This window comes from Heptranchias perlo, chromosome 9 (assembly GCF_035084215.1).
Source record: "Heptranchias perlo isolate sHepPer1 chromosome 9, sHepPer1.hap1, whole genome shotgun sequence".
Taxonomy (NCBI): domain Eukaryota; kingdom Metazoa; phylum Chordata; class Chondrichthyes; order Hexanchiformes; family Hexanchidae; genus Heptranchias; species Heptranchias perlo.
In genome coordinates, this window is record NC_090333.1 from 26,909,979 (window position 1) to 27,054,157 (window position 144,179).

Here is a 144,179-nt window from a genome sequence, read left to right on the forward strand (position 1 = left end):
GAAGGAGGCCATTCAGCCCATCGAGCCCATGCCAGCTCTTAGTAAGAGCAATCTAGTTAGTCTCATTCTCCCGCTCTTACTCATGAGGAGGAAGGCTTGGCAACAGCCATATCAATCATAATAGTCTCATCATTCTTTAGAGTAAATAGTTGACTTGTGATGTTTAATCTCATGGCCTATGAATGAAATAATTATTTCAATGGTAGCACAAAGCTAGAGGGGCTTTAACATGCCAACCTCAGTAAGAACCTGGCCTTTTGTGGTAAATCTGGTGATGGATGTACTTCATTAAATTCATTATTACACCCTTCAGTGGATCAGATTAACTGGTCATCCAAATCATTGCATGGACAAAGGGAATGCAATGGTTGCTGCATATGTGGATTTTCAGAAAAGGTGCCACATGAAACAATTGCTCGGTATGAGTTTGACTCAGGAGGTAGGAATCGCACCTCTGAAATTGTGTGTTTAATCTCGACTGACACTCAGTGCAGTACTAAGGGAGTGCCATATTGTTCCAGGAGCCATCTTTTGGATGAGACATTGAAAGAGACCCATCTGCCTATTCAGGTGGACGTAAAAGATTTGTGACATTATTCAAAAATGAACAGGGAGTTTTCCTGATGTCCCAGTCAACTCCCTCCCTTAACAAATACCACCAAAAACAGATCATCTAGTCATGCATTCATTTGCTGTTCATGGAACCTTGCTGTATACAATTTAGTTGCTATGTGCAAATTGGCTGCTGCGTTTACCTACATAAGAACCTCCAAAATAATCTATTGACAATGAGGGTTTTTGGGATGTCCAGAGGATGTGACAAGGCACTAAATAAATGCAATTTTTAAAATGAAAATGAAGACACGTTGTATTAAAGCATGAATAGAGAGACTGTTAGAAAGCAAAAAGGAGTGGTAAAATGGATGTTTTTTGGATTGGTGGGATGCGGGTAATGGTGTACCCCAGGAATCTGTGCTGGGACCTTTAGTTTTCCCTTTATATAAATTATTTGGATATAGGAACAAGAGGGATATCATTGAAGTTTACTGATGTTAGCAAATTAGGGACATGGCAAACCTTTTGAAGGAGAGTTCATAAGTTCTCTTTAAAAGAGGTTTATTATGTTGTTTGGGAAAGAATTTAAATGTTATAGGAAGCAAACAAGGGAGTGCCATTAGATATACACTTATCTGGGGAAGGATGATATTATTTTGGTTTTGTCTTGGGATGACAGTGACAGCCCGAAACCACTTGCACTCAATCACCTGGTTTAAATTACAGTGAAATAGGGATTCCCCCCTCTGTGTAATAGGGAAAACTGTAACTGGATACGGCATACTTCGTTTTAAGACTATCTATTATTTATTAGAAAGATTTTTACTGCCTTTAGCTTATCATCGCTCTTCCACGAATAGTAAGATGCCAGTTTACTGTCTGACGCCATGAGTATTAGAAGTGACACTACAGTTCGTTATTATTTTATAAATTGCCTGATTGCCATTGTGCGCCCTGATAATGAGCGTTCCCCGGTTGCTAGGAGCCGTCGCGCAGCGGGTGGTTGTTCAATGTCAACCTGAAATTAACCAGCAGCTCATTGCAACTCAATAGAGCTGCCAACATCGGACGTGCGCTGATCACTCAATGGAAGTGAAACAATTTGAAGGAGCTCCTTTTGGAACTCAGAAAGCCAGGTGAGTCGAAGGGTGAAAAAAATTGCCCGATCACTTAGCATTTATACTTTTATTCGATTTAGTTAATATTGATTGAGAAGAGAAAAGAGAATTGTTAGATGTGAGGTGAGACTCTTGAGAGGAGAGGATTGTGAGATAGTCGAGATTACATGGAAATTGGTAGGGATCCTTACTTAACACGTACTTTACACCAGCGTTTACAAAAGAGAAAGATATTGAGGAGGAGGCAATTCCTACTTTGGTTAAAAGTAAGAGGAGAGATATTATAATAAACCAAAGGAAAGTATTAGCGAAGTTAGTTATGCTAAAGAAAGATAAAGTGCCAGTAGCTGACATGATATACCCAAGGATCCTGAAGGAAATGGGGGGGAAGAAATAGCAGAGGTCATAGAAATTATATTTCAGGGTTATATTGAGAGTGGATGTCAGAGAACTAGAGAGTGGCCAGTGTAATGCTTACTTTCAAAAAGGAAGATAGAGCTAATCCAAGTAATTACAGGCCAGTTAGTTTAACCTCTACCACTAAAAAAAATTGGAATCTTTAATTAAAAATGAAATTACTAAATATCTAGATGAAGCAAAACTAATTAGAATCAGCCAACATAGATATCAGAAAGGAAGATCATGCTTGACAAACCTGATCGTTTTTTGAAGAGGTGGGAGATATGACGGGTGGAGGAAATGCAGTATGATGTATATGGACTTTCAGAAAGCCTTTGATAAGGTCCACACAAGAGACTATTGGAGACGATTAAGGGTTGTGGAATTAGGGGAAGCTTAACAAATTGAATTAAAAACTGGTCAGATTGGAGGAAGCAGAGAGTAGGATTTGAGGGCAGTTTCTCCGAGTGGTTCGAAGTGGGTAATGGTGTTCCACAGGGTTCTCTTCTGGAATTGTCCACTGTGTACATCAATGATGTGGATATAGGGCGAGAGGGTGTTGTACCCAAATTTCAGATAATACTAAAATGGGAGGCATAGTAAATAATTTGGATGGCTGAAGGAAGCTGCAAAGGGAAATTGATAAGATGATGGAATGGGAATAAGAGTGACAAATGGAATTCATTGTCGGTGAATGTGTGTGGTACATTTTGGTTAAAAAAATAGTAATAATTATACTAGGAATCAGGGAAGGCCGAGTGATGTGCAGGAACAGAGGGATTTGGGTGTTCAGGTTCATAAGAATTAAAGCTTCACCTCATGTGGTTAATGCCATAAAAATGCTATTGGAGTACTGGGTTTTATGGCACGAGGTATGCAATATAAAAGTCAAGATGTAATGGTGAATCTATATAAAACCTTAGTAAAACCACAGTTGGAGTACTGTGCACAGTTTAGATTCCAGACTATAGGAAGGATGTTGAGGCAATAGATAGGGGAAAGCGCAAGCTCACTAGGATGCGACCTAATATTAGAAATACAAGTACAAAGAATGCTTAAAAAATTGGGGCTGTTTTCTTTAGAATAGTGGAGATTACAGGCTGATTTTTCAGAAGTGTTTAAAATTATGGAGGGATGGGATGTAGTTGATAGAAACAGACTGTTTCTAGTGAATGAAGGGTCTGGAATGTAAGAGATTTAGGGTAGAGAGCAGGAGAAACTTTTTTACATAGAGTTGTGAGGCTGTAGAATGCATGAGTTAGTGATTAAAGCAGAGACCATGTCTACCTTTATAGGTTAGATAAGTGATTGAAGGAAAGGGACATCACAGCTGTTTAATACTAATGGTTTCTCCATTTCCTAGAAGTAATTTGGATCAACATTGAGCTGCTCCCAGGGCTTTACGAGTGTTGTGCTTCTGCTGGAAGCAGGTGGCCTGGGATGACACAAATGTAACATTAGTACAGAATCTTGAAATAAAGCATAATTCAGCAACAAGTGATACTTTCTAAAGTGTACAATCCAGATAGGTCAAATTGCTCTGTAAGCTTTATGGAATGGTCCTGGAGCTGCAACAGGCAGTGACATTATTGGGCTTTGCACCCATGATTCCCTGTACAATGAAATTTTGATTTCAGCTTTATGGTCATGGGGTACAAAAAGCTGGATTAGGCATTCCCACAGGGAGGCAAAATTAAAAGGGCCATGCTGTTGTCCTGCACCTCATAATGACGGGCTATTCAATGGAACTGGCTAGCCCTGAACTTGCAACGTTCTCTAGTTTCTCTCCTATCTCTCTTCATGCCCTCTCCAAGCTCATCTTCTCCATTAGACCCAACTTTTGCTCTCAACCTATTCCCACTAAAATGCTGACCATCCAACTTTCATTCCTGGCCCCCATGCTAGCTGATATTGTAAATGGTTCCCTCTCCTCCGAGAAATTAGATTATAAGATATGATGGTAGATAAGCAATGGCAAACATTTAAAGAAATATTTCATAATTCTTAATGAATATACATTCCATTGAGAAATAAAAACTTCACGGGAAAAGTGATCCATCCGTGGCTAACTAAAGAAGTTAAGGATAGTATTAGGTTAAAAGACGCTTATAAGGTTGCCAAGAAGAGTAGTAAGCCTGAGGATTGGGAGAGTTTTAGAAACCAGCAAGGGATGACCAAACAATTAATGAAGAGGGAGAAAATAGAATATGAAAGTAAACTAGCAAGAAATATAAAAACAGATTGTAAGAGCTTCTACAAGTATGTAAAAAGGAAGAGAGTAGCAAAAGGAAACATGGGTCCCTTAGAGGCTGAGAAAGGAGAAATTATAATGGGGAATAAGGAAATGGCAGAGATATTGAACAGATATTTAATTGTGTCTGTCTTCACACTAGAAGACACAAAAACATACCAGGAATAGTGGGGAACCAAAGGTCTAATGAAAGTGAGGAACTTAAAGTAATTAATATTAGTAAAGAAAAAGTACTGGAGAAATTAAAGGGACTAAAAGCTGACAAATCCCCTGGACCTGATGGCCTAGATCATAGGGTTCTAAAAGAGGTGGCTACAGAGATAACGGATGCATTGGTTTTGATCTTCCAAAATTCCCTAGATTCTAGAATGGTCCCAGTGGATTGGAAGGTAGCAAATGTAACACCGCTATTCAAGAAAGGAGGGAGAGAGAAAACAGGGAACTACAGGCCAGTTAGCCTGACATCAGCCGTCGGGAAAATGCTGAAATCCATTATTAAGGACGTGGTAACAGGACACTTAGAAAATCCTAATATGATTAGGCAGAGTCAACATGGTTTTATGAAAGGGAAATTGTGTATGACAAACCTATTCGAGTTTTTTGAGGATGTAACTAGCAGGGCAGATAAAGGGGAACCAGTGGATGTAGTGTATTTGGATTTTCCAAAGGCATTCGATATGGTGCCACACGAAAGTTGTTACACAAGATAAGGGCTCATCGGCTTGGGGGTAATATATTAGCATGGATAGAGGATTGGTTAACAAATAGAAAACAGAGAGTAGGAATAAACATTTTCAGGTTGGCAGGCTATAACTAGTGGGGTGCCGCAAGGATCAGTGCTTGGGCCTTAGCTATTTACAATCTATATTAATGATTTAGATGAAGGGCCCGAGTGTAAAGTATCCAAGTTTGCTGACAATACAAAGGTAGGTGGGAAATTAAGCTGTGAGGAGGACACAAAGAGTCTGCAAAGGGATATAGACAGGTTAAGTGAGTGAGCAAGAAGGTGGCAGATGGAGTATAATGTGGGGAAATGTGAGGTTATTCACTTTGGTAGGAAGAATAGAAAAACAGAAAGTTTCTCACCATTTAAAAACAATTAAATGTTGGTGTTCAGAGGGATTTGGGTGTCCTTGTACACGAAACACAGAAATTTAACATGCAGGTACAGCAACCAATTAGGAAGGCAAATGATATATTGACCTTTATTGCAAGTGGGTCGGAGTACAAGAGTAAGGAGGTCTTGATGCAATTGTACAGGGCTCTGGTGAGACCACACCTGGAGTACTGTGTACAGTTTTGGTCTCCTTATCTAAGGAAGGGTACACTTGCCTTAGACGGGGTGCAATGAAGGTTTACTAGATTGATTCCTGGGATGAGAGGGTTGTCCTAAGAGGAAAGATTAAGTAGATTGGGCCTATACTTTCTGGAGTTTAGAAGAATGAGGTGATCTCAATGAAACATATAAGAATCTGAGAGGGCTTGACAGGGTAAATGCTGAGAGGCTGTTTCTCTGGCTGGAGAATCTAGAACTAGGGGGCATAATCTCAGGATAAGGCATCGACCATTTTAGGACTGAAATTAAGAGAAATTTCTTCACTCAGAGGGTTGTGAATCTTTGGAATTCTCTACGCCAGAGGGCTGTGGATGCTCAGTCATTGAGTATATTCACGATTGAGATCAATAGATTTTTGGACTCTAATGGGAATCAAGGGATTTGGGGATCGGGTGGGAAAGTGGAGTTGAAGTCGAAGATCAGCCATGATCTTATTGAATGACAGAGCAGGCTCGAGGGGCCGTATGGACTACTCCTGCTCCTATTTCTTATGTTCTCAGGTACTGCCCTTCTCCCTTTCAAATCTGCCGTCATCACCCTCTCCTCAAAAAACTCATCGTTGATCCCTCTGTCCTTGCAAACTACTGCCCCATCTCCAAGCTCCCTTTCCTCTCTAATTCAATGAATGTGTGGTCACTTCCCAAATCCATGCCCATCTTTCCCACAACTCCATGTTTGAACCTCTCTAATCATGTTTCTGTCCCTGCCACGGCCCCAATCAAAGTCACAAATGATATCCTCTGTGACTGTGGTAAAACTATCCCTCCTCATCCTTCTTGACCCTGCAGCCTTTGACACGATTGACCACACCATCCTCCTCCAATGCCTCTCCTTCGTTGTCCAGCTCGGTGGGATTGCCCTCTCCTGGTTCCATTCTTATCTACCCAGTCGCAGCCAGAGAATTTCCTGCAATGGCTTCTCTTCTCACCCCTGCACCGTCACCTCTGGAATCCCTCAAAGATCTATCCTTGGCCACTTCCTATTTCTCACCTACATCATCCTAAGACATGGCATCAGGTTCCACATGTATGCTGACGACACCCATTTCTATCTCACCAGCACCTCTTTTGATCCCTCCACTGCCTCTGTATTGTCACGCTGCTTGTCTGACATCCGGTTTTGGATAAGCCGCAATTCCCTCCACTTAAACATTGGAAAGACTGATACCATTGTCTTTGGTCCCTGTCACAAACTCCGTTCCTTCATCACTAATTCCATCCCCCTCCCAGGCCACTGTCTCAAGCTGACCAGACTATTCACAACTTTGGCATCCTATTTGACCCTGAGCTGAGCTTCTGATACCTCTTCCGATCCTCTCTACCTCAAAGACCGCCTACTTCCACCTCCATAATATTGTCAGACTCCTCCCCTGTCTCAACTCATCTGCTACTGAAACCCTCATGCATGGTTTTGTTACCTCCAGACTCGACTATTCCAATGTTCTCCTGGCCGGCCTCCTCTCTTCCACCCTCCATAAACTTGAGCTCATCCAAAACTCTGCTGCCCATATTCTAACCCACAACAAACCCTTCTCACCCATCACCCCCTGTGCTCGCTGACCTACACTGGCTCCCAGTCCACCAACGCCTCAATTTTAAAATTCTCATCCTCGTGTTCAAATCTCTCCATTGCCTCGCCCCTCCCTACCTCCAATCTCCTCCAGCCCCAAAATGTTCCAGGAGCTCAGCATTCCTCCAACTCTGGACTCTTGTGCATTTACCATTCTCTTCACCCCACCATTGCTGGCCGTGCTTTCAGTCGTTTAGGCCCTTAGCTCTGGAATTCCCACCCTGAATCTCTCAGTCAATCACCTCTTCTCCTTTAAGACACTCCTCAAAACTTACCTCTTTGACCAAATTTTAATCACCTGTCCTATTATCGCCTTTTTTGGCTCAGTGACAATTTTTTGTCTTATTATGCTCTTATGAAGTGCTGTGGGACTTTTTCCTATGTTAAAGGCGATATATAAATGCAAGTTGTTGTTGGTAGAGAATTGGGGAAATGCTGTAGAAAGATTTAAAGAGGCAGTGTAATATATACTATATTAACACCACTAACCTTAAGATAATATGCCCTGCTCGATTGTTTTACCCTTAGTAAATGACCTGGGTAAGAAGCACTGTTATTAAATCAGACTGCATGAGCATAATGGGGTAGGTGATATCATGTGACACATGTGTAAGGCAAATGAAAGCTGGTGTCTTGATCATTTTTCGTCTATATTCCTATAGTGAGTTACTTAGGACCACATAGTTTCCTTCAGCTCTCAGGGTACGGTAGTTGGGGCTACAAATTATAGGACTATTGACAAAAACACAGCTCCAAGATTGCCTGAAGGTCAGTGTGTTTGCAATGGCATGAGCTAAATGAGCTATCAAAATCTCCTTAGCACCCATCAACTACCAAAGCAACTCTCCATAGCAATAAGCTATTGGGACACTATTAAATATGGTTAAATAATGAGGCATTATTAATTTCTGGTAGGGTCATTGCATTAGCCATTCAGTAATACCTACTGATAACCTTCATATTGGTTGTCAATATTTAGAACATTTTTAATAAAACTAAATGAACTACTGAGATTGTTCATGTGCTTAAGGAAATATTCTAAGTTTTATTCTAAGGGATGGTGAGGAAATAACAGATACCCTGGGCTACTAGTCCAATGCACCCAATTGCAATATTTATGCAATGAACAAGCCTAGCTCCATAACATGGAGCTCTTTGTCATGACTGTGTTGTATCCAGTTGCGTCCACAAGATGTGGAGTGTGCTGTACAATGTTATACCTCATGCGTGTACATTTCCTAACATAAGAATTGTAAACTGGTATAACTGGTATAACTGAAATGGCAGCTGTGAAACAAAGGAACATTTTATATATCTATTGTTTCTACAAGAATTACATCACTGTGGCATTTATAACAGTTTTTGTTTTTTTGTCCATGGATTACAAAGCCACTCATTTAAATTATTTTCTTTCAAAAACGTGCAATGTGTTGTAGATCGTGTTGTTATCAGCCTTGTCATATGATAAGTGCCTCCACTTGTGCAACATCTTTAACCCACTTGCAGCTTCACCACTTATGAATTGTCTGGTCAATCTAATTTATGAAAATGTTGATCATATCATATGATTGCCAATCACATAGTCTCAGTATAACCAAGTGCTACTAAATAGGGTTTTACTAACATGGCAAACATAAACCAGGGGAACAGATTGTATTCAGGTGCACTTATGCACATGGTTTTACATTAAGATTTATATAAGAAAAGTGCTGAAAAATATTGTATAAATACAATTTTTGTCAATATTTAAGAAAGTTTTACTACCAAGAATTCTTTAAAATTAGAAATTCCTGATTGTTTTGTTTGTTTATTCATACTTGTTTTAAAGAAGTGATCATAGACAGCAGCATGGTAATAATGTAGGAATGCTGGTGTAGGAATGAAGATGTAGTTTTTGTTTCACCAATTTCCTCATGCAGCAATTTGCTAATCTGAGCAATGCTGAGGTAAGGTGACGGATGGAGAGGGAGTAGGGGCGCTAAATTGGGCCGTGTAGCGCCCGTTGTTTTGGCGATCCACGACCTCTTCGACATCCAAGATGGCGTCTTGGATGCTCACGCACGTTTTCTGCGGGACATGTACCAGACGCCATCTTGGTATAGGAGTTAGTGCAGGCGCAGATAACGAACGCTGGAATCATATAAAATAGGGAGAAAATGGCTTCAATCAGTGTGCAACACTGATTTAAAGTGATAAGTCCCAAAATGGTTTCTAACGCTCAACTCAACGCACATTCTTAACCCCAACCATCTGAACTTAGAGTGTCTTAGAGTGCCTGGAGGACCCCAAACCAGTGCTATTTAAAGGAACCAAGCAGGATTTATAGGTTAGTGGCTGGATTATTGCTTCTGGCTGTTGGAGCTGGGTTCAAATTGTGGTCCCAGATTGCAAGAACTATGTTTTAACTTGGTGTACCAACCATTACATTCCTTCTCGTTTGAATGTAATAAGCTGAAACCTAGATAAGGTGGATATGCACATGGTCTGAGTGGGTCCTGAATATTAAAATGGGCTGAATGGCTTTTCTCCTTCCAACATCTTTGCGTTCTAAGGGCGCTAAATTGGGCCGTGTAGTGCCCGTTGTTTCGGCGCTACATGGCCTCTCCGACATCCAAGATGGCGTCTGATGTGCATGCACGTTTCCCGCGTGACGTGCGCCGGACGCCATCTTGGTATAGGAGTTAGTGCAGGCGCAGATAACGAACGCTGGAATCATGTAAAGTAGGGAGAAAATGGCTTCAATCAGAGTGCAACGCTGATTTAAAGTGATAAGTCCCAAAATGGTGTCTAACACTCAACTCAATGCACATTTTTAACCCCGACCAACTGAATGTGTCTTAGAGTGCCTGGAGGGCCCCCTATCAGCGCTATTTAAAGGGACCAAGCAGGATTTACAGGTTAGTGGCTGGATTATTGCTTCTGGCTGCTGAGACATTTGTAACTGTTTTTGAAGGTCTTCTAGATTTCAATACTAGAAATGCGGGGACATAGTCTAACATTTAGAGTCAGGATGTGCAGGAGTGAAGTTAGGAAATGCTTCTACATGCAAAGGGTGGGAGACGTTTGGAACGCTCTTCTGCAGACGGCAGTCGATGCTAGCTCAATTGTGTATGTTAAATCTGAGATTGAAATATTTCTGTGAACCAAGGGTATTAAGGGATATGGGGCTAAGGCGGGTATATGGAGTGTGGTCACAGGTCCACTGAATGGTGGAACAGGCTCGAGGGGCTAAATGCCACTACCACTTGCTGCCTCTTGAAATGCGCCACCTTCTTCTGCAAGAAAGCGGGACGTGTGCCTGGGTAATATGCCTGTTATGGTTGAAAAGCTGCCAGTGTGTGTGGCCTGTGAGTTGTGGGTGGGTGGCTTGTAACAGTGGTAATGTGTAAGGGTGAGAGGAAGCATCTGATTGGAAGAGTTGAGTACTGATGGAAAGAGTTTGTTGGTATGTGGGCGATGGGGGTGTTGTGCATGGAGCAGTTGGTAGGAGACACCACTTGACAGTTGACCTCACTCACCTTGACCACTCATGTCAAAGCATTGAACTTCTTCCTGCACTGCATCTATGTTCATGATGCTGTCCTTCCTTCTGTCCACCTCTTGCACCCAAGGCCTCTAGTGCATCAGCAGAGAACCTTGGTGCACGTCCTGTCGTAGGCCTGGTACCAACTCAGATCGGCAGATTGGTGAGGTCTGGCGTGCAGATTGGAGGATGTGGGATTTAGTAGTGTGCAACCTTTATTCAATGTTTTAACATAACTCATCAGTGTGTAAACATAGGGATGGGACTTGCGTCTGTGTTTTGCGTGTGTGATGTCTGATCTCCGTTCAGACTCCATGCAGACAGTAGACTGTTATTTTCAGCAAACAACAGGTAAGAGATTTCTAAGAAACATCCTCCGTTTAAGAGATTGAGCTCCCTCTGGTGGTGGAAAGTGCACATTGCATTAATTCCACGTGCAGGGCCTGGAAAGGAACGCTGAGTGCAGGTAGGTGCTCCGTCCGGTGGGTCCAAACTTGCTTCCTGCCTGCGCAGGGGCTATTGGGCGCGGGGTAATAGCGCATCGTGCTACCCGCATCCAAAAACGGCCCCTATTGAATTTTTCCCCCTATATGTGCAATAACATAAGACAACATTGTTTTTGGTGCTATTGCAGGTTTGATGTGTATGGAGTTCACCCAGACAGAAAGAAGCAAGGCTCTTACACAGAAGTGCCTTATGATAGGAGGGCCACTGGGGAACTGGTGAGTTAAACAGGATATTAGAATTAGGTGACAGTCAGGTCAGGGGACAGGGACAAGGACAAGGACAAATGGTCGGGTATCTAATCAACAAAAGCAGCTGCAGTTCACTATCTAATCAGTAGTGTTAGTTTGCACATTCCGGCAAGTGATGACTTTTACCTCTCAGCTGTGTTCTTGTAAGGAGAAAGTGAGTGGGAGCAAATGCACTTCCTGACAGGGGACAGAGGGAAAAATCAGAGCTATGCTCAAGTAGATCCTGATGGCTTGTTGAACAGTAGCATACATAGTCAGGGGTGTGAGAGCAAGGTGATTGGCAGCACTTGCCATTATATCCAGTGTGGCTCTGGAAAAAAAATTACAAAAGAAAATTAAGACAATGGAAATGAAAAACCCTTAAGTTTTGTGAGAATCTGATGTTAAACACTTTTTCTTTAGCCAAATGGAGACTGTATCACGGCATTGCATGATTAATGTTCTACACATCAACCTACTAACCAGATAACTGGCAAGCAACAAAGTCAGCCTCACAAGTGGAAATATCAATCCTACTTGTGCCTCTACAGGTGTCTTGTTATTGTTTGAAATTAAATTTTATGAATGACATTTTTGAGATTTGAGTTGCCTTAAACACACCATCAGCCACGGAAGCCCTATTTATGAGGTAGAATTTGACAGGAGGCAAGCATGTGCCCCCATAATTTCAATTATCTTCTACAAACTTAGTTTTCATTTCCATGACTGGTTGATAGCTGAAATATTTAAAGTGTTTAAGTAAAATTAAAGATTTGTTTCATTGTTTTTCCAGTGACACTGTTCCCGTTGTGTCATCGGGCAAGTGGAGACTTCTACCTGTAAGGCCAGGAATCATTTTTTTCTTAGGAGAAGAAAGCTACATCTCCAAATTCCCACTTTTAAGCAGCCTTTTCTGGGTCTCCTGAGACGAGTATGATTCCCGGCTATGTGGTCAGACATTCATCAAAATATGTTATAAAAACAAAAACAAAAACAAAGACTTGGACCTCAGGGTAGATTGCAGTAAAACCTCTGGTTCTGCCTTCATTCCAGTTGCATCATAATTGATAATCTATACAATTCTGAGTGAGCCACTTTTTGTCTTCCCAATGCTTTTTCAGTGCTTGCCTGAGATGATTTTTGTTTTTCATCAACACTTTTTCACCCTTTTGCAGGTTAAAATCACAGACTATTAAGCCCATCCAATACCCCTTTTAATTGTAGAACAATATAGAGCAACGGAGAGAGAGCAGGGCAGTGGGATTAGTTTTTGATTGGCCTAGCTAAGAGCTGGCACAGACACAATGGGCTGAATGGCCTCCCTCTGTGTTGTAAATTTCTATGGTTCTTTAAATGACCCTGATTCTTCCTTTACCATTATTCACCTTTCCCCATTCATTTTCTTCACTCCTATAAAAGGGTTCACTTTCCAATTCTGATGAAGTGTTTTTACCCTAAAAAATAACAACTTTTTTCTTTTCAGATGCTGATGAAACCCATGTATTTCCAACAATTTCTGTTTTTTATATTTAATGCATTATAATTGTCTGTTTTACTGCCATTTTAACTCTTCCCTCGTATCCTAGGAGAAAGTAACTTTTTGCACCGGTGAAAATTTTCATAAACCAATAAAGAGGAGCTGGCAGGATAGTTGGCAGTAGGTTTTGCATAACTTCTACTATTTTTGTACGATAAATCCAGCTTTAAGAACCTAATTTGGCCAGTTTTGCACTGTCCCGCAAACCAAATCCTAAAAAATCTAATGGGTTAGTTTTGCACCTTACATCCTAAGACCCAGAGATCTAAATGAGCTTTGTTTTATATAATTTCCTAAAGCAAACCTTCCAATAGTGACTCCATCCCTCTCCCTGGCCACTGTCTGAGGCTGAACCAGACCGTTCGCAACTTTGTCGTCCTATTTGACCCTGAAATGAGCTTCCGACCCTATGTCCTCTCCATCACCAAGGCCACCTACTTCTACCTCCGTAACAAAGCCCGTCTCCGACTCTGCCTCAGCTCATCTGCTGCTGAAACCCTCATCTATGCCTTTGTTACCTCTAGACTTGACTATTCCATTGCTCTCCTGTCCGGCCTCCCATCGTCCACCCTCCATAAACTTGAGCTCATCCAAAACTCTGCTGCCCGTATCCTAACTCGTACTAAGTCCCGTTCACCCATCACCCCCGTGCTCACTAAACTACATTGGCTCCCTGTCCAGCAACGCCATGATTTTAAAATTGTCATCCTCGTTTTCAAATCCCTCCATGGCCTTTCTCTGTAACCTCCTCCAGTCCTACAATCCGCCGAGATCCCTCCGCTCCTCCAATTCTGGACTCTTGAGTATCCCTGATTTTCAACACTCCATCACTGGCAGCCGTACCTTCAGCTACCCAGGCCCTAGGCTCTGGAATTCCCTCCCTAAACCTCTGTTTCTCTATCTCGCTCTCTCCTCCTTTAAGACACTCCTTAAAACATACCTCTTTGACCAAGCTTTTGGTCACTTGTCCTATTATGTGGCTCGGTGTCAAATTTTGTTTGATAACGCTCCTGTGAAGCGCCTTGGGACATTTTATTACATTAAAGGCATTATATAAATGTAAACTGTTATTTTATTGAAGTTAGAGACTTATTAATGCCTTTATTTCTTCCCTATTCACATCATGAAGTGCTAACTGGCATTTCTTTGAGATTTGGATTTGGCATCTGGAATCCCAAATTTGAATGTAGTCTGGATTAGAAGTACTGAACAGAGTTCTGTCAAATCTGTGCACACATATTCCCAGGCCACCAAGAAATGGGAACAAATCTGTCCTTCTGTGATCCCAATCTTATATCACATAAAGCAGATCACATCAATGACTGGCTGCGGGTACCCCTTTCCAAATAAATGAGATCTCAAACACAATCAGGGAAAGCAAATGCATATACTAACATTACATGGCCAGGAATTGGACTAAATCCCAATCTTCAGTCAAAAGGATGGGAAGAGATTACTTTGCTCCTATGTTAAGATGTATCAGAGCAACCTGAGATGACTTGCTCTTTGATATTCCCCACACTTGTGGGGAAGAGCCAAGTCTCTACCCAGCGTCACTACCTGACAGCACAGTCAAGATCAGTAACTCACTAAATCACCATCCTATTTAACAGCACCAACAAACGTTTTTTTACTGGATAAGAATTGAATTCTCTTTCAGGAGAGAAGGTTAGCACCTGGGCGCTACAATGTGGACACAGGGGACTTCAGTGCTGCAGCGGTTACCTGGAAAGCATCAGGGCCCGGCTGGGCAAGAGCACATGAAGTAGAACGGTTTGCTCAGACACCACAGTTGTTTTATAAAGAACAAAAGCAAAAGAAGAAGTTCTTGGTAAGTAATCTTTTCACAGACTATTCGACTCACTTTCTGTTTTTCTGTTTTGGAATGAAGAAATGGATAAGCACCATTATGGGTCGTTTTCTGGCTTTGCATATTGGACGTCGAGGTTAAGATCATTGCTCATTTTCAGTAAATGTAGAACAAAATCCAAATTATAAGTTCATCTCTGTATATTGACAGGCCTCCTGCCTTTGCAGCCGAACTTTTAGTTATCTCTAATTTAAAAGAAAGGTCATGTCAGCAGGTAAATCACTTTCTATCTTTATGGGATATAGAAACAAGCATTATCGGACAGCAAGGTGGAGCATCAGATCATGGTGCCAACTCTGGTGGCACAACACAAACTTTCCTCCCATAAATCTGAGTTGCCAGGCTTAAGCTGCCACCCACAGGACACAAGATTATTTCTGGGAAAAAGAACCATTTCTGAGCTGCTGCTGTGCACCTACAGAGGCCTTGGGCTCAATTTTCGGATGTCCGAGCGGGTGCGTTCGTGGCGGGGGGGCTCCGAAAATTAGGGATTCCCGGGGCGGGTCCGGAGCCTGGCTCCAACCTGCCCACTTCCGGGTTCCCCAGTGATGCGCTTAGATGCCCGCAATTAAAGCCGGCTGGATCCCACTTAAATCAATTAATTAGATAGTTCAGGCCATTAGCAGACCTGATTTATAGGATATTTTAGGGGTGGGATTTTCAACTAAACTGTGTGTTTCCCGTTCTGGGGGAAACACTCCCAGTTGAAATGGACGTGTTGCCACCACCAGACTGTGGCAGCTGCAAAGGTCCATTTGACAGGTGGGGGGGACAGACCCTCACTCATTGCAGGAGGCCACTCTGTCACTTTGGACAAAGTTTGGCCTCCACCACCCTCCTCCTAACACAAAAATTCACAAACTTGCAACCTCAACCCCGGTGTGCAGACACATTTACCTACCTTACGGACCCCCTCAAACGTACATCTTCCGAATGGGGGCTGCCATAGCTGCAGTCATGATCTCCTCGGAGGACGAACAGAATCACCAGCCACGCCGTCCACCTCTGACACGTGGAGCTCCACAACACAGTGCTGTGACACATCCACCTGCACAGCAGGAGGGAGGGCAACCGCAGAGAGAGATGCATTGCAGAAGGCACTACCCTCGCCACAGGGTCCACAGACCGAGGCTCAGCTTCCTGGACCTCTCTGAGGAGCAGTGCACACGGAGGCTCAGAGTCACTCGACATGTAGTCGTGGACATCTGCAGCCTCCTTCATGCCGAGCTGCTCCTGGCTGGCCCGAGCACCATCTTCTTACCTGTCGCTGTCAAAGTCACCACTGCCCTCAACAACTTCTCCTCCGCATCCTTCCAGGGTGCCACCGGGGACATCGCCAGCGTCTCTCAGTCATCTGCACAAAAGAGCCCTGCAAATACACCTACACCCATTCTGCAGTGACACAATGGGTGGCATCAGGTGTGGGTCTTCATGGTGATCCTCAGGAAAGGGTATTATTTCACAAGCCAGTCAAGAATGGCCAATATGTAATATGTAATGTGAGTTGATCAGAAATCAAATATAAGTAAAAACCATGACAAACCCTCAAACACCCTTGTGCATCCCCTTCATGCTCACAACACGTTTGCCTTACGCTTCCTATTGCACATATGTGATGCATGCCCTGTGGCTGCAGCCACAGGTAGTAACAGGTTAGGTGAGGCTGACCGTGAAAGAGATGCATGAGAGGGTGAGCATGAGACAAAGCCATGAGATTGTATGAGGATTGGATTGAGTGGTAGTGGTGGGATGAGTACTGGCGAGGTGAGTAAGGCAGGTAAGATAAGGATGAGCTTTGAGTGGGTGTGAGGAGTGATGTGACAGAGTAGTGATGGCAGTGCAGAAGGAGATGTGGGGTGGGGGTGGTGATGTGGCAGACGGAGTGTCGGGGAATGAGTAAGTGCACTCACTTCGGCCGACCTACTTAGGTCATTGAAGTGCCTCCTGCACTGTATGCAGGTGTGTAATATGTTGTGGGTGCTGGTGACCTCCTCTGCCACCTCGAGCCAGGCCTTCCTGGTGGCAGAGGCAGGCCATTTCCTCCCGTCCGCTGGGGAGAAGATCTCTGTCCTCCCCCTCCTCCTCACCCCATCTGCTAAGACCTGGAGTGAGGCATCATTAAACCTGGGAGCAGCCTTCCCCCTGGGCTGCTCCATGCTGTAATTTCTGCTCCTTTCTGCAGCATCAGTCAGTGGAGGACTGCCCCTTTAAATAGGGCTCCTCCATCTGACCGCCTATGATGCGGGTGCGCAGTCTGCCCGCTACGCAGCTTTCCAGCGCGAAATCTGGAAGCCAAGGTAAGTGCCTTCAATTAGGCTGTGATCGCGTGTGGAGCATCCCGAGTTCACTGGGTGCGTTACCCACGCGCCCAGTCGACCCCCCCGCTGCCAACCCGCCTCCCTCCTAATATCGAGCCCCTTGTAACAGACTCCCCATTGCTCTGGCGTGGGTGTTACAAGGGAAATGGCAACATGCAAGCATTGCTTGTTTGTAAGCAGCAAGAACACTGCAGCAATGAATATATTTCACTGGTATGCAATTTTCATTTTTACATGACCCACCTTTGTTAATAATTAGTAACTTTCAAGAGTTTTCAGAAAAGCAAAATCAGGACAACCATCATCCAGGAGCTAAAACAAATAATCGGAATTCAAGAGGAATACTACATCTCCAGGGTGAAAAAGTTTAAGAGCAGAATCTTGGAAGAGGGAGGGGGTGGTAAAGCAGTGGCATTGGTGCTCCGAGTTGCTGTACCAAGGTGTTTGTTGCCTTTGGTTTGGACCTCACTTTCTTTACATTGCAAGTTCCCAATCTGAGCCATCAAAGAGAGACCCCAAGTGACAGCCAAGCCTTTTCTTGGCCTTCCTCCCCCACCAAGTGGAGGGGCTGCTTTTATCCTGTCAGATATAGTAACCTAATTATAATCTCTTGGAGTAAGAGGGTCAGAGTGGTGCATTGAATTTGAATGGTTATCCTTTGTCCTCTGAGACTAGTCCAGAGCGATGGGAAGAAAGTCTGTTCCTCCTGATGGCTGGAAGGGCTCCTATGTGAAATGAGTTTGGGTAGCCTCAAACCCACAGCATCATTTGACACTACTCAAAACAAGTTCAGAAAATGTCACACTGCTGCTCTGTTTTTGTCTGGGGAGGAGATGAAAGAAAGTTGCTTGTTTTTTTTGTCCCCTTTATTGAATTTCCTGTGACTATTAGGTGAGGTACTCTTATATAGGAAGAAACATACATTATACCTCTACTATTGCTGCTACGTAGCTGGACACTATGAGGTGTGAGAAAGAGGCAACACAGATACTCCCTCATATGTTTCCCACCCTGTGAGTAGATACCTGGCTTCTAGTCAATGCGTCCCAGTTAGGTGTGCTTTTCACAGGTTGGGAAAGATAACAAGATTTGCTAATGGAGTATAATTGAGTGGGCTTTATTCTGCATTTAATCTGTAAGAGACACAGGAGTGATTGTTTCTGGCACCGGAAGCAAAAAAATTGGAACATGTGTTCCGTTCTCCAGTACTGATGACCCTCACTTCAGTAAAAATCATTTGGAAATCTGAGAGGTTGGTTTGAGCTCTGCTGAACATGGCATTTATGGGATAATCTGATTATAGAATCTACGTAATTGGTTTGTAAATAAAAGTTTGAAACCTAATCTATCAAAATGGGGGGAAAAGACACTTTTGTATTTTTTTAACTTTAGGAAACGAATCTCGGCCCGGGTAAATATGAGATCCCACATTTTCTTGACTTATTGGAGAAGAAGAATGCTGGAAGCAGAGGCATTTGTGACACTAGAGAGGAGCGATTTAAAAGGAAAAAAGATGTAAGGATATAAGCTTGTGCCTTTTTAAACAATTTCTTTTGCATATTTTCATAATATTCAGACAAAAATGTAATCTGTGAAAACAAATACACATTTTAAATGAATCCAAGAGGACTGAATGAGAAGATTTCCTATGTCCATCGTGTGGTGAAATCATGAACAGCTCCTTTATAACCAGATCTACGGGCTCTTTACACATAGTTTACAGAGGAAGTTTTTACCCACAGATCTTCACTGCAAGGTAACTCTTTTTATTGCGTGACTGTTCATATCAGCCTCAAGATATTGGGATAATCGGCATTGGGACCAGTTCTGGCATTGGGACCAATTTTGGGGGAGGTGGGACCTGTACAAGCTGGACGGGTTGCACCTCGACAGGGCCGGGACCAATATCCTTGCAGGGAGGTTTGCTAGTGCTGTTGGGGAGGGTTTAAACTAACTTGGCAGGGGGATGGGAACCTGAGTGTAGATTCAGATGGGACAGAATCAGAACTGGAGATAGCAGGCAGAAAATTAGTAAGTAACTTAGGAAGGCAGAGGAAACAAAGGTTAGAAAATAAACGGCAAGGGAGTTTGGCAGTGCTTAAAGGTATATACCTCAATGCAAGGAGTATAGTGAATAAGGCAGATGAGCTGAGGACACAGATAGACATGTGGCAGTACGATATCTTAGCTATTACAGAAACATGGCTTAAAGAGGGGCAGGAATGGCAGCTCAACGTTCCTGTTTCTGAGATGTGCAAGAACAGTAGGGCAGTAATAGTAGGGGATTTCAACTACCGTAATATTAACTGGGACACAAACAGTGTGAAGGGTATAGAGGGCGCAAAATTCTTAAATTGCATTCAGGAGAACTTTTTTAGCCAGTACATAGCAAGCCCAACAAGAAAGGGGGCAGTTCTGGATTTAGTTTTAGGAAGTGAGGCTGGGCAGGTGGAAGGAGTATCAGTGGGAGAGCATTTTGGTGGTAGTGATCATAATTCAGTTAGTTTTAGCATAGTTATGGAAAAGGACAAAGATAGAACAGGAGTTAAAGTTCTCAATTGGGGAAAGGCCAATTTTACTAAGCTAAGATGTGATTTTAGCAAAAGTGGACTGGAAACAGCTACTTGAAGGTAAATCAATGTCAGAGCAGTGGGAGGTGTTCAAGGGGAAGATTCAAGGGGTGCAGAGTAAACATGTTCCCACAAAGAAAAAAGGGTGGGGCTGCCAAATCTAGAGCCCCCTCGATGTCAAGGAGCATACAGGGTAAGATAAGGCAGAAAAGGAAAGCTTATGTCAGATGCCAAGAAGTCAATATTACAGAAAGCCTAGAGGAGTATAAAAAGTACAGGAGTGAAATTAAAAAGGAAATTAGGAAAGCGAAGAGAGGGCATGAAAAAATATTGACAAGTAAAATCAAGGAAAACCCAAAGATGTTTTATAAATACATTAAGAGCAAGAGGATAACTAAGGAAAGAGTAGGGCCTATTAGAGACTAAAAAGGTAACCTATGTGTGGAGTCAGAAGATGTTGGTATGGTTCTTAATGAATACTTTGTGTCTGTCTTCACAAAAGAGAGGGACGATGCAGACATTGTAGTTAAGGAGGAGGAGTGTGAAATGTTGGATGGGATAAACTTAGTGAGAGAGGAAGTATTAAGGGGATTAGCATCTTTGAAAGTAGATAAATCACCAGGGTCGGATGAAATGTATCCCAGGCTGTTAAAAGAAGCAAGAGAGGAAATAGCGGAGGCTCTGAGCATCATTTTCCAATCCCCACTGGATACAGGCATGGTGCCGGAGGATTGGAGGACTGCTAATGTTGTACCGTTGTTTAAAAAGAGAGAGAGGGATAGACCGAGTAATTACAGGCCAGTCAGTCTAACCTCGGTGGTGGGCAAATTATAGGAATCAATTCTGAGGGACAGGATAAACCGTCACTTAGAAATCAAGGACAGTCAGCATGGATTTGTTAAGGGAAGGTCATGTCTGACTAACTTGATTGAATTTTTTGAGGAGGTAACAAGGAGGGTTGATGAGGGTAGTGCATTTGATGTAGTTTATATGGATTTTAGCAAGGCTTTTGACAAGGTCCCACATGGCAGACTGGTCAAAAAAGTAGAAGCCCATGGGATCCAAGGGAGAGTGGCTAGTTGGATCCAAAATTGGCTCAGTGGCAGGAAGCAAAGCATAATGGTCGATGGGTGTTTTTGTGACTGGAAGGCTGTTTCCAGTGGGGTTCCGCAGGGCTCATTACTAGGTCCCTTGATTTTTGTGATATATATTAATGATTTGGACTTAAATGTAGAGGGCATGATTAAGAAGTTTGCAGATGATACAAAAATTGGCCGTGTGGTTGATAGTGAGGAGGAAAGCTGTAGACTGCAGGAAAATATCAATGGACTGGTCACGAGGACAGAAAAGTGGCAAATAGAATTCAATCCAGAGAAGTGTGAGGTAATGCATTTGGGGAGGGCAAACAAGGCAAGGGAATCCACAATAAATGGGAGGATACTGAGAAGTGTAGAGGAAGTGAGGGACCTTAGAGTGCATGTCCACAGATCCCTGAAGGTAGCAGGACAGGTAGATAAGGTGGTTAAGAAGGCATATGGAGTACTTTCCTTTATTAGCCAAGGCATAGAATATAAGAGCAGGGAGGTTATGCTGGAACTGTATAAAACACTGTTAGGCCACAGCTTGAGTACTGTGTACAGTTCTGGTCACCACATTATAGGAAGGATGTGATTGCACTAGAGAGGGTACAGAGGAGATTTACGAGGATGTTGCCAGGCCTGGAGAATTTTAGCTATGAGGAAGGATTGGATAGGCTGGGGTTTTTCTCTTTGGAACAGAAGAGGTTGAGGGGTGATTTAATTGAGGTGTACAAAATTATGAGGGGCCTAGATAGTGTGGATTGGAAGGACCTATTTCCCTTAGCAGAGAGGTCAATGACCAGGGGGCATAGATTTAAAGTAATTGGTAGAAGGATTAGAGGGGAGCTGAGGAAATTTTTTTTCACCCAGAGGGTGCTGGGGGTCTGGAACTCACTGCCTGAAAGGGTGGTAGAGGCAGAAACCCTCATCACATTTAAAAAATACCTGGATGTGTACCTGAAGTGCCGTGACCTACAAGGCTACGGACCAAATGCTGGAAAGTGGGATTAGGCTGGGTGGCTCACAATGGGCCAAATGGCCTCCTCTGTGTCATAAATTTTCCATGATTCTATGAAGAAGCCAGCAATTTTTAGTGCCATTCTACTCGTCTAGTCCTTAGGTTGACTACAATGGGCTTTATATAGTTTGGCTAAGACTCAGTATTTAGTCGGAAATGCAAATATGTGTACTGTACAAAACCCCAAAAAGGTTGAAATTGCAATGTTCAATATTACAAAAGAATGCATATATTAGTATTGCGCAGCATGATTTCAATTTGTTACTGAACTCGTAAACCTCCTTTGTTTGCTATTTTAACAAAGATGTTAACCTACTGGACAGAGAAATTTTCTATGAATGTGTTCATTATTAATATCACACAGAGCAATTTTAACCCCAAAAAGTTAAACCAGATGAATTCTTATCAAATCAGAATATAAACTGAAAGAGGTGAGGTTACTTTCACCCTGCTCTTTTCCCAGATTGGCAGCCCAGGTCCCGGCACATATGGAAAGGGCGGGATCCCGACTGCGATGCTGGAGGAGAAAGCTCAGAGGTCTGCTGGGTCACAGGGACTGATGGATTCAAAAAGCGCAAAGAACCGATCTCTTGCCACGGTGGTAAATATATCATCCTGTTGTATTCCTTTAAAAAAACCACAAGAATTTGCAATTATATGATTCCTTTAATGTAAAAAATGTCTCAAGATACTTAACACTGTTCTATATATATTATTTTTTTATGTATATAGTTGCCAGAAAATGCTAAGAAATAAACATTTTGTTAATTTCTTCAGTTATAAGGCCTTCAGATTGCCGTTATTACAGACCATAAAAACAAGAATCATTTACAAAGTGTACAAAAAGCACCGAGGGGACCAGCACCAAGCCTGTCTCAACTTTGCCTCCTTGAGGATAATTTTCTTCTTCACTTGGGTGATAATCTGGTGGAGTAGATCACCCGCCTGTTGTAGAACCTGTTCAATTTTAATTTCCATTGTTCCGCTCCGCCAGGTTACCACCCAGGCAGTGAAGTTGAAAATTGCCCCCCTTGAATCCAGTACTGTTCCTGGAATCAAATGCTAACTGGAGCATGAAACTTCTAAACCTAGAAATTACTGATGACAATATGTGGGTAATTTCAATAATAGAGGCACAAGGTCTTCTGTAACAAAGTATTACAGGCCTTTATTAAAACAATATATGAATTTTTATATTCGTTCATGGGATGTGGGCGTTGCTGGGAAGGCCAGCGTTTATTGCCCATCCCTAATTGCCCTTGAGAAGGCGGTGGTGAGCTGCCTTCTTGAACTGCTGCAGTCCTTGTGGTGAAGGTTCTCCCACAGTGCTGTTAGGTAGGGAGTTCCAGGATTTTGACCCAGCGGCGATGAAGGAATGGCGATATATTTCCAAGTTGAGATGGTGTGTGACTTGGAGGGGAAAGTGCAGGTGGTGGTGTTCCCATGTGCCTGCTGCCCTTGTCCTTCTAGGTGGTAGAGGTCGCGGGTCTGGGAGGTGCTGTCAAAGAAGCCATGGCGAGTTGCTGCAGTGCATCCTGTAGATGGTACACACTCAATATAACACAGTATGCAAAGATACAACCTGGGCAAAGTGTCGCTACATGATCACCAGATGATCAGTCTCTAGAATCTTGTCAGTCTGAGAACCCCCTGCCAGTCCTGTCCCTTACATACACAGAAAAACACCTTGTGTAGCAAGACCCTCCTTGATCCCATGCTCCAGTTAGCATTTGATTCCAGGAACAGTACTGGATTCAAGGGGGGCAATTATTAGCGAACCTGGGGTTGCAGGACCTTGAGACCTTGTGAATCCTGTATCCGCTCCTGTGGTTCTGTTCTTGTCCTTATCGTAGGACCTTGTGGATCCTGTCTTTACTTCTGCTTAGCTAGCCCTTTGTCTGGTATCGCTTTACAACCCATCTGAATAACAGGAGGCAGACAATCGGTGGTTGAAACTTGTTGATTTGCTAGAAACCTTGGGACAGAGATAAGAGTAATCTCAACTGTTAGCAAACTAAAAGGCAGGCTTGGGGACAAAGGCTTTTCAGTTTTTTTCCACACAATATTAACAGAAAATATTGATTCCCACTCCCACTGTCCCACTCCCCTGCTCCATTCCCTTGTCCACTATTTTAACATGATCTAACTTGTTTATTTTAAGTGGGTGAATACCGCCACTCTAACGGTGGACAGAGGAATACCTAATGAACACTTTGGATACAAAACTGGCTTAGTGGCAGAAGGCAGAGGGTGATGGTCGAAGGTTGTTTTTGTGACTGGAAGCCTGTGGCCAGTGGGGTACCACAGGGATCGGTGCTGGGTCCCTTGCTGTTTGTGGTCTACATTAATGACTTGGATATGAATGTAAAAGGTATGATCAGTAAGTTCGCTGATGATACAAAGATTGGTAGGGTGGTAAATAGCGAGGAGGATAGCCTCAGTCTGCAGGACGATATAGATGGGTTGGTCAGATGGGCGGAACAGTGGCAAATGGAATTTAACAAGGAAAAGTGCGAGGTGATGCACTTTGGAGGGACTAACAAGGCAAGGGAATACACAATGAATGGGAGGACCCTAGGCAAGACAGAGGGTCAGAGGGATCTTGGTGTGCAAGTTCACAGATCCCTGAAGGCGGCGGAACAAGTAGATAAGGTGGTAAAGAAGGCATATGGGATACTTGCCTTTATTAGCCGAGGCATAGAATATAAGAGCAAGGAGGTTATGATGGAGCTGTATAAAACACTGGTTAGGCCACAGCTGGAGTACTGTGTGCAGTTCTGGTCGCCACACTACAGGATAGATTTGATCGCTTTGGAGAGGGTGCAGAGGAGATTCACCAGGATGTTACCAGGGCTGGAGCGCTTCAGCTATGAAGAGAGACTGGGAAGATTGGGTTTGTTTTCCTTGGAGCAGAGGAGGCTGAGGGGGGACATGATTGAGGTGTACAAAATTATGAGGGGCACAGATAGGATGGATACTAAGGAGCTTTTTCCCTTCGTTGAGGGTTCTATAACAAGGGGACATAGATTCAAGGTAAAAGGCGGGAGGTTTAGAGGGGATTTGAGAAAGAACTTTTTCACCCAGAGGGTGGTTGGAGTCTGGAACTCACTGCCTGAAAGGGTTGTGGAGGCAGGAACCCTCACAACATTCAAGAAGCATTTGGATGAGCACTTGAAATGCCATAGCATACAAGGCTACGGACTAAATGCTGGAATATGGGATTAGAGTAGACAGGGCTTGATGGCCAGCGCGGACACGATGGGCCGAAGGGCCTCTATCCGTGCTGTATAACTCTATGACTTCTGCACTAATATCAGCAACAGTAATTTCTAGGCTATTCTCACAATTACATGTTTCACTTTTAAAAGGTCATTTTTTTTCTAGGGTTGTGACTTGGCACCAAATACCTACAACCTCGGGAATGACATGGATAAATTATTGAGCCGGGTGGTCAGTAAACGTGGTCCCTACGATCTCTTTACAGGCGAAAGGAGCAATCAAATCAAAACTGGGCACTACGCAACAGTACGTATATGTAACAGTCAGATTTATCTCAGATTCACTGCTTTGTTTTTCTTGTGGTACTTTAGGTCAGTTCCTAGTCTGGAGATCATTGACGATGTCTATGAAGCACTGAGCACAGTACTGAGTAAAAACACTGAGGCCAAAATGCGATAGTGTCTGATAACGGATGGGAAATGGTCGGTGTGCTGGACTCGAGTGCCAGAAGAGAGAGGCTCGGCGACAGTCCTAAATTCAACCTCGGGCCTCATTGGCACAAATCCGGCAAGTGCAGGCACCAAACAGGTGTCCTAACGCAGCATTCTGGCATGGGCCTTTCGGATTTCAGCCAGGGTGAGGGGAGGCAAATGGGAGGCGGGGGGGTGGGCGGAGGCCAGCAGCAGCCTGCTGTATTAATGTGGAGGGAGGAGAAGCTCCATTTTGAGATTGAAATGAGGCCTGCGCTCATTTCAGATGGGCGCCAGGGCCACCTAAAAAAAAAAAAAGGCCCTGGCAAATCGAGCACAGGCCGTCACTCTGCTAAATTAATTATTTTTGCACCCGTTTTCACTCTGGTGAAGTGCTCCACTTCTGAGAATGGAGTTATGACACTTTGGAGACAGCTTTCATATACAGTGTAGGCGCTGAGTGAAGTGCGCACTCACCCCCTACCTGAAGGAATCGGCATGGAGCCCGTGCCATTTCCATGGCCGAGCCCAATTTACAGAGAATTGGTGAGCTTCCAGCGCAAAACGTGCTCCCTGTAGGCAGCTCGCCGATTGGGAGGGCATGAGATCTGGTGGGGTGGCCCCTACTTAAAGGCAGCTTGCAGCATCTTAAAGGGTAGGTGCATTTTTCGATGGTGGATAGCAGGAAGGAGGTCCTCTTCCCCTCTGAAGGGTGACGGGTGTCCAGACAAAATTAGTCGGCAGAAATGGAGAGAGGTGGCAGAGCATATACATGCCACAAACATTGTCCCGAGGACCTGGCTGCAGTGCAGGAAAAAATGTAATGATCTCAGCAGGACTACCGAGGTGTTCTCAATTATCCGCTCCTGCGCTTCTGTCTTTGTCCTTATCATAGGTGGTGAGAGCTGTATATCAATTGGACAGGCCCAAACCCACTCCTGCCCCTGTAAGTGGTCACCCACTTCCCTTGCTTTACTTCACTATTTCTCTCTATCTATAGGGCAACCACCTTCTGGAATGGTCGGTGTGCTGGACTCGAGTGCCAGAAGAGAGAGGCTCGGCGACAGTCCTAAATTCAACCTCGGGCCTCATTGGCACAAATCCGGCAAGTGCAGGCACCAAACAGGTGTCCTAACGCAGCATTCCGGCATGGGCCTTTCGGATTTCAGCCAGGGTGAGGGGAGGCGTTTATTATGATGAGGAGTGTAGCCTCATGGTCCTCAAGCTCAGGACTCTTCTACACAAGCATCACAACTCTGATACTTCATGCATGTGTACTCCTCTTGGATAAATTGCAGGTCCAGGATTTCCCATGTTATATGTACTGCACACATCACCAGCCTAAGTACTGGTCTGCTATTACTACACTCTTTGTTCCTCTAGACTTAACTGATTAGAACTAATTTTCAGAAACGTGTCTGGTCTTGCAGATTCAGGCCAACTAGAATCATAGAATCATAGAATGATGCAGCACAGAAGGAGGCCATTTGGCCCATCGTGCCTGTGCCGGCTCTTTGAAAGAGCTAATCAATTAGTCCCACTCCCCTGCTCCTTTCCCATAGCCCTGCAAAATTTTACGCTTCGAGTATTTATCCAATTCCCTTTTGAAAGTTATTATTGAATCTGCTTCCACCATCCTTTCAGGCAGTGCATTCCAGATCCTAACAACTCACAAGAAACATAAGAAATAGGAGCAGGAGTAGGCCATACGGCTCCTTGAGCCTCTACTCCACTTTTCAGCCCAACCCCTATATCCCTTAATTCGCTTAGAGTCCAAAAATCTATTGATCTCAGTCTTGAATATACTCGAAATGAAATCGCATTTATAATTCACAGAACAATGCTTGGTGATTACAGACAGTTTTTTCAACTGCCCGTTGCCAAGGCAATCAGTGTGCAGACAGACAGGTGTTACCTGCCAGGTCTCAGAATATACAAATCACCAAAAAAAAACAACAAACAAAAAAAAAACAGAGATCGAGAGGTAGAAACATAGAAAAGACAGCAACTGACCCGTTATATTAAAAACAGATAACATTTGTTCGCTGGTGGGGTAACGTGTAGCGTGACATGAACCCAAGATCCCGGTTGAGGCCGTCCTCACGGGTGCGGAACTTGGCTATCAATTTCTGCTCGACGATTTTGCGTTGTCGTGTGTCTCGAAGGCCGCCTTGGAGTACGCTTACCCGAAGGTCGGTGGATGAATGTCCATGACTGCTGAAGTGTTCCCCGACTGGGAGGGAACCCTCCTGTTTGGCGATTGTTGCGTGGTGTCCGTTCATCCGTTGTCGCAGCGTCTGCATGGTCTCGCCAATGTACCATGCTCTGGGGCATCCTTTCCTGCAACGTATGAGGTAGACAACGTTGGCCGAGTCACAGGAGTATGAACCATGCACCTGGTGGGTGGTGTCCTCTCGTGTGATGGTGGTATCTGTGTCGATGATCTGGCATGTCTTGCAGAGGTTACCGTGGCAGGGTTGTGTGGTGTCGTGGACGCTGTTCTCTTGAAAGCTAGGTAATTTGCTGCGAACGATGGTCTGTTTGAGGTTGGGTGGCTGTTTAAAGGCGAGTAGTGGAGGTGTGGGGATGGCCATAGCGAGGTGTTTGTCCTCATTGATGACATGTTGAAGGCTGCGGAGAACATGGCGTAGTTTCTCCGCTCCGGGGAAGTACTGGACGACAAAGGGTACTCTGTTGGTTGCGTCCCGTGGTTTTCTTTCTATGGACCCACGGCAAGAAATCACTAAAGAGACTACACGATAACATCAACAAGTTCCATCCCACCATCAAGCTCACCATGGACTACTCCTCAGAATCAGTTTCTTTCTTGGACACACGAATCTCCATCAAAGACCGGCACCTCAGCACCTCACTCTACCGCAAGCCCACGGACAACCTCACGATGCTCCACTTTTCCAGCTTCCACCCTAACCACGTCAAAGAGGCCATCCCCTATGGACAGGCCCTGCGAATACACAGGGTCTGCTCAGACGAGGAGGAACGCGATGGACACCTACAGACGCTGAAAGACGCCCTAGTAAGAACGGGATATGACGCTCGACTCATCGATCGACAGTTCCGACGGGCCACAGCAAAAAATCGCATAGACCTCCTCAGGAGACTAACACGGGACGCAACCAATAGAGTACCCTTTGTCGTCCAGTACTTCCCCGGAGCGGAGAAACTACGCCATGTTCTCCGCAGCCTTCAACATGTCATCAATGAGGACAAACACCTCGCTATGGCCATCCCCACACCTCCACTACTCGCCTTTAAACAGCCACCCAACCTCAAACAGACCATCGTTCGCAGCAAATTACCTAGCTTTCAAGAGAACAGCGTCCACGACACCACACAACCCTGCCACGGTAACCTCTGCAAGACATGCCAGATCATCGACACAGATACCACCATCACACGAGAGGACACCACCCACCAGGTGCATGGTTCATACTCCTGTGACTCGGCCAACGTTGTCTACCTCATACGTTGCAGGAAAGGATGCCCCAGAGCATGGTACATTAGCGAGACCATGCAGACGCTGCGACAACGGAAGAACGGACACCGCGCAACAATCGCCAAACAGGAGGGTTCCCTCCCAGTCGGGGAACACTTCAGCAGTCATGGACATTCATCCACCGACCTTCGGGTAAGCGTACTCCAAGGCGGCCTTCGAGACACACGACAACGCAAAATCGTCGAGCAGAAATTGATAGCCAAGTTCCGCACCCATGAGGATGGCCTCAACCGGGATCTTGGGTTCATGTCACGCTACACGTTACCCCACCAGCGAACAAATGTTATCTGTTTTTAATATAACGGGTCAGTTGCTGTCTTTTCTATGTTTCTACCTCTCTATCTCTGTTTTTTTTTTGTTTGTTGTTTTTTTTTGGTGATTTGTATATTCTGAGACCTGGCAGGTAACACCTGTCTGTCTGCACACTGATTGCCTTGGCAACGGGCAGTTGAAAAAACTGTCTGTAATCACCAAGCATTGTTCTGTGAATTATAAATGCGATTTCATTTCGAGAATTTCATTTTCACATCGTTCACCTGACGAAGGAGGAAGCCTCCGAAAGCTTGTGAATTTAAAATAAAATTGCTGGACTATAACTTGGTGTTGTAAAATTGTTTACAATTGTCAACCCCAGTCCATCACCGGCATCTCCACATCTTGAATATACTCAACAACTGAGCATCCACAGCCCTCTTGGTAGAGAATTCCAAATATTCACAACCCTCTGAGTGAAGAAGTGCCTCTTCATCTCAGTCCTAAATGTCCAACTCCTTATCCTGAGACTCTGTCCCCTAGTTCTAGACTCTCCGGCCAGGGGAGACATCCTCTCAGCATCTACCCTGTCAAGGCCTCTTAGAATCTTATATGTTTCAATGAGGTCACTTCTCATTCTTCTAAACTCCAGAGAATATAGGCCCATTCTACTCAAACTTTTCCCATAGGACAACCCTCTCATTCCAGGTATCAATCTAGTGAACCTTTGTTGCTCCGCATCTAAGGTAAGTATATCCTTCCTTAGGGAAGGAGAAATAGCTGTTCACAGTACTCCAGGTGAGGTCTCACCAAAGTTCTGTACAGTTGCAGCATGACTTCCTTACTCTTATATTCCAACCTCCTTGCAACAAAGGCTAACATAACATTTGCCTTCCTAATTGCTTGCTGTACCTGCATGTTAACTTTCTGTGTTTCGTGTACAAGGACACCCAAATCCCTCTGAACACCAACATTTAATAGTTTCTCAGAATTTAAAAAATATTCAATTTTTCTATTTTACTAAAGTGAATAACCTCCCATTTCCCCACATTATACTCCATCGGCCACCTACTTGCCCACTCACTTAACCTGTTGATATCCCTTTGCAGACTCTTTGCGTCCTCCTCACAGCTCACTTTCCCACCTAGCTTTGTATCATCAGCAAACTTGGATACATTACACTCAGTCCTTTCATCTAAGTCATTAATATAGATTGTAAATAGCTGAGGCCCAAGCACCAATCCTTGCGGTACCCCCATTAGTTACATCCTGCCAACCCGAAAATGATCCGTTTATTCCTACTCTCTGTTTTCTGTCCGATAACCAATTCTCTATCTATGCTAATATATTATTCCCAACTCCGTGTGCCCTAATCTTGTGTCACAACCTCTTATCGACTGCCTTTTGAAAATCCAAATATACCATGTACACTGGTTCACCCTTATCTACCCTGCAAGTTACATCCTCAAATAACTGTAATATATTTATCAAACATGATTTCCCTTTCATAAAACCATGTTGACTCTGCCTAATCATATTATGATTTTCTAAGTGCCCTGTTACTACATCCTAAATAATAGATTCTAGCATTTTCCCTACTACTGATGTCAGGCTAACTGGCCTATAGTTCCCTGATTTCACTCTTCCTCCTTTCTTGAATAGCAGGGTTACATTTGCTACCTTTCAATCCATGGGGACCATTCTAGAATCTAGGGAATTCTGGAAGGTCAAAACCAATGCATCCGCTATCTCTGCAGCCACCTCTTTTAGAACCCTAGAATGTAGGCCATCAGGTCCAGGGGATTTGTTGACTTTTAGTCCCATTAATTTCTTTACTTTTATGCTTTTTATTTACTAATCTTAATTACTTTAAATTCCTCCCTCTCATTAGACCCTTGGTTCCTCACTATTTCCGATATGTTTTTAGTGTCTTCTACTATGCAGACAGATATAAAATATTTGTTTAATGTCTCTGCCATTTCCTTATTCCCCATTATAATTTCTCATGTCTCTGCTTCTAAGGGTCCCACATTTACTTTTGATAATCTCATCCTTTTTATATATTTGTAGAAGCTCTTACAATCTGTTTATATAGTTCTTGCTAGTTTACTCTCATCTTCAATTTCTTGGTTATCCTTTACTGATTTCTAAAACCCTCCCAATCCCCAGGCGTATTACTCTTTTTGACAACATTGTAAGCCTCTTCTTTTAATCTAATACTATCCTTAACTTCTCTAGTTAGCCACGGTTGGATCACTTTTCCCGTGGAGTTTTTATTCCTTAAGGGTATGTATATTTGTTGGGAATTATGAACTATTTCTTTAAATGTTTGCCATTTCTTATCTACCGTTATATTTTTAAAATCTAATTTCCCAATCTAACTTAGCCGACTCGCCCCTCATACCTATATAATTGGCCTTGTTTAAATTTAAGACCCTAGTTTCGGACTTAATTACATCACTCTCAAACTCAATATGAAATTCTATCATATTATGATCACTCTTCCCCAGAGGATCCTTTATTATAAGATTACTAATTAATCCTGTCTCATTACACAATACTAGATCTAAAATCGTCTCTTCACTAGTTGGTTCCTTGACATATTGTTCTAGAAAACTGTCTCAGATGCATTCCATGAAATCGTCCTCCAAACTTCTTTTGCCAATTTGGTTTGTCCAGTTTATATGAAGATTAAAGTCCCCCATGATTATTGCATTATCCTTGTTACAAGCTCCTCTAATTTCCTGATTTATACTCTGTCCAACACTATAACTACTGTTAGGGGTCTGTGAACTACTCCCACCAGTGTTTTCACTGCGTAAATTGTTTTTCTTCATGTCGCCTCTGGTTCTTTTGCCAATTACCTTAAATCTGTGTCCTCTGGTTACCGACCCTTCTGCCATTGGAAACAGTTTCTTATATACATCAAAACCCTTCATGATTTTGAACACCTTTATCTAATCTCCCCTTAATCTTCTCTGCTCTAAGGAGAACCAGACCAGATTCTCTTATTTCTCCACATTACTGAAGTCTTTCATACCTGGTACCATTCTAATATATCTCCTCTGTACCCACTCCAAGGCCTTGAAGTCCTTCCTAAAATGGGGTGCCCAGAACTGGACACAATATTCCAGCTGGGGCCTAACCAGTGTTTTATAAACATTTGGCATAACTTCCTTGCTTTTGTACTCTATGCCTCTACTTAGGATCCCTTATGCCTTTTTAACAGCCTTCTCAACTTGTCCTGCCACCTTCAAAAACTTGTGTACGTACATCCCAAGGTCTCTCTCTTCCTGTTCCTGTTAAAATTGTACCATTTCGTTTATTTTGCCTCTCCTCATTCTTCCTACCAAAATGAAACATTTCACACTTCTCTGCATTAAATTTCAACTGCCATGTGTCTGCCCATTTTACCAGTCTGTCTATGTCCTCCTGAAGTCTGTTACTATCCTCCTCACTGTTTACTACATTTCTGAATTTTGTTTCATTTGCAAACTTTAAAATTATGATCTGTATACCCAAGTCCAAGTCATTAATATATCAAAAGGAGCAGTGATCCTAATACCAACCCCTGGGGAACACCACTGTACATTTCCCTCCAGCCTGAAAAACAACCATTCACCACTACTCTCTGATTTCTGTCCCTTAGTCAATTTCATATCCACGCAGCCACTGTCCCTTTAATCCCACGGGCTTCAATTTTGTTAATAAGTCTACTATGTGGTACTTCATCATATGCCTTTTGAAATATGGTGTATATACGCAACACCAACCACACTACCCTCATCAACCCTCTCTGTTACTCCATCAAAAAACTTAATCAAGTTAGTCAAATACGATTTGCCTTTAACAAATCTGTGCTGGCTTTCATTTATTAATCCATATTTTTCCAAGTGCCAATTAATTTTGTCCCGGATTAATGTCTCTAAACGTTTCTCCACCACCGACATTATGCTGACTGGGCTGTAGTTGCCGGGTTTATCCCTCTCCCCTTCTTTGATCAGGGGTGTAACATTTGCAATCCACCAGTCCTCTGGCACCACCCCCCTATCTAAGGAGGATTGGAAGATTGTAGCCAGATCCTCCACAATTTCCACCCTTGCTGCTCTCAGTAATCCGGACCAGGTGACTTTTCTACTTTGAGCACTGCCAACCTTTTTAGTACCACCTCTACATTTAAAGCACAGAACAGTTGTACAAAATTACAAGTTGATTTATTTTAGTCTTATTCTGTCTGTCAACAATTTAATTCATATCTAATCACTGTATGGTTAATTCATTGGTGCTGAAACTATCGGCAGAAAATATGTGCTGTAATTATGCCAAAGTTAGTATTAAAATTAAATCAATTATTCTGTTATTCATGCTAAACAGGCTGATACCCTGGTCAGGGTGATTCCACTGTTATTGCTGATCACTGTTTGCTTTAAACCTGGATGCCTCTTCACTAATCCCTAAATACCACAAAGGAAAGTCTGTCAGTGTTTCTTATAGTCAAAAGTATTGTGGAAAAAAATACATAATTTCTGGACACTTTGCAAAATGTATTAATATAGTTCCCCAATCAACCAGAGCCAACTTGCACCTCATACCTTCGTAGTTTCCTTTGTTTAGATTTAAGACTCTAGTTTTGGATTGAACTACATCACTTTCAAACTTAATGAAGAATTCTATCATATTATGGTCACTTTTCCCTAAGGGCTCCTTTACAACAAGATTATTAATTAACCCTTTCTCATTGCACAATACTAGATCTAAAATAGCCTGTTCCCTTAGTTGGTTCCTCAACATACTGATCTAGAAAACCATCTCGTATACATTCCAGGAATTCGTCCTCCACAGTATTAGTGCTAATTTGGTTTGCCCATTCTATATGTAGATTAAAGTCTCCTATGATTGCTGTATTACCCTTGTTACATGCAGTTCTAATTTCCTGCTTTATACCATGCCGTTTATTACCACTACTGTTTGGTGGCCTATAAACAACTCCCACCAATGTTTCCTGCCTCTTGCTGTTTCTTAGCTCCACCCAAACTGATTCTACATCTTGATCTTCTGAGCCAAGATCCCTTCTCACTATTGTACTGATCTCATCCTTTATTAACAGTGCTACCCTACGTCATTTTCCTTTTTGCCTGTCCTTCCTAAATGTTGAATATCCTTGAATATTCAGTTCCCAGCCTTGGTCACCCTGCAGCCATGTCTCTGTAATGGCAATTAGATCATACCCATTTACTTCTACCTTGATGCGAATGCTGCGTTCATTCAGATAAAGTGCCTTTAATTTTGCCTTTTTAACATTTTTTCCTATTTTGACCTTATTTGCTGCTGGCCTTTGTTTCCGCTGCCTTCCAATTTCACTTACTACTTTTCTGCCTTCCACTTCCAGCTTTGTTACTCTCCCTACTGAATCTCCTCTCAGGTTCCCATCCCCCTACCAAGTTAGTTTAAACCCTCCCCAACAGCACTAGCAAACCTCCCCGCAAGGATATTGGTCCCAGCCCTGTTGAGGTGCAACCTATCTGGCTTGTACAGGTCCCACCTCCCCCGAACCGGTCCCAATGCCCCAGGAATCTAAAGCCCTCCCTCCTGCACCATCTCTCCAGCCACGCATTCATCTGCTCTATCCTTCTATTTCTATACTCACTAGCGTGTGGCACTGGGAGTAATCCGGAGATTACTATCCTTGAGGTCCTGCTTGTTAATCTCTTTCCTAACTCCTTAAACTCTGCCTGCAGGACCTCAGCCTTCTTTCTACCTATGTCGTTGGTACCGATATGGACCACGACCTCTGGCTGTTCAGCCTCCCTGCTCAGAATGTTCTGCAGCCGCTCAGTGACATCCATGAACCTGGCACCAGAGAGGCAACGTACCATCCTGGAATCACGTCTGCGGCCCACAGAAACACGTGTCTGCTCCCCTAACTATAGAATCCCCTATCACTATTGCTCTCTTGATCTTTCTCCTCCCCCCACCCCGTACAGCTGGTCCACCCATGGTGCTATGGTCTTGGCCCTGGCTGCATACCGCAGAGGAAGATTAAAGTATTCAGAACTGAATACTGGTTGGAGAGTGAGATGCCCTCTGGGATCTCCTGCACTACCTGCTCCTTGTCCGTCTGGCAGTCACCCAGTCCCTCTCTGCCTGCACTCTCTTAAATGGGTCGGTGGCGGGGGGTTGGGGGGGGGTTGTTAAAATGGCAAATATGCCAAACCCAACCCAACCCACTGCCAACGCGCCTGCTTCTGCTTTAACCGCGGAGGATTTGGGGGCATCCAAGTAACCTGCACTGGAGAGGCGGTGTCTAGAATTATAATATGTTAATGAGGCTCCGTTCCTCAGATTTTGGCAGCCATTTGAATTTAACACTGGCCGGCTGGGAAACCCTGCAGCTAAAGGGAGATGGGAGCTGCCGGATCCAGCAGGTAAGTGCTTTTTGGAGCACTGCTTGTGGTCCAGGAGAAACAGGAGTGCTTTCCCCCAGCCCCTCAGCAAATCTTCTGTGGCGATCGGCTGACCCCTCCCACTTCTGCTCCGCGATCCCAAGCCTGTTCCCCCTCCCTTCCAAATTGCCAATTCGATCTCCCCTGCCCCCCACACCAACCTGCGATCTCTCCTGGCCCCCAATCCCCCCCGATTGCCCGTCGGACCCCCCTCCCACCACCAAACCGCGATGCTTCCTGGTGGCTGAGGACCGTCAATCTGGCCGGCTGCCGGCCAGGAACCGCAGTAAGAAAATGATAATGAGGTCCTGCCGTTAAATTGGGCAGGACCTCCCCGTTTCCAGGCATTTCCAGGTTCCTTACACGCCCCCACCCCACCCCCGCAAATAAGCTCCCTCGCTCCCTCCCCGCCGCCCCATAAATATCGGGGCCTAAGTGTCACTACTTCAGGAAAGATCTGGAATAAATGACTGAAAGAAAACTGTGTTTGTTTCTGTTTTAGGACCCTCTGAACCTAAGCCCTGGAATGTATAATATTAAGTCATTCACTGATGACCTTTTAAGTCCAGCAAAGGAAAAACATGGAAAATTCAGCACGATCCAACAATACCCATTTCCCCCAGTGGAGAGAATATACTACAGCACACCGAATCAGTTTCAACAGCCAATAGTTAGTCTCCAGGGCTCCTTCTTTATTATATTTTTCCTGAAAAATAATTGACATTTATTTCTTTGGGTTTTCCTGTGTGTGGTGTTCTTGCTCTGTGTGATAATCTTGATCTCCTTTGTTTCGACAGAGTTACCCTAGCTTGTATGATGTGAAACAACTTTCCAGACCAGAAAATCGGAAACCACCTCCCTTTTTGTCGTCCACAAGCCGTGGTGGCCGTGTGCCTCCTAAACTGCTCACCTTTAACCCTGTAAGTGTGAGATCTATGTAACAAGACAGCTATCTCTCACCACTCATTACCATCGGTGTGATGACATTCTACGGTACTTCAACCGTCTCACCACATTTGCCATAAGCAGATCTCATGCACCCAACGAGCTAGAGACTGTGGGTGCTAAATTGGGCTGTGTAGCGCCCGTTGTTTCGGCGTTACTTGGCATCTCCAACATCCAAGATGGCATCTTGGATGCGCAAACACGTTTCCTGCGTGACGTGCACCAGACGCCATCTTGGTATAGGAGTTAGTGCAGGCGCAGATAACGAACGCTGGAATCATGTAAAGTAGGGAGAAAATGGCTTCAATCAGTGTGCAATGCTGATTTAAAGTGATAAGCTCCAAATTGGTGTCTAACGCTCAACTCAACGCACAGTCTTAACCCTGACCATCTGAACATGTCTTAGAGTGCCTGGAGGACCCCCCACCAGCGCTATTTAAAGGGACCATGCAGGATTTACAGGTTAGTGGCTGGATTATTGCTTCTGGCTGCCGAGACATTTGTAACTGTTTTTGGAGGTCTCCCAGACTTGAATACTAGGACGCGGGGACATAGCCTAACATTTAGAGCCAGGACGTGCAGGAGTGAAGTCAGGAAGTGCTTCTACATGCAAAGGGTGGGAGACATTTGGAATGCTCTTCTGCAGACAGCAGTTGATGCGAGCTCAATTGTGAATGTTAAATCTGAGATTGATAGATTTCTGTGAACCAAGGGTATCAAGGGATATGGGACTAAGGTGGGTATATGGAGTTAGGTCACAGGTCCACCATGATCTCATTGAATGGTGGAACAGGCTCGAGGGGCTAAATGCCGCTGCCTCTTGATATGCGCCACTTTCTCCTGCAAGAAAGCGGGACGTGTGTCCGGATGATGTGCCTGTCATGGTTGAATAGTTGCCAGTGTTTTTTTTTATTCGTTCATGGGATGTGGGCGTCGCTGACGAGGCCAGCATTTATTGCCCATCCCTAATTGCCCTCGAGAAGGTGGTGGTGAGCCGCCTTCTTGAACCGCTGCAGTCCGTGTGGTGACGGTTCTCCCACAGTGCTGTTAGGAAGGGAGTTCCAGGATTTTGACCCAGCGACGATGAAGGAACGGCGATATATTTCCAAGTCGGGATGGTGTGTGACTTGGAGGGGAACGTGCAGGTGGTGTTGTTCCCATGCGCCTGCTGCTCTTGTCCTTCTAGGCGGTAGAGGTCGCGGGTTTGGGAGATGCTGTCGAAGAAGCCTTGGCGAGTTGCTGCAGTGCATCCTGTGGATGGTGCACACTGCAGCCACAGTGCGCTGGTGGTGAAGGGAGTGAATGTTTAGGGTGGTGGATGGGGTGCCAATCAAGCGGGCTGCTTTATCTTGGATGGTGTCGAGCTTCTTGAGTGTTGTTGGAGCTGCACTCATCCAGGCAAGTGGAGATTATTCCATCACACTCCTGACTTGTGCCTTGTAGATGGTGGAAAGGCTTTGGGGAGTCAGGAGGTGGTCTGTAAGTTGTGGGTGGGTGGCTTGAAAGAGTGGTAATGTGGGTGAGAGGAAGCATCTGATTGGAAGAGTTGAGTACTGATGGAAAGAGTTTGTTGGTATGGGGGGTGTAGTGCGTGGTGCAGTTGGTAGGAGATGCCACTTGACAGTTGACCTCACTCACCACTCGTGTCAAAGCATTGAACTTCTTCCTGCACTGCATCTATGTTCATGATGCTGTGCGCCTGGCATTGACTTCGTCCCTCGCTGCCTCCCACTGCCTTTTGAGTATATGTCCGGAGGGCCTCTTGCCTCCCTCCCCCCCTCCCCCCCAACTGCGGATATAGGATGTCCCTCCTTCTGTCCACCTCTTGCACCCAAGGTCTCTAGTGCAACAGCAGAGAACCTTGGTGCACGTCCTGTCGTAGGCCTGGTACCAACTCAGATCAGCAGATTGGCGAGGTCTGGCGTGCAGATTGGAGGATGTGGGATTTAGTAGTGTACAACCTTTATTCAATGTTTTAACATAACTCATCAGTGTGTAAACATAGGGATGGGACCTGTATCTCTGTTTTACGTGTGTGATGTCTGATCTCCGTTCAGACTCCGTGCAGACAGTAAACTGTTATTTTCAGCAAATAACAGGTACCAGCTACCTTGAAGAGATTTCTAAGAAACATCCTCCCTTTAAGAGATTGAGCTCCCTCTGGTGGTGGAAAGTGCGAATTGCATTAATTCCACCTGCAGGGCCTGGAAAGGAACGCTGAGTGCAGGTAAGTGCTCCGGTGGGTCCAAACTTGCGACCTGCCTGCGGAGGGTCCATTGGGCGCGGGGTAATAGCACATCACGCTACCCGCGTCCAAAAATCGGCCCCTATCGAATTTTTCCCCCTTTACCTCTTCTGATTTCAGCCCCTATAGAGATCTTGGGGGTAATTTTAACTCGTAAGAACGGGTGCGTTGGGAGCAGGTGTGCAGTAAAAATGGTTGACTTTTGGAGCGGGACTGGATCCCGGCTCCAATGTGCCCACTTCCGGGTTTAACCCAGGTGCGTCAGGATGCGCGCACACAACAGAAACCCAGAAGTCCCGTCCCCACTGAAAGCCAGCGGGCCGGTACTTAACGGGTCAATGTACCTCATTGCGTTAGTCGAGGCACTTAATTTTTTGTGTAGTAGAAGTGTCAAACAAATTTAACCTTACCTGTTCGGGTTTCCCATTGCTTCTGATTTCATGTCAGGTGAAAGCAGGCGGGAAGGGCTGGATCCATGAGGTGAGTGCCTTTATTGCACTGCTTGTGGGCCCGGAGGAGCTGGAGTGCTTCATCCAGGCCCAACAAGCTCACCTGGTGCGACAGGAACCCCGCGATCAGCCAGTCTCCCCCCAATAGTGGACTCCCTCATGGTTGACCCACCCCATCGTGAAGCCTCTCCCCATGCTGGACCCCCCCCCCCCCCCCAACCTCGACGCTTGACTCCCTCACCCCCTCACCCAATGCTGGAACCCCCTCCTCCCCGATGCTGGACCCCCTCATTTTCCCTCCCCTGTGCTGGACCCCCACTCCCAATGCTAGACCCCCACACCCCAATTCTGGACCCCCTCCCCCACTTCGATGCTGGACTCCTTGAACCCCCCCCCCACCCATAGCTGGCCCCCCCTCCCCCCTGATGCTGGACCCCCTCCCCTGCAATGCTGGACCCCCTCCTCCCCCCATTGATGCAGGACATACTCATCCCCCCCCCCTCCCTCCCATTGTGGACCCCTTCCCCCCCCAATGCTGGACCCCTCCCCTCCTGATGCTGGATCCCCACCCGATGCTGGACATCCCCCCCCCCCACCGATATTGGCGCCCCCCCACCGATGGTGGACCTCCTGATCTTCTCCAAGGCTCACCTGATGTCGTCCACATCTCCCACCCCCACCCCCGCTCCGATTTCTTCCACGGCTCACGATCTCTCTCTCTCTCTCTCTCTCTCTCTCTTCCCGCTCTCCGATTCACGGCTCCTTTCACTTCCGATAGGCAGCCAGCCTGTCAATCTGGCTGCATGGCATGTGGAAAACTCAGAAGCACAAATACTTACCTTCAATCGAGTTGTGATCGCAGATTGCAACACATTCATTTGAAATACCTACAGACATGCTGGATTCCTGGCTCCAAGCTAAAATCATGCCCCTGGTGTCTTTTAGGACTTGCACAATCCTAGATCACTAGTGCCTGCTGGACTTCATTTCTCACCAAGCCTCTCCGGAACACTGTTTTATCAGCATGCCTGAGCTGGGCTCAGGTTCTAGATTAGCTAACTAGATTTATTTACAGAAATCAAACAATTAGGGCGCATACAGTGCAACACAACTTATGTGTAATAACAGCAGTAAAAGGCCTGATCTTCAAAGGTGTCCTTGACAACAGTGAGTGAAGTGAGAATCTCTATTCCCAAGGTCTCCAGCACTCACTTTCAGTTCCATTTCACCCAGGACTATCCTGGTTCTCCCTTTCACTCTTCTCACATCATCGTCTTAAATAATCTATTAGTCTTTGACCTGCTTAATGTTCCCCCTGGCAGTCCTGTTTCCAGGTTGAATGATTTACAGTGGTTATTTACATTTAGTTTTTGAAGAGTACAGTCTGCAAAGACCCGAACAGACAGGGGGCCTGGGGTGGGAGGGGGCGGGGTGCGACCTAGGGGGGAGCAATTTATGATTAAAAAGAGTGACACAGATTACAGATCCATTAAAAAATATGAAGGTACTGTACCTTTGTTTTAATGAATGTGATATGTCAAACTTGATCGAGCAATGAAGCTTTCCGTAGGGGAAAAAGCTTTGCCTCATGAATGGACTTTCTTTTTATTAACGTGCTAACGATTTTTTTTGATTGCAGACTAATGTTGGTGTGGGTCGCTACAACACCACTAAATATGATTCAAAACCAGTAAACACGTACAAATCGTCTTTCAACTCCAAAACTCAGCGTTACCTGAGTAATATGGAAAGAGATAAGTATATGCAGTAAGTTTACATACATTAAATTTAGCCCTTTTTAAATTATCTGCCCGGCTCCTGTCTTGGGCATTTCTGACTCCCAGATCAAGTTAAACTTTACCATTCTGTGGTCACTGTCCCCCCAGGAAAGCTGTAACGTCCACGTCGTGTATATTTTCTGGGTATATTTTCAGCTTTGCCTTCCCAAATTGGACTCTAAATCACTTGAGTTTTCCCAGTTTTTATTAAATTGATTGAAGTCTCCCATTAAAATAACTTTGCTGTTCTCACTATTAATTGTCTTTAATCTGCTGTAGAGTAAATCAGAGCCCATTACTAATCTTGAATCACTGTAGAGTGTATTTATTCTCTAACTATTTTCCCACTGTTTTTAGGGAGCGCCTGGGATCCACGAAAGTCCAGTCAGATCTTGATTATCCAAACTGAAAAGAAGTTTTGTGCCGTAACTTCGAATAGCCATTGCGATAGATTTACCAACATTCCCTTTCACAGTTTATTAAACACAAAACTATGGTATTTTTCATTCCAAAAACTGTGCTTTTTTGACTTTATAATGAAATAAAGGAGACAGTAACGCAAGGGATAAATCATTTGAAGGTGAAGTGTTGTCCCTCAATATAATTGATACAATGCAAGACTTTAGTCATTGATTTCCTGTTAGATTTGTTATTTATGCTATTTTCTCCTCTCCTGCTGAGGTACAGGGCATCATGTCCGCGCCAGCTGAGAAACGAGCCACCCAGCCTAATCCCACTTTCCCGCATTTGGTCTGTAGCCCTGCAGGTCACGGCTCTTCAGGTGTACATCCAGGTATTTTTTAAATGAGTTGAGGGTTTCTGCCTCTACCACCCTCTCAGGCAGTGAGTTGCAGACCCCCACCACCCACTGGGTGAAAAAATTGTTCCTCATTTCCGCTCTAATCCTTCCACCAATCACTTTAAATCTATGCCCCCTGGTTATTGACCCCTCCGCTAAGGGAAATAGGTCCTTCCTATCCACTCTATCTAGGCCCCTCATAATTTTGTACATCTCAATCAAATCACCCCTCAGCCTCCTCTGTTCCAAGGAAAACAACTCCAGCCTATCCAATCTGTCATCATAGCTATAATTCTCCAGTCCTGGCAACATCCTCATAAATCTCCTCCGCACCCTCTCTAGTGTAATTACATCCTTTCTGTAATGTGGTGACTAGAACTGTGCGCAGTACTCAAGCTGTGGCCTAACTAGTGTTTTATACAGTTCCAGCATAACATCCCTGCTTTTATACTCTATGCCTCGGTTAATAAAAGAAAGCATTCCACATGCCTTCTTAACCACCTTATCTACCTGTCCTGCTACCTTCAGGGATCTGTGAACATGCACTCCAAGGTCCTTCACTTCCTCTACACCTCTCAGTATGCGCCCATTTATTGTGTATTCCCTTGCCTTGTTTGCCCTCCCCAAGTGTATTACCTCACACTTCTCTGGATTGAAATCCATTTGCCACTTTTCTGCCCATCTGACCAGTCCATTGATATCTTCCTGCAGTCTACAGCTTTCCTCCTCACTATCAACCACACGGCCTATCTTTGTGCCATCTGCAAATTTCCTAATCATGCCCTCTACGTTTAAATCCAAATTGTTAATATATACCACAAAAAGCAAAGGACCTAGTACCGAACCCTGCGGCACCCCACTGGACACAGCCTTCCAGTTGCAAAAACACCCGTTGACCATTACCCTTTGCTTCCTGCCACTGAGCCAATTTTGGATCCAGTTTGCCACATTCCCTTGGATCCCATGGGCCTTTACTTTTTTGACCAATCTGCCATTTGGGACCTTGTCAAAAGCCTTGCTAAAATCCATATAGACTACATCAATTGCGCTACCCTCATCGATCCTCCTTGTCACCTTCTCGAAAATTTCAATCAAGTTAGTCAGACATGACCTCCCCTTAACAAATCCGTGCTGACTGTCCTTGATTAGTCCGTGCCTTTCTAAGTGACAGTTTATCCTGTCCATCAGAATTGATTCCAATAATTTGCCCACCACCGAGGTTAGGCTGACTGGCCTGTAATTACTCGGTCTATCCTTCGCTTCCTTTTTAAACAACGGTAGAACATTAGCAGTCCTCCAATCCTCCGGCACTACGTCTATATCCAGTGAAGTTTGTAAAATGATTGTTAAAGCCTCCGCTATTTCCTCCCTGGTTTCTTTTAACAGCCTGGGATACATTTCATCTGGCCCTGATGATTTATCCATTTTCAAAGATGCTAATCCCCTTAATACTTCCTCTCTCACTATGTTTATCCCATCCAATATTTCACACTCCTCCTCCTTAACTTCAATCCCTGCATCATCCCTCTCCTTTGCGAAGACAGATGCAAAGTAGTCATTAAGAACCATACCCACATCTTCCGCCTCCACATATAGTTTACCTTTTTGGTCTCTAATAGGCCCTACTCTTTCCTTAGTTATCCTCTTGCTCTTAATGTATTTATAAAACATCTTTAGGTCATGCATCAGTACCTCAAGTAAGTGGGGATTCTTCATGTGTGAGTCTTGACAGAGAGTGTTGGTCGGTTATTTGATCTTGTAGGGAATCACAGTTGAGTCCTCACAATATACATACACACACACCCCTCGGTAGTTGCACTCTTGCCTCTGAGTCAGAAAATCATGTGATCAAGAGCCACTCCAGGATTTGAGCATGTAATCCAGGCTGACACTTCATTGCACTACTGAGGGAGTGCTGCACTGACTTCCAGATAAGATGTTAAACGAAGGCTGCATCTGCCCTGTTAGGTGGATGTAAAAGATCCATTCAAAGAAGAACAAGGGAGTTCTCCCGTGTCCTGGCTAACATTTATCCCACAGTCAACACCCCCAGAAACAGATCATCTGGTCCCTTATTTCATTGCTGTTTTTTGGACATTGTTTTATGCAAATTGGCTGCCACATTTGCCTACATAACAATAGTGAATACATTTCAATAGTCCATTGCCTGTGAAGTGCTTTGAGATATCCTGATGTGAAAGGTGCTATATAAATGCAAGATCATTCGCCACTAGATAGCAATCTGATTTTTCCCTAAACCAGAAGGCACAAAGGCAAAATATAGACACTGTCAACCCAGCTCATTCTTAAATTTTTCTCGAGACATCTTAGCGAATGGAATTTCAGAAGGCATAAGTCTTTGATAGATGCAAATCCTCCACACAAGGCATTTTAATAGAAAATGTATCCTCAAACAGATTTCCCACAGTTATAACATTTGCTGTCTCTAAAGGGTCTGGAGAGTACTGTTGCTGACATTACTGGAGGTGTCTCTGTACCCATCAATATAGAGCCCTTAGACTAAGAGCAGGAAGCACACTGCTAGGGTATAGATGAGCCCAATATTAACCACAGTTAACCAGTTATGTAGCCCATCTCAATTGACCTGTTCAGTCATGAGGCCAACTTGACAATTCCATCTCTGACATGCTTGCAGTGGCTACAGTCCATAAGCACTTGCGAATGAGGGAGACATTTGCAAGGCTACTGGAGAACCAAATTCTTAACATAAACAAAGACGTTCAGACTATGTTAATGAAAAGAACAAACTTGCATTTATATAGCGCCCTTTATTACCTCAGGACATCCCAAAGTGTTTTACAGACAATAAAGTACTTTCGAAGTGTAGTCACTGTTGTAATGTAGGGAAATGCGGCAGCCAATTCACACACAGCAAAGTCCCACAAACAGCAATAAAACAAATCACGTTTTTAGGTGTTGGTTGAGGGATAAATGTTAGCTAGGACAGCGGGAGAGCTCTTCAAATTGTGCCGCAAGATCTTTTATGTCCACTTGAGAGGGTAGACGGGGCCTCGGTTTAACGCCTCATCTGAAAGACAGCGCTCTGACAGCGCACCACTCCCTCAGTACTGCAGTGAAGTACGAGTGTAGATTATAAAGAGAGCTTGCATTTATTTAGCACCTTTCATGACCTCAAGACATTAAAAAGCACTTAATTGGCTATAAAGCACTTTGCAAAGTGTAGTCTCTGTTGAAATGTAGGAAACACAGCAGCCAATTTGCACACAGCAAGGTCCCACGAACAGCAATATGATAATGACCAGATAATTCATGATGTTGGTTGCGGGCTAGATATTGGCCAGGATACCGGGAAGAATCTCCCTGTTCTTCAAAATAGTGCCATGGGATCCTTTACGTCCACCTTAGTGGGTTTAACGTCTCATCCGAAAGAGAGCACCACCGACAGTGCAGCGCTCCCATGCAGGATCAGCATAGATTATGTGCTCAGGTCTCTGGAGTAGGACCTGAACAAATGACCTTCTGACTCAGGAGAGTGCTATCACTGAACCAAGTCTGACACCTTCAGTATGGAGCAGAAGTGAATGAAAAATGAGCAATTCAATATCATATTTAACCTATTAAGGGTTGAGATTAAATGCAGATTGAAGAAAACCTGTGAATGATCATGAAAATAGGCTTCGGCTATGCCCAAGGGAAAAGGTAAAATCTTCTTCATAGTCTGCTCTCCGAGCCCTGCAGAAGCACAAATCTCAATGCTCCTGAGTTAGGAAGTTACTGAATTGGCCTGACCAACACTACTGCACTGAGAAATTTTTGTTGCCATTCCAAAGGTTCAAATTAAAGATAATTCAAAATGAAATGAGTTTTTGTATTCATTTTAACAAATCTGTACATGATTGATTTTTTAAAAAAAATCCATCCTGGCACAGCAAGATAGTAATTTTAACACATGCTAAATTCTATGTGCCCAACATGCATGAATGTCTAGTTTAGTGTCACAGTTACCACTGCTACCCAAGGCCGCGATAAAGGCCCTGTATTCCCCCAATGGAGGGACAGAGCCTTGTAGTGGCCTCCACTTCCCTTCAGGTAGCCCCACTTACCTGCTGAAGGTCCTGGTCTAGAACACAGCCTTCATCAGGAGCCTTCATTCTGATCTTTGGGCTGTTTCTGCCCTTATAGGTCCTTCATCATCTCTTCTGGTGCTGCAGTGGCATCCCTGCTGGAGTTAACTCACTCACTGGAAGGCCCGCTGGGAGCCTGTCATGCATGTGCAACGAGCCCCAAACCAGGCAAATGGGTTGAGGTCTGAACGGATACAGAGTGGCGGACAGAGGTTCCGTACTGCTGGAACTCCGGCCCAAAGAGGAGAATCCTCCCCACCATCTTTAATGAATATGTAACCTCTATTTTGAGTGCGGTTTAAAGCTATTAAAAACTAGGTGAAAACAAGTGAAACCATTGGCAAAAATTCCATTTAGTCACTGTCCATATAGAAGAAAAGAATTCTTTACCCCAGGGTAGCAGTTGATACAACATTATGGCCTTCATCTTGGCACAAGTGATCATGAGCCCAACAGGAAGGCATACAAACAACCAACAGCACAAAGGCTGAGTCACCATGGATTTGTGAAGGGTAGGTCATGTCTGACTAATGGAGCTGAATTTTTTTTTGAAGAGGTCACCAACAAGGTGAACAGGGCAGTATCTATGGATGTTGTCTATATGGACTTCCAGAAGGCATTTGATAAAGTTTCGCACAAGATTAGTAGCAAACATGAGTGCGCACAGAGTTGGAGGTAAACTTGGGGAATGGGTTGATAATTGGTTGGGAGATAGCAGACACCAGGGATAAAGGGAATGTACTGATTGGTGAAATGTGACAAATGGTGTTCCCCAGGGATCTGTACTGGGACCTCAGCTTTTCACTGTACATATCAACTTGGATGAAGAAGGAATAGAGTTGTGTTTCTAAGTTTGCAAATGACACTAAGTTAGGAGGAACAGCAAATTGTGTAGATGGGAACAGAAAGTTACAAAGGGACATTGATAGATTAAGTGAGTGGGCAACACTGTGGCAGATGGAATTCAATGTGGGGTCATCCACTATGGATCCAGAGACAAATCAGAATATTTTCTTAATGGCGAGAGACTAGAAACTGTGGAGGAGCAAAGGGATTTGGGGGTCCAGGTACAGAACTGCCCATACACAGGTACAAAAAGTAATCAAAAAAGCTAATGCAAGAGGGTTGGATTACAAAGGGGAGGAAGTTATGATTCAATTGTACAGAACCTTGGTCAGACCCCATCTGGAGTATTGTATTCAGTTCTGGGCAACACTCAAGAAGGATATACTGGCGTTGGAGGTGGTACCGTGCAAGTTTACCAGAATGATACTGGGGCTCAAAGGGTTAAGTTATGAGAACAGGTTGCCTAAACTTGGGTTGTATTCCTTTTAGTTTAGAAGGTTGAGGGATGATCTAAATGAAATGCTTAAAATGATAAAATGATTTGATAGAGTAGAGATGCTATTTCCTCTGGTGTGGGAATCTAAAAATTAGAGCTAGGCCATTCACAAGTAAAATCAGGAAGCTCTTTCACACAAAGGGTAGTGGAAATTTGGAACTCTCCTCAAAAAGACTGGATTCTGGATCAATTGAAATTTTCAAGACTGAGATTGACAGATTTTTATTAGATAAGGTATCAACAGATATGGATCAAAGGGAGGTAAATGAAGTTGAGGTACAATCAATCAGCCACAATCTATTTGAATGACAGAACAGGCTTGAAGGGGCTAAATGGCCTGCTCCTGTTCTTATGTTCCTAATAAATGGAAGTGAAACTTACAGGTTGGATGTAGATTCTCTGCTCCCATCTGGGTTTGCAAAGGGTTCAATTGCCAACGCAAAGGAAAAGTGAGGATGTAAAGAACAGTCAGTCCATTCCAGTCAAACCAACACACTGCATGGAGAAAGTTCTATTCTATGCAGTCAATAGCTTTCGGAAGGAAAACCAAAGCACTATCAATCCAAGCACCTGTGACCCACAGATAACATTCATAGCAGTTATAATGAAACGCCATACCAATGCACGTTCAGTACAGCTGTGGTTTCCCAGTACATTACTTCCTGTAGTAATGCCAAGTTACCTGGGCCACCACATGCCACACCACACAGCTGTGTGTGCAGTATAATTTAATAAGTAAACAGCACTTATTGTTCAATGACTGACAAATGAGTTTAGTGAAAGGTTGTTTAGGTCACAGTAAGCATTTCTGCAGAGATTCTGGATTCAAAAAGAATACAAAGCCTGTAGGAGGCACAGAATTCTCATTTTAAAATATATTTTTAGACAATACAGGCTGTTGCTTTAGAAGAAATACAAAGCACATGAATCAGTGTCCACTTAAGAAATGTAAATTTATTTAAAAGCACACCAAAAACAGAGTGAAAACATTGTCATTCCAGTATAATTATTACAATACATTGAGATGAAAAGGGAAAACAGGATTACCAGCACTCTCAAACCTTCAACAACAGATTGTGAGGTCAGGATTAAACCAAGGATTACAGCCATTACAATACTGCCGTGCCATTGGTTTGAGAGGCTGCTCCTTCATCCATCCCTGCAAACAGCAAATTGCTCACCCCTACAAGAGTCATTTGGTCAAATACTTCACATAATGAGAGCCTCAAATAAACACAAACAGGACAACAAAATCTTCAATCTTCAAGCAAAGCAATGACATCAAATACAACAGCAGAATCAATCAAAAAGATGTTTGATCAAGCAGTTGATAAGGTCAAATGGTGCTTTTTAAAATCTTACTGAATGTGTACAGTTGAGAATCAGGTCAATATATCAGTCAGGGAATACCTTAAACAAAATGAGGAGTCTGTTGCAGAGAACACTAAAGAGAGCTAGAAGCCAGCATAAGGTTTTATGCAATGTGAAATTTACAATCAGAAAGTAAGTTCCACAAGGCAAGCAGGAACTGGACTATCTTTGGAGCTCTAAATTCCCACAGTTACATTGTTTTAGGCATCCCAGAAAATTGATACGGATTGGAAGGTTCCCCTCTCAAAATGTCTAGCTTATATGACTTCTCTTCTCCCTTTCAATAAGATACTTTACATAGTCATGTTGAAGCAATATAAACAAAGTAAAGCTTTCAAGTCACTTAATAGGCACCGGCAAGCTTCAACAAACTTTAAAACAAAGAAAAACAGAGATTTAATAGGCTTTACTAAACTGAAGAGGAAGTCAAATGGATTATGCACAATATGCCCAAGTAGAGCCAGTCAAATAATGAAAGGCAAGCAATGTAATTGATGAGTTTCAAACTCCAGTAAGAATTTAGATGAAGTGTTTTACACAGGCTTGAATAAAGTTTATAGTGCATGAGGGACATCACAATAAGATTGTTAGTGTCACAATATTGGAACACAGCAAACTACAGGACAGTAGTGGGCTAGCAATAAGTCACAAAGCTGCACTTCATCGCAAGCCACAAATTCAGTTCAAGCACCTTATAGATATTACAGAACCAAGACTGAATTACAGCCTTGTAATTTCCTGCTAGCCATTGGATATTGTAGAATATACAGAGTTCCTCATTTAGTATTGTGATGGGCAGTTTTAAAAAAAATGCAACAATCAAAAGGAATGAAGCCGGCAGTGCCATTTGTCCAGTTACGATTAGTATTAAGAGATAAAAACAAATTAGAAAGAAACATCGTACAAATGGGTTTAGAATATGGAATACAACAATGAAGTTGTCAATCATAACATTTAAGAGGGAATTAAACACAAATAAGAGATAAAACATAATGGAGAAAAAACAGGGAAATTGAATTAAGAAGTTGGTCCAATGTGGAGCTGGCACTGCACTATGGGTTAACAGTTGCGTTCTGTACTGTCAATTCCAGAATTCTATCAACATTTCGGTAATATTTTTGCTTTAAGTCAGAAATCTGTATTTATTCTCAGATGTTGTTCCATTGTTTTTGCCAAACACTGACTGCCTATCAGCTGCACAGATGTAACCACAAAAAAAAAGTAGGGTGGAGGAAGAGACTATATGCCCAAGATAAATTTGACCAGGCAGGAAAAACATGTTCCACTCCTATTTTATCTCACACTCCCTCTAATTGCACTTAATTCTAAGGTGTAACTGCTCCAATTGGCTTACATACACGACAACCCATTATTTTTTGACCTCATTTGTCTTTTAGGTTAGTCACAATGAAGTCAAACCTTGCTCTTAACAAGCTCAATAAAATAACTTTCATTGGACCGATTTTCAACTCCTGGCTGCCTGTTTTTCAGGCGCAGAGCAGATGACCATAAGTTCAAATTCTCCCCCTTAGTGTTTTTTTTTAAAAACTAACTTAAAAGGGCAAAGACAGTCCTTTTCATTACATCACTAAAACCCCAAAGCGCTGATTTAGGAAGAAAAAGTTACAAAAGTCACACTGCTTACATAATAGAAGAAAAAACTGAAAAGCTGCACTTCTTGAATTTAGTTAATTAATTTTCACCATATGCATTTCATCTTCATTTAACTTATGACACCTGAGCCCCAATTTTAGCTCAGGGCAAGTGGCAATCAGGGGTGAGCGCAGGGCTGATGGGGCGACCGTGGGACCGGTGGAGCGAGCGCGGGGTCGGTATGAGGCTGGTGAGTTGAGGTGAGGCTCGCTCCTCCGGCCCCATGCTCGCTGCTTGCCCTGTGAGCTGTATATGTTGGCTTCTCAGAATATCAGCACATCTGTTCCTTCAACACCCTGTCAACCATGGTGCCAGCAAGTATGTTGGGTCAAACTGCCTCAGCAGTAGCTGAGGTACAGCTGGGCCCTCACAGGCTCCAATACCTAGAGCTCACCAGTCATGAACATTTGAAGGGTCTCAACGTGAGCAACAGTAGCTTTTCATTAGCTTTGCTCACTTCACTAGGGGCGCTCCTCACAGAATTAGTTAAGAAATCTTTTTCTAAGGAAAGCACTATAGGTTGACTTGGGTGAGAAATGAATTCTTGAGCTATTTACATTTGTGACTGTTCACTTCCAATTATTTAAAATATGGATCCCATTGCAGAAAATAAATTGCTTTCACTGATAAGAGGATTTATGAATGTTATAACTGACAGTTGGACCAAACAACAAAATTTCGTTCTTAACTCTGCTTAGGGTCACCTTCCAGCCACGGTCCACTGGGCACTCTGATGAATATCAAGGCTCTGCAGTATTGAAGCTAACATGTTGCAAGTCTATTTCATGAAGCTGCAGCAAATTGTAGCATCATGTTTAAGCAACAAGCATTTTATACAACAATTGAGTGTCAGTGATACTGAAAGGTCCACCAACACCTCAATTTTAAAATTCTCATCCTGAGTGTTCAAATCCCTTTCTCTAAACTCCTCCAGGCTTACAACTCTCCACTTCTGGCCTCTTGTGCATCCCCGACTTTTATCGCCCCACCGTTGGCGGGCGTGCCTTCAGCCATCTAGGCCCTAAGTTCTTGAATTCTCTCCCTAAATCTCTACCTCTCTCTCCTCCTTTAAGACACTCCTTAAAAATCTACCTTTTTGACCAGGCTTTTGGTCACCTGTCCAAATATCTCCTACTTTGGTTGAGTGTCAATTTTTGTCTGATTATACTTCTGTGAGTTGCCTTTACTACATTAAAGGCACTATATAAACACAAGTTGTTGGATTATTGCATTTGTGTACAGTATTCAATAGTTTTGGCAAATATTACTGATGTGTCTAATATGCACGGGTTAGTGCTGAAGGACATACTGCACAATAACAGCCCAGCTTGCCACCTAATGTTCTTGCAGGTTTGTTTTTGCCTATTTTTATTTGTTCTTGCCTATTTTTATTTGTTCTCAATAGCCCCGATTTTAACTCGGGACTGGAAGTATGGTGCAAGGCCCGAAGTGGATGGAAAACAGTCTGCCCTCCTTGCCAAACATGTGGCTCGGGAGATTTTAAGCTCCCGGCATCATTTGAATGCCCTGACTGCTTTCCTGTGTCTGAATTCTGGCAACAGGGGACAAACTGGAAAGTCAGCACAAACCACAACCCCTGCCATCTTAACCGTTCCACCCACACGGTTCCTGCTTAGCGGTGTGGGGGGGGTTAAAGTCAGGTCTTATACTGCTGTCTAAGGAGCATAGGATTGGTCACTGCTGTTACCGTATGACATCAAGAGCATAGCTTTTGTACACTGGTTTCAAAAAGGATAGCTTAGTGTATTTTTCTAGAGGTTCATCATCCGGTGCCAACACCTTGGTCTCCTCAAATACAAAAGCCCAGACAGGCTAGATAAATTAACAATGTTTGACTAATTAACCTACTCATGTGGAGGCTGAAGAATTTCCCCCAATCTTTTAGCACTAAAATATCTAGCACAAGGAAATATGAACTTTAAAATGGCACAGGTCCTGGGACTTATAGGACTCATGAGCAGACAGTGGTCATCCTCAATATTATGCCATCTTTATGAGCATGCTCAGCACATTTCCCAAGAATTTATCAAGCTAGGCTATAATCCTTTGATAGAGGATGCAGAATGAAGACATAAATACATCAGCACAAAAAGAATGTGTTGATTCAGTCACATCCATCATTTTGAAAAAGCAAGTAAAACAGCAACTGTGAACGTAACACATTATGCTGAGTGAGGACATTATCTAGCTTCACATAAATGTGTGGACTAGGAACATATTTATTACACAAGTGAATAATAGGCATAACTGCCAGAAATATATTCAATGCCAAGATATTTAGCTGCTTCCCTATTAGCTCAGTGGTTAAGTATATCATATGGTGGATCACTAAGTCAAAGGCTAATAGGGTTGCCCATGTTCATTGCTGAGTTACTATCTGTGTGCTACAGTAAGAATTCTGCATTTGGCCATATCAGGCTAGGAAGAGGAAAACATTCCTATTCACATTTGGTTTTATTTTACTGAGAAACCTGGAGACAGACTAGTAGAGAAGAGTCTTAGTCTTAAATATATGACACCATTTGACTAATTAGTGTCCCATGGTGAAGTATATGTGTTGGTTTACAGATCAAATAGCCTGCCAAAATTTATTCTCCAGGCTATTTTGGTAGTGTGCCACAGGGTCACTGATACCTACAGAACTGAACCTCAACATGATTCACTGCTCTAATGAGATGAGGGGTAAGGGGAGAAAAGGGGAAAACCTGAAGAAACAGGAAGATTCACACAAAAAATGTGTTCATGATAAAATGGAGAAATTCTTTGGGTTGAAAAAAATCCTGAAACCACCTTTAAGTATTTGTGATATGAACTGCAACCTATGGATGAAAACAGAAATCGATCTAGTGAAAGCTACACCTGGTTCCTTCCCTGGGACGCTCAATGTCTCGCCGCCTTGCAGATCTTATCATAAACCTCAGGGAATGCGTCTTTGGAGTTCAGCTGGCCTCTCAATTTGTGGTACAGAGACCCATCAAACATCTCCCAGAACTCTTCTCGGGTCAGATAGCAATCAGCGTACAACATCTGGAAACTGACAGAAAAAGCAAGACACCATTTATTTAATCTTTTAAAATGGTTTTAAACAAAAAAAATCTGTGTACTCGAGTGAATTTCCTCCACATGGTTTACCAGATATGTCCTGCACATGTGACAGACAATCGGTTCCCTAAAACTGTTCCCTCAACAAGTGCACAAATGTTGCAAAGGTAACCCCCACAGCTAAACGGTCACAATATTAAATGTAAAATCAGGGATACCAAACCGTAAGTAGTTCCCATTCCAGCCATCAGCAAGTAAGCATAATGGAACAAAAAGAGCACAGTTAACACCTTCAGGAGGGCGGCAGAATGGTCGACAAAAAAATTGCCTAGAAAACGGGCGTGCAGGGGTTGAGTGCCTGTTTACATGGGCGCAAGAACCACGTGAAATTGGTGTTGGCAGCTCCTCATGACGGTCAGACGTGTAGCCAGCACTATCCGCACTGCTTATTGGGTGGGGGGATACCCCCCATGGGAAATGGGTATCTGACACCATTCAAAAGGAAATCAAAATCATAGTGGACCATTTGGCCTATTGTGCCTGTGCCAACTCTTTGCAAGAGCCATCTAATTAGTCCCATTCCCCTGTCTTTCCCCATAGCCCTGTAAATTTTTTCCCCTTCAAGTATTTATCCAATTCCCTTTTGAAAGTTACTACTGAATCTGCTTCCACCATCCTTTCAGGCAGTGCATTCCAGATAATTAAACTTGCTGCATAAAAAAAAGTTTCCTCATGTTGCCTCTGGCTCTTTTGCCGATCACCTTAAATCTGTGTCCTCTGGTTACTGACTCTTCCACCACTGTAAACAGCTTCTCTTTATTTACTCTGTCAAAACCATTCATGATTTTGAACACCTCGATCAAATCGCCCTTTAACCTTCTCTGTTCTAAGGAGAACAATCCCAGCTTCTCCAGTCTCTCCACATAACTGAACTCCCTCAGCCCTGGCACCATTTTAGTAAATCTCTTCTGCACCCTCTAAGGCCATGACATCCTTCCTAAAGTGTGGTGCCCAGAATTGAACACAATACTCCAGCTGAGGCCTAACCAGTATTTTATAAAGGTTTAGCATAACCTCCTTGCTTTTGTACTCTATGCCTCTATTAATAAAGCCCAGGATCCCATATGCTTTTTTTTTTTTAAAAACAGCCTTCTCAACTTGTCCTGCCACCTTCAAAGATTTGTGTATGTGCAACTCCAGGTCTCTGTTCCTGCACCCCCTTTAAAATTGGACTTTAGTTTATATTGCCTCTCCTCATTCTTCCTACCAAAATGCATCACTTCACACTTCTCTGCATTAAATTTTATCTGCCATGTGTCTGCCCATTTCACCAGTCTGTCTATGTCCTCCTGAAGTCTGTTACTGTCCTCCACATTGTTTACTACATTTCCAAGTTTTGTGTCATCTGCAAACTTTGAACTTATACCATCTATTCCCAAGTCCAGCTCATTAATATATAATCACAAAGAGCAGTGGTCCTAATACTGACCCCTGAGGAACACCACTGTATACTTCCCTCCAGTCTGAAAAACAACCGCTCACCACTGCTCTCTGCATTCTGTCTCTTAGCCAATTTTGTATCCACGCTGCCACTGTCCCTTTAATTCCATGGACTTTAATTTTGCTAACAAGTCTATTATGTGGTACTTTATCAAATGCTTTTTGAAAGTTCTATATACACATCAACTGCACTATCCTCATCAACCCTCTTACTTCATCAAAGAACTCAATCAAGTTAGTCAAACACGATTTTCCTTTAACAAATCTGTGCTCACTTCTCATTTATTAGCCCATACTTTTCCAAGTGCCAATTTATTTTGTCCTGGATTATTGTCTCAAAGTCTCCCCACCATTTTGCTGACTGGCCTGTAATTGCTGGGTTTATCCCTCTCCCCTTTTTTGAACAGGGGTGTAACATTTGCAGTCCTCCAGTCCTCTGTCACCATCCCCATAAAAAGGAGGATTGGAAGATTGTGGCCAGATTTGTGTCTACAATTTCCACCCTTACTTCCCCAAGTAATCTAGGATGCAGCCCATCTGGACCAGGTGACTTTTCTACTTTGAGTACTGCCAATCTTTTAAGTACCCCCTCTATTTATTTTCATCCTATCCAATATCGCTACTACCTCCTCCTTTACTGCTACAATGGCAGCAACCTCTTCTCCAGTGAAGACGGATGCAAAGTATTCATTTAGTGCCTCAGTCATGCCTTCTGCCTCCACAAGATCTCCTTTATTGTCCCTAATCAGTCCCACCCTTCCTCTGACTACTCTTACTATTTATGTTTATAAAAGACTTTTGGGTTCCCATTTATGTTAGCCGCTAATACATTCGCATACTCTCTTTGCCCCTCTTATTCACTAATCGCTGAAAGAGCTGTAGATCGGGCCCTGAGCTTCTCTGATGCTGCTATGGAGGTCCTGGCCTAGGCAGTGGACAGGAAGAGGAAAATCCTGTTTTGCGCCCCAGGGTGGGGCAGAAAGTTCCTCCGGCAATACCTCTGTTGCCAGGTGAAAGAAGTGGCCGAGGGGGACAATGCAAGGAGCTTAGCTCACAGGACATGGCTGCAATGCCAAAAAAGGTTTAATGACCTCAGCAGAGTTGTTAAGGTAAGAATTTTACATTTTACCTCAATAACTCCCTCCTCCATCCACCCTCCCCTCCCCCCTCCAGTTTTGGACTCCAAGAGGAAACATTTTCTCTCTGTCTACTCTATCAAAATCTTAAAGATCTCTGTCAGGTCACCCCTTGGCCTTGTCTTTTCTAGCCTGTTCAGCCTTTCCTTACAAGGATATCCTTAGTTCTGGTATCATCCTTGTGAATCTTTTTTGCACTCTCTCCAATGCCTCTACATCTGTTCTATAATATGGAGACCAGAACTGTGCACAATACTCCAAGTGTGGTCTAACCAAGGTTCTATACAAGTTTAACATAACTTCTTTGCTTTTCAATTCTATCCTCTAGAAATGGACCTCAGTGCTTGATTTGTCTTTATGGTCTTATTAACCTGCGTCGCTACTTTGTGATTTGTGTATCTGTATTCCTAGACCAGTTTGCTCCCCCACCCCATTTAGACTCTTATTATTCAAGCAGTACGTGGCCTCCTTATTTTTCCTACCAAAATGCATCACCTCACACTTATCCATATCGAAATTCATTTGCCAATTACACGTCCATTCAGCAAGTTTACTAATGTCCTCTTTCATTTTGACACATTCTTCCTTTGTATTAACTACACCCCCCCCAATGCGGTGTCGTCCCCAATTTTGAGATTTTACTTCCGATTCCTGAATCCAAATTGCTAATATAAATTGTGAACAACAGTGGTCCCAGCATCGATCCCTGTGGTACACAACTTCCCACCTTTTGCCAGTCTGAGTAGCTATCCTTACCCCTACTCTCTCTTTTCTATTTTGCAGCCAGCTTACTATCCATTCTGCTACCTGTCCCCTAACTCCAAATGCTCTGACCTTACTCATGAGTCTACAATGCAGTACCTCATCAAAGGCCTTTTAGAAATCCAAATATATTACATCTATTGCATTACCCTTGTCTACACTGTTACTTCTTCAAAAAATTCAATAAGGTTGGTCAAGCATGACTTTCCCTTCTGAAATCCGTGCTAACTAGTCTATTATATTTTCGTATTATCCACTGCTGTTCTATTTCTTTGTCAAAATTTTTTTCCAGTTTACCTGCCCTACTTCCATTCTCATCCCCTCAAAATTAACTTTAAAAAAAAAGTCTATTACTTTGGTCTTTGTCTTAGTTATGTCTTTCTCAATCATTATATTAAACAATATGTCTAGGTTTATCCTGCTATGGCATTACTCACCTGTGTGAATTGCGTAAAAATTGCTCCAGCTGCTGTGTTGATGCCTTGGCTTCAAACTGCTTGGCTCTGGGTTCTCCATAAGCCCCAACATCTGCATAGAGTTCAGCCTCATCACCCTTCGGATGAACCATACCTGGCAGGCTGGGCAGGTTGAAGGGACACAGCCAAAGAGGGTAAACCTGCAGAAATTAGAGGAATAAAATGGAAAATAAATGTTGACAAAGCGTTAAATAAAAATATAAAAAACCTTCCCAACGGTCAAGTTACCACCTGGTGTTGTGCTAAATCTCTCAGAATAGGAGGTTGCAGCTTTGATCTCAGCTGGGTAGAAGTTGGGATGCAACACCTGAACTTTATTTTATTCTGACAAAATTAGTTTGTAAATTGATTGTGGTTTTACAGTATTTAACTGAATTCTTCCCTCCCATCCCATTTTTATTGGCTAAATAACTGTTTACAAAAGGATCACCACAAACTATTAGGGCTAAAGATTTCAAGAGTTCTTAATCTGCCATTGTAGCATTATACTGGTATATCAACTCCCATTCCCTTTCCGGCCATGGGTTTCACGCGCTTAGCCGACAACTGAATTACGGCCTTTTTTAAATTTCCAAAATGTAGTAAGTGCATATTAGTGCTATTTTGGGACACACACACACATCTACTTTTCGAAGTCCACTGAAGCATTCCACCTGGGTTCAAATCCAGTATCTGCAAGAGTTTGCCTTTCTTCCAGTAAATTAGATTCAAACCTAAGTGGTTACACTCACACGACAGCATATAGTAGTTTGACTGCCTTTAATTTCTCTCCTCCATCTTATACCTCTGATTCTCCTCCTAATACCTCTTAACTAAGTCTGCCTCCAATTCTTGTCTGGATCATTTCCTGTGTCTTTGTGCCACCATTCCTTGGCCTATCCAACTACCTTGTTGACACCAGGATTCAGCATTATACATACAGCTTTAAAAAAAAAGAAATGGCATTAGAAGGTAGAGCTTTCAAAGACTATCTGATAACATGATGGCAGGAAGCAGCTCCTTGTGATTTCAGACCTGCAGCTCTACGATGCACTTCATAAGCTCAGCAGAGTCCAACGGAGGAAGCCAATGTGAAGAATGCTGGGAGCCTGCGTCCTAGTGAAGGAGGGAAAGCTCAGAAATAAAAACTTTGCCTGGATGGTCCTTACTCTTGCAGCCTCCCTCCCCTCAAAAAAAAACACTAGCATTTCAGACAGCCAGCAGCTCTTGCTGCTGGTACCTGAAATTCTGTTTCCCCACCTCCCTCCTCTGAACTTATTATTACTGGATGTAGTATTGCCAATGGCACAGCACCAGGATTACATTATTGATCCCATAGTGTCCTTTCGCTGGTGTTTAGAAGCTTAGCAGCCTACTTTTCAAAAGCATTGCTTTATCTTGTGACAAAACCCAGATGTCATGCTGAATCCCAGCAAGAGCACTGGACACTTGGACAATCCAAGGAACAGAGACACACTCACATCAAGTGGAATGCACTCATTCGATACTTTAAACACTCGTGAACCACCTGGCTGCCTGGGTATGCAGACATCCATCAACACTGAGCTTTGAAACTGGACTTTAAAATAGGACCAAGTCAGGTGAAAGTGTAACAGGGAACACAAGTGGATGTAACCACATTGCTTATTCTACTTCCCACCAGCATGGCTGCACTGTGAGAAGTTTGGAATTTCCAGGACTGAAGACCTCCAACTGGTACTTGAAGTAAGCTTAATCAGAGTCAGAGCACAAAAATAAAATGCGGTCTCAAACATCCATAAATCATTTTAACCTTATAAATCAAAGCTAGGCTGTTCAGGGGTGATGTCAGGAAGCACTTCTTCACACAAAGGGTATTGGATATCTGAAACTCCTCCTCACTTCCCCCCACCCCCCCAAACAAAAAAAAGTTGTTGGGCTAGGTCAATTGAAAATTTCAAAACTGAAATTGTTAGATTTTTGTTCGGCGAGGGTATTAAGGGTTACAAAACCAAGGCAGGTAGATGGAGTTGAGATGCAGGTCAGCCATGATCTGGCTGAATGGTGGAACAGGTTGAGGGGCTGAATGGCCTTCTCCTGTTCCTATAAATACTGTCCTTCAGATACTGGACCTATTTTACCATATGAAAATAACCAACTAGTTACATTTTGAATTAAACACAAACTGAATAATGCATCCTAAAGTTAAAAAACATACGCAGGAGCTATAGTCTTCCCACTTGACTACTGCTCAGAGTATTTGTTGGAAATCAGTGAATTACAAGACAGTAATCCAACCCGAGGGTTCAAACAGAGTCAGAGTGGTTTGCGTTTGCAACCTAAACTCAGATTTGATCACCAACATTTATCATTTGTAATGATCAGATACTGGATAACTCAATACAGGTGTTAGCATGGACAATGCATACACCAATCTGGAACAAGGGGTGGCAAATTCCTTAATCATACTTCACTATACTCGTAACAAACGGATGTCACCGAATAGGATCAATATCACAGTGTTAGATAACAAATTATAGGATAATTTAGAATCCATAATATTGTCTTATTCACAGGATGAACTGAACATCTGGCTGTTCGATCATGAATCCTCTAATAATTTGTATGAGTATTAAGAAACTACAAGTTTTAAAAAAAAAATGCTGCAGACTGTGAAATATCCCTTTAAGCCCCATCCCTTTTCAAGACAAGCCTAGTACAAATGATGCAGATGAAATTACTATCGATTCCACTTATTTATCTCTGCCCCCTTAAAATGAAAGTATTAAACAAAAATAGTGACAGCTTAAAAGTAGGGTGATTATCACAAGCTACTCATTCTATTTAACTCAAACACAAACTCATCCTGCCAATTCCCATACATTGATCTCACTGTGGAGGAAGAGAATCAACTTCTCCAGACTCTTCATCGGTACCAACATGTCTTGAACCACATGGTGCTGCTCATAAAGCTTGCGAATTGTTTCTCCTTGGGTCAGTTTTAGCAATGAAATCTTGGGAGGGACCATCCAGCCGAAGATATATCGGAAGAGTGGGTTATTGCCAAATGGAATGATATCCTTAAATGTAGGAGGGAATAAAAATGTTAGCACACAATTCAATATATTTTGCACTAGTTTACAACAGAATCTGCTGAATAAGTTATTTCTTTTTTGGGTCTTCAGTAAATGCCCTACAAGTTATATTAGTTTACAAATCTCTCCCTATATTTAATAGGTCAAAAACATATGAAATTGTACCATATTCATCAAGTTTTACATTAAGTTCTAAGAGCCTTCAAATGTGTAATGGCCCAGAAATTACCTAGAAGAGAACGGTGAGCTCAACAGCACTCACTGTTGTTAGTGCCAAAATCAAGGAGCAAGTTCTGGCATTCACACATGTGCAGTGAAACACAGAAATCTGAACTTGCTCCTCCTGGTTCTCTGGTGATATGACAGCTTGGAATTAAAGGTATATTGCTGGCTGCAATCAGCGAAATCATTGAACCAGTGCCAACTTGCTCATCTGCCCAGCTGGAAAGTAACTAATATCGTCACAAAACATAAAAATACCAGGTCTAAACTAAGTTTTAATAGCACGGTAAGTCTTAATGACTGCCAAACAACTGAAAATTAACTTAAAAATGTGGGGGGTGATTTTAAACCCCAAGAACAGGTGGGTGGGAGTTGAAAATATTTGTTTTTTGGGGTTGCGACCAAGCCCGGCTTTATTTCAGAGTTTAACGACACTTAAAAGTACAGGCTTCCCACTGGGAATGCAAAGTCCGGAAATTTCGCGGTTGCGTCCCAAAAAAACAACTATTTTCAACTCCCACCCGCCCCTAACCCACCCGTTCTTGGGTTTTAAAATCACCCACATGGGGTCTCATTACCCCTTGTTTTAATTGTTTTTGGTTATTAAAAAAGTTAAATTAAAAAATGTTTACTTTTCCCTTGTGTCTCTTTTTGTAGTAATTATGTCTTACCCTCTCTCTTTTGCCATCTATAACTCTTTTTACAATGATTTTAATGTGGAAACATAAAATTCTTAGAGGGCTTGACAGGGTAGATGCTGATAGGTTGTTTCCCGTCGCTGGAGCTAGGGATTGTAGAACTAGGGATCATAATCTCAAGATAAGGGGACGGCCATTTAGGACCGAGATGAGGAAAAATTTCTTCACTCAGAAGGTTGTGAATCTTTGGAATTCTCTACCCCAGAGGGCTCAGTTGTAGTGTATTCAAGACTGAGATCGATGGATATTTGGTCACTAAGGAAATCAAGGGATATGGGGATAGGGCGAGAAAGTGGAGTTGTGGCAGAAGATCAGCCATAATCTGATTGAATGGCGGAGCAGGCTCAAGGGGCCGTATGGCCTACTCCTGCTCCTAGTTCTTATGTACCTTTCCCTTCCTGGATTTAACGTTGCACCTGCAGAAGCAGTTTTGCAGCTTGTCAAAAATGCTGCAATCTGATTGGTCGAGGGGAGTGAGAGATCCTCTCTGTTCTCCCGTGGGTCCTAGCTTCGCTGGAGCCAATGCTGGGCTCTTCTCTTCCTATTAGAGGAAGTGCACCCAGTAAAGACCGTAGTAAGTTAGTGGGTTAGTATAAATCTATGAAGCAGTGAGCTGTGTTGGTTCGCCATTCCTAGCAATTTCCAGGCCAATATAGTAGATAGGCACAAGGGCACAGATGTTATCAATGCCTCATTAAAATGACTCCACACACTATGTAATAAAATTAGATAAAGAGAATATTACAAATGCTGGAAATCTGAAAAACAGTGTTGAAAATACACAGCTGGTTCATTAGTATCTGACAAGAAAAGACAGGTTGCCGTTTTGGATGTAAACGCTTCATCACAGCTTATGAAGTTCTAACAAAAGGGTCTTCACCCAAAATGCCCATTTCCAGCAACTTATTTTGATGAAAAAAGTAACTTTTGAAGTGCAGCAAATTAAATTGGCAAAATATATTTTGCAACATGCCCATCTTCATTTGTGTTCAGTATTTTAACCCTGATGAAAAATCAGGCACATTGTTTACTAGCTTCCTCCGAGGGGTTACAAGCTGAGTTGTGTATGATTTAAAGCAAAATACATCAAATAGAAATACATAAGATTTTAAACTTGGAAATTAATAGTTACACAGAAAATTATTTTTTCTGGATTGTGTTTGCTTTAACAGCTTATGTGCTCACCAGTTACTGTAATTTCAATGAGAGTGACAACAGTTATGTGGCCAGAATTAATTTAAAAGAATAATAATTGCAGGTGTCAAATTATATTTTTAAAACCAGTAGTTTGAGACTATATACAATTTTGTTTATGGTCATCTTGCTCCTTTCTCTTCTCCTCCTTTCCCTTTTTCTTTGCCAGTGGTGGTTAATAACACACATTAAGTCTTTCAATGTACAATGTGGCTCACAAAGTGAGACTTGAAATTCAGAACACATACTTATGATTACTTTCCAGTCATCTGCTGTTGGAACTTGGGCGATTATATAATTTGTTAAATCGTGTTTGAATGCCACAAATTTAAGAGATTTAATGGCTAATTTAAGGGTTGAAATAATCATAAATCACTAGGTTTGCTTTCATGAAAGTTAAATGAATCCTTTGATTAGACTATACCCTATTTCTCACTCCCACAAAAATCAGTGAATTACATATAGAATGAAACTACTAGGATTCACTAAAGGCTGTAAATATTGAGCATAATGCTTGGTATTTTTAAAGAAAAATTATAATTTAAATTATCACAATCAATAATTGTTGGCTTTTAATAAATTAGTTATGAAATATTTAACCAAATGACATTAGGTTTTGAAAAGAGGAATATTACACGAGAACATTTTTCTGAAAGGGATCAAGATCAAAGCGCCCTGCTTTAGAATATATAAGGTGTGCCTTCATAGAGGCAAGAACCAAATTCCATTCCACTCAACAAAACGCCTCTGTGCTGCATTTAAGTGAAATGCAAAAACCTTGTCCGACCACAGTGAATTTTTGTGGTGATCTTGTGAAGGTGGGGGAACTGAAATATTCATGTGACATTCCAGTCAACCCTAGTTACAATATATACAGAAACAAACAAACAAACTTAAATAAACTTTGATCTACCACCATCCTGGACCAGTACATCTACAGAAATAAATTTTACAACAGAGAAAATTGAGCTGGTTATAAAGCTATTCAAGACTTCTTTTTGCAATCGAAGCAACCACAGTTGAGATAGGAAGAACTATTCTGTTTCTCAAGAAAGTTGCAAGAACCTACAAATCTGGGAGTATTTCCTACACCCCTCACCTGGAGTTCCCAGAAGATACTGCGAGTGTGACGGTGATAGTAGTGCCTCAGAGGGATATATTCCACTGCACTGTGATTCTCTTGCAGGTATTTCTCCACATGTTTAAAGAACCATGGTTTGTAATAATACCCAATTCTATTCATCTAAAAAACATATGATGCAATTTAAAAAAAAATTAAAACAGAAAGAACAATAGTTTAACTTCAATAATAGGAGACTGGGCTTTTCAGTTCTTGTTGGGTGCTCCCTGTTTCTTTTTTGTCAACCCCACAGATCATTCAAAATTGATTTAAAAAACTAAATTAATTAACAACTTGCATTTATATAGAGCTTTTAACGTACAAAAACATTCGAAGGTGCTTCAAAGAAGCATAATTAGACAAAAATAATTAGAGGGTTTTAAGGAGGGCCTTAAAAGGACAGGGAGGTAGAGAAGTTTAGAAAGGGAATTCTAGAGCATAGAGCCCAGACAGCTAAAGGCACAGCTGCCAATAGTGGGGTGAAGGAAAAGGGGGGTGCACAAGAGGCCAGATTCAGAGAAACTGAGGTCTGAGGTCTGCAGGGGGGGGTTGAGCTGGAGGAGGTTACAGTGATATGAGGATAAGAATTTTAAATTAGAGACATTGAGGGGGACTGAACTAAGGCCAGCAAGGCCAGGATTGGTGCAGGATAGGATATGGGTAGCAGCGTTTTAGATGAGCTGCAGTTTACAGTGCATGGAGGATAGGGCAGGAGGGCATTGTATGAGTCAAGTCTGAAGGTCAAAGTCATTGATTTCAGTAGCAGATGGGCTGAGGCGGGGCTGAGACAAGCGATATTACTGAGGTGGACGTAGGCAGTCTTTGTGAAGGATAAGATATGGGGTTGGAAGCTTAGCTCTGGGTCGAAGAGGATGCCAAAGTTGCAAATAGTCTGGTTCAACCTGAATCAGGGAAGGGGTTGGAATCAGTGGGGAAGGTACCGTGTCTGTGGCTGGAGTGAAGATGATGGCTTTGGTCTCCCCAGTGCTTAACTGAAGGGAATCGTAGCTCATCCAATACTGGATAGTTGACAAGTGGTCTGACAGCACAGAGTTAGTGGAAAAGTAGAAATGAGTTTCGGCAGCATACATGTGGAAGCTGACTCCAAGTCTTCAGATGACGTTGCCTAGGAACAGCATGTAGATGTGGAAGAGGAGGGAGCCGAGGCTAGATCCATGGGGGACTTCAGAGGTAATGGTGTGGGGGCAGAAAGAGAAGCCATTGCTGGAGATGCTTTGGCTATGATTGAATAGGTAACAGTGGAACCAAACAAGGACAGCCCCACTGAAATGGACAATGGAGAAGAGGCATTGGGAGGAGAATTAAAACACTAAATTGATATAGTCAATGCAGTGCTGAAACACTTGGAGACAAGGATTGGAAACAGTTAAATAAACACCATAAGGAATACTTCTGCCTTCTTCAAAGTTATTAACTCATGGATTAACGGTTGCATAGGTTTAAAAGCAAAAAAAGACAGTTTCCCAATTCAGAAGAGTGTGTGGGAGAATTTGGACTTAGCTGCAGGGGAGAAAGCAGACAGGAAAACATTCACAGCACATTCTATATCTAAATAAAACTATGAGCTAGTTGGACTGTGTAGTCAACTTTCCTGGCTCCTCTTAGTCCAATTTACCTTATCTGGTTCAGCCACATCAGTCAGGACTCCTGTCATTACCACAGCCTCATCTAGTGAATACATAAGGCCCTCCACAAAATGATTTTCCTTGTTCTGTGATTCACTACTGAACGTTTCACAGATCTTCTTCAGGCCCTTCACTGGCTGGTACTGCAAACGCACATACTTCTTAGCGGGAATGATCTTGATCTCTGCAGCAACAAGAAATCCTAGAGTACCACATGACCAAGGCACAGCATAAAATAAGTCTGGATTCTCTTTCTGAGGACAAGAAAGAGAAATTATTGTTTTAGTAGAGGGGTGGGAGAAGGCCAATCTCTAAGTACATTTTCACAAGAATATGCATCCCCATTTTGTAACATATCTCCTAGGTCAACTCAAGCTTAAACCATTCCACAGTCTATCCCACTTAAATAATTTTGTTAAATATTAAGGCCCCCAAATTTCAGGGTTCAAGGAAGGCAGAAAAAATTCCTGCCAGTACTGGGAGTGGAACAAAGTTTCACTGTGACCAAAATGCCCCTTTAAAATTTTGGTACAGGTGGAGGAGGGCATGGGTACACCTTTTGCCTCCCTCCCACCAAAGAGGCACGTCTGGGGAGTTCCCGGGCTATTCTACGAAATTCAGAAAATACATGCCAACTGAAGGCCAAGGCTTTACTAGGAAAAGGAAACCAGTCCCAGACGGCATCGATTAATTAACCCACAAGGCCCACTTACTCCACTGGGAGCAGAAGACTGAGAAAATAAGAGTTTCACGTTTGGCCTTGCTGGACCTCTTCTCTGCTGTCAGAGTTGCATAGCGGCATTCCAACATCCGACCAGAGGTCAGAGGCAGATGCCACTTAAGCAACCTTACAAGTGTGATACATCCATCCCAGTCATACAAATGGCCCCATCTTCATTTAGGACAGTGTCCCACTCTGCCACACTTGCACCAGTGGAACAGGATCCAAGGATAGGGTCTGGGCCCCACAAGGGAAAGTTTTCCCTCCTAACTGGTGGGCCTCCATCCTTCCCACCAGCTGCCAACCTGATTAAGCCTGGCAGGGAAGCCACAGAGGCTTCGCCATTCAGGCCCCAGTTAAAATGCCATCGGGGTCCTGTTGACATTTTAGGATCCCGATTAGCATTTATGCATGGGGCTCCCACCCGAGTCCAGCAAGCACCTCAACTGCCTCTAAAACCAGCGATCAGCTTGAACGAAGTGGAAAATGGAGCTGCTCCATTTTAACTGCTCGCTCAGTTTCCATAGAGCGGGGAGTGTTAACAGTCCCTTCCATTCTCCAAGATCAGTTTAGCCACTCAAGCCATTGCCTAGTACAGGAAAGGCAGTTAAAAATGCCTGTAATTCAATAACCAGTGGCCTCAGAGATATTAATCGGAGTTCCTAATGTAGGAACTCCGATTAATATTAAAATGATGGAAGATTCAGTGTCAGTACCATGCAATCTGTAATGCAATATGGCCCAAAAAAGCACAACTTTGTAGCATTCATTAAAAATTAAAAATATTAAGACAGATTTACATTTGTATAGTATCTTATCACACCTTAGAAATGCCTAAAAACGTCTAAATCACTTCACATTCAATGAATTATTTTGAAGTGCAACAATCGATGTGGAAATTGCTGTCTTTGCCTCCATACAGCATGATTACACACTCAGCATTTGGGAGCTTCACTAGTTAACACAATTTGGTTTAGGTTGAGGGAGGAATGCTAGCCAGAACACCAGAAGGACTCCCTGTTCTTTGAATAGTGCCACAGGATCTTTAACATCCATGTGAACCACAGAAAAAAAGACAGACAGGAGCTTGGTTAACATCACATTCAAAGTGGAATTGTGGAAGCATGTAGAAACTTCATCGAAGACAGACCTGGGAGTGAGTGATGTTGACACTGGGTACAAGAATTGGAAAAATGCTCCAATCTTAACAGATCCTTCACCTTCAGGGCTTTTTTAAAAAAATATCAAAACAGAAGAGAATGAAAAAAAGGGAAAGTGAATGAGTTTAAAAAGCTTTACACCAATATTGAACCACCAAATCTTCCAATTGCAATAGCTTTCTACCTATACAGACTTTGGGCGAATAACCTAGAAACACTTTTATATCATATCATAAAACAAAACAACACCCCATTTCTTTTTACCTCTGTACATCTAACCAGGCTGCCATCAGCTAGGACCAGCTCATAAGCTACACAGATGTTTTGGAAAAGTCCATAGATATGAGACGAAGACTCAATACCAGTTCCCATGATAAGGCCACCTAAAAACACAGACACTTGTTCAGGTTCTCAATCTAGTGAATATTAGAGATACTTTAGATTAGTAATAAGACTGATTGAACAAATCACAATTCAGATGGAACATGTCAACTACATTGGCTAGCTAGAGAAATACATACGAATAGGAACTGGAAAATGGAGGCTGAAAAGACAATCAATTCCTTCATGCTTATTTTTTGATCACCATTAGGCTCCGCAAGGAATCCTTGGGCCTCCCCAACCCTGGTCTTGCCTTTCCCTCCCCGCGCCAGCATCTTCATTCCAAACCCCTCCCCAGCACTAACGTCATGCAGGGAACCATTCCCTTGTATCCCCAGCGTCCTTCGCAGCTCCCATCGCGATTTCTGCTCCCACACGCTGGCACCGATGTTACACCAGTTAGTTTCAGGCAGAAGACAGTGCTGCTTTATTGGAACGAGGCTCCAAACTTCTACACAATTACATTATACTGGGTATATTGCATATGCACCAAAGCAGGCAGTACAAGCTGTGCTTGTGATGAGATGACTAGCATCTCAGATCAGGACAGCAGTTACATTAATAGTCTACTGTTCCTGAGGTGACCTTGCAATGGAGACTCAACTCTAGCTGTGAAAGGTCTTCCTCTTCCTAAGATCGCCAACATAATCATTCCTTCCCACAAATTGGAAAAAAAGGCAAGGGAAAGCCAAAAAAACCCACGGCAAACATTCTTGTAACCCCAGCCCATCACTGGACAGTGCTCAGACGTATCCAGCCATAACTATGCTGGACCCCTATTTTGAGCATTCAGTTTGAATTATCTTCAAGTAGGCAAAAGTAAGCTGCTCATCCATCAGCAGACCTCAATGAAAAATGTACCTGACAACCCTACCCTTGAAAACCACAAGAACAGAGCAGTAAAGATTTCAGAGTGTCAAATTCACAGCCATTATCAGCATCCCGCAAATTACATCATCTTGACCAACTAATACATACAGCCTTTTGGGTAGAGGAAAACTACCTACCCACAGTGAGATCATCCAGCTCTGGTACCACCGGAAGAGTCCAGCCAACTGAATTCAGAAGTGCTGTCACTTGACCCATGTTTACCAATGGCTCTACACGGACAACCTACAATAGAAACATCAGTGAAATAGCATTCCCTATTTTCCTATTTATAAATACATTCAAATAAATCAGACAAAACAAATGACAGTTAAGTTACAATAGGACTTCTGTACATAATGCCTAAAAAAAGAAGGAAATGGATATTTGAATCATATACATACACCTAGTCAGCCAGCAATATTCCCTCCCTCCATTGTTGGTGGGGGTGCCTGGATTAACACTATTTCCTCTTCTAGGGACAGTGCAACATCAGACCATAAGTGCCTTATGGGCATGACAAGAACAGAATTCTATTCTTGAGCAGTGCATTGATGCCCTATCCCAATACACTATTCACCATGCAGTGTCTCACAGTTCTGTCTTACACAAGAGGCACAGAACACAATTTGCATCAGCAATGTTAAGGAGTCAATTTCTAGTGTACATGCTCATAGCTAAGACTAGACAGGTTAAAATGACCTCATGTTGCATTACAAATTTAAATATAAATTTAACTTTTGGCTCAAAACCAGAGGGCTATCAGTGCTAGGGGAATAAGAATACTTTTCTATTTTGCACATTCTGCCAGCATTAAATATTCCAGATCGGATGCAGAGTGTAAACTCCCTCTATTGTGACTAACTTCAACCTCAGAAGACCATTCCTTACTGCATTCATCAGTTTTCCCCATTTCCTAACCCGGATGGCTGCAAGTTTGTGTTGAATGTGAATTTTTGTGCTTAATAACATTTTTACTGTAGGCTTTCAATCATTACAAACTTGGTTGATAGTCCAACTCATTTCTTGTCAGACCAGAGATTAAAGGACACATTTACCCCATTTCAGGCTGCATTCAAACCCAGGTCCAGAGCTAATGGAACCGAAAGGATATGGCACATAACTGATCTGCAAATGATTGTCTTGAAACTGGTTTTTAAAATATTTAAACCCAGACGATGTTCACATTATGAGGAGAAACCAGACATTGCTCCTGATTATCAAATGCTCTGGGATCAGAGGATGTAGAAGGGGAGAGAACACCAAGGCTGATGGGAATACAGCCTTTATTTTGATTTTAAAAATAATTATTAAATGTGTTCCCCTTACTCAAGCATATTGTTATAATCTGGCAACCACTGAGGTAGGTCAGTTCTCAATTAGACCTATACTTATTAATATCAAATCTGCACTTTACACAAAAAAAAATCCAAACTAAAGCAGCTCATTTTGTTTTAATACCATTTTCATCCCTTTTGAAGTTTCCAAAATGAATATTTGCCCTAATTATTTCCCTTTCAAATCTCCCAGGAAATGTACCACATATGCCAATTTGTTTCAAATTTCTGCCAATGCCATTCTAAGCTATCTGCCTGCAGACACGCAAGGACAGTCTAAAATAACGTGTCAATTTTCTCTTTGCCCATTAGGAAACAGTGGGCTTCTACCCCATTCACTTCTCCATAGCAACTAAGCTCAGGTCAGAAACTCTGCAGTGGAAAAAGGCCGGAAAGGAGGATAAAAGTGAAACAATGTCCAAACACTCCTTCATAATGCATATTGGTGCTTTAGCACACTACCGTTAATAGTTAATGCTTACCAATTATTTTTTTCCAGGAATAATAGATAAGATAGTGAGCCTTTCATTGTGTTACTGATGGGCAAGCTGCCTAGGAGAATGGGGACAAGTGACATAGTTTGCTCAGTTATGCAACATACAAAATGGCAAAGAAGAAGCAGGAATTTTACTGAGCTTTAAAGTTTGAAAAAATTGCAAGATTGTTAGTGATAGAGTCATAACAGCACCAATTTTACCAATGTTAAGACCAACTTAAGAAATACACTCTTTAATCCAGAAAGACCAGATACGAAAAGCGCAGCCGTTTGTCAAAGATGTTCGAATGATACAAGGTCAAGTTACCTGTTGCTTGGTGTCCACCTCTAGAATGTCCATCAAATTGATCATTATATTTTTATGAGTCTTCTTATATTTGCCAACCCGAAGTGATACAGTCAGCCAGCCTGGTCGACCAGTGCACATGTATGTTTTACTTCCTTGATTTTTCCACTCACGCACCTATCAAAAAACAAAGACATCAGCATATTGCACAGCCCTCAATTCAACAAGGTGCAAGTCTTTCCCTCAAACTTAATCAGACAAAAGCTTTCAGCTAGGCACAAAGAGCTTGTTACTGTCAACTTCTTATTTGAATTTCTGCTGCTCAGAACTCAACACTGAGGAAAATCTACATTATATTTGTCTCCGATTGTTAGATTCTTGAACTCAGACTCAATAATTGTCTGAAGTTCATGGCTGAAATAGCCCTAACTGCAGCAGAATTTAAGGACTCAAGTCAGTTATCTTGGGATCAAAATTGCTAAGTTGTAGCAGAGCACCACAATCAGTTGTGATTAACGGGTGTACAAGTAACAAGTCACCAATATTTCAGAAGCAAAACTGATTTAAAGTACACCCAGCAACAACTTTTGCATCATTTGAAGTCCTAATAACCTATGACCAACAAGTACTAGAAATAGTATTTAATACTTAGTCCATGAGTTTCTGCTGTATATAAAAGTGATTTATAAAAAACAGCAGCAAAACTGTACTCTATTCAGCCATTTTAATGAATCATCTTGCACAAGGCAATTAGTTTACAGCACCACATTAGGGAAAAATGATAAATGTTCAGAAAGGCACCAAGGAGTCCAAGCAAAACTGATGTCAATGTGAGTCAAAGGGAAATCCATCCATAAAGCTGATAGGGTTAGATTAAGTAGGGAGGGAGGAGGCTCATATGGAGCATAAACACTGGCATGGACCTGTTGGGCCAAATGGCCTGTTTCTGTTCCGTACATTCTATGTAAGATGGATATGGTTGTTAGAGGCCAATCATCACAGCCCAAGGACATCACTGCAGGAGTTACTCAGGAGTCCTTGGTTCAATCATCTTTAGTTGCTTTATCAATGAACGTCCCTCCATTATAAAGGTCACGAGTGGGGCTCTTCACTAACAATGCCAAAGTATTCCGCAAAGTAACAGCAAGACCTGGACCCTATCCAAGTGGAAGGTGGCATTCACGCTACATTAAGTAAAAAAGGGTCTGAACACAAGATGAAAATGACAAAGAAAAATTTTAAGCAATGTGGGGAAAAAAAACTTAGCTAATATCATTTTTGATCATGACTTGAAAGAAAAATTAAAGAATACTTTGAGCCAAACTTGAAGCCATTTGTATAAAGTTCCTTCTGTGCCAGACACAGAAGAACAGCAGAAGGCTACAGTGGTAAAAGACAGTCCAACAATACTGCTACACTAGTCAGCACTATAAGTCTTACTAGTTCCAAAGCTTTACAGAGGAGCATAGCAAAGACACAGGGATGAAAGGCCGCTTTGAACACTGCCAAATCCTTTAAGTGGCATTAAAAGGCAAGTTGGCAAAGAACAATTTAGGGTCAGCATTCGATGATTCACATGTACCTGGTCAAAAGACATACTCCTATGTAAGAGAGGCAAAAGAATGCAAGTTGTTGATGCTGTCCAAAGTTTCCCAGACTTTCAGTTGAAAAGTCCCTCATGTTATATGCTTTCACATTGAGACACCAATGCAGAGCTGTTTTTCTGGTAACCTAAAAACCTTAATATTTCATCATAGGTTAAAACTGTCAACTACAATGCAACGATATTTACATATCCTTGGCAAAATTTTACCTTATTGATTCACTAATGTTGAGGATTTCAAACAGGTTCAAAGATTAAAGTTGGTGCATATCAACTTTGCACTTCAGCTTGAAGTTATGCAAACTGTTCCAGGCAGCTGCCCTACAGGGCAAATATACAGTTCATCTTGTTTGATCATTAGACTACAAAAGTACTGTTATATAAATTGTAATTTTCTCTGGTGGCTTCTGACCAAAGACTAATATAAGGAGATGCATTTCACAACGCAGTTCGATAACCTCTACTCAGTGATGGGTTTGAGTCTATTGCCCCACATAACAAAGGAATAATTGTCCACTGACGAATATCATTGTATCTACATAGAAACCTAAAATCCGATATTCCTCAGTGCAAGATTTCTCAAGGTAGGATACAATTCTTTTGGCAGATGTCCCACCATAACAAGAAAAATAGAGAACCAAAAGAGCATGAAGTGTGCAAATTCTACAGATAAAATGAGCGACTGTGCAAGAGATTTATTCTTGCAAGACAAGTTCAAACTGTTCTGAAATTAAATATTCTTAAAATAAAATTCAAACTCCAAGCTGGCTTAGTCTCTGATTTAAATTGTGCTGAGGATGGATAATAAATAGAGGCTGCAGCACAGGAAGGGGGTAAAGAAACAGGGAATAAAATGAACATGGTAGCCCAGCTTGGGATGCATCTCACTTAGTGGCCAACTAAAGGTATGGAAGCAGATTACCTGCCCAGGTGAGAGTCCAGGCACAGTAATAAATGGTGATAACCTTAACTTGGGAAAATGAAATCAAATTCGCCATGAACTTCACAATACACATTATAAAATACCTGGAGTGTTTCCAAAGCTCAAAAATCACATATCCCTACAAGGATGATTATAAAAAACTTAACTAAACCAGTACTTTACTTGAACTCAGTAGATTACAGCCTGGCTATCACTCCCAACTATTCATTTTTCTCCATCTCGCGGTATACTTACAACTATTTACATTTTAGTAGGGTGGTTTAACCTAGATTTAGTCTATTACCAGTGTGCTCCATGTTGCTGCATTTTATATCTGCAAACTTGACAAGTAACTGTTTTAGTTCCATGATTCCGATTATGCCTGCACTACATAAATGTACAAGACAGCCTAGCTTCATATTGTGTAATGGATGATGGATGAAACAACCAAGGACATGAAATCACCAACATCCACACAGGCCACATGCTCCAACCTCTTCTGCAGTCTCTACAGGAGGGACATGTGGCTGCAGCAGGAACACCAAGTTGCAAGAACGAGTGGAACCACTAAATCCTGGAGACAGCACAGCATGTTGAGCGAACCACACTGCCACAAGGAATGAAAAATGAGTAGCAATTCAACTGAGTAGATCTGTGAATAAATTTTCCCCAAATGCTGGGAGGTTTTATTCTTGAACAGAAAAACAAACATCTCAAAAGAAAATAACATTTAATTAACAAGATCTTGTCTTAGTTATAATTTGTAACTCAAGAAGAGTTTTTGCTTTCAATGAACATACGTACCAAATGCCATGTTTCATAATGACAAGTCACCATTTCTTGAGCTATGTTTGCTTGTTGGCATTTGCTGACCAAAAAAGCAAGGGATCGAATCTCTCTCACCACAGCCCCAAAGTCTTCCCACAGTATTACACAAATCTGTGCACGTACACAGATCAAATGGCAATATTCATGTGCTTCAAACCTTTAGGGGGAACCGCAAGATGGATAAAGGAATGGACTTGAAACCCTCGGTTAGCAGGGTGAATACTTGGTAAAAAGCAGATTTGGTTAAAAGTATGAACAGCAGATGAAGGATAATATAGTATTTTTAAAAATTCGTTCATGGGATGTGGGCGTCGCTGGCGAGGCCGGCCGGTTGAGTAGATTGGGACTCTACTCATTGGAGTTCAGAAGAATGAGGGGCGATCTTATTGAAACATATAAGAATGTGAAGGGGCTTGATCAGGTGGATGCGGTAAGGATGTTCCCAAGGAAGGGTGAAACTAGAACTAGGGGGCATAATCTTAGAATAAGGGACTGCTCTTTCAAAACTGAGATGAGGAGAAACTTCTTCACTCAGAGGGTAGTAGGTCTGTGGAATTTGCTGCCCCAGGAAGCTGTGGAAGCTACATCATTGAATAAATTTAAAACAGAAATCGACAGTTTCCTAGAAGTAAAGGGAATTAGGGGTTACGGGCAGGAAATTGGACATGAATTTAGATTTGAGTTTGGGATCAGATAAGCCATGATCTTATTGAATGGCGGAGCAGGCTCGAGGGGCTGATTGGCCTACTCCTGCTCCTACTTCTTATGTTCTTATTGCCCATCCCTAATTGCCCCTGAAAAGGTGGTGGTGAGCCGCCTTCTTGAACCGCTGCAGTCCGTGTGGTGACGGTTCTCCCACAGTGCTGTTAGGAAGGGAGTTCCAGGATTTTGACCCAGCGACGATGAAGGAACGGCGACATATTTCCAAGTCGGGATGGTGTGACTTGGAGGGGAACGTGCAGGTGGTGTTGTTCCCATGTGCCTGCTGCTCTTGTCCTTCTAGGTGGTACAGGTCGCGGGTTTGGGAGGTGCTGTCGAAGAAGCCTTGGCGAGTTGCTGCAATGCATCCTGTGGATGGTACACACTGCAGCCACTGTGCGCCGGTGGTGAAGGGAGTGAATGTTTAGGGTGGTGGATGGGGTGCCAATCAAGTGGGCTGCTTTATCTTGGATGGTGTCGAGCTTCTTTAGTGTTGTTGGAGCTGCACTCATCCAAGCAAGTGGAAAGTATTCCATCACACTCCTGACTTGTGCCTTGTGGATGGTGGAAAGGCTTTGGGGAGTCAGGAGGTGAGTCACTCGCCGCAGAATACCCAGCCTCTGACCTGCTCTTGTAGCCACAGTATTTATATGGCTGGTCCAGTTAAGTTTCTGGTCAATGGTGACCCCCAGGATGTTGATGGTGGGGAATTCGGCAATGGTAATGCCATAGAATGTCAAGGGGAGGTGGTTAGACACTCTTGTTGGAGATGGTCATTGCCTGGCACTTATCTGGCACGAATGTTACTTGCTATTTATCAGCCCAAGCCTGGATGTTGTCGAGGTCTTGCTGCATGCAGGCTCGGACTGCTTCATTACTTGAGGGGTTGCGAATGGAACTGAACACTGTGCAATCATCAGCGAACATCCCCATTTCTGACCTTATGATGGAGGGAAGGTCATTGATGAAGCAGCTGAAGATGGTTGGGCTGAGGACACTGCCCTGACGAACTCCTACAGCAATGTCCTGGGGCTGAGATGATTGGCCTCCAACAACCACTACCATCTTCCTTTGTGCTAGGTATGTCTCCAGCCACTGGAGAGTTTTCCCCTTGATTCCCATTGACTTCAATTTTACTAGGGCTCCTTGGTGCCACACTCGGTCAAATGCTGCCTTGATGTCAAGGGCAGTCACTCTCACCTCAACTCTGGAATTCAGCTCTTCTGTCCATGTTTGGACCAAGGCTGTAGTGAGGTCTGGAGCAGAGTGGCCCTGGCGGAACCCAAACTGAGCATCAGTGAGCAGGTTATTGGTGAGTAAGTGCCGCTTGATAGCACTGTCGACGACACCTTCCATCACTTTGCTGATGATTGAGAGTAGACTGATGGGGCGGTAATTGGTTGGATTGGATTTGTCCTGCTTTTTGTGGACAGGACATACCTGGGCAATTTTCCACATTGATGGGTAGATGCTAGTGTTGTAGCTGTACTGGAACAGCTGGGCTAGAGGCACAGCTAGTTCTGGAGAACAAGTCTTCAGCACTACAGCTGGGATGTTGTCGGGGCCCATAGCCTTTGCTGTATCCAGTGCACTCAGCCGTTTCTTGATATCACGTGGAGTGAATCGAAATGGCTGAAGACTGGCTTCTGTGATGGTGGGGATATCAGGAGGAGGCAGAGATGGATCATCCACTCGGCACTTCTGGCTGAAGATGGTTGCAAACGCTTCAGACTTGTCTTTTGCACTCACATGCTGGACTCCGCCATCATTGAGGATGGGGATGTTTGCAGAGCCTCCTCCTCCCGTTAGTTGTTTAATTGTTCACCACCATTCACAACTGGATGTGGCAGGACTGCAGAGCTTTGATCTGATCCGCTGGTTGTGGAATCACTTAGCTCTGTCTATAACATGTTGCTTCCGCTGTTTAGCACGCATGTAGTCCTGAGTTGTAGCTTCACCAGGTTGGCACCTCATTTTTAGGTATGCCTGGTGCTGCTCCTGGCATGCTCTTCTACACTCCTCATTGAACCAGGGTTGATCCCCTGGCTTGTTGGTAATGGTAGAATGAGGAATATGCCAGGCCATGAGGTTACAGATTGTGCTGGAATATAATTTTGCTTTATAGCAGGGAGGCAGAAAACCTTGTACAAAAAGAGCAGTTTGGGAGAGTTTAATGGGCTATAATTAGTGAGCAGTCTGAAGAACCAGCTTTTTACTGGTAAGGAAACAACAAACCCGGTAAATGAGCAAAAAGGCGAGGATCAGCACACAGAGTCCAGGACTACATCACTTCTCTAAAGATGGCCCACAGTGCCTCATGGATGTCCAGGTTTGAGCTGCGAGATCTGTTCTGAATCTATCCCATTTAGCACAGTGGTAGTGCCACACAACACGTTGGATGGTGTCCTCAGTGCGAAGACGGGACTTCATCTCCACGAGGACTGTGCGGTGGTCACACCTACCAATACTGTCATGGACAGATGCATCTGCGACAGCTAGATTGGTGAGGACGAGGTCAAGTAAGTTTTTCCCTCATGTTGGTTCGCTCACCACCTGCCGCAGGCCCAGTCTGGCAGCTATGTTGTTCAGGACTCGGCCAGTAGTGGTGCTACCGAGCCACTCTTGGTGATGGACATGCAAGTCCCCTACCCAGAGTACATTTTGTGCCCTTGCTACCCTCAGTGCTTCCTCCAAGTGGTGCTCAACATGGAGGAGGACTGATTCATCAGCTGAGGGAGGAGAGTAGGTGGTAATCAGCAGGAGGTTTCCTTGCCCATGTTTGACCTGATGCCATGAGATTTCATGGGGCCTTAATTGTTAACTTGACCAAAATCAGAGAGCATGCTGGATCTTGTTTACTGCTGAAGCTGGAGAGAGAATGAACAAGAATTCTTAATTCAGCTCTTAAGGTGATACTTTGAATTGTTATGGCTCAGGTGTGTAGGGGGTGAATTTCCTTGCCATTTTCAGCTATTAGTGGTGTACACATTTTTTATGAGCAAAGAAATTTAGGTGAAAGTTGTTTCCACCACTTGAGGATGTTAAAAAGACTTCCCCCCCAAAGTTTTCTTGGGCTTTTTGAGCATTCCTGCCATCTGCCGACCACGTCCTCTCTGGTTTCATTTGCCTATGTCAGAGGTATAGCAGCCGCAAGTTTCCTGGGTTTACACTGCTAATGCACTCTGGTTAACAGACAGCTATCTGAGGCTCAGCAGCTGCCAGAATCACCTGATCAAGGCAGAAGTGAGGAGTTAGTGAACTGAAGATTCTAGAAACTTTATAGTGATTTCTGCAGCATGGAAAGGTTTGTCAAATTTTTTAAATCTTTTGTTTACAAGACCGCCACTTGATTCTGACCGCCTCTCAGCATCAGCACACCCAAATATTTACAGAATCCTCCCCCACCCAGTCAGGAAATCTCTGGCAGGTGTGGCTTAACCTATGGGCATACCCCTCTGTCATTATCATGGAGAAAGAAGAGAAGGAGCAAAGGAGGGAGCTAAGGAGAATCAGGCTCCATTCAAGGAGAAGAATGTAACCCAGCTGGTTTTATCCACCTGTCAATCTCAGTTATGTCCCTTTTTTTTCCTATTGCCATTGTTATCTCTAATTAGTACAGCTGCTCCAAACTCCTTCTTCCTTCCCAATCCTTTCTGATTATTTTGTAATTTACTTATTAGTAGACAGCCCAGTAGATCACAATCTCTGCGCCCTGGGGCTGATTCTCACCTGCCTCTGGATGTCCCTGACCCGCTGGTCGTGTTGTTTGGGCGCACTGCACATCTTGAAGACCAGCCAAGCCCGCAGATAATAGTAGACATCGAAGACGACGGAGAGGGGCAGCAGGAAGAGACAGACGAAGACCCAGCGGTGGTTGATGATCACATACTCCACACCTTTCCTCCGGACCCAGAACAGCAGCAGAGCCACCAGCATGGCCAGGTACATCACCGGGTCCATCCCCGACGACTGCGGCTTATCCCGACAATAACACTCACACCTGCACCAAGCGATCCACCAGGTGCTACCCCCCTCCACCGACCGTTACAGACCCTTGTCCTGAGCCCCGCCCCACCAAACCGCTATTTATAGGGCGACTGGCAACCCCCCCCCCCACACACGCGTGCCCGAGCGGTGGCCCCGCCCCCCCTCGCGAGCCCGTTACTGATAGGGCGAGCGGTGGCCCCGCCCCGCCCGCGAGCCCGGTATTTATAGGGCGAGCGGTGGCCCCGCCCATTTACTGTTGGGTTTCCAGGAAGAGCCTGGTGATTCGGCGCGAGGCTGCCCAGGGCCGGGTCCCCATTTGTTGCTCGAGACGTCTAATGTAATTATCCCAGGCTCGTTCTGCAGAATTCGTCCAGTGAGATCCGTCGGGTGGATCAGGCCACCGGGAGCGCGGACGCTCCATTGGTGCAGCTGTGTACATGCTCACCCCCCCCCCCCCCCACCCCGGCCATTGATTCCCCATTGTGACGAGTGGAGCGAGAAACGCAGCTTCAAAAATCAGCAAAGGTTTCAGCATTTGCATGCAAACCTTATATCGTCTCAGGCATTCAGCAAATTACAATTCATTATATAGGACGTGATACTGTAATTTATTAAAAACACACTGCTAGGAAATCACTATTTAAAAACATATGCGTACAGGCTGCTACGTTTCAAACCTGCCCAGTCTATTATTTTCAATGAAGGTTTAAAGGATTTGTTTGAACAAAATGTAATGTTGAACGTTAGCTCAAAACCAAACATCCAGCTCCACACTTTTCAACAAATTTGCAATGCCTGATATTTTTGAAGTGTTCCATTATGTTTATTGGTGCTATTTATGCATTGGCTAAATTGACAACTTTAAACACCATAACCAGAATGAATGAAAGCAAATTATTTTACATTTAAACCACCATATTGCATGCAAGAGAATGATCTGCAAGGGACAGAGACACTTGCTAGTTGTTCAGTTTGCAGACAACCAACATTGAATGAAGAAATCTCACTGCTCACATTTGCAAACTGCACAGCTCGCAAGTATGTCCTAAAATATAAGGAGTCGTACAACACCAGGTTATAGTCCAACAGCTTTATTTGAAATCAAATAAAGCTTGTGATTTCAAATAAAGCTGTTGGACTATAACCTGGTGTTGTACGACTCCTTACATTTGTCCACCCCAGTCCATCACCGGTATCTCCACATCAGTCCTAAAATATGGTGCTGTTAATTATATGTACCAGACAATCTTAGCAAATATGCTGTTAATTATATATTCTAGATAATCTCCCACAGTGTTGCACATGGGGAGTATTTTTATTCATTCTTTGGGATGTGGACATCACCAGCAAAGCCGCAATTTTTTCCTCTTCCCTAGAGACAACCGAATGGCTATAATCCACAATCACCCCTATAGATCTGTGGCTGCTCACAGTACCTTCCAGCTTAGCAGTGCCAGCCCACAACAAGCCAGCAATTGTTAGGGTTGGAGGAGAGGTTGGAGAGGCAGACTGATGTTGCAAGCAGAATTGCAGTGCAGCAGGGATGGACAGAAGCAATGAGGCGCAACAGGCTGGAGCTCAAATGAGGAACACGACTAGGGCCACGAGTGGAGAGGGTGACCAGTAGATGCAGGCAGTAGCAGCCGGGTTCAATAGACTGGAGGTCAAGGAGGAAGCAATGTGGTACGGTAGCATAGTGGTTATGATACTGGACGAGTAATCCAGAGGCCTAGACTAATAATCCAGAGTCATGAGTTCAAATCCTACCACGGCAGCTGGGGAATTTAAATTCAATTAATTAAATAAAAATCTGGAATTAAAATACTAGTATCAGTAATGGTGGCCATGAAACTACCAGATTGTCGTAAAAACCCATCTGGTTCACTAATGTCCTTTAGGGAAGGAAACCTGCCGTCCTTACCCGGTCTGGCCTATATGTGACTCCAGACCCACAGCAACGTGGTTGATTCTTAATTGCCCTCTGAAATGGCTTAGCAAGCCACTCAGTTGTATAAATCTCACTAAAAAAAGTCATAATAAGAATAAAACCGGATGGACCACGAGGCACCGGACACGACAAAGGCAAAGTCGACCTGGCAAAGTCCTCCTCACTAACATCTGGGGACTTGTGCCAAAATTGGGAGAGCTGTCCCACAGACTAGTCAAGCAACAGCCTGACATAGCCATACTCTCAGAATCATACCTTTCAGCCAACGTCCCAGACTCTTGCATCACCATCTCTGGGTATGTCCAGTCCCACCGGCAGGACAGACGCACCAGAGGTGGCGGTAAAGTGATATACAGTCAGGAGGGAGTGGCCCTGGGAGTCCTCAACATTGACCCTGGACCCCTTGAAATCTCATGGCTTCAGGTCAAATATGGACAAGGAAACCTCCTGCTGATTACCACCATACTGCCCTCCCTCAGCTGATAAATCAGTCCTCCTCCATGTTGAGCACCACTTGAATGAAGCATTGAGGGTGGGTAGCAAGGGCACAGAATTACTCTGGGTGGGGGACTTCAATGTCCATCACCAAGAGTGGCTCGGTAGCACCACTACTGACCGAGCTAGCCGAGTCCTGAAGGACATAGCTGCTAGACTGGGCCTGCGGCAGGTGGTGAGAACCAACACGAGGGAAAAACTTACTTGACCTCGTCCTCACCAATCTACCCGTCGCAAATGCATCTGTCCATGACGGTATTGGTAGGAGTGACCAGCTGCACAGTTCTCGTGGAGACAAAGTCCCGTCTTTGCACTGAGGACACCATCCAACGTGTTGTGTGGCACTACCACCGTGCTAAATGGGATAGATTCAGAACAGATCCAGCAGCTCAAAACTGGGCATCCATGAGGCGCTGTGGGCCATCAGCGGCAGCAAAATTGTATTCCAGCACAATCTGTAACCTCATGGCCCGGCATATTTCTCACTCTACCATTACCAACAAGCCAGGGGATCAACCCTGGTTCAATGAGGAGTGTAGAAGAGCATGCCAGGAGCAGCACCAGGCGTACCTAAAAATTGAGGTGCCAACCTGGTGAAACTACAACTCAGGACGACATGCATGCTAAACAGCGGAAGCAACATGCTATCGACAGAGCTAAGTGATTCCACAAACAATGGATCAGATCAAAGCTCTGCAGTCCTGCCACATCCAGTCATGAATGGTGGTGGACAATTAAACAACTAACAGGAGGAGGAGGCTCTGCTAAACATCCCCATCCTCAATAATGACGGAGTCCAGCACGTGAGTGCAAAAGACAAGTCTGAAGCGTTTGCAATCATCTTCAGCCAGAAGTGCTGAATGGACGATCCATCTCTGCCTCCTCCCGATATCCCCACCATCACAGAAGCCAGTCTTCAGCCAATTCGATTCACTCCACGTGATATCAAGAAACAGCTGAGTGCACTGGATAAAGCAAAGGCGATGGGCCCCGACAACATCCCGGCTGTAGTACTGAAGACTTGTGCTCCAGAACTAGCTGCGCCTCTAGCCAAGACTGTTCCAGTACAGCTGCAACACTGGCATTTACTCGACAATGTGGAAAATTGCCCAGGTATGTCCTGTCCACAAAAAGCAGGACAAATCCAATCCGGCCAATTATCGCCCCATCAGTCTACTCTCAATCATCAGCAAAGTGATGGAAGGTGTCATCGACAGCGCTATCAAGCAGCACTTACTCACCAATAACCTGCTCACCGATGCTCAGTTTGGGTTCCGCCAGGACCACTCGGCTCCAGACCTCATTACAGCCTTGGTCCAAACATGGACAAAAGAGCTGAATTCCAGAGGTGAGGTGAGAGTGACTGCCCTTGACATCAAGTCAGCATTTGACCGAGTGTGGCACCAAGGAGCCCTAGTAAAATTGAAGTCAATGGGAATCAGGGGGAAAACCCTCCAGTGGCTGGAGTCATACCTAGCACAAAGGAAGATGGTAGTGGTTGTTGGAGGCCAATCATCTCAGCCCCAGGGCATTGCAGCAGGAGTTCCTCAGGGCAGTGTCCTCGGCCCAACCATCTTCAGCTGCTTCATCAATGACCTTCCCTCCATCATAAGGTCAGAAATGGGGATGTTCGCTGATGATTGCACAGTGTTCAGCTCCATTCACAACCCCTCAAATAATGAAGCAGTCCGAGCCCGCATGCAGCAAGACCTGGACAACATCCAGGCTTGGGCTGATAAGTGGCAAGTAACATTCGCGCCAGACAAGTGCCAGGCAATGACCATCTCCAACAAGAGAGAGTCTAACCACCTCCCCTTGACATTCAACGACATCACCATCACCGAATCCCCCACCATCAACATCCTGGGGGTCACCATTGACCAGAAACTTAACTGGACCAGCCATATAAATACTGTGGCTACAAGAGCAGGTCAGAGGCTGGGTATTCTGCAGCGAGTGACTCACCTCCTGACTCTCCAAAGCCTTTCCACCATCTACAGGGCACAAGTTAGGAGTGTGATGGAATACTCTCCACTTGCCTGGATAAGTGCAGCTCCAACAACACTCAAGAAGCTCGACACCATCCAAGATAAAGCAGCCCGCTTGATTGGCACCCCATCCACCACCCTAAACATTCACTCCCTTCACCACCGGCACACAGTGGCTGCAGTGTGTACCATCCACAGGATGCACTGCAGCAACTCACCAAGGCTTCTTCGACATCACCTCCCAAATCCGCGACCTCTACCACCTAGAAGGACTTCGAGACACACGACAAAGCAAAATCGTCGAGCAGAAATTGATAGCCAAGTTCCGCACCCATGAGGACGGCCTCAACCGGGATCTTGGGTTCATGTCACGCTACACGTTACCCCACCAGCGAACAAAAGCTATCTGTTTTTAATATAATGGGTCATTTGCTGGCTTTCTCTGTCTTCCGGATGTTTCGGCCTCTCTCTCTCTCTGTTTTTTTTCCTGTTTGTTTTTTTGTTGAATGTGTATTTGGGGGTTCTGTAGGTGACACCTCTCTGTCTTAACACGGTGATTGCCTTGGCAACGGGCAGTTGCAGGGGCAGTCTGTAAACACCATGTATTGTTCTGTGATGTATAAATGCGTAGGCTTCAAGGAGCTCCTGACATTTACCTGAGGAAGGAGGAAGCCTCCGAAAGCTTGTAGATTTCAAATAAAAATCGTTGGACTATAACTTGGTGTTGTAAAATTGTTTACAACCTAGAAGGACAAGAGCAGAAAGCACATGGGAACAACACCACCTGCACGTTCCCCTCCAAGTCACACACCATCCCGACTTGGAAATATATCGCCGTTCCTTCATCGTCGCTTGGTCAAAATCCTGGAACTCCCTTCCTAACAGCACTATGGGAGAACCTTCACCACACGGACTGCAGCGGTTCAAGAAGGCGGCTCACCACCACCTTTTCAAGGGCAATTAGGGATGGACAATAAATGCTGGCCTTGCCAGTGAGAAAAGACCAGAGATTTCTTTTACAGGAAGATTACCTGGAAGGAGAAAACATTTTTATAACTTAACGATAAAAATATAAATGATGTATTAAATTTGATATGTGGGGCACCCATTTTACTGAAAACTTATTAAAATTACTTGCAATACCTATAACCTCTGTAACCTCCTCTAGCCCTACAACCCTCCAAGATCTCTGCACTTCCCCAATTCTTGCCTTTTGTACATCTCTGATTTTCTTTGCTCCACCAATGGTAGCCGTGCCTTCAGCTGCCTCGGCCCTAAGCTCAGGAATTTCCTCCCTAAACCTCTCCTCCTCTCTACCTCTCTTGCCATCTATCTCTCCTCCTTTAAGCTGCTCCTTAAACCTACCTCTTTGAGAAAGCTTTTGGTCATCTGTCCTAATATCTCTTTATGTGTCTCGGTGTCAAATAATTGTTTGATAATCGCTTTTGTGAAGTGCCTTGGGGCGTTTTGCTACGTTAAAGGTGCCATATAAATGCAAGTTGTAGGCCTAAATATTTAGATTAACTTGGGAGACACAAAAGATAAAAACATGTCAAAACAGGAGAGGACTCTTCCCAATGATGGCAGTCCCCAGAGCCCAACAGCAATGGACAAGTAAACCTGTCGTACTGAAAGGGTTAAAATGCAATGTTGAAAGCGAAACAATTTTTTCAATGAGACTGAACTAATATAATTTCTAAACTTGGAACTATGTCAAAAATTATTCTTCATCATTCATTTTTCTAAACAATGTGTTTCTGTATTATGGAGAAATCTAACCTCAAATGTACATTTTTTAACCCCTCCATGGGATGTAATTGCTTCTTCATCCTGTAATGCACTGTGAGTAGGATGACACCGCTGTGGGCAGACTGCATCTTTACTGAGCTATCCTTATAACTTTGGATCATAAATATAAGATTTTTTTAATAAGTCAACATACCAGAAGAGGTAATAATTTCTCAAGGAGGGCAATGTGCAAAAAAAAATCCTTCAAATGAAATAACAAAACAATTTGCAGCAGAATCTTGCAACCAGTATAATATATTTTACACAACGCTGATTGACTTTTAATAATAAAATAACATGGAATAATAGTGGATTAATGTCCAATGGTTTACAATATCTTCTTTATTTTAAACAATTTTACAACACCAAGTTATAGTCCAGCAATTTTATTTTAAATTCACAAGCTTTCGGAGGCTTCCTCCTTCGTCAGGTGAACGATGTGAAAGAACCCATTTATTTTAGGAATAAATGGGTTCTTTATAAATGCATCTGATGCCTGTTGTATCTTGTTGTCTCTGTTTTCCAACACCTGTTTCTTATTTTCAAGTAGAATGGTGTATAATCCATGGGGAAAAGCTACACAGTTTTCTATATCCATCAGCGATCTTTAATTTTGTGAATATTCTGGACCATTTCCCTGCACTGTGCTTTGTATTTTGGTAATAATGTCGTCTATCTGGCAATAATGATGGACCGTGGCTTTTTCCATTAATATTACAAAACATTGTACCTTCTTCTGAAGACACAAATTAAAAGACTAAACAATATGTTGCATTGTGGCTTTTTTTTCATTCTCATTTGGTTTAGGGAACATCCCTAAAGATCCATTCTTAAGTCTTACTGTTGGAATTTCCACCTCCTGCTCAATTTCTGCCATGATTCCAATCCCAAATCGGAGGGCAGGGTCATTGACACATTAGGGACGGGTGCCCACGCCAGCAGCGTGGGCACCCGTCCCTGGGGTGCCCACTATGTTGACCTGGTGGGATGTCAGAACGATTCCTTGCCACTTCGTCAGGGGAAGAACAGGCTAGTCTGGCCAAAGACCTCAGTAGCACCATTTCTTCTTGGCTGCTGCTGTAGGCTCATATTTGAATGGGAATCGATTCCCCCTGGGATCGATTGCCACTTGAATACCGCATATTGGGGCTCACATACAACCCTGTTTGGCACATACGCCTGTTTCCTGCAGGCATACATATTGCTAGCCATGCCAAAGGTGTTCGTAGTGGAATCTCCAGGGGAGCCAATTTAAAATTCTCATCCTTGTGTTCAAATCCTTTCAAGGCCTTGCCCCTCCCTAAATCTGTAATCTCCTTCAGCCTTATAAACCTCCGAGATTTCCGCCTTCCTCCAACTCTGGTCAGACGATTGGTGACCGTGTGTTCAGCCAACTAGGTCCTAAGATCTGGAATTCCCTCCCTAAACCTCTTTGAACCTCCACCTCTCTATCCTTCTTTAAGGCCCGTCCTTAACCTACCTCATTGACCAAGCTTTTAATTACCCCTCCTAATATTGCCTTCTTTGGCTTGGTGTCAATTTCTACAGGATTAGGTTTCTGTGAAGCGCCTTGAGATGTTTTCCTACGTTATAAATGCAAATGGAGGGGGGGTGAGGGTGGAAGAAGTGCCCAACTCCCCATCAGAAGTTACTGTGGGACTGAGGGAGGGCGGAGACAGGTTCCGCACCAATTTACAGCCCTCTGCTCCTGCAACAATTTACAGCCCTCTGCTCCTGCAACAATTTACAGCCCTCTGCTCCTGCAACGTTTGGTTTCTGCCCCAAAAAGGAATGGACATTCTCAGCTAAAATGCCTAATTTTGGAAAAGTGAGCCTTTGCCTCAATATAATTGGATTCTGAAACTAGAAATCCATTTAGAATCCAACCTTGGCTTTGTGGAGTCAAAGTCCAGAAAATAGCGATACCGAAATTTGCTGAGTTTAGTATACGCCTTGTAAATATAATAATTTATGTGCTTGTGGCAGACCAGCAATATTTCATCAACCTTTATGTTTATATATATGACAGATTATTCAATTTCAATATCACTCATCTTTTCTGTGGCATCCAATTGAATGTCATCTGTCCATTGGGTTCATGCACACGTGACTAAATGTTACACTGACTTTGATATTTCTTTTTAAACGGCTCCTAAGTTATCACGTTTCCTACTCTGATCTACTGTTCATCCCATTTCCCCGTCCTCTCCATCGTCAGTAGCAGAGTCATCTGCCACCCTAGTAACATTGTAATACTTGGACAGGAGAAGACTATTGATCCATTTACCTCCTCTTCCAAATCTCCCATTGGGTCCCTGACTGTGATTCTAGAAGTGACAGCCCTGAATTCTATTTACTAACAGGAATTCATCTGGTCCTTTACAAAAACCTGCCATGGTTTTCTGTTGCACCACCCCCACTGGTAATCTGCCCCATAACTCTACCACCTTCTTACTAGGAAAATATTGTCACTTGAATACCACAATTTTAAATTGTCCCCTCCAGTCCTCAAACCCTGTACCTGAGAGAGGAATGTTTCCTGAATCCAAATTCTCCATATTTGGGTAAATATTAAAGACCTCAATCAAGTCCCTCATCAACCTTTTTCTCTCCAAAGAATAAAATCTCAGGATAGCCTATCTGTCCTCATAACTCAGCCCTTTAAGTTCAGGAATCAGCACAGAGCCCTCATCTGGACTCCCTCAATATTTTCACATCTTCCATGTAATGGGGGTCACCATTGACCAGAAACTTAACTGGACCAGCCATATAAATACTGTGGCTACAAGAGCAGGTCAGAGGCTGGGTATTCTGCGGCGAGTGACTCACCTCCTGACTCCCCAAAGCCTTTCCACCATCTACAAGGCACAAGTCAGGAGTGTGATGGAATACTCTCCACTTGCTTGGATGAGTGCAGCTCCAACAACACTCAACAAGCTCGACAACATCCAAGATAAAGCAGCCCGCTTGATTGGCACCCCATCCACCACCCTAAACATTCACTCCCTTCACCACCGGCGCACAGTGGCTGCAGTGTGTGTACCATCCACAGGATGCACTGCAGCAACTCGCCAAGGCTTCTTTGACAGCACCTCCCAAACCCGCGACCTCTACCACCTGGAAGGACAAGAGCAGCAGGCACATGGGAACAACACGACCTGCACGTTCCCCTCCAAGTCACACACCATCCCGACTTGGAAATATATCACCATTCCTTCATTGTCGCTGGGTCAAAATCCTGGAACTCCCTTCCTGACAGCACTGTGGGAGAACTGTCACCACGCGGACTGCAGCGGTTCAAGAAGGCGGCTCACCACCACCTTCTCAAGGGCAATTAGGGATGGGCAATAAATGCCAGCCTCGCCAGCGATGCCCACATCCCATGAACGAATAAAAAAAAATAAAGAAGGTCAAAATTGAACATAGTGCTCCAGATGTGGACTCATCCAAGTCAGATACAACTCCAATAGCACTTCCTTTGATTTATAAGTCCGCCTAGCTACTCCTAGCTATATATCACAACATTTTATTTGTTTTCTCGACTGTGAAAACTGAACCGATTGTTTTAATGGCCTATCCACCAAAATCCCCAAATTTATTTCATGCTCTGTTATCCCAAGCATGTTATCATTATATCAGTACTCTGCATTCTTGCTCCTAACCAATCTCATAACTTTACCATCCACTTAACTCTGGAGCTCTCTCCCTTAACCGCTTGATTTTGCAATGTCTCCCTCCTCCTTCAAAAGCCATATCAAAACTTACCCTTTTGACAATGTTTTTCAGTCACCTCCTTAACTTCTCTCCTACTTCCTGCTCAGTGTTACTGCTCCTCGTGCAAAGTACACTTGGGCAATTTGATAATTGAAAGATGCTATGTAAGTGTGTTCTGCCAAGTGTTGCGAGACAAAGTGTAATGCTTTATGTTCATGGACATATTTAGTAGACAAATCTAAGGAGTGTTGTAGCTTTTAACTAAATCTGTGTCACCCAGTCATCCATAATTCTATTTGCGCCTCACTGCAAATTATTGTAGCTTAATAAACCAAGCTAAAAACATACTGCAATTTTTAGGCTGTACTGAATTTGATAGTTAAAATATAGTTGTGAAGGGTCATTGGCCTAGAAATTGGTTTGCGCCGGCCTGCCAGTATGAATTGTCTACAGGAAACCATCCCTGCGTTGGAACAGGTTGGCACGACGCACACCCGATATTGGGCCTTGGGTCTCTTTCATGAGACCAGCGAGCTGCAGACACCTTCTGGGTGTCCCCTGCCAGCTCGCCGGCAAAGAGGATTTCAATTTCAAGCTGCTGCGTCGCCAGGGAGGGGCATGACCGTAAGAATCATAGAATTTTACAGCACTGAAGGAGGCCATTCGGCCCATCGTGCCTGTGCCGGCTCTTTGAAAGAATTGACAAATTTAGCCCCACACCCCAGCTTTCTCCTTATAACTCTGCAAATTAATCCTCCTCAAGTACATGTTTGAAAGTTCCTATGAAATCTGCTTCCACCACCCTTTCAGGTAGTGGGTTCCAGATCTTAACAACCCTTTGTGTGAAAAAAATTCTCCTCAATTCCCCTCTAGTTTTTTTACCAATTATTTAAAATCTATGACCTCTGGCTACTGACCCACTTGCCAGAGGAAACAGTTATCTTAGGATTTGTCACTCGGATTTCAGTAAAGCCTAATGGTGGGCATGTGAAGTTTACATATTATGTCCACATTAAACATGAAAATATCAAGTGTTACAATAATAGATTTTGAGAGGGAAAAGCAATCGGGAGGGAGGGGGCTGATCGGGAGGGAAGGAGGCAGACGGTTGGGGGTCGGCAACGGTCTTCGGCACTGCAATGGAGCTGTGAGGAGCACTCCTGTCTCCACATTCAGGAGAGTATGTTGGTTAGACGGCATGTAGACCCCGGTTTCCCATTCAGGGTTGCCCAATTTTGCATTGGGAGCCTCAAACAGGTGTGAGGCCCCTTCTTTGCATATGCAAAGGGCCTAATACTTGTTTCAGGTGCAGACCCTGATCACTTCTTTTTCTGCCTTCACCAATATGACGAATGGCGCCCCGCCCGCCATATTGGATGCTTAGGCGCCCGTTTTGCGCTTGAAAAATGGGCGTGGTACCATTGAATTTCTAGGCTAATGTCTTTAAAATATTTTTGACAAACCAGTTTTTTGTTTGGTGAACCAGAAGAGACAGAAAAGTCACCCACCATTTTCATTACGATGATATCATCCAGATGCATTTTAGTAAGGTTACGTGATCTTATTGTGTATTTCTAAACAAAAAGAAGATTTGCCACTTTTTCATGATGGCAGTACCCATTAAAATTCAGCAAAATATTAATTACTATCATTTAACTTTTGTATTTAATCTGCATGTTAAGCTTTTATGAGCAAGCAAAATTAAGCAGATTTACAGTTTAGATTAGAGCAATACACCGGGATACTTTGTTTTCACCGGTTGGCTTATTTATTTTTTCACCATGGTCCCTTACAATCCAACCCTTTAGTGCAGCCGTTGAATCTTCTTACCATCAGATAGCACAGGTATATTGAGAGATGTTCAAAGATATCCATAAGTACGTTACCTGCTCAACTGAGACAAAGCGAAAGGCAAGTTTAAGGAGTTTGAGTGAGAGACTGTGGCTTAGTTTTGTGAATTATTAAGGCTGCACTTATCTGTTAGTGTACTGGTAAACACTGAGTAATCAAGATTGTTCAGTTATCACCATACACCAGTCGAACTGAGGTAGCAGTCCGGTACAGACTTAAGCTGATCGTTCAGGCTGAATGTTAGATCAGAACAGGTTCGAGCTGTTCTTGGGACAAAGGTGTTTTCCATCTGCTGCTGTCACCATTTGAGTCGTAGGGACGGTACAAAACAGGTGTATCCTCCTGGACCCCTCTAGTTTTCAAATGTTGGTGAGTAGTTTCAACCTAGTCGAAATAAGTCGATTCATCTTATTCTTAATTTCCTCCCAGTGTTGCTCTGATACTAGCTGCTAGGAGCTGCAGCTGGTTAAGGCCTTGTATGACGATTGTCCACCTACCTTTTCAGGGAAAATATCTGATCTTAGGAATGCGATATGGGGATGGGGGAGTAGTGTTGTGGGGTGGTAGCACTTCCTACAGTGCCATGTCAATCCACTGCGGTGCAGCATCGCACTGCTTGATGTGCCCTCATCTTTTAATTCCTTAGGAATGGATTGACAAACAGAGAAATCAATAAAGGAAAGGGTGCACATTCAGATATTAGAGAGATTAAAACACAGATACAGGGAAGCTGAAAAATAGAGCATTCTAATTAAATAATGCAAGTTCTTTTTTATTTTCATGTGTCTGTGGGGTAGAATCATACACAGAATCATAACATAGGCATCCAATCCTATTCTGTTTGTAACACCTGAGATACATGTTACATTTAAACAAAATAGGTGGCCTTCTGGTATGTCACAAATCATTGCAGCACAGAATAGTAATTGGCAGAATTGTGCCCAGGATCCCTTATACTATGAAGTAAAAATCATGGCTGGGCCATCTTGGGAGGCACCATATGAACATGAGACACTTCCCAAGAAGGAGGGAAGAAAAAGTGAAGGAAAAGCCAATGTGGGTCGATTTCTCACATCTTCCAGCAGTTGGATCAAAGCAGCATTAACAGTCATCTGGGATCAGGTTTCCTGTTTGTCCTTTTGGCTCCAAAATGCAACATAGTATGAGAGGATGAGGCAGTGGTTGGGAAATACAATATATAATCCTTCAAGAGGGAGCTGAACTGGTTCTTGGCTGGGGCAGAGATCGCGTCATATAGAAGTGGTAAGTGGATTAAAAGTTAATGTACGCATGTTCATTGTGATCTCCTGGACTTTTTTCGATTGCGTGAGGGGTTTGGAGAGGAATTTCCCAGTTTTGTTTCCTCTTATTGCCCTGGATTTTTTTCTGTTTTTTTTGCCTCTCCCAGCAGATTATATGGCTGCGGGTGGGAGGGGTAGAAAGCGACGAGTCGTGATGCTCCAGGAATCATTAGTATGGGGCAGGCTTGATAGACCAGCTGGTCATTTCCTGCCCCATACTAATGAATCATAGAATGATACAGCACAGAAGGAGGTCATTCGGCCCATCGTGCCTGTGTCAGCTCTTTGAAAGAGCTGTCCAATTAGTCCCACGCCCCCGCTTTTTCCCCTTAGCCCTGCAAATTTTTCCCTTTCAAGTATTTATTCAATTCCCTTTCAAAAGTTATTATTGAATCTGTTTCCACCACCCTTTCAGGCAGTGCATTCCAGATCATAACAACTCGCTGCGTAAAAAAAAACTTTCCTCACGTTCTTCTGGTTTTCTCTGGTTCTTTTGCCAATTACCTTAAACCTGTGCCCTCTGGTTACCGATCCTTCAGACACTGGAAACAGTTTCTCCTTATTTGCTCTATCAAAACCCTTCATGATTTTGAACACCTCTATCAAATCTCCCCTTAACCTTTTCTGATCTAAGGAGAACAACCCCAGATTCTCCAGTCTCTCCACATAACTGAAATCTTTCATCCCTGGTACAATTCTAGTAAATCTCCTCTATACTCTCTCCAAGGCCCTGACATCCTTCCTAAAGTGTGGTGCCCAGAATTGGACACAATACTCCAGCTGGGGTCTAACCAGTGTTTTATAAAGATTTAGCATAACTTCCTTGCTTTATACTCTATGCTTCCACTTATGAAGCCAAGAATCTCGTATGCCTCTTTAACATCTTTCTCAAATTGTCCTGCCACCTTCAAAGACTTGTGTACATACACGTCCAGGTTTCCACAATCCCATTAAAATTGTACCATTTAGTTTATATTGCCTCTCCTCATTCTTCCTACCAAAATGCATCACTTCACACTTCTCTACGTTAAATTTCATCTGCCATGTGTATGCCCATTTCACCAGTCTGTCTATGTCCTCCTGACGTCCGTTACTATCCTTTACATTGTTTACTACATTTCTGAGTTTCGTGTCATCTGCAAACTTTGAAACAATGCCCTGTATACCCAAGTCCAGGTCATTAATATATATCAAAAGGAGCAGTGGTCTCAATTGTTAGAATTTGCTTTGTGTCCCATCAAAGTTAATCACATCTCAATGTGATTATCAGATAAGGATATGTGTTAATATCTGAGGTTAGCTGGAACAATGGAGGCCAGCCAGTCATCACATTATCTATCTGGGATGCCCAGGGCATTTCCTGTCCCTTTGTATTGCCAGACAGGAGACATCAGGTTAAACTGATTAGCAATTAAACTATCAACATGGCCATTATGTCGGGGTCTGGAGGAACCTCACTTCAATATACATTCTGGGCATCATGTGAGATGACTCACATTAAAGGGGAAGGTTCTGGACATGGAAGGAGAAGATATAAGGACAAGCAGCAGGCTTTTTGGTTAGTTAAGTGGACAGGACGATCGGAAGTCCAACCTACAGAAGCCAGGTCGGATCACCTTGGGTCTGCAGGAAACCAGGTTGTATGAGTTTATTGTATAACCGTAATAGTTATTATACTATTGGTGTCTGAGTAATAAACTTGCATTTGGACAATACACTCGAGCCTGAACCACGAGGAATCGTTTAATTAAATTTAAGACGTTTCCTTACACCAACACTGACCCCTGGGACTCACCACTGCACATTCCCCTCTAGTCTGAAAAACAAGCATTTACCAGTACTCTCTGCTTTCTTTCCCTTAGCCAATTTAGTCTCCAAGCAGCCATTGTCCCTTTAATCCCATGGGCTTCAATTTTGCTAATAAATCTATTATGTGGTGCTTTGTCAAACGCCTTTTGAAAGTCCATATACACATGAGCCACTCTACCCTCATCAACCCTCTCCATTTCTTTATCAAAGAACTCAATCAAGTTAGTCAAACATGATTTGCCTTTAACAAATCTGTGCTGGCTTTCATTTATTAGCCCATACTTTTCCAAGTGCCAATTCATTTTGTCCCGAATTAATGTCTCTAAAAGTTTCCCCACCACTGATGTTAGGCTGACTGGCCTGTAATTGCCGAGTTTATCGCTTTCCCCTTTTTTGAACAGGGGTGTAACATTTGCAATCTTCCAGTCCTCTGGCACCACTTCCATATCTAAGGAGGATTGGAAGATTGTGGCCAGAGCCTCTGCAATTTCCACCTCAATTTCCACTTACAAGAACAACAACTTGCATTTGTATAGTTCCTTTAATGTAGTAAAATGTCCCAAGGCGCTTCACAAGAGCGATTATCAAACAAAATTTGATACCAAGTCATTTAAGGAGATATTAGGACAGGTGACCAAAAGCTTGGTCAAAGAGGTAGGTTTTAAGGAGTGACTTAAAGGAGGAGAGAGCGGTATAGAGGCGGAGAGATTTAGGGAGAGAATTCCAGAGCTTAGGATGTAGGCAGCTGAAAGCACAGCTGCCAATGGTGGAGCGATTAAAATTGGGGATGCGCAAGAGGCAAGAATTGGAGGGGCACAGAGAGCTCGGAGACTTGTAGGGCTGGAGGAGGTTACAGAGATAGGGAGGGACAAGGCCATGGAGGGATTTGAACACAAGGATGAGAATTTTGAAATCGAGGCGTTCCCGGACCAGGAGCCAATGTAGGTCAATGAGCACCGGGGTGATGGGTAAATGGGACTTGGTGCGAGTTAGGATATGGGCAGCAGAGTTTTGGATGAGTTCAAATGTATGGAGGGTGGAAGATGGGAGGCCGGCCAACCCAGGATGCATCTCATCTGGGTGGGGTGATTTTTCTACTTTGAGTGCTGCCAACCTTTTAAGTACCCCCTCTTTATCCATTTTTATTCTATCCAATTTCTCTACTACCTCCTCCTTTACTGTGACATGTTCGTATAAAGCTAAAAGAGGAAAATTTAAAAATAACATTGGAGAGCATGATACACCAGTTAACTCAACTAAAGATTTAATTTGTAGTGAAGATAGAATTCCCAACCAGGAAGTATTGCATGGCCCACCCAAATTAAGCCATTGTGACTGCCCAATATCAATGAATATACTGTACTTCATGCTGTCATTTTTAATTTCCTGTCATTGTGGAAACTGAAGAGCAAGTGAATCTGTGGCTGAAGGCAAAGGAGGTCTTTAAAAATAAATTATGTTGTTTTTCACTTATGCTACCTATGACCTATTAACAGTCAAATCTCTGATAGTTTGGTCAGTTAGTGATTCATCTATATTACCCCTGGTAATTTTGTAAGAGGGTGGGCAGTGGTTTTATAGTAATCATATGTCTATCTGATCTACAGAATGTCCACTTCCACTGAGGTACAAATTATCACCATTTTGAATTGGTTCTGTAGCCTCATGAAAGCACTGTCCTTAATAAAAATTGTTTGGCAAACTGTTGTCCTGCGTTCTGATAACATAATTCATGTTGAAATTCATCATTGCATTGTTAAGCCAACATTACAATGAAAATAACACATGGTTGTTCACGTTCCCCCATGACGAAGGTAATACCTCTCTATTGAACATCGGATCTGGCACAGAAATAAACTAAGTTTGGAATGTTTAAAACAATTGAATTTTCACAACTCATATGGATAAGTGGGGGATAATACATAGTTGGAGTGTGCTACACACATGATAACAAAGTTTGTTATATGTAAAAGAACAGATAGCTGTGATAATAGAACACTCCACTAATACATACAGTAGCAGTACTGAATTTTTAGAAGTGCAGTAATGCACTGCACCACAAGTCATAACAACTGTCCTGCGGGACTCTCTTATTCCCTCTTGCTTGAATAACATTTGGCTGCTACTCAGCACTTCAGGGGCCCAGCACATCAGGGTAATGAGCAGTGTCTTACCCCTCTGTAATGTAATACATAAAATAGACCATCTAGCAACTTTGATGTTTTTTAACTGAGAGCTTTAGAACACAAAAACAACTTGCATTTATATAGCACCTTTAATATAGTTAAAAAGTCCCAAGACGCTTCATTGGAGTGGTATCAGAAAAAATTTGACACTGTTATCAGAAATAAATTGAGAATTTAATCAGTTATTAAGGATGATTGGGTAACTTGCAAGTGATGAAAGCATCAATGATTTGACAAGGTTGAATAAATGCTGTATTCCCTGGTTCACTATTGAGAATACATAGACATAAATTGATTATAACTTTATTCTAACTATTCTGACGATTAAAAGCTCGGAAGATGATGTAAGAGTCTTCAACAGCCCACATAATCAGATTCTCATTAATATCCAGAAGGGAGTGACTGTCATCTTGAAAATGTTCCTCAATGAGATGAAGAATTAGATTCACTGGTTTGCCTACGGTGAAGATAGAGATTGGTGCTGCTGCAAATCTCAAGCTGGGATGGGATTGTAGCTTAATGGTGTGTGCAAGTTATTTTTCTCCCCACTTGTTTCCCTGAAAATTCTCCTTAATAGACATTCCCTGATCAAGAGCACTGGATGGAAGCCTGCTTTGATATCTCTGCCAACTTCCTTTTATAACCATCTATTAGAAAGTGGACAAAAGTAGCTTAGGGCACTTGAACCTCTGATTATCCCTCCCTCCTTCCCTACCTGTGAGGAAATATCTTATCTCCCACCAGCGCTTCTGTGCAACAACACGGTTGAGATTTTAAAAATCCCAATATAAGAAATCATTGGTGCAGACTTGTATTCTGTAACTCCATGACATATTTCAGAGCACTGCAACACTGTGCTGCCTCTAAAACTAAAACCTCATCCTAACTTATTTACTTAGTGGTGGAACATATTTTATTTGAGCTGCAATATTTCCTAGTAGTTAACATTCTCAAAGGGATTTTCAAAATCATGGCTGTGACAGTGGTATAAATTTCCAGTGCAGCATTTGGGGACTTTATTAAATTATCTCATGTAAAAAGAATAAATTCCATATTCTATGTATCATGAAAACAGAGAAAGTTATTCCAAACTTTTTTTTTTACAGAGCCTCGTCTGTTGTAATGATTATTGTCCAGATATTGTGGCAAAACTGTGCAACTGGAACGACGAGTGAAGGGCACAATTAAATTCTTGCACAACACCAGCTTTCACATTCAATTTCCTTTTACTGTTGTATTATACACAAAAGGAAACCGTCACATGTTTAACATAACAATATGGGTACATATTTATACCAATAACATGCCAGCAATGTGCTCCCCAATGACTTTGGGTAAGGCCATGCTATTTTCCTCAACTGTTCTTTCTTTGCCTTCATGTTTTAATTCTATTTTCTTTGTGGCTTTCACTCACTTTTTCCTTCCAATTTTCTTTTCTTTCATTTATCCTTTGAGGCATTTCCTCTACCCCTCATTATTTCTTTTTGACTTACCCTTCCTTTTCTTCATGCTTCTGCTTTCTCTTCTTTTTTTTAAACCATAATTTTCCATCTCTGTTCATGATTTGTATTAAACCTCCCATGATATAAGATGGTGCAATGGAAAAGAAAATCGGGCAGAGTGTAAACCGGGCGGTCAATTTGTTATCACTCACTTTGCGTCATCGTCCAAGGTGAATTTGACCCTCCCCCAGATTTCTCTGGCAATCAAAACTCTTCTTTGTTGGGTGTGTGTTGACAGTTAATGTTGCAAGGTTCTCTATGAGCTTGACAGTGGAGAAGTGTTGGAGGAGGATTGTGTGGTTGACAGTGTCAAAGGCTGTGGGATTGGCAGCCTCCTTCCAGACTTTCTGGCTGCTGTTGGAGAATGCTCTCAGGGTCAGCAGCAGTCAATGGAAGGGGTAGACAGAATTAGGGGTATGGATGGTAGGACAATTGGAGCTTTCGAGACTGAGATCGATAGATTTTTGTTAGGTAAGGGCATCAAGGGATATGGAAAGCCGGGTAAATGGAGTTGAGGTACAGAGCAGCAATGATCTAATTGAATGGCAGAGCAGGCTCGAAGGGCTGAATGGCCTACTTCTGTCCCCAGTGTTCATATATTCCTATGTCTATGCTCCCTTGAAGCTGCTTAAAGTCCTCTTCACAGTTAACCATGCTCCCTATTGTTGTGTTATCTGCAAATTTTGATATTGTGCCCCTGTACACAAATCAAGGTTATTTACATATATTGAGAAGAGCAAATGTCCCAACACTGACCCCTCAGGGACACCACTGTTACATCGCTCCAGTCCTGGGCAGTCTCAATCCAATTCCTAGTCGTCATGGTTCCACCACACAAAACTGTCATTTAATTGGCAATCTCAAATAGAGAGATATCACAATTGCTTTACACTGACATTACAATTAGTGCATCAATGCACCCTAATAGTGCTTATCTGACTTGGGAATGCTTGATACTGACACTGGGCAACTAAAATGTAATTTCTCAACAGTAAAATCTTATACCTCAAGACATGGGATTTCCAATAAGGCAAGAGGGAGATGAAAGTGCTCTAAGTACCACTGTGTGTTGACCTAAATGCGTTAAGTGTGAGCTAAGTAATCTGAATGGCCTTTTCTCATTTCTATCTTTTTATGTTTTAAAGTCACTTCTAATAGTTTTATAAAAATGAATCTGATTATGAGATTAACATTTGCTATCTCTTCATCAAGTCTGGGTTTATTACTGATTAATCTCCCTCTGTTTGCAGTAATGACTATGGGCCTTGGCCATGAATTATCCAACAAACTGATCCAGAACCTTCAAGGATATTCATTCCCTGCATTCCCTTCAATTTGACTTTGAACTTTGTAAACGACATAAATGGCATATACCCGCATGCACAATAGAGTCACAATAGGAGGGGCAGTGCTTCTTATATCCGGTGCCATTTGTTTTGCCTGGTGGAGCGATGAACAACCAGAACCTACTAAAAGTCCAGCAACCTCATCCAATGAAGAAGTGGTGGCAGCTACCCAGCCAACCTCCTTGCACCCTTTACTGAGATCAATCAGTGTTTTATTCTGTTTGGTTGGAGGATTCTTGCTTTTTTTTGGCCTTCTGTGGTATGTAAAAGTGAATGGGCAAATGCCCAGGGGTTACAGACATTGGAATAGAACAACTTTATACTTTAACACCATGGAATGGAGAGCAAAGTATAGGCACAGGTAGGACAAACAGCAGATTGGTCCAATTCCAAAAATAAATTCCAAGAGGATTATTAGCCATAGTGTGTGGAACACTGTTTTCCTCCTCATAGCCACCCACAAAGAAATAAACAAGACTTAGAGCTAAAATGCCACTTTACTTGCCCTTTGGGATGACATCAACAATGTAATTGCTCAAGTTCATAAAATAGCGGATAATTTAGGAACTGAAGAAAGTCTATGAGGTTTGGATTAGTTTCAGAGAGATTGTGAGAACAACCCAAAAATAGTAAGAATCGCCAAACACCAGTGAGATTTTCTATGCCTGGAATAGTAAGCATGCCATTGATAAGGACGGACATGAGATATTAGTGCATGCTCACTTTGGCCATTTGGACCACATTTTTCAGCCGGATCTTTGGACATCTTCATGTTATGCTGAAAGGTGTTGGCCTGCTTTGATAAAAAGAACATAACAACATTAAAAATAGGAGCAGGAGTAGGCCATACGGCCCCTCGAGCCAGATCCGCCTTTCAATAAGATCATGGCTGATCTTCGACCTCAGCTCCACTTTCCTGTCCTATCCCCATATTCCTTGATTCCTTGAGTGTCCAAAAAATCTATTGCTCTCAGTTTTAAATATACTTAACAACTGAGCATTCACAGCCCTCTGGGGGAGAGAATTCCAAAGATTCACAACCCTCTGAGTGAAGAAATATTTCCTCATCTCGGTCCTAAATGGCCAACCCCTTATCTTCAGACGATGACACCTAGTTCTAATCTCTCCAAAAAGCATCTCTCAGCATCTACCCTGTCAAGCCCTCTAAGAATTTAATATGTTTCAATGAGATCACCTCTCATTCTTTTAAACTCCCATTGTCCAGGTTTTCCAACACTAACACAGATATTCATTTTAAATGGGTTCCTATTAGCATCACAAAATTAAAAAAAGGCGGAACATTTGTACTGAAAAAAGTAATTTGAACTCTAATTATTAAGCTACATTTTCAAAGAGTTAATACCCCCAACACATCCAGATACTGCCCACAACTATACACCCACATATTGTCCACATCCAGATACTGCCCACAACTATACACCCACATATTGTCCACATCCAGATACTGCCCACAACTATACACCCACATATTGTCCACATCCAGATACTGCCCACAACTGTACACCCACATATTGTCCACATCCAGATACTGCCCACAACTATACACCCACATATTGTCCACATCCAGATACTGCCCACAACTATACACCCACATATTGTCCACATCCAGATACTGCCCACAACTATACACCCACATATTGTCCACATCCAGATACTGCCCACAACTATACACCCACATATTGTCCACATCCAGATACTGCCCACAACTGTACACCCACATATTGTCCACATCCAGATACTGTCCACAACTATACACCCACATATTGTCCACATCCATATACTGTCCACAACTATACACCCACATATTGTCCACATCCAGATACTGCCCACAACTATACACCCACATATTGTCCACATCCAGATACTGCCCACAACTATACACCCACATATTGTCCACATCCAGATACTGCCCACAACTATACACCCACATAATGTCCACATCCAGATACTGCCCACAACTATACACCCACATATTGTCCACATCCAGATACTGCCCACAACTATACACCCACATATTGTCCACATCCAGATACTGCCCACAACTGTACACCCACATATTGTCCACATCCAGATACTGTCCACAACTATACACCCACATATTGTCCACATCCAGATACTGTCCACAACTATACACCCACATATTGTCCACATCCATATACTGTCCACAACTATACACCCACATATTGTCCACATCCAGATACTGCCCACAACTATACACCCACATATTGTCCACATCCAGATACTGCCCACAACTATACACCCACATATTGTCCACATCCAGATACTGTCCACAACTATACACCCACATATTGTCCACATCCAGATACTGTCCACAACTATACACCCACATATTGTCCACATCCAGATACTGCCCACAACTATACACCCACATATTGTCCACATCCAGATACTGCCCACAACTGTACACCCACATATTGTCCACATCCAGATACTGTCCACACTTACACACTCACACTTATTGAGTGTTGTTGGAGTTGCACTCATCCAGGCAAGTGGAGAGTATTCCATCACATTCCTGTCATGTGCCTTGTAGATGGTGGAAAGGCTTTGGGGAGTCAGGAGGTGAGTCACTCGCTGCAGAATACCCAGCCTCTGACCTGCTCTTGTAGCCATAGTATTTATATGGCTGGTCCAGTGAAATTTCTGGTCAATGTTGACCCCCAGGATGTTGATGATGGGGGATTCGGCGATGGTAATGCCATTGAATGTCAAGGGGAGGTGATTAGACTCTCTCTTGTTGGAGATGGTCATTGCCTGGCACTTGTCTGGCACGAATGTTACTTGCCACTTATCAACACAAGCCTGGATGTTGTCCAGGTTTTGCTGCATGCGGGAATGGACTGCTTCGTTATCTGAGGGGTTGCGAATGGAAATGAACATATACTGTCCTCACCAACACACTCAAAGTCTGTCCTCACCAACACACTCACAGACTGTCCTCACCAACAAATTCACAGACTGTCCTCACCAACACACTCACAGTCTGTCCTCACCAACACACTCACAGACTGTCCTCAACAACACACTCACATACTGTCCTCACCAACACACTCACAGACTGTCCTCACCAACACACTCACAGACTGTCCTCACCAACACACTCACAGACTGTCCTCACCAACAAATTCACAGTCTGTCCTCACCAACACACTCACAGACTGTCCTCACCAACAAATTCACAGACTGTCCTCACCAACACACTCACAGACTGTCCTCACCAACACACTCACAGTCTGTCCTCACCAACACACTCACAGACTGTCCTCACCAACACACTCACAGACTGTCCTCACCAACACACTCACATACTGTCCTCACCAACACACTCACAGACTGTCCTCACCAACACACTCACAGTCTGTCCTCACCAACACACTCACAGACTGTCCTCACCAACACACTCACAGACTGTCCTCACCAACACACTCACAGACTGTCCTCACCAACACACTCACAGACTGTCCTCACCAACACACTCACAGTCTGTCCTCACCAACACACTCACAGACTGTCCTCACCAACACACTCACAGACTGTCCTCACCAACACACTCACAGACTGTCCTCACCAACACACTCACAGACTGTCCTCACCAACACACTCACAGACTGTCCTCACCAACAAATTCACAGACTGTCCTCACCAACACACTCACAGACTGTCCTCACCAACACACTCACAGACTGTCCTCACCAACAAATTCACAGACTGTCCTCACCAACACACTCACAGACTGTCCTCACCAACACACTCACATACTGTCCTCACCAACACACTCACAGACTGTCCTCACCAACAAATTCACAGTCTGTCCTCACCAACACACTCACAGACTGTCCTCACCAACAAATTCACAGACTGTCCTCACCAACACACTCACAGACTGTCCTCACCAACACACTCACAGTCTGTCCTCACCAACACACTCACAGACTGTCCTCACCAACACACTCACAGTCGTCCTCACCAACACACTCACAGACTGTCCTCACCAACACACTCACAGTCTGTCCTCACCAACACACTCACAGACTGTCCTCACCAACACACTCACAGTCTGTCCTCACCAACACACTCACAGACTGTCCTCACCAACACACTCACAGTCTGTCCTCACCAACACACTCACAGTCTGTCCTCACCAACACACTCACAGACTGTCCTCACCAACACACTCACATACTGTCCTCACCAACACACTCACAGTCTGTCCTCACCAACACACTCACAGACTGTCCTCACCAACACACTCACAGACTGTCCTCACCAACACACTCACAGTCTGTCCTCACCAACACACTCACAGTCTGTCCTCACCAACACACTCACAGACTGTCCTCACCAACACACTCACATACTGTCCTCACCAACACACTCACAGTCTGTCCTCACCAACACACTCACAGACTGTCCTCACCAACACACTCACAGACTGTCCTCACCAACACACTCACAGTCTGTCCTCACCAACACACTCACAGTCTGTCCTCACCAACACACTCACAGACTGTCCTCACCAACACACTCACAGACTGTCCTCACCAACAAACTCACATACTGTCCTCACCAACACACTCACAGACTGTCCTCACCAACACACTCACATACTGTCCTCACCAACACACTCAAAGACTGTCCTCACCAACACACTCACATACTGTCCTCACCAACACACTCACAGACTGTCCTCACCAACACACTCACAGTCTGTCCTCACCAACACACTCACAGACTGTCCTCACCAACACACTCACAGACTGTCCTCACCAACACACTCACAGACTGTCCTCACCAACACACTCACATACTGTCCTCACCAACACACTCACATACTGTCCTCACCAACACACTCACAGTCTGTCCTCACCAACACACTCACAGACTGTCCTCACCAACACACTCACAGTCTGTCCTCACCAACACACTCACAAACTGTCCTCACCAATACACTCACAGACTGTCCTCACCAACACACTCACAGTCTGTCCTCACCAACACACTCACAGTCTGTCCTCACCAACACACTCACAGTCTGTCCTCACCAACACACTCACAGACTGTCCTCACCAACACACTCACAGTCTGTCCTCACCAACACACTCACAGTCTGTCCTCACCAACACACTCACAGACTGTCCTCACCAACACACTCACAGACTGTCCTCACCAACACACTCACATACTGTCCTCACCAATACACTCACAGACTGTCCTCACCAATACACTCACATACTGTCCTCACCAATACACTCACATACTGTCCTCACCAATACACTCATAGACTGTCCTCACCAACACACTCACAGACTGTCCTCACCAACACACTCACAGACTGTCCTCACCAACACACTCACAGTCTGTCCTCACCAACACACTCACAGACTGTCCTCACCAACACACTCACATACTGTCCTCACCAATACACTCACATACTGTCCTCACCAATACAGTCACATACTGTCCTCACCAATACACTCACATACTGTCCTCACCAATACACTCACAGACTGTCCTCACCAACACACTCACAGACTGTCCTCACCAACACACTCACATACTGTCCTCACCAATACACTCACATACTGTCCTCACCAATACACTCACATACTGTCCTCACCAATACACTCACATACTGTCCTCACCAATACACTCACAGTCTGTCCTCACCAACACACTCACAGACTGTCCTCACCAACACACTCACAGACTGTCCTCACCAACACACTCACAGACTGTCCTCACCAACACACTCACAGACTGTCCTCACCAACAAATTCACAGACTGTCCTCACCAACACACTCACAGACTGTCCTCACCAACACACTCACAGACTGTCCTCACCAACAAATTCACAGACTGTCCTCACCAACACACTCACAGACTGTCCTCACCAACACACTCACATACTGTCCTCACCAACACACTCACAGACTGTCCTCACCAACAAATTCACAGTCTGTCCTCACCAACACACTCACAGACTGTCCTCACCAACAAATTCACAGACTGTCCTCACCAACACACTCACAGACTGTCCTCACCAACACACTCACAGTCTGTCCTCACCAACACACTCACAGACTGTCCTCACCAACACACTCACAGTCGTCCTCACCAACACACTCACAGACTGTCCTCACCAACACACTCACAGTCTGTCCTCACCAACACACTCACAGACTGTCCTCACCAACACACTCACAGTCTGTCCTCACCAACACACTCACAGACTGTCCTCACCAACACACTCACAGTCTGTCCTCACCAACACACTCACAGTCTGTCCTCACCAACACACTCACAGACTGTCCTCACCAACACACTCACATACTGTCCTCACCAACACACTCACAGTCTGTCCTCACCAACACACTCACAGACTGTCCTCACCAACACACTCACAGACTGTCCTCACCAACACACTCACAGTCTGTCCTCACCAACACACTCACAGTCTGTCCTCACCAACACACTCACAGACTGTCCTCACCAACACACTCACATACTGTCCTCACCAACACACTCACAGTCTGTCCTCACCAACACACTCACAGACTGTCCTCACCAACACACTCACAGACTGTCCTCACCAACACACTCACAGTCTGTCCTCACCAACACACTCACAGTCTGTCCTCACCAACACACTCACAGACTGTCCTCACCAACACACTCACAGACTGTCCTCACCAACACACTCACATACTGTCCTCACCAACACACTCACAGACTGTCCTCACCAACACACTCACATACTGTCCTCACCAACACACTCACAGACTGTCCTCACCAACACACTCACATACTGTCCTCACCAACACACTCACAGACTGTCCTCACCAACACACTCACAGTCTGTCCTCACCAACACACTCACAGACTGTCCTCACCAACACACTCACAGACTGTCCTCACCAACACACTCACAGACTGTCCTCACCAACACACTCACATACTGTCCTCACCAACACACTCACATACTGTCCTCACCAACACACTCACAGTCTGTCCTCACCAACACACTCACAGACTGTCCTCACCAACACACTCACAGTCTGTCCTCACCAACACACTCACAAACTGTCCTCACCAATACACTCACAGACTGTCCTCACCAACACACTCACAGTCTGTCCTCACCAACACACTCACAGTCTGTCCTCACCAACACACTCACAGTCTGTCCTCACCAACACACTCACAGACTGTCCTCACCAACACACTCACATACTGTCCTCACCAACACACTCACAGTCTGTCCTCACCAACACACTCACAGTCTGTCCTCACCAACACACTCACAGACTGTCCTCACCAACACACTCACAGACTGTCCTCACCAACACACTCACATACTGTCCTCACCAATACACTCACAGACTGTCCTCACCAATACACTCACATACTGTCCTCACCAATACACTCACATACTGTCCTCACCAATACACTCACAGACTGTCCTCACCAACACACTCACAGACTGTCCTCACCAACACACTCACAGACTGTCCTCACCAACACACTCACAGTCTGTCCTCACCAACACACTCACATACTGTCCTCACCAATACACTCACATACTGTCCTCACCAATACACTCACATACTGTCCTCACCAATACACTCACATACTGTCCTCACCAATACACTCACAGACTGTCCTCACCAACACACTCACAGACTGGCCTCACCAACACACTCACAGTCTGTCCTCACCAACACACTCACAGACTGTCCTCACCAACACACTCACATACTGTCCTCACCAATACACTCACAGACTGTCCTCACCAACACACTCACAGACTGTCCTCACCAACACACTCACAGACTGTCCTCACCAACACACTCACAGACTGTCCTCACCAACACACTCACATACTGTCCTCACCAATACACTCACAGACTGTCCTCACCAACACACTCACAGACTGTCCTCACCAACACACTCACAGACTGTCCTCACCAACACACTCACAGACTGTCCTCACCAACACACTCACAGTCTGTCCTCACCAACACACTCACAGTCTGTCCTCACCAACACACTCACAGACTGTCCTCACCAACACACTCACAGACTGTCCTCACCAACACACTCACAGACTGTCCTCACCAACACACTCACAGACTGTCCTCACCAACACACTCACAGTCAGTCCTCACCAACACACTCACAGTCTGTCCTCACCAACACACTCACAGTCTGTCCTCACCAACACACTCACATACTGTCCTCACCAACACACTCACAGTCTGTCCACACCAACACACTCACAGTCTGTCCTCACCAACACACTCACAGACTGTCCTCACCAACACACTCACATACTGTCCTCACCAACACACTCACAGACTGTCCTCACCAACAAATTCACAGTCTGTCCTCACCAACACACTCACAGACTGTCCTCACCAACAAATTCACAGACTGTCCTCACCAACACACTCACAGACTGTCCTCACCAACAAATTCACAGACTGTCCTCACCAACACACTCACAGACTGTCCTCACCAACAAATTCACAGTCTGTCCTCACCAACACACTCACAGACTGTCCTCACCAACAAATTCACAGACTGTCCTCACCAACACACTCACAGACTGTCCTCACCAACACACTCACAGTCTGTCCTCACCAACACACTCACAGACTGTCCTCACCAACACACTCACAGTCTGTCCTCACCAACACACTCACAGACTGTCCTCACCAACACACTCACAGTCTGTCCTCACCAACACACTCACAGACTGTCCTCACCAACACACTCACAGTCTGTCCTCACCAACACACTCACAGACTGTCCTCACCAACACACTCACAGTCTGTCCTCACCAACACACTCACAGTCTGTCCTCACCAACACACTCACAGACTGTCCTCACCAACACACTCACATACTGTCCTCACCAACACACTCACAGTCTGTCCTCACCAACACACTCACAGACTGTCCTCACCAACACACTCACAGACTGTCCTCACCAACACACTCACAGTCTGTCCTCACCAACACACTCACAGTCTGTCCTCACCAACACACTCACAGACTGTCCTCACCAACACACTCACATACTGTCCTCACCAACACACTCACAGTCTGTCCTCACCAACACACTCACAGACTGTCCTCACCAACACACTCACAGACTGTCCTCACCAACACACTCACAGTCTGTCCTCACCAACACACTCACAGTCTGTCCTCACCAACACACTCACAGACTGTCCTCAACAACACACTCACAGTCTGTCCTCACCAACACACTCACAGACTGTCCTCACCAACACACTCACAGACTGTCCTCACCAACACACTCACATACTGTCCTCACCAACACACTCACAGACTGTCCTCACCAACACACTCACAGACTGTCCTCACCAACACACTCACAGACTGTCCTCACCAACACACTCACATACTGTCCTCACCAATACACTCACAGACTGTCCTCACCAACACACTCACAGACTGTCCTCACCAACACACTCACAGACTGTCCTCACCAACACACTCACATACTGTCCTCACCAACACACTCACAGACTGTCCTCACCAACACACTCACAGTCTGTCCTCACCAACACACTCACAGACTGTCCTCACCAACACACTCACAGACTGTCCTCACCAACACACTCACAGACTGTCCTCACCAACACACTCACATACTGTCCTCACCAACACACTCACATACTGTCCTCACCAACACACTCACAGTCTGTCCTCACCAACACACTCACAGACTGTCCTCACCAACACACTCACAGTCTGTCCTCACCAACACACTCACATACTGTCCTCACCAATACACTCACAGACTGTCCTCACCAACACACTCACAGTCTGTCCTCACCAACACACTCACAGTCTGTCCGCACCAACACACTCACAGTCTGTCCTCACCAACACACTCACAGACTGTCCTCACCAACACACTCACATACTGTCCTCACCAACACACTCACATACTGTCCTCACCAATACACTCACAGACTGTCCTCACCAACACACTCACAGACTGTCCTCACCAACACACTCACAGACTGTCCTCACCAACACACTCACATACTGTCCTCACCAATACACTCACATACTGTCCTCACCAATACACTCACAGACTGTCCTCACCAACACACTCACAGTCTGTCCTCACCAACACACTCACAGACTGTCCTCACCAACACACTCACATACTGTCCTCACCAACACACTCACAGACTGTCCTCACCAACACACTCACATACTGTCCTCACCAATACACTCACAGACTGTCCTCACCAACACACTCACAGACTGTCCTCACCAACACACTCACAGACTGTCCTCACCAACACACTCACAGACTGTCCTCACCAACACACTCACATACTGTCCTCACCAATACACTCACAGACTGTCCTCACCAACACACTCACAGACTGTCCTCACCAACACACTCACAGACTGTCCTCACCAACAAATTCACATACTGTCCTCACCAACACACTCACAGACTGTCCTCACCAACACACTCACAGACTGTCCTCACCAACACACTCACATACTGTCCTCACCAATACACTCACAGACTGTCCTCACCAACACACTCACAGACTGTCCTCACCAACACACTCACAGACTGTCCTCACCAACAAATTCACAGACTGTCCTCACCAACACACTCACAGACTGTCCTCACCAACACACTCACAGACTGTCCTCACCAACACACTCACAGACTGTCCTCACCAACACACTCACATACTGTCCTCACCAACACACTCACAGACTGTCCTCACCAACACACTCACAGACTGTCCTCACCAACACACTCACAGACTGTCCTCACCAACACACTCACATACTGTCCTCACCAACAAATTCACATACTGTCCTCACCAACAAATTCACAGACTGTCCTCACCAACACACTCACATACTGTCCTCACCAACACACTCACAGACTGTCCTCACCAACACACTCACAGACTGTCCTCACCAACACACTCACATACGGTCCTCACCAACACACTCACAGACTGTCCTCAACAACACACTCACATACTGTCCTCACCAACAAATTCACATACTGTCCTCACCAACACACTCACAGACTGTCCTCACCAACAAATTCACAGACTGTCCTCATCAAAACACTCACAGACTGTCCTCACCAACACACTCACATACTGTCCTCACCAACACACTCACAGACTGTCCTCACCAACACACTCACAGACTGTCCTCACCAACACACTCACAGACTGTCCTCACCAACACACTCACAGTCTGTCCTCACCAACACACTCACAGACTGTCCTCACCAACACACTCACAGTCTGTCCTCACCAACACACTCACAGACTGTCCTCACCAACACACTCACATACTGTCCTCACCAACACACTCACATACTGTCCTCACCAACACACTCACAGACTGTCCTCACCAACACACTCACATACTGTCCTCACCAACACACTCACAGTCTGTCCTCACCAACACACTCACAGACTGTCCTCAACAACACACTCACATACTGTCCTCACCAACAAATTCACATACTGTCCTCACCAACACACTCACAGACTGTCCTCACCAACACACTCACAGACTGTCCTCACCAACACACTCACAGACTGTCCTCACCAACACACTCACAGACTGTCCTCATCAACACACTCACAGACTGTCCTCACCAAAACACTCACAGACTGTCCTCACCAACACACTCACATACTGTCCTCACCAACACACTCACAGACTGTCCTCACCAACACACTCACATACTGTCCTCACCAACACACTCACATACTGTCCTCACCAACACACTCACAGACTGTCCTCACCAACACACTCACATACTGTCCTCACCAACACACTCACATACTGTCCTCACCAACACACTCACAGACTGTCCTCACCAACACACTCACATACTGTCCTCACCAACACACTCACAGACTGTCCTCACCAACACACTCACAGACTGTCCTCACCAACACACTCACATACTGTCCTCACCAACACACTCACATACTGTCCTCACCAACACACTCACAGTCTGTCCTCACCAACACACTCACAGACTGTCCTCAACAACACACTCACATACTGTCCTCACCAACAAATTCACATACTGTCCTCACCAACACACTCACAGACTGTCCTCACCAACACACTCACAGACTGTCCTCACCAACACACTCACAGACTGTCCTCACCAACACACTCACAGACTGTCCTCACCAACACACTCACAGACTGTCCTCACCAAAACACTCACAGACTGTCCTCACCAACACACTCACATACTGTCCTCACCAACACACTCACAGACTGTCCTCACCAACACACTCACATACTGTCCTCACCAACACACTCACATACTGTCCTCACCAAAACACTCACAGACTGTCCTCACCAACACACTCACATACTGTCCTCACCAACATACTCACAGTCTGTCCTCACCAACACACTCACAGACTGTCCTCAACAACACACTCACATACTGTCCTCACCAACAAATTCACATACTGTCCTCACCAACACACTCACAGACTGTCCTCACCAACACACTCACATATTGTCCTCACCAACACACTCACATACTGTCCTCACCAACACACTCACAGACTGTCCTCACCAACACACTCACAGTCTGTCCTCACCAACACACTCACATACTGTCCTCACCAACACACTCACAGTCTGTCCTCACCAACACACTCACAGTCTGTCCTCACCAACACACTCACATACTGTCCTCACCAACACACTCACAGTCTGTCCTCACCAACACACTCACAGTCTGTCCTCACCAACACACTCACAGTCTGTCCTCACCAACACACTCACATACTGTCCTCACCAACACACTCACAGACTGTCCTCACCAACACACTCACAGACTGTCCTCACCAACACACTCACATACTGTCCTCACCAACACACTCACAGACTGTCCTCACCAACACACTCACAGTCTGTCCTCACCAACACACTCACATACTGTCCTCACCAACACACTCACAGACTGTCCTCACCAACACACTCACAGACTGTCCTCACCAACACACTCACATACTGTCCTCACCAACACACTCACAGACTGTCCTCACCAACACACTCACAGACTGTCCTCACCAACACACTCACATACTGTCCTCACCAATACACTCACATACTGTCCTCACCAATACACTCACAGACTGTCCTCACCAACACACTCACAGTCTGTCCTCACCAACACACTCACAGACTGTCCTCACCAACACACTCACATACTGTCCTCACCAACACACTCACAGACTGTCCTCACCAACACACTCACATACTGTCCTCACCAATACACTCACAGACTGTCCTCACCAACACACTCACAGACTGTCCTCACCAACACACTCACATACTGTCCTCACCAACACACTCACATACTGTCCTCACCAACACACTCACAGACTGTCCTCACCAACACACTCACAGACTGTCCTCACCAACACACTCACAGACTGTCCTCACCAACACACTCACAGACTGTCCTCACCAACACACTCACATACTGTCCTCACCAATACACTCACAGACTGTCCTCACCAACACACTCACAGACTGTCCTCACCAACACACTCACATACTGTCCTCACCAACACACTCACAGACTGTCCTCACCAAAACACTCACAGACTGTCCTCACCAACACACTCACAGACTGTCCTCACCAACACACTCACAGACTGTCCTCACCAATACACTCACAGACTGTCCTCACCAACACACTCACAGACTGTCCTCACCAACACACTCACAGACTGTCCTCACCAACAAATTCACATACTGTCCTCACCAACACACTCACAGACTGTCCTCACCAACACACTCACAGACTGTCCTCACCAACACACTCACATACTGTCCTCACCAATACACTCACAGACTGTCCTCACCAACACACTCACAGACTGTCCTCACCAACACACTCACAGACTGTCCTCACCAACAAATTCACAGACTGTCCTCACCAACACACTCACAGACTGTCCTCACCAACACACTCACAGACTGTCCTCACCAACACACTCACATACTGTCCTCACCAACACACTCACATACTGTCCTCACCAACAAATTCACATACTGTCCTCACCAACAAATTCACAGACTGTCCTCACCAACACACTCACATACTGTCCTCACCAACACACTCACAGACTGTCCTCACCAACACACTCACAGACTGTCCTCACCAACACACTCACATACTGTCCTCACCAACACACTCACAGACTGTCCTCAACAACACACTCACATACTGTCCTCACCAACAAATTCACATACTGTCCTCACCAACACAGTCACAGACTGTCCTCACCAACACACTCACAGACTGTCCTCACCAACACACTCACAGACTGTCCTCACCAACACACTCACATACTGTCCTCACCAACACACTCACAGACTGTCCTCACCAACAAATTCACAGACTGTCCTCATCAAAACACTCACAGACTGTCCTCACCAACACACTCACATACTGTCCTCACCAACACACTCACAGACTGTCCTCACCAACACACTCACAGACTGTCCTCACCAACACACTCACAGACTGTCCTCACCAACACACTCACAGACTGTCCTCACCAACACACTCACAGACTGTCCTCACCAACACACTCACAGACTGTCCTCACCAACACACTCACAGACTGTCCTCACCAAAACACTCACAGACTGTCCTCACCAACACACTCACATACTGTCCTCACCAACACACTCACAGACTGTCCTCACCAACACACTCACATACTGTCCTCACCAACACACTCACATACTGTCCTCACCAACACACTCACAGACTGTCCTCACCAACACACTCACATACTGTCCTCACCAACACACTCACAGTCTGTCCTCACCAACACACTCACAGACTGTCCTCAACAACACACTCACATACTGTCCTCACCAACAAATTCACATACTGTCCTCACCAACACACTCACAGACTGTCCTCACCAACACACTCACAGTCTGTCCTCACCAACACACTCACAGTCTGTCCTCACCAACACACTCACATACTGTCCTCACCAACACACTCACAGTCTGTCCTCACCAACACACTCACAGTCTGTCCTCACCAACACACTCACAGACTGTCCTCACCAACACACTCACAGTCTGTCCTCACCAATACACTCACATACTGTCCTCACCAACACACTCACATACTGTCCTCACCAACACACTCACAGTCTGTCCTCACCAACACACTCACAGTCTGTCCTCACCAACACACTCACATACTGTCCTCACCAACACACTCACAGACTGTCCTCACCAACACACTCACAGACTGTCCTCACCAACACACTCACAGTCTGTCCTCACCAACACACTCACATACTGTCCTCACCAACACACTCACAGACTGTCCTCACCAACACACTCACAGACTGTCCTCACCAACACACTCACAGACTGTCCTCACCAACACACTCACAGACTGTCCTCACCAACACACTCACAGACTGTCCTCACCAACACACTCACATACTGTCCTCACCAATACACTCACAGACTGTCCTCACCAACACACTCACAGACTGTCCTCACCAACACACTCACAGACTGTCCTCACCAACAAATTCACAGACTGTCCTCACCAACACACTCACAGACTGTCCTCACCAACACACTCACAGACTGTCCTCACCAACACACTCACATACTGTCCTCACCAACAAATTCACATACTGTCCTCACCAACAAATTCACAGACTGTCCTCACCAACACACTCACATACTGTCCTCACCAACACACTCACAGACTGTCCTCACCAACACACTCACAGACTGTCCTCACCAACACACTCACATACTGTCCTCACCAACACACTCACATACTGTCCTCACCAACACACTCACAGACTGTCCTCACCAACACACTCACAGACTGTCCTCAACAACACACTCACATACTGTCCTCACCAACAAATTCACATACTGTCCTCACCAACACACTCACAGACTGTCCTCACCAACACACTCACAGACTGTCCTCACCAACACACTCACAGACTGTCCTCACCAAGACACTCACATACTGTCCTCACCAACACACTCACAGACTGTCCTCACCAACAAATTCACAGACTGTCCTCATCAAAACACTCACAGACTGTCCTCACCAACACACTCACATACTGTCCTCACCAACACACTCACAGACTGTCCTCACCAACACACTCACAGACTGTCCTCACCAACACACTCACAGACTGTCCTCACCAACACACTCACAGTCTGTCCTCACCAACACACTCACAGACTGTCCTCACCAACACACTCACAGTCTGTCCTCACCAACACACTCACAGACTGTCCTCACCAACACACTCACATACTGTCCTCACCAACACACTCACATACTGTCCTCACCAACACACTCACAGACTGTCCTCACCAACACACTCACATACTGTCCTCATCAACACACTCACAGTCTGTCCTCACCAACACACTCACAGACTGTCCTCAACAACACACTCACATACTGTCCTCACCAACAAATTCACATACTGTCCTCACCAACACACTCACAGACTGTCCTCACCAACACACTCACAGACTGTCCTCACCAACACACTCACAGACTGTCCTCACCAACACACTCACAGACTGTCCTCACCAACACACTCACAGACTGTCCTCACCAAAACACTCACAGACTGTCCTCACCAAAACACTCACAGACTGTCCTCACCAACAAATTCACATACTGTCCTCACCAACACACTCACAGACTGTCCTCACCAACACACTCACATACTGTCCTCACCAACACACTCACATACTGTCCTCACCAACACACTCACAGTCTGTCCTCACCAACACACTCACAGTCTGTCCTCACCAACACACTCACATACTGTCCTCACCAACACACTCACAGTCTGTCCTCACCAACACACTCACAGTCTGTCCTCACCAACACACTCACAGTCTGTCCTCACCAACACACTCACATACTGTCCTCACCAACACACTCACAGACTGTCCTCACCAACACACTCACAGACTGTCCTCACCAACACACTCACATACTGTCCTCACCAACACACTCACAGACTGTCCTCACCAACACACTCACAGTCTGTCCTCACCAACACACTCACATACTGTCCTCACCAACACACTCACAGACTGTCCTCACCAACACACTCACAGACTGTCCTCACCAACACACTCACATACTGTCCTCACCAACACACTCACAGACTGTCCTCACCAACACACTCACATACTGTCCTCACCAACACACTCACAGACTGTCCTCACCAACACACTCACATACTGTCCTCACCAACACACTCACATACTGTCCTCACCAACACACTCACATACTGTCCTCACCAACACACTCACAGACTGTCCTCACCAACACACTCACATACTGTCCTCACCAACACACTCACAGACTGTCCTCACCAACACACTCACAGACTGTCCTCACCAACACACTCACAGACTGTCCTCACCAACACACTCACAGTCTGTCCTCACCAACACACTCACAGACTGTCCTCACCAACACACTCACAGTCTGTCCTCACCAACACACTCACAGACTGTCCTCACCAACACACTCACAGTCTGTCCTCACCAACACACTCACAGACTGTCCTCACCAACACACTCACAGACTGTCCTCACCAACACACTCACAGACTGTCCTCACCAACACACTCACAGACTGTCCTCACCAACACACTCACAGTCTGTCCTCACCAACACACTCACAGTCTGTCCTCACCAACACACTCACAGACTGTCCTCACCAACAAATTCACAGACTGTCCTCACCAACACACTCACAGACTGTCCTCACCAACACACTCACAGACTGTCCTCACCAACACACTCACAGACTGTCCTCACCAACACACTCACATACTGTCCTCACCAACACACTCACAGACTGTCCTCACCAACACATTCACAGACTGTCCTCACCAACACACTCACAGACTGTCCTCACCAACACACTCACATACTGTCCTCACCAACACACTCACAGACTGTCCTCACCAACACACTCACAGACTGTCCTCACCAACACACTCACAGACTGTCCTCACCAACACACTCACATACTGTCCTCACCAACACACTCACAGACTGTCCTCACCAACACACTCACAGACTGTCCTCACCAACACACTCACAGTCTGTCCTCACCAACACACTCACAGACTGTCCTCACCAACAAATTCACAGACTGTCCTCACCAACACACTCACAGTCTGTCCTCACCAACACACTCACAGACTGTCCTCACCAACACACTCACAGACTGTCCTCACCAAAACACTCACAGACTGTCCTCACCAACACACTCACATACTGTCCTCACCAACACACTCACAGACTGTCCTCACCAACACACTCACATACTGTCCTCACCAACACACTCACATACTGTCCTCACCAACACACTCACAGACTGTCCTCACCAACACACTCACATACTGTCCTCACCAACACACTCACAGTCTGTCCTCACCAACACACTCACAGACTGTCCTCAACAACACACTCACATACTGTCCTCACCAACAAATTCACATACTGTCCTCACCAACACACTCACAGACTGTCCTCACCAACACACTCACAGTCTGTCCTCACCAACACACTCACAGTCTGTCCTCACCAACACACTCACATACTGTCCTCACCAACACACTCACAGTCTGTCCTCACCAACACACTCACAGTCTGTCCTCACCAACACACTCACAGACTGTCCTCACCAACACACTCACAGTCTGTCCTCACCAATACACTCACATACTGTCCTCACCAACACACTCACATACTGTCCTCACCAACACACTCACAGTCTGTCCTCACCAACACACTCACAGTCTGTCCTCACCAACACACTCACATACTGTCCTCACCAACACACTCACAGACTGTCCTCACCAACACACTCACAGACTGTCCTCACCAACACACTCACAGTCTGTCCTCACCAACACACTCACATACTGTCCTCACCAACACACTCACAGACTGTCCTCACCAACACACTCACAGACTGTCCTCACCAACACACTCACAGACTGTCCTCACCAACACACTCACAGACTGTCCTCACCAACACACTCACAGACTGTCCTCACCAACACACTCACATACTATCCTCACCAATACACTCACAGACTGTCCTCACCAACACACTCACAGACTGTCCTCACCAACACACTCACAGACTGTCCTCACCAACAAATTCACAGACTGTCCTCACCAACACACTCACAGACTGTCCTCACCAACACACTCACAGACTGTCCTCACCAACACACTCACATACTGTCCTCACCAACAAATTCACATACTGTCCTCACCAACAAATTCACAGACTGTCCTCACCAACACACTCACATACTGTCCTCACCAACACACTCACAGACTGTCCTCACCAACACACTCACAGACTGTCCTCACCAACACACTCACATACTGTCCTCACCAACACACTCACATACTGTCCTCACCAACACACTCACAGACTGTCCTCACCAACACACTCACAGACTGTCCTCAACAAAACACTCACATACTGTCCTCACCAACAAATTCACATACTGTCCTCACCAACACACTCACAGACTGTCCTCACCAACACACTCACAGACTGTCCTCACCAACACACTCACAGACTGTCCTCACCAAGACACTCACATACTGTCCTCACCAACACACTCACAGACTGTCCTCACCAACAAATTCACAGACTGTCCTCATCAAAACACTCACAGACTGTCCTCACCAACACACTCACATACTGTCCTCACCAACACACTCACAGACTGTCCTCACCAACACACTCACAGACTGTCCTCACCAACACACTCACAGACTGTCCTCACCAACACACTCACAGTCTGTCCTCACCAACACACTCACAGACTGTCCTCACCAACACACTCACAGTCTGTCCTCACCAACACACTCACAGACTGTCCTCACCAACACACTCACATACTGTCCTCACCAACACACTCACATACTGTCCTCACCAACACACTCACAGACTGTCCTCACCAACACACTCACATACTGTCCTCATCAACACACTCACAGTCTGTCCTCACCAACACACTCACAGACTGTCCTCAACAACACACTCACATACTGTCCTCACCAACAAATTCACATACTGTCCTCACCAACACACTCACAGACTGTCCTCACCAACACACTCACAGACTGTCCTCACCAACACACTCACAGACTGTCCTCACCAACACACTCACAGACTGTCCTCACCAACACACTCACAGACTGTCCTCACCAAAACACTCACAGACTGTCCTCACCAAAACACTCACAGACTGTCCTCACCAACAAATTCACATACTGTCCTCACCAACACACTCACAGACTGTCCTCACCAACACACTCACATACTGTCCTCACCAACACACTCACATACTGTCCTCACCAACACACTCACAGTCTGTCCTCACCAACACACTCACAGTCTGTCCTCACCAACACACTCACATACTGTCCTCACCAACACACTCACAGTCTGTCCTCACCAACACACTCACAGTCTGTCCTCACCAACACACTCACAGTCTGTCCTCACCAACACACTCACATACTGTCCTCACCAACACACTCACAGACTGTCCTCACCAACACACTCACAGACTGTCCTCACCAACACACTCACATACTGTCCTCACCAACACACTCACAGACTGTCCTCACCAACACACTCACAGTCTGTCCTCACCAACACACTCACATACTGTCCTCACCAACACACTCACAGACTGTCCTCACCAACACACTCACAGACTGTCCTCACCAACACACTCACATACTGTCCTCACCAACACACTCACAGACTGTCCTCACCAACACACTCACATACTGTCCTCACCAACACACTCACAGACTGTCCTCACCAACACACTCACATACTGTCCTCACCAACACACTCACATACTGTCCTCACCAACACACTCACATACTGTCCTCACCAACACACTCACAGACTGTCCTCACCAACACACTCACATACTGTCCTCACCAACACACTCACAGACTGTCCTCACCAACACACTCACAGACTGTCCTCACCAACACACTCACAGACTGTCCTCACCAACACACTCACAGTCTGTCCTCACCAACACACTCACAGACTGTCCTCACCAACACACTCACAGTCTGTCCTCACCAACACACTCACAGACTGTCCTCACCAACACACTCACAGTCTGTCCTCACCAACACACTCACAGACTGTCCTCACCAACACACTCACAGACTGTCCTCACCAACACACTCACAGACTGTCCTCACCAACACACTCACAGACTGTCCTCACCAACACACTCACAGTCTGTCCTCACCAACACACTCACAGTCTGTCCTCACCAACACACTCACAGACTGTCCTCACCAACAAATTCACAGACTGTCCTCACCAACACACTCACAGACTGTCCTCACCAACACACTCACAGACTGTCCTCACCAACACACTCACAGACTGTCCTCACCAACACACTCACATACTGTCCTCACCAACACACTCACAGACTGTCCTCACCAACACATTCACAGACTGTCCTCACCAACACACTCACAGACTGTCCTCACCAACACACTCACATACTGTCCTCACCAACACACTCACAGACTGTCCTCACCAACACACTCACAGACTGTCCTCACCAACACACTCACAGACTGTCCTCACCAACACACTCACATACTGTCCTCACCAACACACTCACAGACTGTCCTCACCAACACACTCACAGACTGTCCTCACCAACACACTCACAGTCTGTCCTCACCAACACACTCACAGACTGTCCTCACCAACAAATTCACAGACTGTCCTCACCAACACACTCACAGTCTGTCCTCACCAACACACTCACATACTGTCCTCACCAAAACACTCACAGACTGTCCTCACCAACACACTCACAGTCTGTCCTCACCAACACACTCACAGACTGTCCTCACCAACACACTCACAGACTGTCCTCACCAACACACTCACAGACTGTCCTCACCAACACACTCACATACTGTCCTCACCAACAAATTCACAGACTGTCCTCACCAACAAATTCACAGACTGTCCTCACCAACACACTCACAGACTGTCCTCACCAACAAATTCACAGACTGTCCTCACCAACACACTCACAGACTGTCCTCACCAACACACTCACAGACTGTCCTCACCAACACACTCACATACTGTCCTCACCAACACACTCACAGACTGTCCTCACCAACACACTCACATACTGTCCTCACCAACACACTCACAGACTGTCCTCACCAACACACTCACAGTCTGTCCTCACCAACACACTCACAGACTGTCCTCACCAAAACACTCACAGACTGTCCTCACCAACACACTCACAGACTGTCCTCACCAACACACTCACAGACTGTCCTCACCAACACACTCACATACTGTCCTCACCAACAAACTCACATACTGTCCTCACCAACACACTCACAGACTGTCCTCACCAACACACTCACAGACTGTCCTCACCAACACACTCACAGACTGTCCTCACCAACACACTCACAGACTGTCCTCACCAACACACTCACAGACTGTCCTCACCAACACACTCACAGACTGTCCTCACCAACACACTCACATACTGTCCTCACCAACAAACTCACATACTGTCCTCACCAACACACTCACAGACTGTCCTCACCAACACACTCACAGTCTGTCCTCACCAACAAACTCACATACTGTCCTCACCAACACACTCACAGACTGTCCTCACCAACACACTCACATACTGTCCTCACCAACACACTCACATACTGTCCTCACCAACACACTCACAGACTGTCCTCACCAACAAACTCACATACTGTCCTCACCAACACACTCACATACTGTCCTCACCAACACACTCACATACTGTCCTCACCAACACACTCACAGACTGTCCTCACCAACAAACTCACATACTGTCCTCACCAACACACTCACAGACTGTCCTCAACAACACACTCACATACTGTCCTCACCAACAAATTCACAGACTGTCCTCACCAATACACTCACAGACTGTCCTCACCAACAAATTCACAGACTGTCCTCACCAACACACTCACAGTCTGTCCTCACCAACACACTCACAGACTGTCCTCACCAACACACTCACAGACTGTCCTCACCAACACACTCACAGTCTGTCCTCACCAACACACTCACAGACTGTCCTCACCAACACACTCACAGTCTGTCCTCACCAACACACTCACAGACTGTCCTCACCAACACACTCACAGACTGTCCTCACCAACACACTCACATACTGTCCTCACCAACACACTCACATACTGTCCTCACCAACACACTCACATACTGTCCTCACCAACACACTCACAGTCTGTCCTCACCAACAAATTCACAGACTGTCCTCACCAACACACTCACATACTGTCCTCACCAACAAACTCACATACTGTCCTCACCAACACACTCACAGACTGTCCTCACCAACACACTCACAGACTGTCCTCACCAACACACTCACATACTGTCCTCACCAACAAACTCACAGACTGTCCTCACCAACACACTCACAGTCTGTCCTCACCAACAAATTCACAGACTGTCCTCACCAACACACTCACAGTCTGTCCTCACCAACAAATTCACAGTCTGTCCTCACCAACACACTCACAGACGGTCCTCACCAACACACTCACATACTGTCCTCACCAACACACTCACAGTCTGTCCTCACCAACACACTCACAGACTGTCCTCACCAACAAATTCACAGACTGTCCTCATCAACACACTCACATACTGTCCTCACCAACAAACTCACAGACTGTCCTCACCAACACACTCACATACTGTCCTCACCAACACACTCACAGACTGTCCTCACCAACAAATTCACAGACTGTCCTCATCAACACACTCACAGACTGTCCTCACCAACACACTCACATACTGTCCTCACCAACACACTCACAGACTGTCCTCACCAACACACTCACAGACTGTCCTCACCAACACACTCACATACTGTCCTCACCAACACACTCACACACTGTCCTCACCAACACACTCACAGACTGTCCTCACCAACACACTCACATACTGTCCTCACCAACACACTGACAGACTGTCCTCATCAACACACTCACAGACTGTCCTCATCAACACACTCACATACTGTCCTCACCAACACACTGACAGACTGTCCTCACCAACAAATTCACAGACTGTCCTCATCAACACACTCACAGACTGTCCTCACCAACACACTCACATACTGTCCTCACCAACACACTCACAGACTGTCCTCACCAACACACTCACATACTGTCCTCACCAACACACTCACACACTGTCCTCACCAACACACTCACAGACTGTCCTCACCAACAAATTCACAGACTGTCCTCATCAACACACTCACATACTGTCCTCACCAACACACTCACATACTGTCCTCACCAACACACTCACAGACTGTCCTCACCAACACACTCACATACTGTCCTCACCAACACACTCACACACTGTCCTCACCAACACACTCACATACTGTCCTCACCAACACACTCACAGACTGTCCTCACCAACACACTCACATGCTGTCCTCACCAACACACTCACACACTGTCCTCACCAACACACTCACAGACTGTCCTCACCAACAAATTCACAGACTGTCCTCACCAACACACTCACAGACTGTCCTCACCAACACACTCACATACTGTCCTCACCAACACACTCACATACTGTCCTCACCAACACACTCACATACTGTCCTCACCAACACACTCACAGTCTGTCCTCACCAACACACTCACAGACTGTCCTCACCAACACACTCACATACTGTCCTCACCAACACACTCACATACTGTCCTCACCAACACACTCACATACTGTCCTCACCAACACACTCACAGACTGTCCTCACCAACACACTCACATACTGTCCTCACCAACACACTCACATACTGTCGTCACCAACACACTCACAGACTGTCCTCACCAACACACTCACAGACTGTCCTCACCAACACACTCACATACTGTCCTCACCAACACACTCACAGACTGTCCTCACCAACACACTCACAGACTGTCCTCACCAACACACTCACAGTCTGTCCTCACCAACACACTCACATACTGTCCTCACCAACACACTCACAGTCTGTCCTCACCAACACACTCACATACTGTCCTCACCAACACACTCACAGACTGTCCTCACCAACACACTCACAGACTGTCCTCACCAACACACTCACATACTGTCCTCACCGACACACTCACATACTGTCCTCACCAACACACTCACAGACTGTCCTCACCAACAAATTCACAGACTGTCCTCACCAACACACTCACAGACTGTCCTCACCAACACACTCACAGACTGTCCTCACCAACACACTCACATACTGTCCTCACCAACACACTCACAGACTGTCCTCACCAACACACTCACATACTGTCCTCACCAACACACTCACAGACTGTCCTCACCAACACACTCATAGACTGTCCTCACCAACACACTCACAGACTGTCCTCACCGACACACTCACAGACTGTCCTCACCAACACACTCACATACTGTCCTCACCAACACACTCACAGTCTGTCCTCACCAACACACTCACAGACTGTCCTCACCAACACACTCACAGTCTGTCCTCACCAACACACTCACAGACTGTCCTCACCAACACACTCACAGACTGTCCTCACCAACACACTCACAGACTGTCCTCACCAACACACTCACATACTGTCCTCACCAACAAACTCACATACTGTCCTCACCAACACACTCACAGACTGTCCTCACCAACAAATTCACAGACTGTCCTCACCAACAAATTCACAGACTGTCCTCACCGACACACTCACAGACTGTCCTCACCAACACACTCACATACTGTCCTCACCAACACACTCACAGACTGTCCTCACCAACACACTCACAGACTGTCCTCACCAACACACTCACAGACTGTCCTCACCAACACACTCACAGACTGTCCTCACCAACACACTCACAGTCTGTCCTCACCAACACACTCACAGACTGTCCTCACCAACAAATTCACAGACTGTCCTCACCAACACACTCACATACTGTCCTCACCAACACACTCACAGACTGTCCTCACCAACACACTCACATACTGTCTTCACCAACACACTCACAGACTGTCCTCACCAACACACTCACAGACTGTCCTCACCAACACACTCACAGACTGTCCTCACCAACACACTCACAGACTGTCCTCACCAACACACTCACAGACTGTCCTCACCAACACACTCACATACTGTCCTCACCAACACACTCACAGTCTGTCCTCACCAACACACTCACAGACTGTCCTCACCAACACACTCACAGACTGTCCTCACCAACACACTCACAGACTGTCCTCACCAACACACTCACAGACTGTCCTCACCAACAAATTCACAGACTGTCCTCACCAACACACTCACATACTGTCCTCACCAACACACTCACATACTGTCCTCACCAACACACTCACAGACTGTCCTCACCAACAAATTCACAGACTGTCCTCACCAACACACTCACATACTGTCCTCACCAACACACTCACATGCTGTCCTCACCAACACACTCACTTACTGTCCTCACCAACACACTCACAGTCTGTCCTCACCAACACACTCACAGTCTGTCCTCACCAACACACTCACAGACTGTCCTCACCAACACACTCACAGACTGTCCTCACCAACACACTCACAGACTGTCCTCACCAACACACTCACAGTCTGTCCTCACCAACACACTCACAGTCTGTCCTCACCAACACACTCACAGACTGTCCTCACCAACACACTCACAGACTGTCCTCACCAACACACTCACAGTCTGTCCTCACCAACACACTCACAGACTGTCCTCACCGACACACTCACAGACTGTCCTCACCAACACACTCACAGTCTGTCCTCACCAACACACTCACATGCTGTCCTCACCAACACACTCACAGTCTGTCCTCACCGACACACTCACAGACTGTCCTCACCGACACACTCACAGACTGTCCTCACCAACACACTCACAGTCTGTCCTCACCAACACACTCACAGACTGTCCTCACCAACAAATTCACAGACTGTCCTCACCAACACACTCACAGACTGTCCTCACCAACACACTCACATACTGTCCTCACCAACACACTCACAGACTGTCCTCACCAACACACTCACATACTGTCCTCACCAACACACTCACAGACTGTCCTCACCAACACACTCACAGTCTGTCCTCACCAACAAACTCACATACTGTCCTCACCAACACACTCACAGACTGTCCTCACCAACAAATTCACAGACGGTCCTCACCGACACACTCACAGACTGTCCTCACCAACACACTCACAGACTGTCCTCACCAACACACTCACAGACTGTCCTCACCGACACACTCACAGTCTGTCCTCACCAACACACTCACAGACTGTCCTCACCAACACACTCACAGACTGTCCTCACCAACACACTCACAGACTGTCCTCACCAACAAATTCACAGACTGTCCTCACCAACACACTCACATACTGTCCTCACCAACACACTCACAGACTGTCCTCACCAACACACTCACATACTGTCCTCACCAACACACTCACAGACTGTCCTCACCAACACACTCACATACTGTCCTCACCAACACACTCACAGACTGTCCTCACCAACACACTCACATACTGTCCTCACCAACTCACTCACAGACTGTCCTCACCAACACACTCACAGACTGTCCTCACCAAGACACTCACAGACTGTCCTCACCAACACACTCACAGACTGTCCTCACCAACACACTCACAGACTGTCCTCACCAACAAATTCACAGACTGTCCTCACCAACACACTCACATACTGTCCTCACCAACACACTCACATACTGTCCTCACCAACACACTCACAGACTGTCCTCACCAACACACTCACAGTCTGTCCTCACCAACACACTCACAGACTGTCCACACCAACACAGTCACATACTGTCCTCACCAACACACTCACAGACTGTCCTCACCAACACACTCACAGTCTGTCCTCACCAACACACTCACAGTCTGTCCTCACCAACACACTCACAGACTGTCCTCACCAACACACTCACAGACTGTCCTCACCAACACACTCACAGACTGTCCTCACCAACAAATTCACAGACTGTCCTCACCAACACACTCACATACTGTCCTCACCAACACACTCACATACTGTCCTCACCAACACACTCACAGACTGTCCTCACCAACACACTCACAGTCTATCCTCACCAACACACTCACAGACTGTCCTCACCAACACACTCACATACTGTCCTCACCAACACACTCACAGTCTGTCCTCACCAACACACTCACAGTCTGTCCTCACCAAGACACTCACAGACTGTCCTCACCAACACACTCACAGACTGTCCTCACCAATACACTCACAGTCTGTCCTCACCAACACACTCACATACTGTCCTCACCAACACACTCACATACTGTCCTCACCAACACACTCACAGACTGTCCTCACCAACACACTCACATACTGTCCTCACCAACACACTCAGAGACTGTCCTCACCAACACACTCACAGACTGTCCTCACCAACAAATTCACAGACTGTCCTCACCAACACACTCACATACTGTCCTCACCAACACACTCACAGACTGTCCTCACCAACACACTCACAGACTGTCCTCACCAACACACTCACAATCTGTCCTCACCAACACACTCACAGACTGTCCTCACCAACACACTCACATACTGTCCTCACCAACACACTCACAGACTGTCCTCACCAACACACTCACATACTGTCCTCACCAACACACTCACAGTCTGTCCTCACCAACACACTCACAGACTGTCCTCACCAACACACTCACATACTGTCCTCACCAACACACTCACATACTGTCCTCACCAACACACTCACATACTGTCCTCACCAACACACTCACAGACTGTCCTCACCAACAAATTCACAGACTGTCCTCACCAACACACTCACATACTGTCCTCACCAACACACTCACATACTGTCCTCACCAACACACTCACAGTCTGTCCTCACCAACACACTCACAGTCTGTCCTCACCAACACACTCACAGTCTGTCCTCACCAACACACTCACAGACTGTCCTCACCAACACACTCACAGTCTGTCCTCACCAACACACTCACAGTCTGTCCTCACCAACACACTCACAGTCTGTCCTCACCAACACACTCACAGACTGTCCTCACCAACACACTCACAGACTGTCCTCACCAACACACTCACAGACTGTCCTCACCAACAAATTCACAGACTGTCCTCACCAACACACTCACATACTGTCCTCACCAACACACTCACAGTCTGTCCTCACCAACACACTCACAGACTGTCCTCACCAACACACTCACAGTCTGTCCTCACCAACACACTCACAGACTGTCCTCACCAACACACTCACAGTCTGTCCTCACCAACACACTCACAGTCTGTCCTCACCAACACACTCACAGTCTGTCCTCACCAACACACTCACAGACTGTCCTCACCAACACACTCACAGACTGTCCTCACCAACACACTCACAGTCTGTCCTCACCAACACACTCACAGACTGTCCTCACCGACACACTCACAGACTGTCCTCACCAACACACTCACAGTCTGTCCTCACCAACACACTCACATACTGTCCTCACCAACACACTCACAGACTGTCCTCACCAACAAATTCACAGACTGTCCTCACCGACACACTCACAGACTGTCCTCACCAACACACTCACATACTGTCCTCACCAACACACTCACAGACTGTCCTCACCAACAAATTCACAGACTGTCCTCACCGACACACTCACAGACTGTCCTCACCAACACACTCACATACTGTCCTCACCAACACACTCACAGACTGTCCTCACCAACAAATTCACAGACTGTCCTCACCAACACACTCACAGTCTGTCCTCACCAACACACTCACATACTGTCCTCACCAACACACTCACAGACTGTCCTCACCAACACACTCACATACTGTCCTCACCAACACACTCACAGACTGTCCTCACCAACACACTCACAGTCTGTCCTCACCAACACACTCACAGACTGTCCTCACCAACAGACTCACAGACTGTCCTCACCAACACACTCACAGACTGTCCTCACCAACACACTCACAGACTGTCCTCACCAATACACTCACAGACTGTCCTCACCAACACACTCACAGACTGTCCTCACCAACACACTCACAGTCTGTCCTCACCAACACACTCACAGTCTGTCCTCACCAACACACTCACAGACTGTCCTCACCAACACACTCACAGACTGTCCTCACCAACACACTCACAGTCTGTCCTCACCAACACACTCACAGTCTGTCCTCACCAACACACTCACAGACTGTCCTCACCAACACACTCACAGACTGTCCTCACCAACACACTCACAGACTGTCCTCACCAACACACTCACAGTCTGTCCTCACCAACACACTCACAGACTGTCCTCACCAACACACTCACATACTGTCCTCACCAACACACTCACAGTCTGTCCTCACCAACACACTCACAGTCTGTCCTCACCAACACACTCACATACTGTCCTCACCAACACACTCACAGACTGTCCTCACCAACACACTCACAGACTGTCCTCACCAACACACTCACATGCTGTCCTCACCAACACACTCACAGACTGTCCTCACCAACACACTCACAGACTGTCCTCACCAACACACTCACAGACTGTCCTCACCAATACACTCACAGACTGTCCTCACCAACACACTCACAGACTGTCCTCACCAACACACTCACAGTCTGTCCTCACCAACACACTCACAGTCTGTCCTCACCAACACACTCACAGACTGTCCTCACCAACACACTCACAGACTGTCCTCACCAACACACTCACAGTCTGTCCTCACCAACACACTCACAGTCTGTCCTCACCAACACACTCACATACTGTCCTCACCAACACACTCACATACTGTCCTCACCAACACACTCACAGACTGTCCTCACCAACACACTCACAGACTGTCCTCACCAACACACTCACAGTCTGTCCTCACCAACACACTCACAGTCTGTCCTCACCAACACACTCAAAGACCGTCCTCACCAACACACTCACATACTGTCCTCACCAACACACTCACAGACTGTCCTCACCAACACACTCACATACTGTCCTCACCAACACACTCACAGACTGTCCTCACCAACACACTCACATACTGTCTTCACCAACACACTCACAGACTGTCCTCACCAACACACTCACAGACTGTCCTCACCAACACACTCACATACTGTCCTCACCAACACACTCACAGACTGTCCTCACCAACACACTCACAGACTGTCCTCACCAACACACTCACATACTGTCCTCACCAACACACTCACAGACTGTCCTCACCAACACACTCACATACTGTCCTCACCAACACACTCACAGACTGTCCTCACCAACACACTCACAGTCTGTCCTCACCAACACACTCACAGTCTGTCCTCACCAACACACTCACATACTGTCCTCACCAACACACTCACAGACTGTCCTCACCAACACACTCACATACTGTCCTCACCAACACACTCACAGACTGTCCTCACCAACACACTCACAGTCTGTCCTCACCAACACACTCACAGACTGTCCTCACCAACACACTCACATACTGTCCTCACCAACACACTCACAGACTGTCCTCACCAACACACTCACATACTGTCCTCACCAACACACTCACAGACTGTCCTCACCAACACACTCACATACTGTCCTCACCAACACACTCACATACTGTCCTCACCAACACACTCACAGACTGTCCTCACCAACACACTCACATACTGTCCTCACCAACACACTCACAGACTGTCCTCACCAACACACTCACATACTGTCTTCACCAACACACTCACATACTGTCCTCACCAACACACTCACAGACTGTCCTCACCAACACACTCACAGACTGTCCTCACCAACACACTCACATACTGTCCTCACCAACACACTCACAGACTGTCCTCACCAACACACTCACATACTGTCCTCACCAACACACTCACAGACTGTCCTCACCAACACACTCACAGACTGTCCTCACCAACACACTCACATACTGTCCTCACCAACACACTCACAGACTGTCCTCACCAACACACTCACATACTGTCCTCACCAACACACTCACAGACTGTCCTCACCAACACACTCACATACTGTCTTCACCAACACACTCACATACTGTCCTCACCAACACACTCACAGTCTGTCCTCACCAACACACTCACAGACTGTCCTCACCAACACACTCACAGACTGTCCTCACCAACACACTCACAGACTGTCCTCACCAACACACTCACATACTGTCCTCACCAACACACTCACATACTGTCCTCACCAACAAATTCACAGACTGTCCTCACCAACACACTCACATACTGTCCTCACCAACACACTCACAGTCTGTCCTCACCAACAAATTCACAGACTGTCCTCACCAACACACTCACAGACTGTCCTCACCAACACACTCACAGTCTGTCCTCACCAACAAATTCACATACTGTCCTCACCAACAAATTCACAGACTGTCCTCACCAACACACTCACAGACTGTCCTCACCAACACACTCACATACTGTCCTCACCAACACACTCACATACTGTCCTCACCAACACACTCACATACTGTCCTCACCAACACACTCACATACTGTCCTCACCAACAAATTCACAGACTGTCCTCACCAACACACTCACATACTGTCCTCACCAACAAATTCACAGACTGTCCTCACCAACACACTCACATACTGTCCTCACCAACACACTCACAGTCTGTCCTCACCAATACACTCACATACTGTCCTCACCAACACACTCACATACTGTCCTCACCAACACACTCACAGTCTGTCCTCACCAATACACTCACAGACTGTCCTCACCAACACACTCACAGACTGTCCTCACCAACACACTCACATACTGTCCTCACCAACACACTCACAGACTGTCCTCACCAACACACTCACAGTCTGTCCTCACCAACACACTCACATACTGTCCTCACCAACACACTCACAGACTGTCCTCACCAACACACTCACATACTGTCCTCACCAACACACTCACAGACTGTCCTCACCAACACACTCACAGACTGTCCTCACCGACACACTCAAAGACTGTCCTCACCGACACACTCACAGACTGTCCTCACCAACACACTCACATACTTTCCTCACCAACACACTCACAGACTGTCCTCACCAACACACTCACAGACTGTCCTCACCAACACACTCACAGTCTGTCCTCACCAACACACTCACATACTGTCCTCACCAACACACTCACATACTGTCCTCACCAACACACTCACATACTGTCCTCACCAACACACTCACAGACTGTCCTCACCAACACACTCACAGACTGTCCTCACCAACACACTCACATACTGTCCTCACCAACACACTCACAGACTGTCCTCACCAACACACTCACATACTGTCCTCACCAACACACTCACAGTCTGTCCTCACCAACACACTCACAGACTGTCCTCACCAACAAATTCACAGACTGTCCTCACCAACACACTCACACACTGTCCTCACCAACACACTCACAGTCTGTCCTCACCAACACACTCACAGTCTGTCCTCACCAACACACTCACATACTGTCCTCACCAACACACTCACATACTGTCCTCACCAACACACTCACAGTCTGTCCTCACCAACACACTCACAGACTGTCCTCACCAACACACTCACAGACTGTCCTCACCAACACACTCACAGACTGTCCTCACCAACAAATTCACAGACTGTCCTCACCAACACACTCACAGTCTGTCCTCACCAACACACTCACAGTCTGTCCTCACCAACACACTCACAGTCTGTCCTCACCAACACACTCACAGACTGTCCTCACCAACACACTCACAGTCTGTCCTCACCAACACACTCACAGACTGTCCTCACCAACACACTCACAGACTGTCCTCACCAACACACTCACAGACTGTCCTCACCAACACACTCACATACTGTCCTCACCAACACACTCACAGTCTGTCCTCACCAACACACTCACAGTCTGTCCTCACCAACACACTCACATACTGTCCTCACCAACACACTCACATACTGTCCTCACCAACACACTCACAGACTGTCCTCACCAACACACTCACAGACTGTCCTCACCAACACACTCACAGACTGTCCTCACCAACAAATTCACAGACTGTCCTCACCAACACACTCACATACTGTCCTCACCAACACACTCACAGACTGTCCTCACCAACACACTCACTTACTGTCCTCACCAACAAATTCACAGACTGTCCTCACCAACACACTCACATACTGTCCTCACCAACACACCAACAGACTGTCCTCACCAACACACTCACAGACTGTCCTCACCAACCCACTCACATACTGTCGTCACCAACACACTCACATGCTGTCCTCACCAACACACTCACATCCTGTCCTCACCAACACACTCACATACTGTCCTCACCAACACACTCACAGACTGTCCTCACCAACACACTCACATACTGTCCTCACCAACACACTCACATGCTGTCCTCACCAACACACTCACATACTGTCCTCACCAACACACTCACATACTGTCCTCACCAACACACTCACATACTGTCCTCACCAACAAATTCACAGACTGTCCTCACCAACAAATTCACAGACTGTCCTCACCAACACACTCACAGACTGTCCTCACCAACACACTCACAGACTGTCCTCACCAACACACTCACAGACTGTCCTCACCGACACACTCACAGACTGTCCTCACCAACACACTCACAGACTGTCCTCACCAACACACTCACAGACTGTCCTCACCAACACACTCACATACTGTCCTCACCAACACACTCACAGTCTGTCCTCACCAACACACTCACAGACTGTCCTCACCAACACACTCACAGACTGTCCTCACCAACACACTCACAGACTGTCCTCACCAATACACTCACAGACTGTCCTCACCAACACACTCACATACTGTCCTCACCAACACACTCACAGTCTGTCCTCACCAACACACTCACAGACTGTCCTCACCAACACACTCACATACTGTCCTCACCAACACACTCACAGTCTGTCCTCACCAACACACTCACAGTCTGTCCTCACCAACACACTCACAGTCTGTCCTCACCAACACACTCACAGACTGTCCTCACCGACACACTCACAGACTGTCCTCACCAACACACTCACATGCTGTCCTCACCAAAACACTCACAGACTGTCCTCACCAACACACTCACAGACTGTCCTCACCAACACACTCACATACTGTCCTCACCAACACACTCACATACTGTCCTCACCAACACACTCACAGACTGTCCTCACCAATACACTCACATACTGTCCTCACCAACACACTCACAGACTGTCCTCACCAACACACTCACAGACTGTCCTCACCAATACACTCACAGACTGTCCTCACCAACACACTCACAGACTGTCCTCACCAACACACTCACAGACTATCCTCACCAATACACTCACATACTGTCCTCACCAACACACTCACAGACTGTCCTCACCAACACACTCACAGACTGTCCTCACCAACACACTCACAGACTGTCCTCACCAATACATTCATAGACTGTCCTCACCAACACACTCACATACTGTCCTCACCAACACACTCACAGACTGTCCTCACCAACACACTCACATCCTGTCCTCACCAACAAATTCACAGACTGTCCTCACCAACAAATTCACAGTCTGTCCTCACCAACACACTCACAGACTGTCCTCACCAACAAATTCACAGACTGTCCTCACCAACAAATTCACAGACTGTCCTCACCAACACACTCACATACTGTCCTCACCAACACACTCACAGACTGTCCTCACCAACAAATTCACATACTGTCCTCACCAACACACTCACAGACTGTCCTCACCAACACACTCACACTGTCCTCACCAACACACTCACAGACTGTCCTCACCAACACACTCACAGACTGTCCTCACCAACACACTCACAGACTGTCCTCACCAACACACTCACAGACTGTCCTCACCAACACACTCACAGACTGTCCTCACCAACACACTCACAGACTGTCCTCACCAACAAATTCACATACTGTCCTCACCAACACACTCACAGACTGTCCTCACCAACACACTCACAGACTGTCCTCACCAACACACTCACAGACTGTCCTCACCAACACACTCACATACTGTCCTCACCAACACACTCACATACTGTCCTCACCAACACACTCACAGACTGTCCTCACCAACACACTCACAGACTGTCCTCACCAACACACTCACAGACTGTCCTCACCAACACACTCACATACTGTCCTCACCAACACACTCACAGACTGTCCTCACCAACAAATTCACATACTGTCCTCACCAACACACTCACAGACTGTCCTCACCAACAAATTCACAGACTGTCCTCACCAACACACTCACAGACTGTCCTCACCAACACACTCACAGACTGTCCTCACCAACACACTCACAGTCTGTCCTCACCAACACACTCACATACTGTCGTCATCAACACACTCACAGTCTGTCCTCACCAACACACTCACAGACTGTCCTCACCAACACACTCACATACTGTCCTCACCAACACACTCACAGACTGTCCTCACCAACACACTCACATACTGTCCTCACCAACACACTCACAGACTGTCCTCACCAACAAATTCACAGACTGTCCTCACCAACACACTCACATACTGTCCTCACCAACACACTCACATACTGTCCTCACCAACACACTCACAGACTGTCCTCACCAACACACTCACAGACTGTCCTCACCAACACACTCACATACTGTCCTCACCAACACACTCACATACTGTCCTCACCAACACACTCACATACTGTCCTCACCAACACACTCACAGACTGTCCTCACCAACACACTCACAGTCTGTCCTCACCAACACACTCACAGTCTGTCCTCACCAACACACTCACATACTGTCCTCACCAACACACTCACATACTGTCCTCACCAACACACTCACAGTCTGTCCTCACCAACACACTCACAGACTGTCCTCACCAACACACTCACAGACTGTCCTCACCAACACACTCACATACTGTCCTCACCAACACACTCACAGACTGTCCTCACCAACACACTCACATACTGTCCTCACCAACACACTCACAGACTGTCCTCACCAACACACTCACATACTGTCCTCACCAACACACTCACATACTGTCCTCACCAACACACTCACAGTCTGTCCTCACCAACACACTCACATACTGTCCTCACCAACACACTCACATACTGTCCTAACCAACACACTCACAGTCTGTCCTCACCAACACACTCACAGACTGTCCTCACCAACACACTCACATATGTCCTCACCAACACACTCACAGTCTGTCCTCACCAACACACTCACAGACTGTCCTCACCAACACACTCACAGACTGTCCTCACCAACACACTCACAGACTGTCCTCACCAACACACTCACAGACTGTCCTCACCAACACACTCACAGTCTGTCCTCACCAACACACTCACAGACTGTCCTCACCAATACACTCACAGACTGTCCTCACCAACACACTCACAGACTGTCCTCACCAACACACTCACAGTCTGTCCTCACCAACACACTCACAGTCTGTCCTCACCAACACACTAACAGACTGTCCTCACCAACACACTCACATACTGTCCTCACCAACACACTCACATACTGTCCTCACCAACACACTCACAGTCTGTCCTCACCAACACACTCACAGACTGTCCTCACCAACACACTCACATATGTCCTCACCAACACACTCACAGTCTGTCCTCACCAACACACTCACAGACTGTCCTCACCAACACACTCACATACTGTCCTCACCAACACACTCACATACTGTCCTCACCAACACACTCACAGTCTGTCCTCACCAACACACTCACAGACTGTCCTCACCAATACACTCACAGACTGTCCTCACCAACACACTCACAGACTGTCCTCACCAACACACTCACAGTCTGTCCTCACCAACACACTCACAGTCTGTCCTCACCAACACACTAACAGACTGTCCTCACCAACACACTAACAGACTGTCCTCACCAACACACTCACATACTGTCCTCACCAACACACTCACAGACTGTCCTCACCAACACACTCACAGTCTGTCCTCACCAACACACTCACAGACTGTCCTCACCAACACACTCACAGTCTGTCCTCACCAACAAATTCACATACTGTCGTCACCAACAAATTCACAGACTGTCCTCACCAACACACTCACATACTGTCCTCACCAACACACTCACATACTGTCCTCACCAACACACTCACATACTGTCCTCACCAACAAATTCACAGACTGTCCTCACCAACACACTCACATACTGTCCTCACCAACACACTCACAGTCTGTCCTCACCAACACACTCACAGTCTGTCCTCACCAATAAACTCACATACTGTCCTCACCAACACACTCACAGTCTGTCCTCACCAACACACTCACAGACTGTCCTCACCAACACACTCACAGACTGTCCTCACCAACACACTCACATACTGTCCTCACCAACACACTCACAGTCTGTCCTCACCGACACACTCACATACTGTCCTCACCAACACACTCACAGACTGTCCTCACCAACACACTCACAGACTGTCCTCACCAACACACTCACATACTGTCCTCACCAACACACTCACAGTCTGTCCTCACCAACACACTCACAGTCTGTCCTCACCAACACACTCACATACTGTCCTCACCAACACACTCACATACTGTCCTCACCAACACACTCACAGTCTGTCCTCACCAACACACTCACATACTGTCCTCACCAACAAATTCACAGACTGTCCTCACCAACACACTCACATACTGTCCTCACCAACACACTCACAGACTGTCCTCACCAACAAATTCACAGACTGTCCTCACCAACACACTCACATACTGTCCTCACCAACACACTCACATACTGTCCTCACCAACACACTCACAGACTGTCCTCACCAACACACTCACAGACTGTCCTCACCAACACACTCACAGACTGTCCTCACCAACACACTCACATACTGTCCTCACCAACACACTCACAGACTGTCCTCACCAACACACTCACATACTGTCCTCACCAACACACTCACAGTCTGTCCTCACCAACACACTCACAGACTGTCCTCACCAACAAATTCACAGACTGTCCTCACCAACACACTCACATACTGTCCTCACCAACACACTCACATACTGTCCTCACCAACACACTCACATACTGTCCTCACCAACACACTCACAGACTGTCCTCACCAACACACTCACAGACTGTCCTCACCAACACACTCACATACTGTCCTCACCAACACACTCACAGTCTGTCCTCACCAACACACTCACAGTCTGTCCTCACCAACACACTCACATACTGTCCTCACCAACACACTCACATACTGTCCTCACCAACACACTCACAGTCTGTCCTCACCAACACACTCACATACTGTCCTCACCAACAAATTCACAGACTGTCCTCACCAACACACTCACATACTGTCCTCACCAACACACTCACAGACTGTCCTCACCAACAAATTCACAGACTGTCCTCACCAACACACTCACATACTGTCCTCACCAACACACTCACATACTGTCCTCACCAACACACTCACAGACTGTCCTCACCAACACACTCACAGTCTGTCCTCACCAACACACTCACAGACTGTCCTCACCAACACACTCACATACTGTCCTCACCAACAAATTCACAGACTGTCCTCACCAACACACTCACATACTGTCCTCACCAACACACTCACAGACTGTCCTCACCAACACACTCACTTACTGTCCTCACCAACAAATTCACAGACTGTCCTCACCAACACACTCACATACTGTCCTCACCAACACACTAACAGACTGTCCTCACCAACACACTCACATACTGTCCTCACCAACACACTCACATACTGTCCTCACCAACACACTCACATACTGTCCTCACCAACACACTCACAGTCTGTCCTCACCAACACACTCACATACTGTCCTCACCAACAAATTCACAGACTGTCCTCACCAACACACTCACATACTGTCCTCACCAACACACTCACAGACTGTCCTCACCAACAAATTCACAGACTGTCCTCACCAACACACTCACATACTGTCCTCACCAACACACTCACATACTGTCCTCACCAACACACTCACAGACTGTCCTCACCAACACACTCACAGTCTGTCCTCACCAACACACTCACAGACTGTCCTCACCAACACACTCACATACTGTCCTCACCAACAAATTCACAGACTGTCCTCACCAACACACTCACATACTGTCCTCACCAACACACTCACAGACTGTCCTCACCAACACACTCACTTACTGTCCTCACCAACAAATTCACAGACTGTCCTCACCAACACACTCACATACTGTCCTCACCAACACACTAACAGACTGTCCTCACCAACACACTCACATACTGTCCTCACCAACACACTCACATACTGTCCTCACCAACACACCAACACACTCAAAATTAGTGCTGGCTGTTCAGGGGTGATGTCGGGAAGCGCATCTCTTAAAGGATAGTGGAAATCTGGAACTCCCCCCCCCCCCCCCCCAAAAATGGTGTTGAGGCTGGGGGTCAATTCAAAATTGAGATTGATAGATTTTTTGTAAGGCAAGGGTATTAAGGGGTTATGGAACCAAGGTGTGTAAATGGAGTTAAGATACAGATCAGCCATGATCTAATTGAATGGCTGAATGGCCTACTCCTGATCCTTCGTGCTCAAAGCTGCATACAATGCTCTAATTGTAGCTTGACTTAAGGTCTTGTAAAAATTCAACATTACATAGAAACATAGAAAATAGGAGCAGGAGTAGGCCATTCGGCCCTTCGAGTCTGCTCTGCCATTCAATATGATCATGGCTGATCCTCTGTCTCAATACCATATACCCACTCTCCCCATACCCCTTGGTGCCTTCTGTGTGTAGAAATCTATTTATCTCCTTAAATATATTCAGTGACTTGGCCTCCACAGCCTTCTGTGGTAGAGAATTCCACAGATTCACCACCCTCTGGGTGAAGAAATTTCTCCTCAGCTCAGTTCTAAATGTTCTACCCCGTATCCTGAGACTCTGACCCCTCGTTCTAGACCCCCTAGCCAGGGGAAACATCCAGTCTGTCTAGCCCTCTCAGAATTTTATATGTTTCAATGAGATCCCCTCTCATTCTTCTAAACACTCTAGTGAATACAGGCCTCGTCGATCCAATCTCTCCTTAAAAGACAGTCCTGCCATCCCAGGAATCAGTCTGGTGAAACTTTGCTGCACTCCCAGACTGTCCTCACCAACACACTCACAGACTGTCCTCACCAACACACTCACAGACTGTCCTCACCAACACACTCACAGTCTGTCCTCACCAACACACTAACAGACTGTCCTCACCAACACACTCACATACTGTCCTCACCAACACACTAACAGACTGTCCTCACCAACACACTCACAGTCTGTCCTCACCAACACACTCACAGACTGTCCTCACCAACACACTCACATACTGTCCTCACCAACAAATTCACAGACTGTCCTCACCAACACACTCACATACTGTCCTCACCAACACACTCACAGACTGTCCTCACCAACACACTCACTTACTGTCCTCACCAACAAATTCACAGACTGTCCTCACCAACACACTCACATACTGTCCTCACCAACACACTAACAGACTGTCCTCACCAACACACTCACTTACTGTCCTCACCAACAAATTCACAGACTGTCCTCACCAACACACTCACATACTGTCCTCACCAACACACTAACAGACTGTCCTCACCAACACACTCACATACTGTCCTCACCAACACACTCACATACTGTCCTCACCAACACACTCACATACTGTCCTCACCAACACACTCACATACTGTCCTCACCAACACACTCACAGACTGTCCTCACCAACACACTCACAGTCTGTCCTCACCAACACACTCACATACTGTCCTCACCAACACACTCACAGACTGTCCTCACCAACACACTCACATACTGTCCTCACCAATACACTCACAGACTGTCCTCACCAACACACTCACAGACTGTCCTCACCAACACACTCACAGACTGTCCTCACCAACACACTCACAGACTGTCCTCACCAACACACTCACAGTCTGTCCTCACCAACACACTAACAGACTGTCCTCACCAACACACTCACATACTGTCCTCACCAACACACTAACAGACTGTCCTCACCAACACACTCACATACTGTCCTCACCAACACACTCACAGACTGTCCTCACCAACACACTCACAGTCTGTCCTCACCAACACACTCACAGACTGTCCTCACCAACACACTCACAGACTGTCCTCACCAACACACTCACAGACTGTCCTCACCAACACACTCACAGTCTGTCCTCACCAACACACTCACAGACTGTCCTCACCGACACACTCACAGACTGTCCTCACCAACACACTCACAGACTGTCCTCACCAACACACTCACAGACTGTCCTCACCAACACACTCACATACTGTCCTCACCAACACACTCACAGTCTGTCCTCACCAACACACTCACAGACTGTCCTCACCAACACACTCACAGACTGTCCTCACCGACACACTCACAGACTGTCCTCACCAACACACTCACATACTGTCCTCACCAACACACTCACAGACTGTCCTCACCAACACACTCACAGACTGTCCTCACCAACACACTCACAGACTGTCCTCACCAACACACTCACATACTGTCCTCACCAACACACTCACAGACTGTCCTCACCAATAGACTCACATACTGTCCTCACCAACACACTCACAGACTGTCCTCACCAACACACTCACAGACTGTCCTCACCAATACACTCACAGACTGTCCTCACCAACACACTCACAGACTGTCCTCACCAATACACTCACATACTGTCCTCACCAACACACTCACATACTGTCCTCACCAACACACTCACAGACTGTCCTCACCAACACACTCACATACTGTCCTCACCAACAAATTCACAGACTGTCCTCACCAACAAATTCACAGTCTGTCCTCACCAACACACTCACAGACTGTCCTCACCAACAAATTCACAGACTGTCCTCACCAACAAATTCACAGACTGTCCTCACCAACACACTCACATACTGTCCTCACAAACACACTCACAGACTGTCCTCACCAACAAATTCACATACTGTCCTCACCAACACACTCACAGACTGTCCTCACCAACAAATTCACAGACTGTCCTCACCAACACACTCACAGACTGTCCTCACCAACACACTCACAGACTGTCCTCACCAACACACTCACAGTCTGTCCTCACCAACACACTCACATACTGTCCTCACCAACACACTCACAGTCTGTCCTCACCAACACACTCACAGACTGTCCTCACCAACACACTCACATACTGTCCTCACCAACACACTCACAGACTGTCCTCACCAACACACTCACATACTGTCCTCACCAACACACTCACAGACTGTCCTCACCAACAAATTCACAGACTGTCCTCACCAACACACTCACATACTGTCCTCACCAACACACTCACAGACTGTCCTCACCAACAAATTCACAGACTGTCCTCACCAACACACTCACATACTGTCCTCACCAACACACTCACATACTGTCCTCACCAACACACTCACAGACTGTCCTCACCAACACACTCACAGTCTGTCCTCACCAACACACTCACAGTCTGTCCTCACCAACACACTCACATACTGTCCTCACCAACACACTCACAGTCTGTCCTCACCAACACACTCACATACTGTCCTCACCAACACACTCACAGTCTGTCCTCACCAACACACTCACATACTGTCCTCACCAACACACTCACAGTCTGTCCTCACCGACACACTCACATACTGTCCTCACCAATACAATCACATACTGTCCTCACCAACACACTCACATACTGTCCTCACCAACACACTCACAGTCTGTCCTCACCAACACACTCACATACTGTCCTCACCAACACACTCACAGTCTGTCCTCACCAACACACTCACATACTGTCCTCACCAACACACTCACAGTCTGTCCTCACCAACACACTCACAGACTGTCCTCACCAACACACTCACAGTCTGTCCTCACCAACACACTAACAGACTGTCCTCACCAACACACTCACATACTTTCCTCACCAACACACTCACATACTGTCCTCACCAACACACTCACAGTCTGTCCTCACCAACACACTCACATACTGTCCTCACCAACACACTCACATACTGTCCTCACCAACACACTCACAGACTGTCCTCACCAACACACTGACAGACTGTCCTCACCAACACACTCACATACTGTCCTCACCAACACACTCACAGTCTGTCCTCACCAACACACTCACAGACTGTCCTCTCCAACACACTCACATATGTCCTCACCAACACACTCACAGTCTGTCCTCACCAACACACTCACAGACTGTCCTCACCAACACACTCACATACTGTCCTCACCAACACACTCACATACTGTCCTCACCAACACACTCACAGTCTGTCCTCACCAACACACTCACAGACTGTCCTCACCAATACACTCACAGACTGTCCTCACCAACACACTCACAGACTGTCCTCACCAACACACTCACAGTCTGTCCTCACCAACACACTCACAGTCTGTCCTCACCAACACACTAACAGACTGTCCTCACCAACACACTCACATACTGTCCTCACCAACACACTCACAGACTGTCCTCACCAACACACTCACAGTCTGTCCTCACCAACACACTAACAGACTGTCCTCACCAACACACTCACAGACTGTCCTCACCAACACACTCACAGACTGTCCTCACCGACACATTCATATACTGTCCTCACCAACACACTCACATACTGTCCTCACCAACACACTCACAGACTGTCCTCACCAACAAATTCACATACTGTCCTCACCAACACACTCACAGTCTGTCCTCTCCAAAACACTCACAGTCTGTCCTCACCAACACACTCACAGTCTGTCCTCACCAACACACTCACATACTGTCCTCACCAACACACTCACAGACTGTCCTCACCAACACACTCACATACTGTCCTCACCAACACACTCACATACTGTCCTCACCAACACACGCACAGACTGTCCACACCAACACACTCACAGACTGTCCTCACCAACACACTCACAG

General features: G+C 45.2%; 2 protein-coding genes across 3 annotated transcripts; one reads left to right on the forward strand and one right to left on the reverse strand.

Annotated features, from left to right (window-relative positions):
- Window positions 1-1,641: 1,641 nt before the first annotated feature.
- LOC137324889 (ciliary microtubule-associated protein 2-like) lies at window positions 1,642-41,709 on the forward strand. The gene is made up of 10 exons (XM_067989582.1): window positions 1,642-1,691; window positions 11,386-11,473; window positions 14,683-14,853; window positions 18,603-18,725; window positions 22,341-22,478; window positions 25,262-25,402; window positions 36,281-36,448; window positions 36,576-36,698; window positions 41,057-41,184; window positions 41,553-41,709. The coding sequence occupies exons 1-10, from the start codon at window positions 1,642-1,644 to the stop codon at window positions 41,602-41,604; spliced, it is 1,182 nt and encodes a 393-aa protein (XP_067845683.1). The 3' UTR covers window positions 41,605-41,709.
- A 6,667-nt stretch (window positions 41,710-48,376) lies between these two features.
- dhcr24 (24-dehydrocholesterol reductase) lies at window positions 48,377-78,683 on the reverse strand. Of its 2 annotated transcripts, none has more exons than XM_067990059.1 (9): window positions 78,366-78,683; window positions 70,606-70,761; window positions 68,606-68,711; window positions 67,482-67,600; window positions 65,327-65,590; window positions 63,670-63,813; window positions 60,244-60,441; window positions 57,365-57,543; window positions 48,377-53,521 (listed from the first exon to the last, which is right to left on the reverse strand). In XM_067990059.1, the coding sequence occupies exons 1-9, from the start codon at window positions 78,594-78,596 to the stop codon at window positions 53,368-53,370; spliced, it is 1,551 nt and encodes a 516-aa protein (XP_067846160.1). In that variant the 5' UTR covers window positions 78,597-78,683; the 3' UTR covers window positions 48,377-53,367. The 2 variants fall into 2 exon arrangements, with proteins under 2 accessions (XP_067846160.1, XP_067846161.1); XM_067990060.1 differs by lacking the exon at window positions 78,366-78,683 and adding an exon at window positions 72,167-72,247.
- Window positions 78,684-144,179: the final 65,496 nt, after the last annotated feature.

Bases quoted from the DNA above. Each gene is read 5' to 3' on its own strand.
- LOC137324889 (XM_067989582.1), top strand. From the start codon at position 1,642: ATGGAAGTGAAACAATTTGAAGGAGCTCCTTTTGGAACTCAGAAAGCC. The intron at 1,692-11,385 runs GTGAGTCGAAGG...GTGCTATTGCAG, and splicing joins TTTGGAACTCAGAAAGCCAG to GTTTGATGTGTATGGAGTTC. The intron at 41,185-41,552 runs GTAAGTTTACAT...CACTGTTTTTAG, and splicing joins GAAAGAGATAAGTATATGCA to GGAGCGCCTGGGATCCACGA.
- dhcr24 (XM_067990059.1), bottom strand. From the start codon at position 78,596: ATGGACCCGGTGATGTACCTGGCCATGCTGGTGGCTCTGCTGCTGTTC. The intron at 67,601-68,605 runs GTAGGTAGTTTT...CTGTGTTTTTAG, and splicing joins GCTGGATGATCTCACTGTGG to GTGGCCTTATCATGGGAACT. The intron at 65,591-67,481 runs GTAAAAAGAAAT...TCTTGTCCTCAG, and splicing joins GCCTGGTTAGATGTACAGAG to AAAGAGAATCCAGACTTATT.